This window comes from Balaenoptera borealis, assembly GCF_965194805.1.
Source record: "Balaenoptera borealis genome assembly, contig: HAP1_SCAFFOLD_486, whole genome shotgun sequence".
Classification (NCBI taxonomy): Eukaryota; Metazoa; Chordata; class Mammalia; order Artiodactyla; family Balaenopteridae; genus Balaenoptera; species Balaenoptera borealis.
In genome coordinates, this window is record NW_028123711.1 from 334349 (window position 1) to 478527 (window position 144179).

Genomic DNA, 144179 nt, shown 5'->3' on the forward strand with positions numbered 1-144179 from the left:
ATAAATACATAAACATAAATTACAAAAAAAAGAACACCTAATGCAGGTGGGAAGGTGGGAGGGCCACTGTAGAGGTCATCTATGCTACATGTACAAGAACCCCGAGAGCACACCAATCGGTACCACACTTTTCACTGCTGTAGCCGATCGTTCCCCCTGTACTGCCACACTGTAGCACTCCCTTCCCTCATCTACTGCTATAGTCTCTTCGGAAGGTGTTTCAGAACTCTTGTTATGAGAGTGCCAGTTGAACTGTCCTCACTTCCTTCATTTATACCAGGATTGAAGACCTTGTGGTCCGAGATCCTGTCCAGAGAGCAAGCAGGCTAAGACTCTGTCTTTGTTGATGTATTTCATCAGCAAGGGCTCTACCCCCTCTCCTAGTTCATGGTGTGACGTGTTCTTGGCCTCTCGGGAAAGTGGGGAGAATGGAAAGGACCCTATATGAGAATGCTAGGCTTTGTAAAACATTTCAGGTTTTTAAAAATAAGACTCATTTTGTATTGGACTTATAACAGTCCTATGAAATACAAAGCGAGCCGAGAATCAGCGACAGGAAAGGCTCACCAGTAAGAATTACAACAGTCACCGCTTACCTCGTAGCATAGGGCACTGTCCGTGATCCTTAAGAAGAGTTAGTAGAAATGCCTTGCCCATCTTGCCCCTGAACCCCTTGAAAGGTACACGACTGCTGTGTTGGTGTTTAGGGGGAGCATCTCACTTACCAGGGACTGACTTCTCCCTTGATCCCTTTGTAGGGATGGAGACCTCCCCCCTGGTGATGAAAAATTCCCTGGGATTGCAACCTCCAAGCCAGACGTTTTGTGTGACACAAAGTCAAGAACTCCCCAAGTCCTGCAGTAGCAGAAACAGCCACATACTTGAGAGTAACCCACCATCTGAACTTGGGGACATTTCAGTGACAGCTCCAGTCCAGAGTGCCAGGCGTCTCCTGGCCCTGCCTCCAGCTCCAAGCCAGGGACAAATAGAGAGTAAGCACGTGGATGATATCAAAACCAAGCTTTCAAAGCCTCTGGATGCCTACCAGATCCCAACAGAGAACCAAGATCCTCCACTACTCCCTTTAGGAATCCCTGATATTCACCAGCCGCTGGCCTGCACCGATCCCCTCAGCCAAGAGGAGCAGCCTGGTTCTGAAAATGCTGATCTGGGAGAGAACAGCCGGAGTCGTCAGGACCTAGGGACACTTGAAAATGGGATTGAACCTAGCAGTGGTCTTGCAGACATTACTACACTGGCGGAGGATATTCACCTTCCCCAGCTCTTTAATCCTTTGAAAGATCTTGATCAATCCCAAGGTCCCAACGTGATCAAAGCTAAAGACACCAGAGCCATTAAGGTGAATCAGGTGCAGGAAAAGCCAAGTGTCATAAAGGTTCCCTCTGATCAACCCAGGAAGAACAAACAGAAAGCCTCTGAGCCTATCAGTGGCGCTCCCAAGGCCAAAATCCAGCCAAAGAATCCAGAGTGCCTGTTAGGGGGAGAAGTGGTTACATGCCACGCTGCAGTCAGTGACAGGGCTCCTGTGAACACGGCCAAGCACTCTCAAGGCAAACCTCAGAAAGCTGCATCCAGAAAGATCAGCAAAACTAAGAGCCACGGGCAGGAAAAGACCAAAAGGACCAGAGGGAGAAACAAGGCTGAGGAGAACAAGCAGTCAGGGAACAAAGTCAAGGCAGAAGAGAAGCCAGCAATCCCCCACACGAAGCGAAAGGAACACCAAACTGAGCTTCTCCAACAGAGCTTTCAAAAGCCTCGAACCTCCCTTGGCGTGCGCATGCTGGAGTCTGTGAAGGTTCTTCATGCGCTGGGGAAGAAGAATGAGACGAAAACTGGGCTCTCTTCCTGTCGGCTCTTGGGAAAGTCAAGCAACCCCAAAGACCCCCAGCCACCCCCAGCTATCCAGCCATGGCGGCATACCCCACGTGAGGGGAAGGGTCCTGAGAAAACGCAAGTCCAAGCCCAGAAACCAGACAGCAGTGCTGAAACAGAGTGTCCGTCTCCAGCCCAGTATGAGCGGCCTCCTCCTGGGAAGGTCAAGTTGATACCTCTGCCTTTTTCTGCCTGGGACAAGCCTCAAGCTCGACCCGCTCCTCGGAGGCCACAGTCTCTGGCCTCACATCGGCCTGCTGGGGCTTACCGTGCCCAGCCTGGTTCTACTGACTCAGCTCAACCTGCTGCAGCCAATTCATCCCAGCCAGCTCCTGCCTCTTTGCCAGGCCCCGCCAAACCAGCTCAGCCAACTGTGACCAACCCAACCCAACCGGCTTGGACCAACCATACCCAGCCTCGTGTCCCTCAGTCTGCTGCTCCTAGGCCTGCACCCTCCAAAACTTCATCTGGCGCTCCTCTCCAGCGGGAGCCTGTTCCCCCTGCTGTGAATAAGCGCCAGTCCCCACCCAAGCTCCAAACCCAATTTCTACTCCAAGACTTCAGCAAGCAACGAGTTCCATGGAGGGAACCCAACGTGCCTGAGCCAGTCATGTCAAAGCCCATCGAACAAGAGCAGAGGCCAGAGCGAGAGGCCATGAAGAGGCGGGCTCAACAACAACGGGAGAATGCTGCCAGATACACCTCTTCGGGCAAGCTGCAATTTTTCACCGAGAGGGAAAACGAAATGGAAATTGCCGACTACTACGGATACGTCAAGTGAGAGCTGCTAGGATTCTTGGTGCCACCTTGGCTACCAGCTGTTCTTCCATACACAGGTAAGACAGGTATAGAACTGAATAAGTAAATGGAATACAATTAATAGACGAGTAACAAACCTTTCGAATTTTCAGATGCTGCTAACTGGGGCGTGAGAAAGGAAGGACTGAAAGTTGGATGGGAGAATGAAGGAAAGGGGTAAAAACTGAGCAAAGAGGAAGGAACTTGGCCCAGGGCTAGGAAGGCCAAAAGAGACGTATGGATTTAGGAAAGGAAGCAGGAGCGAGGATGAAATGGCAGAAGTAAAAAGCAGGGTCAGAGGTCTGGGTTGAAAGAACACAATTGGAGTAGAGTTGAAGGTGACAGAAGATGAGTCTAGGTTTACTAGGAGAAATAGAAAAAGTCTCTCGGGGACGCTGGCCTTAAGTCTCACAACCACCAGATAGGTATTTCAGAAAACAAGAGGTTCAGGACACATCTCTGAAAGGTCTGAGTTGCCTTATTCAGGTGTGACTGTAGTGGGGGAATAGGGAAATCTACCAGAGAAGTGGCTAGGGCTCAGAGTTATCCTACGGGCAGCTGACGACAGGGGCAGAGCCAAGGGAACTGCTGGATCAGGAGGCCCACGAACAAAGCAGGGGCATAGCCGCCTGTCACTTCCCTGCCAGGAAGGAAGCCAGGTATATTACTATAACCAAGGCACACTGGGGTCTTTACTGTATGGAGAACTTGGCTCCTGCCCGCAATCCTACGGCTCGGCGTCACACACAGGAAGTAGGGCCTCTGGGCAACCAGAAATGGGAATGGGACTGAAGGAGATTCAGCCCACAAATATCCGACCACCAGCTTCCACCTCTGCAATCTGCCACCCTGTGTCTGCTCAACGCATCACAGAAACAAGTTTTCAAGGTGAGTATACAGACGGCAGAGAAAAGTTGAACAATGAGGTCAGCATTCAAAAATGGGGTCAAATCGACAGCTGGGAAGGGGTGTAGAGACAGGTAGAATTTAGATCCTGAGCCTTTAATAACCACTACCTTCTCTCAGTGCTCTCTGTTTTTAGACTCTATATGAGAACACCTAGGGCTTCCCTGGTAGCGCCTGCCAATGCAGGGGACACGGGTTCGAGCCCTGGTCTGCGAAGATCCCACATGCCGTGCAGCAACTAAGCGCATGTGCCACAACGACGGAGCCTGCATTCTAGAGCCCGTGAGCCTCAACTACCGAAGCCCACGTGCCTACAGCCCATGCTCCGCAACAAGAGAAGCCACCGCGATGAGATGCCCGCACACCGCAACCGAGAGTAGCCCCCGCTAGCCGCCAACTAGAGAAAGCCCGTGCACAGCAATGAGAGACCCAGTGCAGCCAAAAAAATAAATACGTAGAATAAATAAGTTCAAACAGTAAATAAATACATAAACATAAATTACAAAAAAAAAGAACACCTAATGCAGGTGGGAAGGTGGGAGGGCCACTGTAGAGGTCATCTATGCTACATGTACAAGAACCCCGAGAGCACACCAATCGGTACCACACTTTTCACTGCTGTAGCCGATCATTCCCCCTGTACTGCCACACTGTAGCACTCCCTTCCCTCATCTACTGCTATAGTCTCTTTGGAAGGTGTTTCCGAACTCTTGTTATCAGAGTGCCAGTTGAACTGTCCTCACTTCCTTCATTTATACCAGGATTGAAGACCTTGTGGTCCGAGATCCTGTCCAGAGAGCAAGCAGGCTAAGGCTCTGTCTTTGTTGATGTATTTCATCAGAAAGGGCTCTACCCCCTCTCCTAGTTCATGGTGTGAAGTGTTCTTGGCCTCTCGGGAAAGTGGGGAGAATGGAAAGGACCCTATATGAGAATGCTAGGCTCTGTAAAACATTTCAGGTTTTTAAAAATAAGACTCATTTTGTATTGGACTGACAACAGTCCTATGAAATACAAAGAAGGCCGAGAATCAGTGACAGGAAAGGATCACCAGTAAGAACTACAGCAGTCACCGCTTACCTCGTAGCATAGGGCACTGTCCGTGATCCTTAAGAAGAGTTAGTAGAAATGCCTTGCCCATCTTGCCCCTGAACCCCTTGAAAGGTACACGACTGCTGTGTTGGTGTTTAGGGGGAGCATCTCACTTACCAGGGACTGACTTCTCCCTTGATTCCTCTGTAGTGATGGAGACTTCCCCGCTGATGAAAAATTCCCTGGGATTGCAACCTCCAAGCCAGACAGCTTTCCTATGGAATGACAGAGAACTTGTCAAGGTGAAACACCAGTCTGCGGGAGAAAGGGAAGAAGAGAATGATGGAAATCGTTTCTGGGAAACTATTTTTACATTATGTGTTGTTTGTTCCCGGTAAATAAACTGAAATCTTCTTAACAGTACAACAAAATCTAAACCACTAAAGCCAACAATACAGGAGTATAACGTTCGACAAAAATTTCTTTGGCTGCGCAGCATGTGGGATCTTAGCTCCCCAACCAGGGATTGAACCCACGCCTGCTGCATTGGAAGCGCAGAGTCTTCACCACGGGACCACCGGGGAAGTCCCAGGACTATCACTTTTAAAGGAGAAGGTACAAACCCCTCGGTTCTATGAACTGGAGATTTTTAGTAAGAAGTCAATATATTTGTTGTTAGGCACATTTTATGTTAGGCTGTCTCCCTGCACAGGATGCAGGCGCCTTGAGAATGGAAGTCATATCCCTCTATAGTACGTCCCTCTTCTTTCTGCTTTGCAGTTTGCTGCTCCACTTGTTCAACCCCACCTAGTAATAACCTATACTTCCCTTGTTCCTGTTTTCCCATCTGGAAAACAGACAAAAGGCAACCAAACAACGCAAAGGTCTCAACAAATAAGGGATATCCAAAACCAGAGATGGCCAGAACTTCTGTACCCCTGATGAAATAGTCCTCATACAAAACCTGATAATCAAATTCCTTAATGCTAGGAATCACAGTGAAAAATAGTATCTGAACTGACTTCTGTCAGATGAGTGAGAACTAAGGTTAATTCAGTGTATCTGAAGCATAGAAAGTGAGGGCAAAAGTGGCACAAGATGGGGCTAGAGAAGCAGAGAGGATTCTAGACCACGCAGAGTCTTAAAGGCCAACAGTGTGTTTTCTATTCTCAAAACAATGTTTGTGAGCGATGTTTATGAGCAACGTTCCAACTTGCTTTGAAGGTCTCTTGTGTGAAGAGTGGATTGGAAGGAAACAAGATATATGGACACTAGTTAGGACCTAATCGCAACAGACAGGCAAGTTCAGTATTAGGAAGTTGAGGAAGAGCTGGCTGACAGATTCCAAAGAAATTCAGGAGATGAACTGAAGCGGGCTTAATGGGGTAGGAGATGGAGGAAAGGAAGGTCTTAGGGAATTCAAGGGTTTACTGCACACATGAGCAAAGTCTCAAAATTAATCATTTGAACGTACAGAGGCGGATCTCCCAAATGACACCGGTTAGGAAGCAACGGTACGCCCTTTAGAATTCCTAGAGACAACACAAATCAACTGTTTCGATGGAAAATTCGGCGGGACTCTTGATTTCCATGGGAATACAGAGAAAAGAGACACTGATCTGGCTTGCAGGTATATTTAGGAAGTTGTTAGCCGGACATCACCTACTAGTATCATGTAAGTAGGCCGTCCGAAGTAGGAAGCTTAGGGGAAAAACCTGGAGGAAAACTTAAAAGCTTAAGCCACACCTCTACACTACACCACCTTTCACAATTTCTTCTCAGATAAGCATCATCCCCATCAGTGAAGAAACTCGTACCTCATAATAGGAAAAACAGGCCTAAAGATTCAATGTGTGTCTTGGGAGGTCCCATCTATGCGATATCTTCCTGGGACCAGAAAAGGCCCCAGGAAGATCCATCTCTGCACCCCTGAAAGCTTACCACCAAGGAAAATGACTAGGTCCATAGATTTCCTCCCTCAAACCAGCTTACCTCACACATAGATCATTAGCAACTCCGCCCTTACTCACATTATCACAGTCACAAGAGTGGTTAGGGAGAAAAGCACTAACCAGGGGAACTAAAACAGAGGCAATCCAGGCCAAGCTGGGCTGGTGGCAGATATCTGCTCCTTACGCTCGGGTGCATAATGCGACTCACCACAGTGCCTTTTTCACAGACCCTTTTGAACGTTTCTCCACAGAATCCAACAGCTCAAGTTAGTTCATGACGCTTCAAGGTCAACAATCGTCAAGAGAAAAACATGCAATATGTCTTACAATGTTGGATTCCTTACAAACAGGACAAGGAGATAACCATGTAGACAAAACCAGAGCATTTGAAAACATCTGTATTCTACAAACACACCAGTGAATGCTATAAATAAGGTACTATGACATAAAACAAAATGAAAACTAGATGTGAGACTGTTCTCTTCAGTGTACAGACTTCATGGCAGTTGCTGCACACTATCTAGCTACTTAGATCTTTAACTCTCTGTTCTGTTAATACCAAATGAGGCCCAAGTGTGTCAACCTGTTTCCCACAGAAACCAAAAAGTCTACATGCATCTCTTTTCTCCTGTGCCCTTTCACCTTACCTGCTCCCAATTCTCCACCAACGTCCTCCTCTTTCTCTAATTATTCTCCTCTTCATTTTGCTTGGCCTTGCCCCCAAGCATGCAAGACAGAGAGTCCTAGAGGTCCAAGATTCTAGAGTGGCTGTTTGCAAGGCGGAGGAGATTACAGTAACTGCCACACTGTATATACTTCTGTGCAAAGAAAAAGGGACAGTGTTCAGAATGTCTCTCACATATAACAAGAGCTGGAGATGGCAGGATACCTGTGTGGCCCAAGGAACTAGAGCTAGCAAATTATGGGCCAAACAATTGCAACCAAAGGCTGGAAGAGGAAAGGTCTGCAACCAGCTCTGTCTCCTAGCTCTCTGGTATTTGCTGCCAACGGGCAGAGTCTATTTCGTGAAGCATCAAGCACTGAAAAGAAGACTCCTGCTGCTGGAAGGTGACAGGAAGTAACGTCCAATGCAAGATCAAGGCTTGTCCTCGAAGCAATGCCCATAATGGAAGAGAAAAAAAAAAGAGAAAGCGGAAGTGAAATGTTAAGTCGCAAGTCCAACCTGGCCCCCAGCCTAGCCCAGCCCAAGGAAGGTAGGAGTCAAGGAGAAGAAACTAAAAGAGAAGAGCCTTGGACCACAACATTCTCCACAAGGTACACTCAAGAAACTTCACCCTACTCTTGAACCAAGTTACAAAGAGAGCTTCTTAATCCCTACTTTGGCTCCTTAAAAGCTGCTATCAGTTCACTCATTAGACACATATGATTTCAGAACAACTGTAATAGTTCAAACTAGATGGCTCTTTCCTTCCTAAGGATTATTAATTAAAGAAGATCTATATAGCTCTAAGTATATGATACATAAAATAGAATACTCTGTAGAATATAAGTAACTCTTAGTTCAGTGTATTAATGAACGTCTGTAAGAAATGTGGCAATGATTTCCCTAATGGAAGAGCCTGGGGGAGGTAAATCTGTCTTCTAGGATTTCCTCCCCAGAGCTCAGAAACTCAGGTGTTGTTTTAGCTCTCCTACACTCTCTTCACCCAAGCCCGCCTTCCTGTTGGGGATCGGACCTCCCTATTGGCTCTCTCATACCTTTCAACTGCCTGCTTTGTGACATCACTCTCCTACCAAACCTACTACCACTTGGTAGAGTCTTGGGGTTTCCGTGGAGCTGTTTGGACCAGTAACCAGTGACCTCTGTACTGGACACGTGCGCCGTTCAGCTGCAGCCACTCGGACATCCTCTAGTGTTGTCTCCTCATCCCTGGTACCTGCAGTGGATGCTTCCTCTTCTCTGACCATGTCAGGTAAGAAAAGAAACTTTGGAAAGTTTTGCGTTCGATTCTTTTGCCCCTAAATTGAGTAGGAGATTCAAAATAGCATGGAATAATGAGGGAAAGTATTGAACTACAAGTCTGGAGACCTAATTTCACTTTTGACTTTGACGTTTACTATCTGTGTGACTTTGGACAAATCACTGGCTGTCTCACAAAGCCTGTTGCTTTCCTTAACTGTTACGTTAGGATACCACGTTGGGTTGATCACTCTGATCCCCTTCTTTTCCAGTATTGAGCCTTAAAGGGTACCCATGTAGAAAACGAAATCAGACACTTCTCAAGAGTGTTTCAACAGAAACATAGAAAAGCCAGGGGACATAGAAAACTAGCAATATATACCAAGATGTTTCATCTCTAATGGTCTCCCTCCACTAGGATTTCGACTAGTTGAAAAGAGAGAATAGGGAGAGAGGATGGAGAGTACTGGGCTCTACAGGGAGGCACAGAGTCGAGCGTAAGGAAGTTTAGGATGGTTTTCATTAGCACAGGCCAACAGGCACCAAGAGATGGGAGAAAATGTAAGAATGAAGAGGGAAAGCATAGAGGAGCTCTCAAGAAAAACGGAGTTTGCAATGGAATGCTGATGGGAACCAAAGATTTTCAATTAAAGCAGAAACAGCACAGAGGGAAACCTGCTCAGAGCAGGGCAAAACCAAGTTGATGGTAGCAAACCCTTACATTAACAGACTAAGAAGGAAAGTAAGGCCAGAACAGGGGATCACCAGGAAAGGCAGCTTATCAGAAAAGTCATACTCCGTTTTCTTTCTTTTATTGCCTCTCTGAATACAGTTGGCCACTTGACAGTTTTGAATATAAACATTTTAGAAATACGTTTTAGAAATGATGCCTCCTATAAACAAGCAACCACAGTGGTTATCTAGGGGGCTGCTTTTCAGTGTTTTATTCTTTCTAATTTTTAAACTAGGTAGACATTTCACCAATTCAACATTTTAAGTGATATCTTCTAAATTGAATCAGAAGGACTATTTTCCTTGGTGTGATATGTAGGTTCTAAGGCAAGGCTGCTTTTCATTTTTACAATTATTTCCTTCCTAACACAGAGAGCACATTGATCAACAGCCATCGTTCGCTTGTAGATCTTAGCTACCGAAGAAGAAGAAGAAGAAGAAGAAGAAAAAGTCAAGCCCCACATCTCTAATTCCCCCCACTTAGGGAATTCCCTGGCGGTCCAGTGCTTAGGACTCGGTGCTTTCACGGCCAGGGCCACGCGGCGCGGCCAAAGAAACAAAACAAACAAACATCCACATTTATCGAAAACCATATTGTGGAGTCCTGTGGATTTTCTTACATTTGAAAATCTTTTTTAATTGGATTCTAGGCATGATGGTTTTTTGAGGTTTTGGGATGCCATCTTCTTGGATGCTGAAGATGATTCTAATCTAAGTTCTAGGATAAATCCAAAAACCTTCCTGATACATTTTAAGCTTCCTTTCTGCTTATTATATAAGCTATATTCATTGAAATATATATTTCTCCTAGGCTTAATACCTCTTACTTGCTGGGTAAAAATATGAAGGAGCACAATAATGAAACTCTTTTACACTTATTATTTTGCTGTCTGCTTCGTACCGGTTTTCATTGAAATACTTGTCTATATGTGTTGTGGCTACCTATACATGCACATTTATTGCATTCTGTTGCTTGTTATGCATTTTTTACTGACATACCTTCTCTGTCTGTATGCATTGGCTAGGAATTCATTCACCTCTATCACCTCCATCGTGTCTTCTGGTTAATAGTATTCACTAAAATAGAGTGGGCAAAATTCACTTTCATAATATTGCATGGATGGTACAGAATGCCATTTGTTAGTAAATTCATTAGGCTTCGATACTTGCCACATACCCCAGTTTTCATTAATATCTATGGATTTCTTTTTCGTTAACGTAATATGCTTGTCATGATTTTTCTTTGTCTTTCTAGAACTTATTGTATCTTCCTCCATATAAATCATACGCAATAGATCAGCTTATTCATCTATTAATTATTACTGCTATTATTATTGGTGGTGGTGTTATAACCACTTTACAGGTGAGGAATCTGAAGTAATCAGATAACTCTTCCCTTTCCAAAAGCACTTAAGAAATCCACTTTCGGGTAATCATTTTGAGGTAGGATGAGAAACCAGGCTTGAAGAGGGCAAAAATGACTCTTTCAATTCACCAGTTGGACTGAGCTGTACGTCACCTCTAGGTAATAGCGTGGGAACTGCACAAGCAAAGGGAGACACTGAAGACGACAATGGTAACAGCCGTACTGTTTTCTAATGGACAAAAAAAATGCCTATATTATAAGTTCTATTTCTCCTGCTTTCTGGCAGTATCATGCTCAGAGTGGAGTCCTGGCAAGGAAGTCAGGATACTTAGGTTCTGAAACCTGGTAATGATACTAACATAATGAGAGAACTTGAACAAGTCAACCCGACCTCTCTGAGCCTCAGTTTCCTTACTCACGAAATGAGACTGAGAACATCGAAGTTCTCTAAGGGCCTCCTAGTTCTAAAATGCTTCCAGTCTAGGAAATAGCATAGAAGTCAATACGAGTGCAGGCCGAAGGGAAAGACAGGGCAGGGAGAAGGTTGCTTCCAGCCTAGAGAACAATCTCTGAACCACACCACTTGGCTCTTCTGCCCGTCTGTGCCCAAGATGGGAGCACAGGCAGTGAATAGAGAAGAGTGGAAAACTGCTCAGTCCTTACAGCCATCATTAACTGTCTGATTTTGGGTTTCTCAGGAAGTAGTGATAGTAGAGGTGTCCTGATAGCAAGAACCTTCAGATGATGCCGTTCCTCAAACGTAGTGAGAATTTCTCAACCTCCCTGAGTTTTTCATGACCCTCTTGTTCTTACAGAAAATTTCCAACATCCATCTCTACTTGGAACTCTAAATTCTCTGCAGCATTCTCCTCCTGTGGTGAGCAATGCAACTTCCCTAACACGAAGTGTCTGCAACTTCTCCAGAGTCTCTGCCCCTGCCGTCAGTTCGGCATCGGCTACTGGTACCCCTTTCCAGACACTCATGGGTAGTGCCTACCTTTACCAACATTCTAGCACGACTATGTTATCTGGAGTTACTGACCACAGCCAGATCTCCACTTCAGCTGCTTCCTATCCAGGTGTTCTTGAGTGGGACATCACAGCAAGCACTGAAAAGAATTCTTCTTCACTCGGAGACTTTACTCTGGCACTCACTGACCGCCACACAGCTGCCTCCTCCATGTTTCTGGCAGCCCAGTATGATAAAACTTCAGACGCCAAGAACATGGTCCCTCTACATCCATCGCTTTCTGCCAGCCTTGCTCAGGGAACACCATCTCAGATTCCAAATCAGGGGCAGAGCCGCCTGTCACTTCCCTGCCAGGACGGAAGCCAGGTATATTACTATAACCAAGGCACACTGGGGTCTTTACTGTATGGAGAACTTGGCTCCTGCCCGCAATCCTACGGCTCGGCGTCATACACAGGAAGTCGGGCCTCTGGGCAACCAGAAATGGGAATGGGACTGAAGGAGATTCAGCCCACAAATATCCGACCACCAGCTTCCACCTCTGCAGTCTGCCACCCTGTGTCTGCTCAACGCATCACAGAAACAAGTTTTCAAGGTGAGTATAACAAACGCCAGAGAAAGTTGAAGAATGAGGTCGGCATTCAAAAATGGGGTCAAATCGACAGCTGGGAAGGGGTGTAGAGGCAGGTAGAATTTAGATCCTGAGCCTTTAATAACCACTACCTTCGCTCAGTGCCCTCTGTTTTTAGACTCTCTATGAGAACACCTAGGGCTTCCCTGGTGGCGCCGTGGTTAAGAATCCGCCTGCCAATGCAATGCGGGGGACACGGGTTCGAGCCCTGGTCTGCGAAGATCCCACATGCCGTGCAGCAACTAAGCGCATGTGCCACAACGACGGAGCCTGCATTCTAGAGCCCGTGAGCCTCAACTACCGAAGCCCACGTGCCTACAGCCCATGCTCCGCAACAAGAGAAGCCACCGCGATGAGAAGCCCGCACACCGCAACCGAGAGTAGCCCCCGCTAGCCGCCAACTAGAGAAAGCCCGTGCACAGCAATGAGAGACCCAGTGCAGCCAAAAAAATAAATACGTAGAATAAATAAGTTCAAACAGTAAATAAATACATAAACATAAATTACAAAAAAAAGAACACCTAATGCAGGTGGGAAGGTGGGAGGGCCACTGTAGAGGTCATCTATGCTACATGTACAAGAACCCCGAGAGCACACCAATCGGTACCACACTTTTCACTGCTGTAGCCGATCGTTCCCCCTGTACTGCCACACTGTAGCACTCCCTTCCCTCATCTACTGCTATAGTCTCTTCGGAAGGTGTTTCAGAACTCTTGTTATGTGAGTGCCAGTTGAACTGTCCTCACTTCCTTCATTTATACCAGGATTGAAGACCTTGTGGTCCGAGATCCTGTCCAGAGAGCAAGCAGGCTAAGACTCTGTCTTTGTTGATGTATTTCATCAGCAAGGGCTCTACCCCCTCTCCTAGTTCATGGTGTGACGTGTTCTTGGCCTCTCGGGAAAGTGGGGAGAATGGAAAGGACCCTATATGAGAATGCTAGGCTTTGTAAAACATTTCAGGTTTTTAAAAATAAGACTCATTTTGTATTGGACTTATAACAGTCCTATGAAATACAAAGCGAGCCGAGAATCAGCGACAGGAAAGGCTCACCAGTAAGAATTACAACAGTCACCGCTTACCTCGTAGCATAGGGCACTGTCCATGATCCTTAAGAAGAGTTAGTAGAAATGCCTTGCCCATCTTGCCCCTGAACCCCTTGAAAGGTACACGACTGCTGTGTTGGTGTTTAGGGGGAGCATCTCACTTACCAGGGACTGACTTCTCCCTTGATCCCTTTGTAGGGATGGAGACCTCCCCCCTGGTGATGAAAAATTCCCTGGGATTGCAACCTCCAAGCCAGACGTTTTGTGTGACACAAAGTCAAGAACTCCCCAAGTCCTGCAGTAGCAGAAACAGCCACATACTTGAGAGTAACCCACCATCTGAACTTGGGGACATTTCAGTGACAGCTCCAGTCCAGAGTGCCAGGCGTCTCCTGGCCCTGCCTCCAGCTCCAAGCCAGGGACAAATAGAGAGTAAGCACGTGGATGATATCAAAACCAAGCTTTCAAAGCCTCTGGATGCCTACCAGATCCCAACAGAGAACCAAGATCCTCCACTACTCCCTTTAGGAATCCCTGATATTCACCAGCCGCTGGCCTGCACCGATCCCCTCAGCCAAGAGGAGCAGCCTGGTTCTGAAAATGCTGATCTGGGAGAGAACAGCCGGAGTCGTCAGGACCTAGGGACACTTGAAAATGGGATTGAACCTAGCAGTGGTCTTGCAGACATTACTACACTGGCGGAGGATATTCACCTTCCCCAGCTCTTTAATCCTTTGAAAGATCTTGATCAATCCCAAGGTCCCAACGTGATCAAAGCTAAAGACACCAGAGCCATTAAGGTGAATCAGGTGCAGGAAAAGCCAAGTGTCATAAAGGTTCCCTCTGATCAACCCAGGAAGAACAAACAGAAAGCCTCTGAGCCTATCAGTGGCGCTCCCAAGGCCAAAATCCAGCCAAAGAATCCAGAGTGCCCGTTAGGGGGAGAAGTGGTTATATGCCACGCTGCAGTCAGTGACAGGGCTCCTGTGAACACGGCCAAGCACTCTCAAGGCAAACCTCAGAAAGCTGCATCCAGAAAGATCAGCAAAACTAAGAGCCACGGGCAGGAAAAGACCAAAAGGACCAGAGGGAGAAACAAGGCTGAGGAGAACAAGCAGTCAGGGAACAAAGTCAAGGCAGAAGAGAAGCCAGCAATCCCCCACACGAAGCGAAAGGAACACCAAACTGAGCTTCTCCAACAGAGCTTTCAAAAGCCTCGAACCTCCCTTGGCGTGCGCATGCTGGAGTCTGTGAAGGTTCTTCATGCGCTGGGGAAGAAGAATGAGACGAAAACTGGGCTCTCTTCCTGTCGGCTCTTGGGAAAGTCAAGCAACCCCAAAGACCCCCAGCCACCCCCAGCTATCCAGCCATGGCGGCATACCCCACGTGAGGGGAAGGGTCCTGAGAAAACGCAAGTCCAAGCCCAGAAACCAGACAGCAGTGCTGAAACAGAGTGTCCGTCTCCAGCCCAGTATGAGCGGCCTCCTCCTGGGAAGGTCAAGTTGATACCTCTGCCTTTTTCTGCCTGGGACAAGCCTCAAGCTCGACCCGCTCCTCGGAGGCCACAGTCTCTGGCCTCACATCGGCCTGCTGGGGCTTACCGTGCCCAGCCTGGTTCTACTGACTCAGCTCAACCTGCTGCAGCCAATTCATCCCAGCCAGCTCCTGCCTCTTTGCCAGGCCCCGCCAAACCAGCTCAGCCAACTGTGACCAACCCAACCCAACCGGCTTGGACCAACCATACCCAGCCTCGTGTCCCTCAGTCTGCTGCTCCTAGGCCTGCACCCTCCAAAACTTCATCTGGCGCTCCTCTCCAGCGGGAGCCTGTTCCCCCTGCTGTGAATAAGCGCCAGTCCCCACCCAAGCTCCAAACCCAATTTCTACTCCAAGACTTCAGCAAGCAACGAGTTCCATGGAGGGAACCCAACGTGCCTGAGCCAGTCATGTCAAAGCCCATCGAACAAGAGCAGAGGCCAGAGCGAGAGGCCATGAAGAGGCGGGCTCAACAACAACGGGAGAATGCTGCCAGATACACCTCTTCGGGCAAGCTGCAATTTTTCACCGAGAGGGAAAACGAAATGGAAATTGCCGACTACTACGGATACGTCAAGTGAGAGCTGCTAGGATTCTTGGTGCCACCTTGGCTACCAGCTGTTCTTCCATACACAGGTAAGACAGGTATAGAACTGAATAAGTAAATGGAATACAATTAATAGACGAGTAACAAACCTTTCGAATTTTCAGATGCTGCTAACTGGGGCGTGAGAAAGGAAGGACTGAAAGTTGGATGGGAGAATGAAGGAAAGGGGTAAAAACTGAGCAAAGAGGAAGGAACTTGGCCCAGGGCTAGGAAGGCCAAAAGAGACGTATGGATTTAGGAAAGGAAGCAGGAGCGAGGATGAAATGGCAGAAGTAAAAAGCAGGGTCAGAGGTCTGGGTTGAAAGAACACAATTGGAGTAGAGTTGAAGGTGACAGAAGATGAGTCTAGGTTTACTAGGAGAAATAGAAAAAGTCTCTCGGGGACGCTGGCCTTAAGTCTCACAACCACCAGATAGGTATTTCAGAAAACAAGAGGTTCAGGACACATCTCTGAAAGGTCTGAGTTGCCTTATTCAGGTGTGACTGTAGTGGGGGAATAGGGAAATCTACCAGAGAAGTGGCTAGGGCTCAGAGTTATCCTAGGGGCAGCTGACGACAGGGGCAGAGCCAAGGGAACTGCTGGATCAGGAGGCCCACGAACAAAGCAGGGGCATAGCCGCCTGTCACTTCCCTGCCAGGAAGGAAGCCAGGTATATTACTATAACCAAGGCACACTGGGGTCTTTACTGTATGGAGAACTTGGCTCCTGCCCGCAATCCTACGGCTCGGCGTCACACACAGGAAGTAGGGCCTCTGGGCAACCAGAAATGGGAATGGGACTGAAGGAGATTCAGCCCACAAATATCCGACCACCAGCTTCCACCTCTGCAGTCTGCCACCCTGTGTCTGCTCAACGCATCACAGAAACAAGTTTTCAAGGTGAGTATACAGACGGCAGAGAAAAGTTGAACAATGAGGTCAGCATTCAAAAATGGGGTCAAATCGACAGCTGGGAAGGGGTGTAGAGACAGGTAGAATTTAGATCCTGAGCCTTTAATAACCACTACCTTCTCTCAGTGCTCTCTGTTTTTAGACTCTATATGAGAACACCTAGGGCTTCCCTGGTGGCGCCTGCCAATGCAGGGGACACGGGTTCGAGCCCTGGTCTGCGAAGATCCCACATGCCGTGCAGCAACTAAGCGCATGTGCCACGACGACGGAGCCTGCATTCTAGAGCCCGTGAGCCTCAACTACCGAAGCCCACGTGCCTACAGCCCATGCTCCGCAACAAGAGAAGCCACCGCGATGAGATGCCCGCACACCGCAACCGAGAGTAGCCCCCGCTAGCCGCCAACTAGAGAAAGCCCGTGCACAGCAATGAGAGACCCAGTGCAGCCAAAAACATAAATACGTAGAATAAATAAGTTCAAACAGTAAATAAATACATAAACATAAATTACAAAAAAAAAGAACACCTAATGCAGGTGGGAAGGTGCGAGGGCCACCGTAGAGGTCATCTATGCTACATGTACAAGAATCCCGAGAGCACACCAATCGGTACCACACTTTTCACTGCTGTAGCCGATCGTTCCCCCTGTACTGCCACACTGTAGCACTCCCTTCCCTCATCTACTGCTATAGTCTCTTCGGAAGGTGTTTCAGAACTCTTGTTATGAGAGTGCCAGTTGAACTGTCCTCACTTCCTTCATTTATACCAGGATTGAAGACCTTGTGGTCCGAGATCCTGTCCAGAGAGCAAGCAGGCTAAGGCTCTGTCTTTGTTGATGTATTTCATCAGAAAGGGCTCTACCCCCTCTCCTAGTTCATGGTGTGACGTGTTCTTGGCCTCTCGGGAAAGTGGGGAGAATGGAAAGGACCCTATATGAGAATGCTAGGCTCTGTAAAACATTTCAGGTTTTTAAAAATAAGACTCATTTTGTATTGGACTGACAACAGTCCTATGAAATACAAAGAAAGCCGAGAATCAGTGACAGGAAAGGATCACCAGTAAGAACTACAGCAGTCACCGCTTACCTCGTAGCATAGGGCACTGTCCGTGATCCTTAAGAAGAGTTAGTAGAAATGCCTTGCCCATCTTGCCCCTGAACCCCTTGAAAGGTACACGACTGCTGTGTTGGTGTTTAGGGGGAGCATCTCACTTACCAGGGACTGACTTCTCCCTTGATTCCTCTGTAGTGATGGAGACTTCCCCGCTGATGAAAAATTCCCTGGGATTGCAACCTCCAATCCAGACAGCTTTCCTGTGGAATGACAGAGAACTTGTCAAGGTGAAACACCAGTCTGCGGGAGAAAGGGAGGAAGAGAATGATGGAAATCGTTTCTGGGAAACTATTTTTACATTATGTGTTGTTTATTCCCGGTAAATAAACTGAAATCTTCTTAACAGTACAACAAAATCTAAACCACTAAAGCCAACAATACAGGAGTATAACGTTCGAAAAAAATTTCTTTGGCTGCGCAGCATGTGGGATCTTAGCTCCCCAACCAGGGATTGAACCCACGCCTGCTGCATTGGAAGCGCAGAGTCTTCACCACGGGACCACCGGGGAAGTCCCAGGACTATCACTTTTAAAGGAGAAGGTACAAACCCCTCGGTTCTATGAACTGGAGATTTTTAGTAAGAAGTCAATATATTTGTTGTTAGGCACATTTTATGTTAGGCTGTCTCCCTGCACAGGATGCAGGCGCCTTGAGAATGGAAGTCATATCCCTCTATAGTACGTCCCTCTTCTTTCTGCTTTGCAGTTTGCTGCTCCACTTGTTCAACCCCACCTAGTAATAACCTATACTTCCCTTGTTCCTGTTTTCCCATCTGGAAAACAGACAAAAGGCAACCAAACAACGCAAAGGTCTCAACAAATAAGGGATATCCAAAACCAGAGATGGCCAGAACTTCTGTACCCCTGATGAAATAGTCCTCATACAAAACCTGATAATCAAATTCCTTAATGCTAGGAATCACAGTGAAAAATAGTATCTGAACTGACTTCTGTCAGATGAGTGAGAACTAAGGTTAATTCAGTGTATCTGAAGCATAGAAAGTGAGGGCAAAAGTGGCACAAGATGGGGCTAGAGAAGCAGAGAGGATTCTAGACCACGCAGAGTCTTAAAGGCCAACAGTGTGTTTTCTATTCTCAAAACAATGCTTGTGAGCGATGTTTATGAGCAACGTTCCAACTTGCTTTGAAGGTTTCTTGTGTGAAGAGTGGATTGGAAGGAAACAAGATATATGGACACTAGTTAGGACCTAATCGCAACAGACAGGCAAGTTCAGTATTAGGAAGTTGAGGAAGAGCTGGCTGACAGATTCCAAAGAAATTCAGGAGATGAACTGAAGCGGGCTTAATGGGGTAGGAGATGGAGGAAAGGAAGGTCTTAGGGAATTCAAGGGTTTACTGCACACATGAGCAAAGTCTCAAAATTAATCATTTGAACGTACAGAGGCGGATCTCCCAAATGACACCGGTTAGGAAGCAACGGTACGCCCTTTAGAATTCCTAGAGACAACACAAATCAACTGTTTCGATGGAAAATTCGGCGGGACTCTTGATTTCCATGGGAATACAGAGAAAAGAGACACTGATCTGGCTTGCAGGTATATTTAGGAAGTTGTTAGCCGGACATCACCTACTAGTATCATGTAAGTAGGCCGTCCGAAGTAGGAAGCTTAGGGGAAAAACCTGGAGGAAAACTTAAAAGCTTAAGCCACACCTCTACACTACACCACCTTGCACAATTTCTTCTCAGATAAGCATCATCCCCATCAGTGAAGAAACTCGTACCTCATAATAGGAAAAACAGGCCTAAAGATTCAATGTGTGTCTTGGGAGGTCCCATCTATGCGATATCTTCCTGGGACCAGAAAAGGCCCCAGGAAGATCCATCTCTGCACCCCTGAAAGCTTACCACCAAGGAAAATGACTAGGTCCATAGATTTCCTCCCTCAAACCAGCTTACCTCACACATAGATCATTAGCAACTCCGCCCTTACTCACATTATCACAGTCACAAGAGTGGTTAGGGAGAAAAGCACTAACCAGGGGAACTAAAACAGAGGCAATCCAGGCCAAGCTGGGCTGGTGGCAGATATCTGCTCCTTACGCTCGGGTGCATAATGCGACTCACCACAGTGCCTTTTTCACAGACCCTTTTGAACGTTTCTCCACAGAATCCAACAGCTCAAGTTAGTTCATGACGCTTCAAGGTCAACAATCGTCAAGAGAAAAACATGCAATATGTCTTACAATGTTGGATTCCTTACAAACAGGACAAGGAGATAACCATGTAGACAAAACCAGAGCATTTGAAAACATCTGTATTCTACAAACACACCAGTGAATGCTATAAATAAGGTACTATGACATAAAACAAAATGAAAACTAGATGTGAGACTGTTCTCTTCAGTGTACAGACTTCATGGCAGTTGCTGCACACTATCTAGCTACTTAGATCTTTAACTCTCTGTTCTGTTAATACCAAATGAGGCCCAAGTGTGTCAACCTGTTTCCCACAGAAACCAAAAAGTCTACATGCATCTCTTTTCTCCTGTGCCCTTTCACCTTACCTGCTCCCAATTCTCCACCAACGTCCTCCTCTTTCTCTAATTATTCTCCTCTTCATTTTGCTTGGCCTTGCCCCCAAGCATGCAAGACAGAGAGTCCTAGAGGTCCAAGATTCTAGAGTGGCTGTTTGCAAGGCGGAGGAGATTACAGTAACTGCCACACTGTATATACTTCTGTGCAAAGAAAAAGGGACAGTGTTCAGAATGTCTCTCACATATAACAAGAGCTGGAGATGGCAGGATACCTGTGTGGCCCAAGGAACTAGAGCTAGCAAATTATGGGCCAAACAATTGCAACCAAAGGCTGGAAGAGGAAAGGTCTGCAACCAGCTCTGTCTCCTAGCTCTCTGGTATTTGCTGCCAACGGGCAGAGTCTATTTCGTGAAGCATCAAGCACTGAAAAGAAGACTCCTGCTGCTGGAAGTTGACAGGAAGTAACGTCCAATGCAAGATCAAGGCTTGTCCTCGAAGCAATGCCCATAATGGAAGAGAAAAAAAAAAGAGAAAGCGGAAGTGAAATGTTAAGTCGCAAGTCCAACCTGGCCCCCAGCCTAGCCCAGCCCAAGGAAGGTAGGAGTCAAGGAGAAGAAACTAAAAGAGAAGAGCCTTGGACCACAACATTCTCCACAAGGTACACTCAAGAAACTTCACCCTACTCTTGAACCAAGTTACAAAGAGAGCTTCTTAATCCCTACTTTGGCTCCTTAAAAGCTGCTATCAGTTCACTCATTAGACACATATGATTTCAGAACAACTGTAATAGTTCAAACTAGATGGCTCTTTCCTTCCTAAGGATTATTAATTAAAGAAGATCTATATAGCTCTAAGTATATGATACATAAAATAGAATACTCTGTAGAATATAAGTAACTCTTAGTTCAGTGTATTAATGAACGTCTGTAAGAAATGTGGCAATGATTTCCCTAATGGAAGAGCCTGGGGGAGGTAAATCTGTCTTCTAGGATTTCCTCCCCAGAGCTCAGAAACTCAGGTGTTGTTTTAGCTCTCCTACACTCTCTTCACCCAAGCCCGCCTTCCTGTTGGGGATCGGACCTCCCTATTGGCTCTCTCATACCTTTCAACTGCCTGCTTTGTGACATCACTCTCCTACCAAACCTACTACCACTTGGTAGAGTCTTGGGGTTTCCGTGGAGCTGTTTGGACCAGTAACCAGTGACCTCTGTACTGGACACGTGCGCCGTTCAGCTGCAGCCACTCGGACATCCTCTAGTGTTGTCTCCTCATCCCTGGTACCTGCAGTGGATGCTTCCTCTTCTCTGACCATGTCAGGTAAGAAAAGAAACTTTGGAAAGTTTTGCGTTCGATTCTTTTGCCCCTAAATTGAGTAGGAGATTCAAAATAGCATGGAATAATGAGGGAAAGTATTGAACTACACGTCTGGAGACCTAATTTCACTTTTGACTTTGACGTTTACTATCTGTGTGACTTTGGACAAATCACTGGCTGTCTCACAAAGCCTGTTGCTTTCCTTAACTGTTACGTTAGGATACCACGTTGGGTTGATCACTCTGATCCCCTTCTTTTCCAGTATTGAGCCTTAAAGGGTACCCATGTAGAAAACGAAATCAGACACTTCTCAAGAGTGTTTCAACAGAAACATAGAAAAGCCAGGGGACATAGAAAACTAGCAATATATACCAAGATGTTTCATCTCTAATGGTCTCCCTCCACTAGGATTTCGACTAGTTGAAAAGAGAGAATAGGGAGAGAGGATGGAGAGTACTGGGCTCTACAGGGAGGCACAGAGTCGAGCGTAAGGAAGTTTAGGATGGTTTTCATTAGCACAGGCCAACAGGCACCAAGAGATGGGAGAAAATGTAAGAATGAAGAGGGAAAGCATAGAGGAGCTCTCAAGAAAAACGGAGTTTGCAATGGAATGCTGATGGGAACCAAAGATTTTCAATTAAAGCAGAAACAGCACAGAGGGAAACCTGCTCAGAGCAGGGCAAAACCAAGTTGATGGTAGCAAACCCTTACATTAACAGACTAAGAAGGAAAGTAAGGCCAGAACAGGGGATCACCAGGAAAGGCAGCTTATCAGAAAAGTCATACTCCGTTTTCTTTCTTTTATTGCCTCTCTGAATACAGTTGGCCACTTGACAGTTTTGAATATAAACATTTTAGAAATACGTTTTAGAAATGATGCCTCCTATAAACAAGCAACCACAGTGGTTATCTAGGGGGCTGCTTTTCAGTGTTTTATTCTTTCTAATTTTTAAACTAGGTAGACATTTCACCAATTCAACATTTTAAGTGATATCTTCTAAATTGAATCAGAAGGACTATTTTCCTTGGTGTGATATGTAGGTTCTAAGGCAAGGCTGCTTTTCATTTTTACAGTTATTTCCTTCCTAACACAGAGAGCACATTGATCAACAGCCATCGTTCGCTTGTAGAGCTTAGCTACCGAAGAAGAAGAAGAAGAAGAAGAAAAAGTCAAGCCCCACATCTCTAATTCCCCCCACTTAGGGAATTCCCTGGCGGTCCAGTGCTTAGGACTCGGTGCTTTCACGGCCAGGGCCACGCGGCGCGGCCAAAGAAACAAAACAAACAAACATCCACGTTTATCGAAAACCATATTGTGGAGTCCTGTGGATTTTCTTACATTCGAAAATCTTTTTTAATTGGATTCTAGGCATGATGGTTTTTTGAGGTTTTGGGATGCCATCTTCTTGGATGCTGAAGATGATTCTAATCTAAGTTCTAGGATAAATCCAAAAACCTTCCTGATACATTTTAAGCTTCCTTTCTGCTTATTATATAAGCTATATTCATTGAAATATATATTTCTCCTAGGCTTAATACCTCTTACTTGCTGGGTAAAAATATGAAGGAGCACAATAATGAAACTCTTTTACACTTATTATTTTGCTGTCTGCTTCGTACCGGTTTTCATTGAAATACTTGTCTATATGTGTTGTGGCTACCTATACATGCACATTTATTGCATTCTGTTGCTTGTTATGCATTTTTTACTGACATACCTTCTCTGTCTGTATGCATTGGCTAGGAATTCATTCACCTCTATCACCTCCATCGTGTCTTCTGGTTAATAGTATTCACTAAAATAGAGTGGGCAAAATTCACTTTCATAATATTGCATGGATGGTACAGAATGCCATTTGTTAGTAAATTCATTAGGCTTCGATACTTGCCACATACCCCAGTTTTCATTAATATCTATGGATTTCTTTTTCGTTAACGTAATATGCTTGTCATGATTTTTCTTTGTCTTTCTAGAACTTATTGTATCTTCCTCCATATAAATCATACGCAACAGATCAGCTTATTCATCTATTAATTATTACTGCTATTATTATTGGTGGTGGTGTTATAACCACTTTACAGATGAGTAATCTGAAGTAATCAGATAACTCTTCCCTTTCCAAAAGCACTTAAGAAATCCACTTTCGGGTAATCATTTTGAGGTAGGATGAGAAACCAGGCTTGAAGAGGGCAAAAATGACTCTTTCAATTCACCAGTTGGACTGAGCTGTACGTCACCTCTAGGTAATAGCGTGGGAACTGCACAAGCAAAGGGAGACACCGAAGACGACAATGGTAACAGCCGTACTGTTTTCTAATGGACAAAAAAAATGCCTATATTATAAGTTCTATTTCTCCTGCTTTCTGGCAGTATCATGCTCAGAGTGGAGTCCTGGCAAGGAAGTCAGGATACTTAGGTTCTGAAACCTGGTAATGATACTAACATAATGAGAGAACTTGAACAAGTCAACCCGACCTCTCTGAGCCTCAGTTTCCTTACTCACGAAATGAGACTGAGAACATCGAAGTTCTCTAAGGGCCTCCTAGTTCTAAAATGCTTCCAGTCTAGGAAATAGCATAGAAGTCAATACGAGTGCAGGCTGAAGGGAAAGACAGGGCAGGGAGAAGGTTGCTTCCAGCCTAGAGAACAATCTCTGAACCACACCACTTGGCTCTTCTGCCCGTCTGTGCCCAAGATGGGAGCACAGGCAGTGAATAGAGAAGAGTGGAAAACTGCTCAGTCCTTACAGCCATCATTAACTGTCTGATTTTGGGTTTCTCAGGAAGTAGTGATAGTAGAGGTGTCCTGATAGCAAGAACCTTCAGATGATGCCGTTCCTCAAACGTAGTGAGAATTTCTCAACCTCCCTGAGTTTTTCATGACCCTCTTGTTCTTACAGAAAATTTCCAACATCCATCTCTACTTGGAACTCTAAATTCTCTGCAGCCTTCTCCTCCTGTGGTGAGCAATGCAACTTCCCTAACACGAAGTGTCTGCAACTTCTCCAGAGTCTCTGCCCCTGCCGTCAGTTCGGCATCGGCTACCGGTACCCCTTTCCAGACACTCATGGGTAGTGCCTACCTTTACCAACATTCTAGCACGACTATGTTATCTGGAGTTACTGACCACAGCCAGATCTCCACTTCAGCTGCTTCCTATCCAGGTGTTCTTGAGTGGGACATCACAGCAAGCACTGAAAAGAATTCTTCTTCACTCGGAGACTTTACTCTGGCACTCACTGACCGCCACACAGCTGCCTCCTCCATGTTTCTGGCAGCCCAGGATGATAAAACTTCAGACGCCAAGAACATGGTCCCTCTACATCCATCGCTTTCTGCCAGCCTTGCTCAGGGAACACCATCTCAGATTCCAAATCAGGGGCAGAGCCGCCTGTCACTTCCCTGCCAGGACGGAAGCCAGGTATATTACTATAACCAAGGCACACTGGGGTCTTTACTGTATGGAGAACTTGGCTCCTGCCCGCAATCCTACGGCTCGGCGTCATACACAGGAAGTCGGGCCTCTGGGCAACCAGAAATGGGAATGGGACTGAAGGAGATTCAGCCCACAAATATCCGACCACCAGCTTCCACCTCTGCAGTCTGCCACCCTGTGTCTGCTCAACGCATCACAGAAACAAGTTTTCAAGGTGAGTATAACAAACGCCAGAGAAAGTTGAAGAATGAGGTCGGCATTCAAAAATGGGGTCAAATCGACAGCTGGGAAGGGGTGTAGAGGCAGGTAGAATTTAGATCCTGAGCCTTTAATAACCACTACCTTCGCTCAGTGCCCTCTGTTTTTAGACTCTCTATGAGAACACCTAGGGCTTCCCTGGTGGCGCCGTGGTTAAGAATCCGCCTGCCAATGCAATGCGGGGGACACGGGTTCGAGCCCTGGTCTGCGAAGATCCCACATGCCGTGCAGCAACTAAGCGCATGTGCCACAACGACGGAGCCTGCATTCTAGAGCCCGTGAGCCTCAACTACCGAAGCCCACGTGCCTACAGCCCATGCTCCGCAACAAGAGAAGCCACCGCGATGAGAAGCCCGCACACCGCAGCCGAGAGTAGCCCCCGCTAGCCGCCAACTAGAGAAAGCCCGTGCACAGCAATGAGAGACCCAGTGCAGCCAAAAAAATAAATACGTAGAATAAATAAGTTCAAACAGTAAATAAATACATAAACATAAATTACAAAAAAAAGAACACCTAATGCAGGTGGGAAGGTGGGAGGGCCACTGTAGAGGTCATCTATGCTACATGTACAAGAACGCCGAGAGCACACCAATCGGTACCACACTTTTCACTGCTGTAGCCGATCGTTCCCCCTGTACTGCCACACTGTAGCACTCCCTTCCCTCATCTACTGCTATAGTCTCTTCGGAAGGTGTTTCAGAACTCTTCTTATGTGAGTGCCAGTTGAACTGTCCTCACTTCCTTCATTTATACCAGGATTGAAGACCTTGTGGTCCGAGATCCTGTCCAGAGAGCAAGCAGGCTAAGACTCTGTCTTTGTTGATGTATTTCATCAGCAAGGGCTCTACCCCCTCTCCTAGTTCATGGTGTGACGTGTTCTTGGCCTCTCGGGAAAGTGGGGAGAATGGAAAGGACCCTATATGAGAATGCTAGGCTTTGTAAAACATTTCAGGTTTTTAAAAATAAGACTCATTTTGTATTGGACTTATAACAGTCCTATGAAATACAAAGCGAGCCGAGAATCAGTGACAGGAAAGGCTCACCAGTAAGAATTACAACAGTCACCGCTTACCTCGTAGCATAGGGCACTGTCCATGATCCTTAAGAAGAGTTAGTAGAAATGCCTTGCCCATCTTGCCCCTGAACCCCTTGAAAGGTACATGACTGCTGTGTTGGTGTTTAGGGGGAGCATCTCACTTACCAGGGACTGACTTCTCCCTTGATCCCTTTGTAGGGATGGAGACCTCCCCCCTGGTGATGAAAAATTCCCTGGGATTGCAACCTCCAAGCCAGACGTTTTGTGTGACACAAAGTCAAGAACTCCCCGAGTCCTGCAGTAGCAGAAACAGCCACATACTTGAGAGTAACCCACCATCTGAACTTGGGGACATTTCAGTGACAGCTCCAGTCCAGAGTGCCAGGCGTCTCCTGGCCCTGCCTCCAGCTCCAAGCCAGGGACAAATAGAGAGTAAGCACGTGGATGATATCAAAACCAAGCTTTCAAAGCCTCTGGATGCCTACCAGATCCCAACAGAGAACCAAGATCCTCCACTACTCCCTTTAGGAATCCCTGATAGTCACCAGCCGCTGGCCTGCACCGATCCCCTCAGCCAAGAGGAGCAGCCTGGTTCTGAAAATGCTGATCTGGGAGAGAACAGCCGGAGTCGTCAGGACCTAGGGACACTTGAAAATGGGATTGAACCTAGCAGTGGTCTTGCAGACATTACTACACTGGCGGAGGATATTCACCTTCCCCAGCTCTTTAATCCTTTGAAAGATCTTGATCAATCCCAAGGTCCCAACGTGATCAAAGCTAAAGACACCAGAGCCATTAAGGTGAATCAGGTGCAGGAAAAGCCAAGTGTCATAAAGGTTCCCTCTGATCAACCCAGGAAGAACAAACAGAAAGCCTCTGAGCCTATCAGTGGCGCTCCCAAGGCCAAAATCCAGCCAAAGAATCCAGAGTGCCTGTTAGGGGGAGAAGTGGTTATATGCCACGCTGCAGTCAGTGACAGGGCTCCTGTGAACACGGCCAAGCACTCTCAAGGCAAACCTCAGAAAGCTGCATCCAGAAAGATCAGCAAAACTAAGAGCCACGGGCAGGAAAAGACCAAAAGGACCAGAGGGAGAAACAAGGCTGAGGAGAACAAGCAGTCAGGGAACAAAGTCAAGGCAGAAGAGAAGCCAGCAATCCCCCACACGAAGCGAAAGGAACACCAAACTGAGCTTCTCCAACAGAGCTTTCAAAAGCCTCGAACCTCCCTTGGCGTGCGCATGCTGGAGTCTGTGAAGGTTCTTCATGCGCTGGGGAAGAAGAATGAGACGAAAACTGGGCTCTCTTCCTGTCGGCTCTTGGGAAAGTCAAGCAACCCCAAAGACCCCCAGCCACCCCCAGCTATCCAGCCATGGCGGCATACCCCACGTGAGGGGAAGGGTCCTGAGAAAACGCAAGTCCAAGCCCAGAAACCAGACAGCAGTGCTGAAACAGAGTGTCCGTCTCCAGCCCAGTATGAGCGGCCTCCTCCTGGGAAGGTCAAGTTGATACCTCTGCCTTTTTCTGCCTGGGACAAGCCTCAAGCTCGACCCGCTCCTCGGAGGCCACAGTCTCTGGCCTCACATCGGCCTGCTGGGGCTTACCGTGCCCAGCCTGGTTCTACTGACTCAGCTCAACCTGCTGCAGCCAATTCATCCCAGCCAGCTCCTGCCTCTTTGCCAGGCCCCGCCAAACCAGCTCAGCCAACTGTGACCAACCCAACCCAACCGGCTTGGACCAACCATACCCAGCCTCGTGTCCCTCAGTCTGCTGCTCCTAGGCCTGCACCCTCCAAAACTTCATCTGGCGCTCCTCTCCAGCGGGAGCCTGTTCCCCCTGCTGTGAATAAGCGCCAGTCCCCACCCAAGCTCCAAACCCACTTTCTACTCCAAGACTTCAGCAAGCAACGAGTTCCATGGAGGGAACCCAACGTGCCTGAGCCAGTCATGTCAAAGCCCATCGAACAAGAGCAGAGGCCAGAGCGAGAGGCCATGAAGAGGCGGGCTCAACAACAACGGGAGAATGCTGCCAGATACACCTCTTCGGGCAAGCTGCAATTTTTCACCGAGAGGGAAAACGAAATGGAAATTGCCGACTACTACGGATACGTCAAGTGAGAGCTGCTAGGATTCTTGGTGCCACCTTGGCTACCAGCTGTTCTTCCATACACAGGTAAGACAGGTATAGAACTGAATAAGTAAATGGAATACAATTAATAGACGAGTAACAAACCTTTCGAATTTTCAGATGCTGCTAACTGGGGCGTGAGAAAGGAAGGACTGAAAGTTGGATGGGAGAATGAAGGAAAGGGGTAAAAACTGAGCAAAGAGGAAGGAACTTGGCCCAGGGCTAGGAAGGCCAAAAGAGACGTATGGATTTAGGAAAGGAAGCAGGAGTGAGGATGAAATGGCAGAAGTAAAAAGCAGGGTCAGAGGTCTGGGTTGAAAGAACACAATTGGAGTAGAGTTGAAGGTGACAGAAGATGAGTCTAGGTTTACTAGGAGAAATAGAAAAAGTCTCTCGGGGACGCTGGCCTTAAGTCTCACAACCACCAGATAGGTATTTCAGAAAACAAGAGGTTCAGGACACATCTCTGAAAGGTCTGAGTTGCCTTATTCAGGTGTGACTGTAGTGGGGGAATAGGGAAATCTACCAGAGAAGTGGCTAGGGCTCAGAGTTATCCTAGGGGCAGCTGACGACAGGGGCAGAGCCAAGGGAACTGCTGGATCAGGAGGCCCACGAACAAAGCAGGGGCATAGCCGCCTGTCACTTCCCTGCCAGGAAGGAAGCCAGGTATATTACTGTAACCAAGGCACACTGGGGTCTTTACTGTATGGAGAACTTGGCTCCTGCCCGCAATCCTACGGCTCGGCGTCACACACAGGAAGTAGGGCCTCTGGGCAACCAGAAATGGGAATGGGACTGAAGGAGATTCAGCCCACAAATATCCGACCACCAGCTTCCACCTCTGCAGTCTGCCACCCTGTGTCTGCTCAACGCATCACAGAAACAAGTTTTCAAGGTGAGTATACAGACGGCAGAGAAAAGTTGAACAATGAGGTCAGCATTCAAAAATGGGGTCAAATCGACAGCTGGGAAGGGGTGTAGAGACAGGTAGAATTTAGATCCTGAGCCTTTAATAACCACTACCTTCTCTCAGTGCTCTCTGTTTTTAGACTCTATATGAGAACACCTAGGGCTTCCCTGGTGGCGCCTGCCAATGCAGGGGACACGGGTTCGAGCCCTGGTCTGCGAAGATCCCACATGCCGTGCAGCAACTAAGCGCATGTGCCACGACGACGGAGCCTGCATTCTAGAGCCCGTGAGCCTCAACTACCGAAGCCCACGTGCCTACAGCCCATGCTCCGCAACAAGAGAAGCCACCGCGATGAGATGCCCGCACACCGCAACCGAGAGTAGCCCCCGCTAGCCGCCAACTAGAGAAAGCCCGTGCACAGCAATGAGAGACCCAGTGCAGCCAAAAACATAAATACGTAGAATAAATAAGTTCAAACAGTAAATAAATACATAAACATAAATTACAAAAAAAAAGAACACCTAATGCAGGTGGGAAGGTGCGAGGGCCACCGTAGAGGTCATCTATGCTACATGTACAAGAATCCCGAGAGCACACCAATCGGTACCACACTTTTCACTGCTGTAGCCGATCGTTCCCCCTGTACTGCCACACTGTAGCACTCCCTTCCCTCATCTACTGCTATAGTCTCTTCGGAAGGTGTTTCAGAACTCTTGTTATGAGAGTGCCAGTTGAACTGTCCTCACTTCCTTCATTTATACCAGGATTGAAGACCTTGTGGTCCGAGATCCTGTCCAGAGAGCAAGCAGGCTAAGGCTCTGTCTTTGTTGATGTATTTCATCAGAAAGGGCTCTACCCCCTCTCCTAGTTCATGGTGTGAAGTGTTCTTGGCCTCTCGGGAAAGTGGGGAGAATGGAAAGGACCCTATATGAGAATGCTAGGCTCTGTAAAACATTTCAGGTTTTTAAAAATAAGACTCATTTTGTATTGGACTGACAACAGTCCTATGAAATACAAAGAAAGCCGAGAATCAGTGACAGGAAAGGATCACCAGTAAGAACTACAGCAGTCACCGCTTACCTCGTAGCATAGGGCACTGTCCGTGATCCTTAAGAAGAGTTAGTAGAAATGCCTTGCCCATCTTGCCCCTGAACCCCTTGAAAGGTACACGACTGCTGTGTTGGTGTTTAGGGGGAGCATCTCACTTACCAGGGACTGACTTCTCCCTTGATTCCTCTGTAGTGATGGAGACTTCCCCGCTGATGAAAAATTCCCTGGGATTGCAACCTCCAATCCAGACAGCTTTCCTGTGGAATGACAGAGAACTTGTCAAGGTGAAACACCAGTCTGCGGGAGAAAGGGAGGAAGAGAATGATGGAAATCGTTTCTGGGAAACTATTTTTACATTATGTGTTGTTTATTCCCGGTAAATAAACTGAAATCTTCTTAACAGTACAACAAAATCTAAACCACTAAAGCCAACAATACAGGAGTATAACGTTCGAAAAAAATTTCTTTGGCTGCGCAGCATGTGGGATCTTAGCTCCCCAACCAGGGATTGAACCCACGCCTGCTGCATTGGAAGCTCAGAGTCTTCACCACGGGACCACCGGGGAAGTCCCAGGACTATCACTTTTAAAGGAGAAGGTACAAACCCCTCGGTTCTATGAACTGGAGATTTTTAGTAAGAAGTCAATATATTTGTTGTTAGGCACATTTTATGTTAGGCTGTCTCCCTGCACAGGATGCAGGCGCCTTGAGAATGGAAGTCATATCCCTCTATAGTACGTCCCTCTTCTTTCTGCTTTGCAGTTTGCTGCTCCACTTGTTCAACCCCACCTAGTAATAACCTATACTTCCCTTGTTCCTGTTTTCCCATCTGGAAAACAGACAAAAGGCAACCAAACAACGCAAAGGTCTCAACAAATAAGGGATATCCAAAACCAGAGATGGCCAGAACTTCTGTACCCCTGATGAAATAGTCCTCATACAAAACCTGATAATCAAATTCCTTAATGCTAGGAATCACAGTGAAAAATAGTATCTGAACTGACTTCTGTCAGATGAGTGAGAACTAAGGTTAATTCAGTGTATCTGAAGCATAGAAAGTGAGGGCAAAAGTGGCACAAGATGGGGCTAGAGAAGCAGAGAGGATTCTAGACCACGCAGAGTCTTAAAGGCCAACAGTGTGTTTTCTATTCTCAAAACAATGCTTGTGAGCGATGTTTATGAGCAACGTTCCAACTTGCTTTGAAGGTTTCTTGTGTGAAGAGTGGATTGGAAGGAAACAAGATATATGGACACTAGTTAGGACCTAATCGCAACAGACAGGCAAGTTCAGTATTAGGAAGTTGAGGAAGAGCTGGCTGACAGATTCCAAAGAAATTCAGGAGATGAACTGAAGCGGGCTTAATGGGGTAGGAGATGGAGGAAAGGAAGGTCTTAGGGAATTCAAGGGTTTACTGCACACATGAGCAAAGTCTCAAAATTAATCATTTGAACGTACAGAGGCGGATCTCCCAAATGACACCGGTTAGGAAGCAACGGTACGCCCTTTAGAATTCCTAGAGACAACACAAATCAACTGTTTCGATGGAAAATTCGGCGGGACTCTTGATTTCCATGGGAATACAGAGAAAAGAGACACTGATCTGGCTTGCAGGTATATTTAGGAAGTTGTTAGCCGGACATCACCTACTAGTATCATGTAAGTAGGCCGTCCGAAGTAGGAAGCTTAGGGGAAAAACCTGGAGGAAAACTTAAAAGCTTAAGCCACACCTCTACACTACACCACCTTTCACAATTTCTTCTCAGATAAGCATCATCCCCATCAGTGAAGAAACTCGTACCTCATAATAGGAAAAACAGGCCTAAAGATTCAATGTGTGTCTTGGGAGGTCCCATCTATGCGATATCTTCCTGGGACCAGAAAAGGCCCCAGGAAGATCCATCTCTGCACCCCTGAAAGCTTACCACCAAGGAAAATGACTAGGTCCATAGATTTCCTCCCTCAAACCAGCTTACCTCACACATAGATCATTAGCAACTCCGCCCTTACTCACATTATCACAGTCACAAGAGTGGTTAGGGAGAAAAGCACTAACCAGGGGAACTAAAACAGAGGCAATCCAGGCCAAGCTGGGCTGGTGGCAGATATCTGCTCCTTACGCTCGGGTGCATAATGCGACTCACCACAGTGCCTTTTTCACAGACCCTTTTGAACGTTTCTCCACAGAATCCAACAGCTCAAGTTAGTTCATGACGCTTCAAGGTCAACAATCGTCAAGAGAAAAACATGCAATATGTCTTACAATGTTGGATTCCTTACAAACAGGACAAGGAGATAACCATGTAGACAAAACCAGAGCATTTGAAAACATCTGTATTCTACAAACACACCAGTGAATGCTATAAATAAGGTACTATGACATAAAACAAAATGAAAACTAGATGTGAGACTGTTCTCTTCAGTGTACAGACTTCATGGCAGTTGCTGCACACTATCTAGCTACTTAGATCTTTAACTCTCTGTTCTGTTAATACCAAATGAGGCCCAAGTGTGTCAACCTGTTTCCCACAGAAACCAAAAAGTCTACATGCATCTCTTTTCTCCTGTGCCCTTTCACCTTACCTGCTCCCAATTCTCCACCAACGTCCTCCTCTTTCTCTAATTATTCTCCTCTTCATTTTGCTTGGCCTTGCCCCCAAGCATGCAAGACAGAGAGTCCTAGAGGTCCAAGATTCTAGAGTGGCTGTTTGCAAGGCGGAGGAGATTACAGTAACTGCCACACTGTATATACTTCTGTGCAAAGAAAAAGGGACAGTGTTCAGAATGTCTCTCACATATAACAAGAGCTGGAGATGGCAGGATACCTGTGTGGCCCAAGGAACTAGAGCTAGCAAATTATGGGCCAAACAATTGCAACCAAAGGCTGGAAGAGGAAAGGTCTGCAACCAGCTCTGTCTCCTAGCTCTCTGGTATTTGCTGCCAACGGGCAGAGTCTATTTCGTGAAGCATCAAGCACTGAAAAGAAGACTCCTGCTGCTGGAAGTTGACAGGAAGTAACGTCCAATGCAAGATCAAGGCTTGTCCTCGAAGCAATGCCCATAATGGAAGAGAAAAAAAAAAGAGAAAGCGGAAGTGAAATGTTAAGTCGCAAGTCCAACCTGGCCCCCAGCCTAGCCCAGCCCAAGGAAGGTAGGAGTCAAGGAGAAGAAACTAAAAGAGAAGAGCCTTGGACCACAACATTCTCCACAAGGTACACTCAAGAAACTTCACCCTACTCTTGAACCAAGTTACAAAGAGAGCTTCTTAATCCCTACTTTGGCTCCTTAAAAGCTGCTATCAGTTCACTCATTAGACACATATGATTTCAGAACAACTGTAATAGTTCAAACTAGATGGCTCTTTCCTTCCTAAGGATTATTAATTAAAGAAGATCTATATAGCTCTAAGTATATGATACATAAAATAGAATACTCTGTAGAATATAAGTAACTCTTAGTTCAGTGTATTAATGAACGTCTGTAAGAAATGTGGCAATGATTTCCCTAATGGAAGAGCCTGGGGGAGGTAAATCTGTCTTCTAGGATTTCCTCCCCAGAGCTCAGAAACTCAGGTGTTGTTTTAGCTCTCCTACACTCTCTTCACCCAAGCCCGCCTTCCTGTTGGGGATCGGACCTCCCTATTGGCTCTCTCATACCTTTCAACTGCCTGCTTTGTGACATCACTCTCCTACCAAACCTACTACCACTTGGTAGAGTCTTGGGGTTTCCGTGGAGCTGTTTGGACCAGTAACCAGTGACCTCTGTACTGGACACGTGCGCCGTTCAGCTGCAGCCACTCGGACATCCTCTAGTGTTGTCTCCTCATCCCTGGTACCTGCAGTGGATGCTTCCTCTTCTCTGACCATGTCAGGTAAGAAAAGAAACTTTGGAAAGTTTTGCGTTCGATTCTTTTGCCCCTAAATTGAGTAGGAGATTCAAAATAGCATGGAATAATGAGGGAAAGTATTGAACTACACGTCTGGAGACCTAATTTCACTTTTGACTTTGACGTTTACTATCTGTGTGACTTTGGACAAATCACTGGCTGTCTCACAAAGCCTGTTGCTTTCCTTAACTGTTACGTTAGGATACCACGTTGGGTTGATCACTCTGATCCCCTTCTTTTCCAGTATTGAGCCTTAAAGGGTACCCATGTAGAAAACGAAATCAGACACTTCTCAAGAGTGTTTCAACAGAAACATAGAAAAGCCAGGGGACATAGAAAACTAGCAATATATACCAAGATGTTTCATCTCTAATGGTCTCCCTCCACTAGGATTTCGACTAGTTGAAAAGAGAGAATAGGGAGAGAGGATGGAGAGTACTGGGCTCTACAGGGAGGCACAGAGTCGAGCGTAAGGAAGTTTAGGATGGTTTTCATTAGCACAGGCCAACAGGCACCAAGAGATGGGAGAAAATGTAAGAATGAAGAGGGAAAGCATAGAGGAGCTCTCAAGAAAAACGGAGTTTGCAATGGAATGCTGATGGGAACCAAAGATTTTCAATTAAAGCAGAAACAGCACAGAGGGAAACCTGCTCAGAGCAGGGCAAAACCAAGTTGATGGTAGCAAACCCTTACATTAACAGACTAAGAAGGAAAGTAAGGCCAGAACAGGGGATCACCAGGAAAGGCAGCTTATCAGAAAAGTCATACTCCGTTTTCTTTCTTTTATTGCCTCTCTGAATACAGTTGGCCACTTGACAGTTTTGAATATAAACATTTTAGAAATACGTTTTAGAAATGATGCCTCCTATAAACAAGCAACCACAGTGGTTATCTAGGGGGCTGCTTTTCAGTGTTTTATTCTTTCTAATTTTTAAACTAGGTAGACATTTCACCAATTCAACATTTTAAGTGATATCTTCTAAATTGAATCAGAAGGACTATTTTCCTTGGTGTGATATGTAGGTTCTAAGGCAAGGCTGCTTTTCATTTTTACAGTTATTTCCTTCCTAACACAGAGAGCACATTGATCAACAGCCATCGTTCGCTTGTAGAGCTTAGCTACCGAAGAAGAAGAAGAAGAAGAAGAAAAAGTCAAGCCCCACATCTCTAATTCCCCCCACTTAGGGAATTCCCTGGCGGTCCAGTGCTTAGGACTCGGTGCTTTCACGGCCAGGGCCACGCGGCGCGGCCAAAGAAACAAAACAAACAAACATCCACGTTTATCGAAAACCATATTGTGGAGTCCTGTGGATTTTCTTACATTCGAAAATCTTTTTTAATTGGATTCTAGGCATGATGGTTTTTTGAGGTTTTGGGATGCCATCTTCTTGGATGCTGAAGATGATTCTAATCTAAGTTCTAGGATAAATCCAAAAACCTTCCTGATACATTTTAAGCTTCCTTTCTGCTTATTATATAAGCTATATTCATTGAAATATATATTTCTCCTAGGCTTAATACCTCTTACTTGCTGGGTAAAAATATGAAGGAGCACAATAATGAAACTCTTTTACACTTATTATTTTGCTGTCTGCTTCGTACCGGTTTTCATTGAAATACTTGTCTATATGTGTTGTGGCTACCTATACATGCACATTTATTGCATTCTGTTGCTTGTTATGCATTTTTTACTGACATACCTTCTCTGTCTGTATGCATTGGCTAGGAATTCATTCACCTCTATCACCTCCATCGTGTCTTCTGGTTAATAGTATTCACTAAAATAGAGTGGGCAAAATTCACTTTCATAATATTGCATGGATGGTACAGAATGCCATTTGTTAGTAAATTCATTAGGCTTCGATACTTGCCACATACCCCAGTTTTCATTAATATCTATGGATTTCTTTTTCGTTAACGTAATATGCTTGTCATGATTTTTCTTTGTCTTTCTAGAACTTATTGTATCTTCCTCCATATAAATCATACGCAATAGATCAGCTTATTCATCTATTAATTATTACTGCTATTATTATTGGTGGTGGTGTTATAACCACTTTACAGGTGAGGAATCTGAAGTAATCAGATAACTCTTCCCTTTCCAAAAGCACTTAAGAAATCCACTTTCGGGTAATCATTTTGAGGTAGGATGAGAAACCAGGCTTGAAGAGGGCAAAAATGACTCTTTCAATTCACCAGTTGGACTGAGCTGTACGTCACCTCTAGGTAATAGCGTGGGAACTGCACAAGCAAAGGGAGACACTGAAGACGACAATGGTAACAGCCGTACTGTTTTCTAATGGACAAAAAAAATGCCTATATTATAAGTTCTATTTCTCCTGCTTTCTGGCAGTATCATGCTCAGAGTGGAGTCCTGGCAAGGAAGTCAGGATACTTAGGTTCTGAAACCTGGTAATGATACTAACATAATGAGAGAACTTGAACAAGTCAACCCGACCTCTCTGAGCCTCAGTTTCCTTACTCACGAAATGAGACTGAGAACATCGAAGTTCTCTAAGGGCCTCCTAGTTCTAAAATGCTTCCAGTCTAGGAAATAGCATAGAAGTCAATACGAGTGCAGGCCGAAGGGAAAGACAGGGCAGGGAGAAGGTTGCTTCCAGCCTAGAGAACAATCTCTGAACCACACCACTTGGCTCTTCTGCCCGTCTGTGCCCAAGATGGGAGCACAGGCAGTGAATAGAGAAGAGTGGAAAACTGCTCAGTCCTTACAGCCATCATTAACTGTCTGATTTTGGGTTTCTCAGGAAGTAGTGATAGTAGAGGTGTCCTGATAGCAAGAACCTTCAGATGATGCCGTTCCTCAAACGTAGTGAGAATTTCTCAACCTCCCTGAGTTTTTCATGACCCTCTTGTTCTTACAGAAAATTTCCAACATCCATCTCTACTTGGAACTCTAAATTCTCTGCAGCATTCTCCTCCTGTGGTGAGCAATGCAACTTCCCTAACACGAAGTGTCTGCAACTTCTCCAGAGTCTCTGCCCCTGCCGTCAGTTCGGCATCGGCTACTGGTACCCCTTTCCAGACACTCATGGGTAGTGCCTACCTTTACCAACATTCTAGCACGACTATGTTATCTGGAGTTACTGACCACAGCCAGATCTCCACTTCAGCTGCTTCCTATCCAGGTGTTCTTGAGTGGGACATCACAGCAAGCACTGAAAAGAATTCTTCTTCACTCGGAGACTTTACTCTGGCACTCACTGACCGCCACACAGCTGCCTCCTCCATGTTTCTGGCAGCCCAGGATGATAAAACTTCAGACGCCAAGAACATGGTCCCTCTACATCCATCGCTTTCTGCCAGCCTTGCTCAGGGAACACCATCTCAGATTCCAAATCAGGGGCAGAGCCGCCTGTCACTTCCCTGCCAGGACGGAAGCCAGGTATATTACTATAACCAAGGCACACTGGGGTCTTTACTGTATGGAGAACTTGGCTCCTGCCCGCAATCCTACGGCTCGGCGTCATACACAGGAAGTCGGGCCTCTGGGCAACCAGAAATGGGAATGGGACTGAAGGAGATTCAGCCCACAAATATCCGACCACCAGCTTCCACCTCTGCAGTCTGCCACCCTGTGTCTGCTCAACGCATCACAGAAACAAGTTTTCAAGGTGAGTATAACAAACGCCAGAGAAAGTTGAAGAATGAGGTCGGCATTCAAAAATGGGGTCAAATCGACAGCTGGGAAGGGGTGTAGAGGCAGGTAGAATTTAGATCCTGAGCCTTTAATAACCACTACCTTCGCTCAGTGCCCTCTGTTTTTAGACTCTCTATGAGAACACCTAGGGCTTCCCTGGTGGCGCCGTGGTTAAGAATCCGCCTGCCAATGCAATGCGGGGGACACGGGTTCGAGCCCTGGTCTGCGAAGATCCCACATGCCGTGCAGCAACTAAGCGCATGTGCCACAACGACGGAGCCTGCATTCTAGAGCCCGTGAGCCTCAACTACCGAAGCCCACGTGCCTACAGCCCATGCTCCGCAACAAGAGAAGCCACCGCGATGAGAAGCCCGCACACCGCAACCGAGAGTAGCCCCCGCTAGCCGCCAACTAGAGAAAGCCCGTGCACAGCAATGAGAGACCCAGTGCAGCCAAAAAAATAAATACGTAGAATAAATAAGTTCAAACAGTAAATAAATACATAAACATAAATTACAAAAAAAAGAACACCTAATGCAGGTGGGAAGGTGGGAGGGCCACTGTAGAGGTCATCTATGCTACATGTACAAGAACCCCGAGAGCACACCAATCGGTACCACACTTTTCACTGCTGTAGCCGATCGTTCCCCCTGTACTGCCACACTGTAGCACTCCCTTCCCTCATCTACTGCTATAGTCTCTTCGGAAGGTGTTTCAGAACTCTTGTTATGAGAGTGCCAGTTGAACTGTCCTCACTTCCTTCATTTATACCAGGATTGAAGACCTTGTGGTCCGAGATCCTGTCCAGAGAGCAAGCAGGCTAAGGCTCTGTCTTTGTTGATGTATTTCATCAGAAAGGGCTCTACCCCCTCTCCTAGTTCATGGTGTGAAGTGTTCTTGGCCTCTCGGGAAAGTGGGGAGAATGGAAAGGACCCTATATGAGAATGCTAGGCTCTGTAAAACATTTCAGGTTTTTAAAAATAAGACTCATTTTGTATTGGACTGACAACAGTCCTATGAAATACAAAGAAAGCCGAGAATCAGTGACAGGAAAGGATCACCAGTAAGAACTACAGCAGTCACCGCTTACCTCGTAGCATAGGGCACTGTCCGTGATCCTTAAGAAGAGTTAGTAGAAATGCCTTGCCCATCTTGCCCCTGAACCCCTTGAAAGGTACACGACTGCTGTGTTGGTGTTTAGGGGGAGCATCTCACTTACCAGGGACTGACTTCTCCCTTGATTCCTCTGTAGTGATGGAGACTTCCCCGCTGATGAAAAATTCCCTGGGATTGCAACCTCCAATCCAGACAGCTTTCCTGTGGAATGACAGAGAACTTGTCAAGGTGAAACACCAGTCTGCGGGAGAAAGGGAGGAAGAGAATGATGGAAATCGTTTCTGGGAAACTATTTTTACATTATGTGTTGTTTATTCCCGGTAAATAAACTGAAATCTTCTTAACAGTACAACAAAATCTAAACCACTAAAGCCAACAATACAGGAGTATAACGTTCGACAAAAATTTCTTTGGCTGCGCAGCATGTGGGATCTTAGCTCCCCAACCAGGGATTGAACCCACGCCTGCTGCATTGGAAGCGCAGAGTCTTCACCACGGGACCACCGGGGAAGTCCCAGGACTATCACTTTTAAAGGAGAAGGTACAAACCCCTCGGTTCTATGAACTGGAGATTTTTAGTAAGAAGTCAATATATTTGTTGTTAGGCACATTTTATGTTAGGCTGTCTCCCTGCACAGGATGCAGGCGCCTTGAGAATGGAAGTCATATCCCTCTATAGTACGTCCCTCTTCTTTCTGCTTTGCAGTTTGCTGCTCCACTTGTTCAACCCCACCTAGTAATAACCTATACTTCCCTTGTTCCTGTTTTCCCATCTGGAAAACAGACAAAAGGCAACCAAACAACGCAAAGGTCTCAACAAATAAGGGATATCCAAAACCAGAGATGGCCAGAACTTCTGTACCCCTGATGAAATAGTCCTCATACAAAACCTGATAATCAAATTCCTTAATGCTAGGAATCACAGTGAAAAATAGTATCTGAACTGACTTCTGTCAGATGAGTGAGAACTAAGGTTAATTCAGTGTATCTGAAGCATAGAAAGTGAGGGCAAAAGTGGCACAAGATGGGGCTAGAGAAGCAGAGAGGATTCTAGACCACGCAGAGTCTTAAAGGCCAACAGTGTGTTTTCTATTCTCAAAACAATGCTTGTGAGCGATGTTTATGAGCAACGTTCCAACTTGCTTTGAAGGTTTCTTGTGTGAAGAGTGGATTGGAAGGAAACAAGATATATGGACACTAGTTAGGACCTAATCGCAACAGACAGGCAAGTTCAGTATTAGGAAGTTGAGGAAGAGCTGGCTGACAGATTCCAAAGAAATTCAGGAGATGAACTGAAGCGGGCTTAATGGGGTAGGAGATGGAGGAAAGGAAGGTCTTAGGGAATTCAAGGGTTTACTGCACACATGAGCAAAGTCTCAAAATTAATCATTTGAACGTACAGAGGCGGATCTCCCAAATGACACCGGTTAGGAAGCAACGGTACGCCCTTTAGAATTCCTAGAGACAACACAAATCAACTGTTTCGATGGAAAATTCGGCGGGACTCTTGATTTCCATGGGAATACAGAGAAAAGAGACACTGATCTGGCTTGCAGGTATATTTAGGAAGTTGTTAGCCGGACATCACCTACTAGTATCATGTAAGTAGGCCGTCCGAAGTAGGAAGCTTAGGGGAAAAACCTGGAGGAAAACTTAAAAGCTTAAGCCACACCTCTACACTACACCACCTTTCACAATTTCTTCTCAGATAAGCATCATCCCCATCAGTGAAGAAACTCGTACCTCATAATAGGAAAAACAGGCCTAAAGATTCAATGTGTGTCTTGGGAGGTCCCATCTATGCGATATCTTCCTGGGACCAGAAAAGGCCCCAGGAAGATCCATCTCTGCACCCCTGAAAGCTTACCACCAAGGAAAATGACTAGGTCCATAGATTTCCTCCCTCAAACCAGCTTACCTCACACATAGATCATTAGCAACTCCGCCCTTACTCACATTATCACAGTCACAAGAGTGGTTAGGGAGAAAAGCACTAACCAGGGGAACTAAAACAGAGGCAATCCAGGCCAAGCTGGGCTGGTGGCAGATATCTGCTCCTTACGCTCGGGTGCATAATGCGACTCACCACAGTGCCTTTTTCACAGACCCTTTTGAACGTTTCTCCACAGAATCCAACAGCTCAAGTTAGTTCATGACGCTTCAAGGTCAACAATCGTCAAGAGAAAAACATGCAATATGTCTTACAATGTTGGATTCCTTACAAACAGGACAAGGAGATAACCATGTAGACAAAACCAGAGCATTTGAAAACATCTGTATTCTACAAACACACCAGTGAATGCTATAAATAAGGTACTATGACATAAAACAAAATGAAAACTAGATGTGAGACTGTTCTCTTCAGTGTACAGACTTCATGGCAGTTGCTGCACACTATCTAGCTACTTAGATCTTTAACTCTCTGTTCTGTTAATACCAAATGAGGCCCAAGTGTGTCAACCTGTTTCCCACAGAAACCAAAAAGTCTACATGCATCTCTTTTCTCCTGTGCCCTTTCACCTTACCTGCTCCCAATTCTCCACCAACGTCCTCCTCTTTCTCTAATTATTCTCCTCTTCATTTTGCTTGGCCTTGCCCCCAAGCATGCAAGACAGAGAGTCCTAGAGGTCCAAGATTCTAGAGTGGCTGTTTGCAAGGCGGAGGAGATTACAGTAACTGCCACACTGTATATACTTCTGTGCAAAGAAAAAGGGACAGTGTTCAGAATGTCTCTCACATATAACAAGAGCTGGAGATGGCAGGATACCTGTGTGGCCCAAGGAACTAGAGCTAGCAAATTATGGGCCAAACAATTGCAACCAAAGGCTGGAAGAGGAAAGGTCTGCAACCAGCTCTGTCTCCTAGCTCTCTGGTATTTGCTGCCAACGGGCAGAGTCTATTTCGTGAAGCATCAAGCACTGAAAAGAAGACTCCTGCTGCTGGAAGTTGACAGGAAGTAACGTCCAATGCAAGATCAAGGCTTGTCCTCGAAGCAATGCCCATAATGGAAGAGAAAAAAAAAAGAGAAAGCGGAAGTGAAATGTTAAGTCGCAAGTCCAACCTGGCCCCCAGCCTAGCCCAGCCCAAGGAAGGTAGGAGTCAAGGAGAAGAAACTAAAAGAGAAGAGCCTTGGACCACAACATTCTCCACAAGGTACACTCAAGAAACTTCACCCTACTCTTGAACCAAGTTACAAAGAGAGCTTCTTAATCCCTACTTTGGCTCCTTAAAAGCTGCTATCAGTTCACTCATTAGACACATATGATTTCAGAACAACTGTAATAGTTCAAACTAGATGGCTCTTTCCTTCCTAAGGATTATTAATTAAAGAAGATCTATATAGCTCTAAGTATATGATACATAAAATAGAATACTCTGTAGAATATAAGTAACTCTTAGTTCAGTGTATTAATGAACGTCTGTAAGAAATGTGGCAATGATTTCCCTAATGGAAGAGCCTGGGGGAGGTAAATCTGTCTTCTAGGATTTCCTCCCCAGAGCTCAGAAACTCAGGTGTTGTTTTAGCTCTCCTACACTCTCTTCACCCAAGCCCGCCTTCCTGTTGGGGATCGGACCTCCCTATTGGCTCTCTCATACCTTTCAACTGCCTGCTTTGTGACATCACTCTCCTACCAAACCTACTACCACTTGGTAGAGTCTTGGGGTTTCCGTGGAGCTGTTTGGACCAGTAACCAGTGACCTCTGTACTGGACACGTGCGCCGTTCAGCTGCAGCCACTCGGACATCCTCTAGTGTTGTCTCCTCATCCCTGGTACCTGCAGTGGATGCTTCCTCTTCTCTGACCATGTCAGGTAAGAAAAGAAACTTTGGAAAGTTTTGCGTTCGATTCTTTTGCCCCTAAATTGAGTAGGAGATTCAAAATAGCATGGAATAATGAGGGAAAGTATTGAACTACACGTCTGGAGACCTAATTTCACTTTTGACTTTGACGTTTACTATCTGTGTGACTTTGGACAAATCACTGGCTGTCTCACAAAGCCTGTTGCTTTCCTTAACTGTTACGTTAGGATACCACGTTGGGTTGATCACTCTGATCCCCTTCTTTTCCAGTATTGAGCCTTAAAGGGTACCCATGTAGAAAACGAAATCAGACACTTCTCAAGAGTGTTTCAACAGAAACATAGAAAAGCCAGGGGACATAGAAAACTAGCAATATATACCAAGATGTTTCATCTCTAATGGTCTCCCTCCACTAGGATTTCGACTAGTTGAAAAGAGAGAATAGGGAGAGAGGATGGAGAGTACTGGGCTCTACAGGGAGGCACAGAGTCGAGCGTAAGGAAGTTTAGGATGGTTTTCATTAGCACAGGCCAACAGGCACCAAGAGATGGGAGAAAATGTAAGAATGAAGAGGGAAAGCATAGAGGAGCTCTCAAGAAAAACGGAGTTTGCAATGGAATGCTGATGGGAACCAAAGATTTTCAATTAAAGCAGAAACAGCACAGAGGGAAACCTGCTCAGAGCAGGGCAAAACCAAGTTGATGGTAGCAAACCCTTACATTAACAGACTAAGAAGGAAAGTAAGGCCAGAACAGGGGATCACCAGGAAAGGCAGCTTATCAGAAAAGTCATACTCCGTTTTCTTTCTTTTATTGCCTCTCTGAATACAGTTGGCCACTTGACAGTTTTGAATATAAACATTTTAGAAATACGTTTTAGAAATGATGCCTCCTATAAACAAGCAACCACAGTGGTTATCTAGGGGGCTGCTTTTCAGTGTTTTATTCTTTCTAATTTTTAAACTAGGTAGACATTTCACCAATTCAACATTTTAAGTGATATCTTCTAAATTGAATCAGAAGGACTATTTTCCTTGGTGTGATATGTAGGTTCTAAGGCAAGGCTGCTTTTCATTTTTACAGTTATTTCCTTCCTAACACAGAGAGCACATTGATCAACAGCCATCGTTCGCTTGTAGAGCTTAGCTACCGAAGAAGAAGAAGAAGAAGAAGAAAAAGTCAAGCCCCACATCTCTAATTCCCCCCACTTAGGGAATTCCCTGGCGGTCCAGTGCTTAGGACTCGGTGCTTTCACGGCCAGGGCCACGCGGCGCGGCCAAAGAAACAAAACAAACAAACATCCACGTTTATCGAAAACCATATTGTGGAGTCCTGTGGATTTTCTTACATTCGAAAATCTTTTTTAATTGGATTCTAGGCATGATGGTTTTTTGAGGTTTTGGGATGCCATCTTCTTGGATGCTGAAGATGATTCTAATCTAAGTTCTAGGATAAATCCAAAAACCTTCCTGATACATTTTAAGCTTCCTTTCTGCTTATTATATAAGCTATATTCATTGAAATATATATTTCTCCTAGGCTTAATACCTCTTACTTGCTGGGTAAAAATATGAAGGAGCACAATAATGAAACTCTTTTACACTTATTATTTTGCTGTCTGCTTCGTACCGGTTTTCATTGAAATACTTGTCTATATGTGTTGTGGCTACCTATACATGCACATTTATTGCATTCTGTTGCTTGTTATGCATTTTTTACTGACATACCTTCTCTGTCTGTATGCATTGGCTAGGAATTCATTCACCTCTATCACCTCCATCGTGTCTTCTGGTTAATAGTATTCACTAAAATAGAGTGGGCAAAATTCACTTTCATAATATTGCATGGATGGTACAGAATGCCATTTGTTAGTAAATTCATTAGGCTTCGATACTTGCCACATACCCCAGTTTTCATTAATATCTATGGATTTCTTTTTCGTTAACGTAATATGCTTGTCATGATTTTTCTTTGTCTTTCTAGAACTTATTGTATCTTCCTCCATATAAATCATACGCAATAGATCAGCTTATTCATCTATTAATTATTACTGCTATTATTATTGGTGGTGGTGTTATAACCACTTTACAGGTGAGGAATCTGAAGTAATCAGATAACTCTTCCCTTTCCAAAAGCACTTAAGAAATCCACTTTCGGGTAATCATTTTGAGGTAGGATGAGAAACCAGGCTTGAAGAGGGCAAAAATGACTCTTTCAATTCACCAGTTGGACTGAGCTGTACGTCACCTCTAGGTAATAGCGTGGGAACTGCACAAGCAAAGGGAGACACTGAAGACGACAATGGTAACAGCCGTACTGTTTTCTAATGGACAAAAAAAATGCCTATATTATAAGTTCTATTTCTCCTGCTTTCTGGCAGTATCATGCTCAGAGTGGAGTCCTGGCAAGGAAGTCAGGATACTTAGGTTCTGAAACCTGGTAATGATACTAACATAATGAGAGAACTTGAACAAGTCAACCCGACCTCTCTGAGCCTCAGTTTCCTTACTCACGAAATGAGACTGAGAACATCGAAGTTCTCTAAGGGCCTCCTAGTTCTAAAATGCTTCCAGTCTAGGAAATAGCATAGAAGTCAATACGAGTGCAGGCCGAAGGGAAAGACAGGGCAGGGAGAAGGTTGCTTCCAGCCTAGAGAACAATCTCTGAACCACACCACTTGGCTCTTCTGCCCGTCTGTGCCCAAGATGGGAGCACAGGCAGTGAATAGAGAAGAGTGGAAAACTGCTCAGTCCTTACAGCCATCATTAACTGTCTGATTTTGGGTTTCTCAGGAAGTAGTGATAGTAGAGGTGTCCTGATAGCAAGAACCTTCAGATGATGCCGTTCCTCAAACGTAGTGAGAATTTCTCAACCTCCCTGAGTTTTTCATGACCCTCTTGTTCTTACAGAAAATTTCCAACATCCATCTCTACTTGGAACTCTAAATTCTCTGCAGCATTCTCCTCCTGTGGTGAGCAATGCAACTTCCCTAACACGAAGTGTCTGCAACTTCTCCAGAGTCTCTGCCCCTGCCGTCAGTTCGGCATCGGCTACTGGTACCCCTTTCCAGACACTCATGGGTAGTGCCTACCTTTACCAACATTCTAGCACGACTATGTTATCTGGAGTTACTGACCACAGCCAGATCTCCACTTCAGCTGCTTCCTATCCAGGTGTTCTTGAGTGGGACATCACAGCAAGCACTGAAAAGAATTCTTCTTCACTCGGAGACTTTACTCTGGCACTCACTGACCGCCACACAGCTGCCTCCTCCATGTTTCTGGCAGCCCAGGATGATAAAACTTCAGACGCCAAGAACATGGTCCCTCTACATCCATCGCTTTCTGCCAGCCTTGCTCAGGGAACACCATCTCAGATTCCAAATCAGGGGCAGAGCCGCCTGTCACTTCCCTGCCAGGACGGAAGCCAGGTATATTACTATAACCAAGGCACACTGGGGTCTTTACTGTATGGAGAACTTGGCTCCTGCCCGCAATCCTACGGCTCGGCGTCATACACAGGAAGTCGGGCCTCTGGGCAACCAGAAATGGGAATGGGACTGAAGGAGATTCAGCCCACAAATATCCGACCACCAGCTTCCACCTCTGCAGTCTGCCACCCTGTGTCTGCTCAACGCATCACAGAAACAAGTTTTCAAGGTGAGTATAACAAACGCCAGAGAAAGTTGAAGAATGAGGTCGGCATTCAAAAATGGGGTCAAATCGACAGCTGGGAAGGGGTGTAGAGGCAGGTAGAATTTAGATCCTGAGCCTTTAATAACCACTACCTTCGCTCAGTGCCCTCTGTTTTTAGACTCTCTATGAGAACACCTAGGGCTTCCCTGGTGGCGCCGTGGTTAAGAATCCGCCTGCCAATGCAATGCGGGGGACACGGGTTCGAGCCCTGGTCTGCGAAGATCCCACATGCCGTGCAGCAACTAAGCGCATGTGCCACAACGACGGAGCCTGCATTCTAGAGCCCGTGAGCCTCAACTACCGAAGCCCACGTGCCTACAGCCCATGCTCCGCAACAAGAGAAGCCACCGCGATGAGAAGCCCGCACACCGCAACCGAGAGTAGCCCCCGCTAGCCGCCAACTAGAGAAAGCCCGTGCACAGCAATGAGAGACCCAGTGCAGCCAAAAAAATAAATACGTAGAATAAATAAGTTCAAACAGTAAATAAATACATAAACATAAATTACAAAAAAAAGAACACCTAATGCAGGTGGGAAGGTGGGAGGGCCACTGTAGAGGTCATCTATGCTACATGTACAAGAACCCCGAGAGCACACCAATCGGTACCACACTTTTCACTGCTGTAGCCGATCGTTCCCCCTGTACTGCCACACTGTAGCACTCCCTTCCCTCATCTACTGCTATAGTCTCTTCGGAAGGTGTTTCAGAACTCTTGTTATGTGAGTGCCAGTTGAACTGTCCTCACTTCCTTCATTTATACCAGGATTGAAGACCTTGTGGTCCGAGATCCTGTCCAGAGAGCAAGCAGGCTAAGACTCTGTCTTTGTTGATGTATTTCATCAGCAAGGGCTCTACCCCCTCTCCTAGTTCATGGTGTGACGTGTTCTTGGCCTCTCGGGAAAGTGGGGAGAATGGAAAGGACCCTATATGAGAATGCTAGGCTTTGTAAAACATTTCAGGTTTTTAAAAATAAGACTCATTTTGTATTGGACTTATAACAGTCCTATGAAATACAAAGCGAGCCGAGAATCAGCGACAGGAAAGGCTCACCAGTAAGAATTACAACAGTCACCGCTTACCTCGTAGCATAGGGCACTGTCCGTGATCCTTAAGAAGAGTTAGTAGAAATGCCTTGCCCATCTTGCCCCTGAACCCCTTGAAAGGTACACGACTGCTGTGTTGGTGTTTAGGGGGAGCATCTCACTTACCAGGGACTGACTTCTCCCTTGATCCCTTTGTAGGGATGGAGACCTCCCCCCTGGTGATGAAAAATTCCCTGGGATTGCAACCTCCAAGCCAGACGTTTTGTGTGACACAAAGTCAAGAACTCCCCAAGTCCTGCAGTAGCAGAAACAGCCACATACTTGAGAGTAACCCACCATCTGAACTTGGGGACATTTCAGTGACAGCTCCAGTCCAGAGTGCCAGGCGTCTCCTGGCCCTGCCTCCAGCTCCAAGCCAGGGACAAATAGAGAGTAAGCACGTGGATGATATCAAAACCAAGCTTTCAAAGCCTCTGGATGCCTACCAGATCCCAACAGAGAACCAAGATCCTCCACTACTCCCTTTAGGAATCCCTGATATTCACCAGCCGCTGGCCTGCACCGATCCCCTCAGCCAAGAGGAGCAGCCTGGTTCTGAAAATGCTGATCTGGGAGAGAACAGCCGGAGTCGTCAGGACCTAGGGACACTTGAAAATGGGATTGAACCTAGCAGTGGTCTTGCAGACATTACTACACTGGCGGAGGATATTCACCTTCCCCAGCTCTTTAATCCTTTGAAAGATCTTGATCAATCCCAAGGTCCCAACGTGATCAAAGCTAAAGACACCAGAGCCATTAAGGTGAATCAGGTGCAGGAAAAGCCAAGTGTCATAAAGGTTCCCTCTGATCAACCCAGGAAGAACAAACAGAAAGCCTCTGAGCCTATCAGTGGCGCTCCCAAGGCCAAAATCCAGCCAAAGAATCCAGAGTGCCCGTTAGGGGGAGAAGTGGTTATATGCCACGCTGCAGTCAGTGACAGGGCTCCTGTGAACACGGCCAAGCACTCTCAAGGCAAACCTCAGAAAGCTGCATCCAGAAAGATCAGCAAAACTAAGAGCCACGGGCAGGAAAAGACCAAAAGGACCAGAGGGAGAAACAAGGCTGAGGAGAACAAGCAGTCAGGGAACAAAGTCAAGGCAGAAGAGAAGCCAGCAATCCCCCACACGAAGCGAAAGGAACACCAAACTGAGCTTCTCCAACAGAGCTTTCAAAAGCCTCGAACCTCCCTTGGCGTGCGCATGCTGGAGTCTGTGAAGGTTCTTCATGCGCTGGGGAAGAAGAATGAGACGAAAACTGGGCGCTCTTCCTGTCGGCTCTTGGGAAAGTCAAGCAACCCCAAAGACCCCCAGCCACCCCCAGCTATCCAGCCATGGCGGCATACCCCACGTGAGGGGAAGGGTCCTGAGAAAACGCAAGTCCAAGCCCAGAAACCAGACAGCAGTGCTGAAACAGAGTGTCCGTCTCCAGCCCAGTATGAGCGGCCTCCTCCTGGGAAGGTCAAGTTGATACCTCTGCCTTTTTCTGCCTGGGACAAGCCTCAAGCTCGACCCGCTCCTCGGAGGCCACAGTCTCTGGCCTCACATCGGCCTGCTGGGGCTTACCGTGCCCAGCCTGGTTCTACTGACTCAGCTCAACCTGCTGCAGCCAATTCATCCCAGCCAGCTCCTGCCTCTTTGCCAGGCCCCGCCAAACCAGCTCAGCCAACTGTGACCAACCCAACCCAACCGGCTTGGCCCAACCATACCTAGCCTCGTGTCCCTCAGTCTGCTGCTCCTAGGCCTGCACCCTCCAAAACTTCATCTGGCGCTCCTCTCCAGCGGGAGCCTGTTCCCCCTGCTGTGAATAAGCGCCAGTCCCCACCCAAGCTCCAAACCCACTTTCTACTCCAAGACTTCAGCAAGCAACGAGTTCCATGGAGGGAACCCAACGTGCCTGAGCCAGTCATGTCAAAGCCCATCGAACAAGAGCAGAGGCCAGAGCGAGAGGCCATGAAGAGGCGGGCTCAACAACAACGGGAGAATGCTGCCAGATACACCTCTTCGGGCAAGCTGCAATTTTTCACCGAGAGGGAAAACGAAATGGAAATTGCCGACTACTACGGATACGTCAAGTGAGAGCTGCTAGGATTCTTGGTGCCACCTTGGCTACCAGCTGTTCTTCCATACACAGGTAAGACAGGTATAGAACTGAGTAAGTAAATGGAATACAATTAATAGACGAGTAACAAACCTTTCGAATTTTCAGATGCTGCTAACTGGGGCGTGAGAAAGGAAGGACTGAAAGTTGGATGGGAGAATGAAGGAAAGGGGTAAAAACTGAGCAAAGAGGAAGGAACTTGGCCCAGGGCTAGGAAGGCCAAAAGAGACGTATGGATTTAGGAAAGGAAGCAGGAGCGAGGATGAAATGGCAGAAGTAAAAAGCAGGGTCAGAGGTCTGGGTTGAAAGAACACAATTGGAGTAGAGTTGAAGGTGACAGAAGATGAGTCTAGGTTTACTAGGAGAAATAGAAAAAGTCTCTCGGGGACGCTGGCCTTAAGTCTCACAACCACCAGATAGGTATTTCAGAAAACAAGAGGTTCAGGACACATCTCTGAAAGGTCTGAGTTGCCTTATTCAGGTGTGACTGTAGTGGGGGAATAGGGAAATCTACCAGAGAAGTGGCTAGGGCTCAGAGTTATCCTAGGGGCAGCTGACGACAGGGGCAGAGCCAAGGGAACTGCTGGATCAGGAGGCCCACGAACAAAGCAGGGGCATAGCCGCCTGTCACTTCCCTGCCAGGAAGGAAGCCAGGTATATTACTATAACCAAGGCACACTGGGGTCTTTACTGTATGGAGAACTTGGCTCCTGCCCGCAATCCTACGGCTCGGCGTCACACACAGGAAGTAGGGCCTCTGGGCAACCAGAAATGGGAATGGGACTGAAGGAGATTCAGCCCACAAATATCCGACCACCAGCTTCCACCTCTGCAGTCTGCCACCCTGTGTCTGCTCAACGCATCACAGAAACAAGTTTTCAAGGTGAGTATACAGACGGCAGAGAAAAGTTGAACAATGAGGTCAGCATTCAAAAATGGGGTCAAATCGACAGCTGGGAAGGGGTGTAGAGACAGGTAGAATTTAGATCCTGAGCCTTTAATAACCACTACCTTCTCTCAGTGCTCTCTGTTTTTAGACTCTATATGAGAACACCTAGGGCTTCCCTGGTGGCGCCTGCCAATGCAGGGGACACGGGTTCGAGCCCTGGTCTGCGAAGATCCCACATGCCGTGCAGCAACTAAGCGCATGTGCCACAACGACGGAGCCTGCATTCTAGAGCCCGTGAGCCTCAACTACCGAAGCCCACGTGCCTACAGCCCATGCTCCGCAACAAGAGAAGCCACCGCGATGAGATGCCCGCACACCGCAACCGAGAGTAGCCCCCGCTAGCCGCCAACTAGAGAAAGCCCGTGCACAGCAATGAGAGACCCAGTGCGGCCAAAAAAATAAATACGTAGAATAAATAAGTTCAAACAGTAAATAAATACATAAACATAAATTACAAAAAAAAAGAACACCTAATGCAGGTGGGAAGGTGGGAGGGCCACCGTAGAGGTCATCTATGCTACATGTACAAGAACCCCGAGAGCACACCAATCGGTACCACACTTTTCACTGCTGTAGCCGATCATTCCCCCTGTACTGCCACACTGTAGCACTCCCTTCCCTCATCTACTGCTATAGTCTCTTTGGAAGGTGTTTCAGAACTCTTGTTATGAGAGTGCCAGTTGAACTGTCCTCACTTCCTTCATTTATACCAGGATTGAAGACCTTGTGGTCCGAGATCCTGTCCAGAGAGCAAGCAGGCTAAGGCTCTGTCTTTGTTGATGTATTTCATCAGAAAGGGCTCTACCCCCTCTCCTAGTTCATGGTGTGAAGTGTTCTTGGCCTCTCGGGAAAGTGGGGAGAATGGAAAGGACCCTATATGAGAATGCTAGGCTCTGTAAAACATTTCAGGTTTTTAAAAATAAGACTCATTTTGTATTGGACTGACAACAGTCCTATGAAATACAAAGAAAGCCGAGAATCAGTGACAGGAAAGGATCACCAGTAAGAACTACAGCAGTCACCGCTTACCTCGTAGCATAGGGCACTGTCCGTGATCCTTAAGAAGAGTTAGTAGAAATGCCTTGCCCATCTTGCCCCTGAACCCCTTGAAAGGTACACGACTGCTGTGTTGGTGTTTAGGGGGAGCATCTCACTTACCAGGGACTGACTTCTCCCTTGATTCCTCTGTAGTGATGGAGACTTCCCCGCTGATGAAAAATTCCCTGGGATTGCAACCTCCAAGCCAGACAGCTTTCCTATGGAATGACAGAGAACTTGTCAAGGTGAAACACCAGTCTGCGGGAGAAAGGGAGGAAGAGAATGATGGAAATCGTTTCTGGGAAACTATTTTTACATTATGTGTTGTTTGTTCCCGGTAAATAAACTGAAATCTTCTTAACAGTACAACAAAATCTAAACCACTAAAGCCAACAATACAGGAGTATAACGTTCGAAAAAAATTTCTTTGGCTGCGCAGCATGTGGGATCTTAGCTCCCCAACCAGGGATTGAACCCACGCCTGCTGCATTGGAAGCGCAGAGTCTTCACCACGGGACCACCGGGGAAGTCCCAGGACTATCACTTTTAAAGGAGAAGGTACAAACCCCTCGGTTCTATGAACTGGAGATTTTTAGTAAGAAGTCAATATATTTGTTGTTAGGCACATTTTATGTTAGGCTGTCTCCCTGCACAGGATGCAGGCGCCTTGAGAATGGAAGTCATATCCCTCTATAGTACGTCCCTCTTCTTTCTGCTTTGCAGTTTGCTGCTCCACTTGCTCAACCCCACCTAGTAATAACCTATACTTCCCTTGTTCCTGTTTTCCCATCTGGAAAACAGACAAAAGGCAACCAAACAACGCAAAGGTCTCAACAAATAAGGGATATCCAAAACCAGAGATGGCCAGAACTTCTGTACCCCTGATGAAATAGTCCTCATACAAAACCTGATAATCAAATTCCTTAATGCTAGGAATCACAGTGAAAAATAGTATCTGAACTGACTTCTGTCAGATGAGTGAGAACTAAGGTTAATTCAGTGTATCTGAAGCATAGAAAGTGAGGGCAAAAGTGGCACAAGATGGGACTAGAGAAGCAGAGAGGATTCTAGACCACGCAGAGTCTTAAAGGCCAACAGTGTGTTTTCTATTCTCAAAACAATGCTTGTGAGCGATGTTTATGAGCAACGTTCCAACTTGCTTTGAAGGTTTCTTGTGTGAAGAGTGGATTGGAAGGAAACAAGATATATGGACACTAGTTAGGACCTAATCGCAACAGACAGGCAAGTTCAGTATTAGGAAGTTGAGGAAGAGCTGGCTGACAGATTCCAAAGAAATTCAGGAGATGAACTGAAGCGGGCTTAATGGGGTAGGAGATGGAGGAAAGGAAGGTCTTAGGGAATTCAAGGGTTTACTGCACACATGAGCAAAGTCTCAAAATTAATCATTTGAACGTACAGAGGCGGATCTCCCAAATGACACCGGTTAGGAAGCAACGGTACGCCCTTTAGAATTCCTAGAGACAACACAAATCAACTGTTTCGATGGAAAATTCGGCGGGACTCTTGATTTCCATGGGAATACAGAGAAAAGAGACACTGATCTGGCTTGCAGGTATATTTAGGAAGCTGTTAGCCGGACATCACCTACTAGTATCATGTAAGTAGGCCGTCCGAAGTAGGAAGCTTAGGGGAAAAACCTGGAGGAAAACTTAAAAGCTTAAGCCACACCTCTACACTACACCACCTTTCACAATTTCTTCTCAGATAAGCATCATCCCCATCAGTGAAGAAACTCGTACCTCATAATAGGAAAAACAGGCCTAAAGATTCAATGTGTGTCTTGGGAGGTCCCATCTATGCGATATCTTCCTGGGACCAGAAAAGGCCCCAGGAAGATCAATCTCTGCACCCCTGAAAGCTTACCACCAAGGAAAATGACTAGGTCCATAGATTTCCTCCCTCAAACCAGCTTACCTCACACATAGATCATTAGCAACTCCGCCCTTACTCACATTATCACAGTCACAAGAGTGGTTAGGGAGAAAAGCACTAACCAGGGGAACTAAAACAGAGGCAATCCAGGCCAAGCTGGGCTGGTGGCAGATATCTTGCTCCTTACGCTCGGGTGCATAATGCGACTCACCACAGTGCCTTTTTCACAGACCCTTTTGAACGTTTCTCCACAGAATCCAACAGCTCAAGTCAGTTCATGACGCTTCAAGGTCAACAATCGTCAAGAGAAAAACATGCAATATGTCTTACAATGTTGGATTCCTTACAAACAGGACAAGGAGATAACCATGTAGACAAAACCAGAGCATTTGAAAACATCTGTATTCTACAAACACACCAGTGAATGCTATAAATAAGGTACTATGACATAAAACAAAATGAAAACTAGATGTGAGACTGTTCTCTTCAGTGTACAGACTTCATGGCAGTTGCTGCACACTATCTAGCTACTTAGATCTTTAACTCTCTGTTCTGTTAATACCAAATGAGGCCCAAGTGTGTCAACCTGTTTCCCACAGAAACCAAAAAGTCTACATGCATCTCTTTTCTCCTGTGCCCTTTCACCTTACCTGCTCCCAATTCTCCACCAACGTCCTCCTCTTTCTCTAATTATTCTCCTCTTCATTTTGCTTGGCCTTGCCCCCAAGCATGCAAGACAGAGAGTCCTAGAGGTCCAAGATTCTAGAGTGGCTGTTTGCAAGGCGGAGGAGATTACAGTAGCTGCCACACTGTATATACTTCTGTGCAAAGAAAAAGGGACAGTGTTCAGAATGTCTCTCACATATAACAAGAGCTGGAGATGGCAGGATACCTGTGTGGCCCAAGGAACTAGAGCTAGCAAATTATGGGCCAAACAATTGCAACCAAAGGCTGGAAGAGGAAAGGTCTGCAACCAGCTCTGTCTCCTAGCTCTCTGGTATTTGCTGCCAACGGGCAGAGTCTATTTCGTGAAGCATCAAGCACTGAAAAGAAGACTCCTGCTGCTGGAAGTTGACAGGAAGTAACGTCCAATGCAAGATCAAGGCTTGTCCTCGAAGCAATGCCCATAATGGAAGAAAAAAAAAAAAAGAGAAAGCGGAAGAGAAATGTTAAGTCGCACGTCCAACCTGGCCCCCAGCCTAGCCCAGCCCAAGGAAGGTAGGAGTCAAGGAGAAGAAACTAAAAGAGAAGAGCCTTGGACCACAACATTCTCCACAAGGTACACTCAACAAACTTCACCCTACTCTTGAACCAAGTTACAAAGAGAGCTTCTTAATCCCTACTTTGGCTCCTTAAAAGCTGCTATCAGTTCACTCATTAGACACATCTGATTTCAGAACAACTGTAATAGTTCAAACTAGATGGCTCTTTCCTTCCTAAGGATTATTAATTAAATAAGATCTATATAGCTCTAAGTATATGATACATAAAATAGAATACTCTGTAGAATATAAGTAACTCTTAGTTCAGTGTATTAATGAACGTCTGTAAGAAATGTGGCAATGATTTCCCTAATGGAAGAGCCTGGGGGAGGTAAATCTGTCTTCTAGGATTTCCTCCCCAGAGCTCAGAAACTCAGGTGTTGTTTTAGCTCTCCTACACTCTCTTCACCCAAGCCCGCCTTCCTGTTGGGGATCGGACCTCCCTATTGGCTCTCTCATACCTTTCAACTGCCTGCTTTGTGACATCACTCTCCTACCAAACCTACTACCACTTGGTAGAGCCTTGGGGTTTCCGTGGAGCTGTTTGGACCAGTAACCAGTGACCTCTGTACTGGACACGTGCGCCGTTCAGCTGCAGCCACTCAGACATCCTCTAGTGTTGTCTCCTCATCCCTTGTACCTGCAGTGGATGCTTCCTCTTCTCTGACCATGTCAGGTAAGAAAAGAAACTTTGGAAAGTTTTGCGTTCGATTTCTTTTGCCCCTAAATTGAGTAGGAGATTCAAAATAGCATGGAATAATGAGGGAAAGTATTGAACTACAAGTCTGGAGACCTAATTTCACTTTTGACTTTGACGTTTACTATCTGTGTGACTTTGGACAAATCACTGGCTGTCTCACAAAGCCTGTTGCTTTCCTTAACTGTTACGTTAGGATACCACATTGGGTTGATCACTCTGATCCCCTTCTTTTCCAGTATTGAGCCTTAAAGGGTACCCATGTAGAAAACGAAATCAGACACTTCTCAAGAGTGTTTCAACAGAAACATAGAAAAGCCAGGGGACATAGAAAACTAGCAATATATACCAAGATGTTTCATCTCTAATGGTCTCCCTCCACTAGGATTTCGACTAGTTGAAAAGAGAGAATAGGGAGAGAGGATGGAGAGTACTGGGCTCTACAGGGAGGCACAGAGTCGAGCGTAAGGAAGTTTAGGATGGTTTTCATTAGCACAGGCCAACAGGCACCAAGAGATGGGAGAAAATGTAAGAATGAAGAGGGAAAGCATAGAGGAGCTCTCAAGAAAAACGGAGTTTGCAATGGAATGCTGATGGGAACCAAAGATTTTCAATTAAAGCAGAAACAGCACAGAGGGAAACCTGCTCAGAGCAGGGCAAAACCAAGTTGATGGTAGCAAACCCTTACATTAACAGACTAAGAAGGAAAGTAAGGCCAGAACAGGGGATCACCGGGAAAGGCAGCTTATCAGAAAAGTCATACTCCGTTTTCTTTCTTTTATTGCCTCTCTGAATACAGTTGGCCACTTGACAGTTTTGAATATAAACATTTTAGAAATACGTTTTAGAAATGATGCCTCCTATAAACAAGCAACCACAGTGGTTATCTAGGGGGCTGCTTTTCAGTGTTTTATTCTTTCTAATTTTTAAACTAGGTAGACATTTCACCAATTCAACATTTTAAGTGATATCTTCTAAATTGAATCAGAAGGACTATTTTCCTTGGTGTGATATGTAGGTTCTAAGGCAAGGCTGCTTTTCATTTTTACAGTTATTTCCTTCCTAACACAGAGAGCACATTGATCAACAGCCATCGTTCGCTTGTAGAGCTTAGCTACCGAAGAAGAAGAAGAAGAAGAAGAAAAAGTCAAGCCCCACATCTCTAATTCCCCCCACTTAGGGAATTCCCTGGCGGTCCAGTGCTTAGGACTCGGTGCTTTCACGGCCAGGGCCACGCGGCGCGGCCAAAGAAACAAAACAAACAAACATCCACGTTTATCGAAAACCATATTGTGGAGTCCTGTGGATTTTCTTACATTTGAAAATCTTTTTTAATTGGATTCTAGGCATGATGGTTTTTTGAGGTTTTGGGATGCCATCTTCTTGGATGCTGAAGATGATTCTAATCTAAGTTCTAGGATAAATCCAAAAACCTTCCTGATACATTTTAAGCTTCCTTTCTGCTTATTATATAAGCTATATTCATTGAAATATATATTTCTCCTAGGCTTAATACCTCTTACTTGCTGGGTAAAAATATGAAGGAGCACAATAATGAAACTCTTTTACACTTATTATTTTGCTGTCTGCTTCGTACCGGTTTTCATTGAAATACTTGTCTATATGTGTTGTGGCTACCTATACATGCACATTTATTGCATTCTGTTGCTTGTTATGCATTTTTTACTGACATACCTTCTCTGTCTGTATGCATTGGCTAGGAATTCATTCACCTCTATCACCTCCATCGTGTCTTCTGGTTAATAGTATTCACTAAAATAGAGTGGGCAAAATTCACTTTCATAATATTGCATGGATGGTACAGAATGCCATTTGTTAGTAAATTCATTAGGCTTCGATACTTGCCACATACCCCAGTTTTCATTAATATCTATGGATTTCTTTTTCGTTAACGTAATATGCTTGTCATGATTTTTCTTTGTCTTTCTAGAACTTATTGTATCTTCCTCCATATAAATCATACGCAATAGATCAGCTTATTCATCTATTAATTATTACTGCTATTATTATTGGTGGTGGTGTTATAACCACTTTACAGGTGAGGAATCTGAAGTAATCAGATAACTCTTCCCTTTCCAAAAGCACTTAAGAAATCCACTTTCGGGTAATCATTTTGAGGTAGGATGAGAAACCAGGCTTGAAGAGGGCAAAAATGACTCTTTCAATTCACCAGTTGGACTGAGCTGTACGTCACCTCTAGGTAATAGCGTGGGAACTGCACAAGCAAAGGGAGACACTGAAGACGACAATGGTAACAGCCGTACTGTTTTCTAATGGACAAAAAAAATGCCTATATTATAAGTTCTATTTCTCCTGCTTTCTGGCAGTATCATGCTCAGAGTGGAGTCCTGGCAAGGAAGTCAGGATACTTAGGTTCTGAAACCTGGTAATGATACTAACATAATGAGAGAACTTGAACAAGTCAACCCGACCTCTCTGAGCCTCAGTTTCCTTACTCACGAAATGAGACTGAGAACATCGAAGTTCTCTAAGGGCCTCCTAGTTCTAAAATGCTTCCAGTCTAGGAAATAGCATAGAAGTCAATACGAGTGCAGGCCGAAGGGAAAGACAGGGCAGGGAGAAGGTTGCTTCCAGCCTAGAGAACAATCTCTGAACCACACCACTTGGCTCTTCTGCCCGTCTGTGCCCAAGATGGGAGCACAGGCAGTGAATAGAGAAGAGTGGAAAACTGCTCAGTCCTTACAGCCATCATTAACTGTCTGATTTTGGGTTTCTCAGGAAGTAGTGATAGTAGAGGTGTCCTGATAGCAAGAACCTTCAGATGATGCCGTTCCTCAAACGTAGTGAGAATTTCTCAACCTCCCTGAGTTTTTCATGACCCTCTTGTTCTTACAGAAAATTTCCAACATCCATCTCTACTTGGAACTCTAAATTCTCTGCAGCATTCTCCTCCTGTGGTGAGCAATGCAACTTCCCTAACACGAAGTGTCTGCAACTTCTCCAGAGTCTCTGCCCCTGCCGTCAGTTCGGCATCGGCTACTGGTACCCCTTTCCAGACACTCATGGGTAGTGCCTACCTTTACCAACATTCTAGCACGACTATGTTATCTGGAGTTACTGACCACAGCCAGATCTCCACTTCAGCTGCTTCCTATCCAGGTGTTCTTGAGTGGGACATCACAGCAAGCACTGAAAAGAATTCTTCTTCACTCGGAGACTTTACTCTGGCACTCACTGACCGCCACACAGCTGCCTCCTCCATGTTTCTGGCAGCCCAGGATGATAAAACTTCAGACGCCAAGAACATGGTCCCTCTACATCCATCGCTTTCTGCCAGCCTTGCTCAGGGAACACCATCTCAGATTCCAAATCAGGGGCAGAGCCGCCTGTCACTTCCCTGCCAGGACGGAAGCCAGGTATATTACTATAACCAAGGCACACTGGGGTCTTTACTGTATGGAGAACTTGGCTCCTGCCCGCAATCCTACGGCTCGGCGTCATACACAGGAAGTCGGGCCTCTGGGCAACCAGAAATGGGAATGGGACTGAAGGAGATTCAGCCCACAAATATCCGACCACCAGCTTCCACCTCTGCAGTCTGCCACCCTGTGTCTGCTCAACGCATCACAGAAACAAGTTTTCAAGGTGAGTATAACAAACGCCAGAGAAAGTTGAAGAATGAGGTCGGCATTCAAAAATGGGGTCAAATCGACAGCTGGGAAGGGGTGTAGAGGCAGGTAGAATTTAGATCCTGAGCCTTTAATAACCACTACCTTCGCTCAGTGCCCTCTGTTTTTAGACTCTCTATGAGAACACCTAGGGCTTCCCTGGTGGCGCCGTGGTTAAGAATCCGCCTGCCAATGCAATGCGGGGGACACGGGTTCGAGCCCTGGTCTGCGAAGATCCCACATGCCGTGCAGCAACTAAGCGCATGTGCCACAACGACGGAGCCTGCATTCTAGAGCCCGTGAGCCTCAACTACCGAAGCCCACGTGCCTACAGCCCATGCTCCGCAACAAGAGAAGCCACCGCGATGAGAAGCCCGCACACCGCAACCGAGAGTAGCCCCCGCTAGCCGCCAACTAGAGAAAGCCCGTGCACAGCAATGAGAGACCCAGTGCAGCCAAAAACATAAATACGTAGAATAAATAAGTTCAAACAGTAAATAAATACATAAACATAAATTACAAAAAAAAGAACACCTAATGCAGGTGGGAAGGTGGGAGGGCCACTGTAGAGGTCATCTATGCTACATGTACAAGAACCCCGAGAGCACACCAATCGGTACCACACTTTTCACTGCTGTAGCCGATCGTTCCCCCTGTACTGCCACACTGTAGCACTCCCTTCCCTCATCTACTGCTATAGTCTCTTCGGAAGGTGTTTCAGAACTCTTCTTATGTGAGTGCCAGTTGAACTGTCCTCACTTCCTTCATTTATACCAGGATTGAAGACCTTGTGGTCCGAGATCCTGTCCAGAGAGCAAGCAGGCTAAGACTCTGTCTTTGTTGATGTATTTCATCAGCAAGGGCTCTACCCCCTCTCCTAGTTCATGGTGTGACGTGTTCTTGGCCTCTCGGGAAAGTGGGGAGAATGGAAAGGACCCTATATGAGAATGCTAGGCTTTGTAAAACATTTCAGGTTTTTAAAAATAAGACTCATTTTGTATTGGACTTATAACAGTCCTATGAAATACAAAGCGAGCCGAGAATCAGCGACAGGAAAGGCTCACCAGTAAGAATTACAACAGTCACCGCTTACCTCGTAGCATAGGGCACTGTCCGTGATCCTTAAGAAGAGTTAGTAGAAATGCCTTGCCCATCTTGCCCCTGAACCCCTTGAAAGGTACACGACTGCTGTGTTGGTGTTTAGGGGGAGCATCTCACTTACCAGGGACTGACTTCTCCCTTGATTCCTCTGTAGTGATGGAGACTTCCCCGCTGATGAAAAATTCCCTGGGATTGCAACCTCCAATCCAGACAGCTTTCCTGTGGAATGACAGAGAACTTGTCAAGGTGAAACACCAGTCTGCGGGAGAAAGGGAGGAAGAGAATGATGGAAATCGTTTCTGGGAAACTATTTTTACATTATGTGTTGTTTATTCCCGGTAAATAAACTGAAATCTTCTTAACAGTACAACAAAATCTAAACCACTAAAGCCAACAATACAGGAGTATAACGTTCGAAAAAAATTTCTTTGGCTGCGCAGCATGTGGGATCTTAGCTCCCCAACCAGGGATTGAACCCACGCCTGCTGCATTGGAAGCGCAGAGTCTTCACCACGGGACCACCGGGGAAGTCCCAGGACTATCACTTTTAAAGGAGAAGGTACAAACCCCTCGGTTCTATGAACTGGAGATTTTTAGTAAGAAGTCAATATATTTGTTGTTAGGCACATTTTATGTTAGGCTGTCTCCCTGCACAGGATGCAGGCGCCTTGAGAATGGAAGTCATATCCCTCTATAGTACGTCCCTCTTCTTTCTGCTTTGCAGTTTGCTGCTCCACTTGTTCAACCCCACCTAGTAATAACCTATACTTCCCTTGTTCCTGTTTTCCCATCTGGAAAACAGACAAAAGGCAACCAAACAACGCAAAGGTCTCAACAAATAAGGGATATCCAAAACCAGAGATGGCCAGAACTTCTGTACCCCTGATGAAATAGTCCTCATACAAAACCTGATAATCAAATTCCTTAATGCTAGGAATCACAGTGAAAAATAGTATCTGAACTGACTTCTGTCAGATGAGTGAGAACTAAGGTTAATTCAGTGTATCTGAAGCATAGAAAGTGAGGGCAAAAGTGGCACAAGATGGGGCTAGAGAAGCAGAGAGGATTCTAGACCACGCAGAGTCTTAAAGGCCAACAGTGTGTTTTCTATTCTCAAAACAATGCTTGTGAGCGATGTTTATGAGCAACGTTCCAACTTGCTTTGAAGGTCTCTTGTGTGAAGAGTGGATTGGAAGGAAACAAGATATATGGACACTAGTTAGGACCTAATCGCAACAGACAGGCAAGTTCAGTATTAGGAAGTTGAGGAAGAGCTGGCTGACAGATTCCAAAGAAATTCAGGAGATGAACTGAAGCGGGCTTAATGGGGTAGGAGATGGAGGAAAGGAAGGTCTTAGGGAATTCAAGGGTTTACTGCACACATGAGCAAAGTCTCAAAATTAATCATTTGAACGTACAGAGGCGGATCTCCCAAATGACACCGGTTAGGAAGCAACGGTACGCCCTTTAGAATTCCTAGAGACAACACAAATCAACTGTTTCGATGGAAAATTCGGCGGGACTCTTGATTTCCATGGGAATACAGAGAAAAGAGACACTGATCTGGCTTGCAGGTATATTTAGGAAGTTGTTAGCCGGACATCACCTACTAGTATCATGTAAGTAGGCCGTCCGAAGTAGGAAGCTTAGGGGAAAAACCTGGAGGAAAACTTAAAAGCTTAAGCCACACCTCTACACTACACCACCTTTCACAATTTCTTCTCAGATAAGCATCATCCCCATCAGTGAAGAAACTCGTACCTCATAATAGGAAAAACAGGCCTAAAGATTCAATGTGTGTCTTGGGAGGTCCCATCTATGCGATATCTTCCTGGGACCAGAAAAGGCCCCAGGAAGATCCATCTCTGCACCCCTGAAAGCTTACCACCAAGGAAAATGACTAGGTCCATAGATTTCCTCCCTCAAACCAGCTTACCTCACACATAGATCATTAGCAACTCCGCCCTTACTCACATTATCACAGTCACAAGAGTGGTTAGGGAGAAAAGCACTAACCAGGGGAACTAAAACAGAGGCAATCCAGGCCAAGCTGGGCTGGTGGCAGATATCTGCTCCTTACGCTCGGGTGCATAATGCGACTCACCACAGTGCCTTTTTCACAGACCCTTTTGAACGTTTCTCCACAGAATCCAACAGCTCAAGTTAGTTCATGACGCTTCAAGGTCAACAATCGTCAAGAGAAAAACATGCAATATGTCTTACAATGTTGGATTCCTTACAAACAGGACAAGGAGATAACCATGTAGACAAAACCAGAGCATTTGAAAACATCTGTATTCTACAAACACACCAGTGAATGCTATAAATAAGGTACTATGACATAAAACAAAATGAAAACTAGATGTGAGACTGTTCTCTTCAGTGTACAGACTTCATGGCAGTTGCTGCACACTATCTAGCTACTTAGATCTTTAACTCTCTGTTCTGTTAATACCAAATGAGGCCCAAGTGTGTCAACCTGTTTCCCACAGAAACCAAAAAGTCTACATGCATCTCTTTTCTCCTGTGCCCTTTCACCTTACCTGCTCCCAATTCTCCACCAACGTCCTCCTCTTTCTCTAATTATTCTCCTCTTCATTTTGCTTGGCCTTGCCCCCAAGCATGCAAGACAGAGAGTCCTAGAGGTCCAAGATTCTAGAGTGGCTGTTTGCAAGGCGGAGGAGATTACAGTAACTGCCACACTGTATATACTTCTGTGCAAAGAAAAAGGGACAGTGTTCAGAATGTCTCTCACATATAACAAGAGCTGGAGATGGCAGGATACCTGTGTGGCCCAAGGAACTAGAGCTAGCAAATTATGGGCCAAACAATTGCAACCAAAGGCTGGAAGAGGAAAGGTCTGCAACCAGCTCTGTCTCCTAGCTCTCTGGTATTTGCTGCCAACGGGCAGAGTCTATTTCGTGAAGCATCAAGCACTGAAAAGAAGACTCCTGCTGCTGGAAGGTGACAGGAAGTAACGTCCAATGCAAGATCAAGGCTTGTCCTCGAAGCAATGCCCATAATGGAAGAGAAAAAAAAAAGAGAAAGCGGAAGTGAAATGTTAAGTCGCAAGTCCAACCTGGCCCCCAGCCTAGCCCAGCCCAAGGAAGGTAGGAGTCAAGGAGAAGAAACTAAAAGAGAAGAGCCTTGGACCACAACATTCTCCACAAGGTACACTCAAGAAACTTCACCCTACTCTTGAACCAAGTTACAAAGAGAGCTTCTTAATCCCTACTTTGGCTCCTTAAAAGCTGCTATCAGTTCACTCATTAGACACATATGATTTCAGAACAACTGTAATAGTTCAAACTAGATGGCTCTTTCCTTCCTAAGGATTATTAATTAAAGAAGATCTATATAGCTCTAAGTATATGATACATAAAATAGAATACTCTGTAGAATATAAGTAACTCTTAGTTCAGTGTATTAATGAACGTCTGTAAGAAATGTGGCAATGATTTCCCTAATGGAAGAGCCTGGGGGAGGTAAATCTGTCTTCTAGGATTTCCTCCCCAGAGCTCAGAAACTCAGGTGTTGTTTTAGCTCTCCTACACTCTCTTCACCCAAGCCCGCCTTCCTGTTGGGGATCGGACCTCCCTATTGGCTCTCTCATACCTTTCAACTGCCTGCTTTGTGACATCACTCTCCTACCAAACCTACTACCACTTGGTAGAGTCTTGGGGTTTCCGTGGAGCTGTTTGGACCAGTAACCAGTGACCTCTGTACTGGACACGTGCGCCGTTCAGCTGCAGCCACTCGGACATCCTCTAGTGTTGTCTCCTCATCCCTGGTACCTGCAGTGGATGCTTCCTCTTCTCTGACCATGTCAGGTAAGAAAAGAAACTTTGGAAAGTTTTGCGTTCGATTCTTTTGCCCCTAAATTGAGTAGGAGATTCAAAATAGCATGGAATAATGAGGGAAAGTATTGAACTACACGTCTGGAGACCTAATTTCACTTTTGACTTTGACGTTTACTATCTGTGTGACTTTGGACAAATCACTGGCTGTCTCACAAAGCCTGTTGCTTTCCTTAACTGTTACGTTAGGATACCACGTTGGGTTGATCACTCTGATCCCCTTCTTTTCCAGTATTGAGCCTTAAAGGGTACCCATGTAGAAAACGAAATCAGACACTTCTCAAGAGTGTTTCAACAGAAACATAGAAAAGCCAGGGGACATAGAAAACTAGCAATATATACCAAGATGTTTCATCTCTAATGGTCTCCCTCCACTAGGATTTCGACTAGTTGAAAAGAGAGAATAGGGAGAGAGGATGGAGAGTACTGGGCTCTACAGGGAGGCACAGAGTCGAGCGTAAGGAAGTTTAGGATGGTTTTCATTAGCACAGGCCAACAGGCACCAAGAGATGGGAGAAAATGTAAGAATGAAGAGGGAAAGCATAGAGGAGCTCTCAAGAAAAACGGAGTTTGCAATGGAATGCTGATGGGAACCAAAGATTTTCAATTAAAGCAGAAACAGCACAGAGGGAAACCTGCTCAGAGCAGGGCAAAACCAAGTTGATGGTAGCAAACCCTTACATTAACAGACTAAGAAGGAAAGTAAGGCCAGAACAGGGGATCACCAGGAAAGGCAGCTTATCAGAAAAGTCATACTCCGTTTTCTTTCTTTTATTGCCTCTCTGAATACAGTTGGCCACTTGACAGTTTTGAATATAAACATTTTAGAAATACGTTTTAGAAATGATGCCTCCTATAAACAAGCAACCACAGTGGTTATCTAGGGGGCTGCTTTTCAGTGTTTTATTCTTTCTAATTTTTAAACTAGGTAGACATTTCACCAATTCAACATTTTAAGTGATATCTTCTAAATTGAATCAGAAGGACTATTTTCCTTGGTGTGATATGTAGGTTCTAAGGCAAGGCTGCTTTTCATTTTTACAGTTATTTCCTTCCTAACACAGAGAGCACATTGATCAACAGCCATCGTTCGCTTGTAGAGCTTAGCTACCGAAGAAGAAGAAGAAGAAGAAGAAAAAGTCAAGCCCCACATCTCTAATTCCCCCCACTTAGGGAATTCCCTGGCGGTCCAGTGCTTAGGACTCGGTGCTTTCACGGCCAGGGCCACGCGGCGCGGCCAAAGAAACAAAACAAACAAACATCCACGTTTATCGAAAACCATATTGTGGAGTCCTGTGGATTTTCTTACATTCGAAAATCTTTTTTAATTGGATTCTAGGCATGATGGTTTTTTGAGGTTTTGGGATGCCATCTTCTTGGATGCTGAAGATGATTCTAATCTAAGTTCTAGGATAAATCCAAAAACCTTCCTGATACATTTTAAGCTTCCTTTCTGCTTATTATATAAGCTATATTCATTGAAATATATATTTCTCCTAGGCTTAATACCTCTTACTTGCTGGGTAAAAATATGAAGGAGCACAATAATGAAACTCTTTTACACTTATTATTTTGCTGTCTGCTTCGTACCGGTTTTCATTGAAATACTTGTCTATATGTGTTGTGGCTACCTATACATGCACATTTATTGCATTCTGTTGCTTGTTATGCATTTTTTACTGACATACCTTCTCTGTCTGTATGCATTGGCTAGGAATTCATTCACCTCTATCACCTCCATCGTGTCTTCTGGTTAATAGTATTCACTAAAATAGAGTGGGCAAAATTCACTTTCATAATATTGCATGGATGGTACAGAATGCCATTTGTTAGTAAATTCATTAGGCTTCGATACTTGCCACATACCCCAGTTTTCATTAATATCTATGGATTTCTTTTTCGTTAACGTAATATGCTTGTCATGATTTTTCTTTGTCTTTCTAGAACTTATTGTATCTTCCTCCATATAAATCATACGCAATAGATCAGCTTATTCATCTATTAATTATTACTGCTATTATTATTGGTGGTGGTGTTATAACCACTTTACAGGTGAGGAATCTGAAGTAATCAGATAACTCTTCCCTTTCCAAAAGCACTTAAGAAATCCACTTTCGGGTAATCATTTTGAGGTAGGATGAGAAACCAGGCTTGAAGAGGGCAAAAATGACTCTTTCAATTCACCAGTTGGACTGAGCTGTACGTCACCTCTAGGTAATAGCGTGGGAACTGCACAAGCAAAGGGAGACACTGAAGACGACAATGGTAACAGCCGTACTGTTTTCTAATGGACAAAAAAAATGCCTATATTATAAGTTCTATTTCTCCTGCTTTCTGGCAGTATCATGCTCAGAGTGGAGTCCTGGCAAGGAAGTCAGGATACTTAGGTTCTGAAACCTGGTAATGATACTAACATAATGAGAGAACTTGAACAAGTCAACCCGACCTCTCTGAGCCTCAGTTTCCTTACTCACGAAATGAGACTGAGAACATCGAAGTTCTCTAAGGGCCTCCTAGTTCTAAAATGCTTCCAGTCTAGGAAATAGCATAGAAGTCAATACGAGTGCAGGCCGAAGGGAAAGACAGGGCAGGGAGAAGGTTGCTTCCAGCCTAGAGAACAATCTCTGAACCACACCACTTGGCTCTTCTGCCCGTCTGTGCCCAAGATGGGAGCACAGGCAGTGAATAGAGAAGAGTGGAAAACTGCTCAGTCCTTACAGCCATCATTAACTGTCTGATTTTGGGTTTCTCAGGAAGTAGTGATAGTAGAGGTGTCCTGATAGCAAGAACCTTCAGATGATGCCGTTCCTCAAACGTAGTGAGAATTTCTCAACCTCCCTGAGTTTTTCATGACCCTCTTGTTCTTACAGAAAATTTCCAACATCCATCTCTACTTGGAACTCTAAATTCTCTGCAGCATTCTCCTCCTGTGGTGAGCAATGCAACTTCCCTAACACGAAGTGTCTGCAACTTCTCCAGAGTCTCTGCCCCTGCCGTCAGTTCGGCATCGGCTACTGGTACCCCTTTCCAGACACTCATGGGTAGTGCCTACCTTTACCAACATTCTAGCACGACTATGTTATCTGGAGTTACTGACCACAGCCAGATCTCCACTTCAGCTGCTTCCTATCCAGGTGTTCTTGAGTGGGACATCACAGCAAGCACTGAAAAGAATTCTTCTTCACTCGGAGACTTTACTCTGGCACTCACTGACCGCCACACAGCTGCCTCCTCCATGTTTCTGGCAGCCCAGGATGATAAAACTTCAGACGCCAAGAACATGGTCCCTCTACATCCATCGCTTTCTGCCAGCCTTGCTCAGGGAACACCATCTCAGATTCCAAATCAGGGGCAGAGCCGCCTGTCACTTCCCTGCCAGGACGGAAGCCAGGTATATTACTATAACCAAGGCACACTGGGGTCTTTACTGTATGGAGAACTTGGCTCCTGCCCGCAATCCTACGGCTCGGCGTCATACACAGGAAGTCGGGCCTCTGGGCAACCAGAAATGGGAATGGGACTGAAGGAGATTCAGCCCACAAATATCCGACCACCAGCTTCCACCTCTGCAGTCTGCCACCCTGTGTCTGCTCAACGCATCACAGAAACAAGTTTTCAAGGTGAGTATAACAAACGCCAGAGAAAGTTGAAGAATGAGGTCGGCATTCAAAAATGGGGTCAAATCGACAGCTGGGAAGGGGTGTAGAGGCAGGTAGAATTTAGATCCTGAGCCTTTAATAACCACTACCTTCGCTCAGTGCCCTCTGTTTTTAGACTCTCTATGAGAACACCTAGGGCTTCCCTGGTGGCGCCGTGGTTAAGAATCCGCCTGCCAATGCAATGCGGGGGACACGGGTTCGAGCCCTGGTCTGCGAAGATCCCACATGCCGTGCAGCAACTAAGCGCATGTGCCACAACGACGGAGCCTGCATTCTAGAGCCCGTGAGCCTCAACTACCGAAGCCCACGTGCCTACAGCCCATGCTCCGCAACAAGAGAAGCCACCGCGATGAGAAGCCCGCACACCGCAACCGAGAGTAGCCCCCGCTAGCCGCCAACTAGAGAAAGCCCGTGCACAGCAATGAGAGACCCAGTGCAGCCAAAAACATAAATACGTAGAATAAATAAGTTCAAACAGTAAATAAATACATAAACATAAATTACAAAAAAAAGAACACCTAATGCAGGTGGGAAGGTGGGAGGGCCACTGTAGAGGTCATCTATGCTACATGTACAAGAACCCCGAGAGCACACCAATCGGTACCACACTTTTCACTGCTGTAGCCGATCGTTCCCCCTGTACTGCCACACTGTAGCACTCCCTTCCCTCATCTACTGCTATAGTCTCTTCGGAAGGTGTTTCAGAACTCTTCTTATGTGAGTGCCAGTTGAACTGTCCTCACTTCCTTCATTTATACCAGGATTGAAGACCTTGTGGTCCGAGATCCTGTCCAGAGAGCAAGCAGGCTAAGACTCTGTCTTTGTTGATGTATTTCATCAGCAAGGGCTCTACCCCCTCTCCTAGTTCATGGTGTGACGTGTTCTTGGCCTCTCGGGAAAGTGGGGAGAATGGAAAGGACCCTATATGAGAATGCTAGGCTTTGTAAAACATTTCAGGTTTTTAAAAATAAGACTCATTTTGTATTGGACTTATAACAGTCCTATGAAATACAAAGCGAGCCGAGAATCAGCGACAGGAAAGGCTCACCAGTAAGAATTACAACAGTCACCGCTTACCTCGTAGCATAGGGCACTGTCCGTGATCCTTAAGAAGAGTTAGTAGAAATGCCTTGCCCATCTTGCCCCTGAACCCCTTGAAAGGTACACGACTGCTGTGTTGGTGTTTAGGGGGAGCATCTCACTTACCAGGGACTGACTTCTCCCTTGATTCCTCTGTAGTGATGGAGACTTCCCCGCTGATGAAAAATTCCCTGGGATTGCAACCTCCAATCCAGACAGCTTTCCTGTGGAATGACAGAGAACTTGTCAAGGTGAAACACCAGTCTGCGGGAGAAAGGGAGGAAGAGAATGATGGAAATCGTTTCTGGGAAACTATTTTTACATTATGTGTTGTTTATTCCCGGTAAATAAACTGAAATCTTCTTAACAGTACAACAAAATCTAAACCACTAAAGCCAACAATACAGGAGTATAACGTTCGAAAAAAATTTCTTTGGCTGCGCAGCATGTGGGATCTTAGCTCCCCAACCAGGGATTGAACCCACGCCTGCTGCATTGGAAGCGCAGAGTCTTCACCACGGGACCACCGGGGAAGTCCCAGGACTATCACTTTTAAAGGAGAAGGTACAAACCCCTCGGTTCTATGAACTGGAGATTTTTAGTAAGAAGTCAATATATTTGTTGTTAGGCACATTTTATGTTAGGCTGTCTCCCTGCACAGGATGCAGGCGCCTTGAGAATGGAAGTCATATCCCTCTATAGTACGTCCCTCTTCTTTCTGCTTTGCAGTTTGCTGCTCCACTTGTTCAACCCCACCTAGTAATAACCTATACTTCCCTTGTTCCTGTTTTCCCATCTGGAAAACAGACAAAAGGCAACCAAACAACGCAAAGGTCTCAACAAATAAGGGATATCCAAAACCAGAGATGGCCAGAACTTCTGTACCCCTGATGAAATAGTCCTCATACAAAACCTGATAATCAAATTCCTTAATGCTAGGAATCACAGTGAAAAATAGTATCTGAACTGACTTCTGTCAGATGAGTGAGAACTAAGGTTAATTCAGTGTATCTGAAGCATAGAAAGTGAGGGCAAAAGTGGCACAAGATGGGGCTAGAGAAGCAGAGAGGATTCTAGACCACGCAGAGTCTTAAAGGCCAACAGTGTGTTTTCTATTCTCAAAACAATGCTTGTGAGCGATGTTTATGAGCAACGTTCCAACTTGCTTTGAAGGTTTCTTGTGTGAAGAGTGGATTGGAAGGAAACAAGATATATGGACACTAGTTAGGACCTAATCGCAACAGACAGGCAAGTTCAGTATTAGGAAGTTGAGGAAGAGCTGGCTGACAGATTCCAAAGAAATTCAGGAGATGAACTGAAGCGGGCTTAATGGGGTAGGAGATGGAGGAAAGGAAGGTCTTAGGGAATTCAAGGGTTTACTGCACACATGAGCAAAGTCTCAAAATTAATCATTTGAACGTACAGAGGCGGATCTCCCAAATGACACCGGTTAGGAAGCAACGGTACGCCCTTTAGAATTCCTAGAGACAACACAAATCAACTGTTTCGATGGAAAATTCGGCGGGACTCTTGATTTCCATGGGAATACAGAGAAAAGAGACACTGATCTGGCTTGCAGGTATATTTAGGAAGTTGTTAGCCGGACATCACCTACTAGTATCATGTAAGTAGGCCGTCCGAAGTAGGAAGCTTAGGGGAAAAACCTGGAGGAAAACTTAAAAGCTTAAGCCACACCTCTACACTACACCACCTTTCACAATTTCTTCTCAGATAAGCATCATCCCCATCAGTGAAGAAACTCGTACCTCATAATAGGAAAAACAGGCCTAAAGATTCAATGTGTGTCTTGGGAGGTCCCATCTATGCGATATCTTCCTGGGACCAGAAAAGGCCCCAGGAAGATCCATCTCTGCACCCCTGAAAGCTTACCACCAAGGAAAATGACTAGGTCCATAGATTTCCTCCCTCAAACCAGCTTACCTCACACATAGATCATTAGCAACTCCGCCCTTACTCACATTATCACAGTCACAAGAGTGGTTAGGGAGAAAAGCACTAACCAGGGGAACTAAAACAGAGGCAATCCAGGCCAAGCTGGGCTGGTGGCAGATATCTGCTCCTTACGCTCGGGTGCATAATGCGACTCACCACAGTGCCTTTTTCACAGACCCTTTTGAACGTTTCTCCACAGAATCCAACAGCTCAAGTTAGTTCATGACGCTTCAAGGTCAACAATCGTCAAGAGAAAAACATGCAATATGTCTTACAATGTTGGATTCCTTACAAACAGGACAAGGAGATAACCATGTAGACAAAACCAGAGCATTTGAAAACATCTGTATTCTACAAACACACCAGTGAATGCTATAAATAAGGTACTATGACATAAAACAAAATGAAAACTAGATGTGAGACTGTTCTCTTCAGTGTACAGACTTCATGGCAGTTGCTGCACACTATCTAGCTACTTAGATCTTTAACTCTCTGTTCTGTTAATACCAAATGAGGCCCAAGTGTGTCAACCTGTTTCCCACAGAAACCAAAAAGTCTACATGCATCTCTTTTCTCCTGTGCCCTTTCACCTTACCTGCTCCCAATTCTCCACCAACGTCCTCCTCTTTCTCTAATTATTCTCCTCTTCATTTTGCTTGGCCTTGCCCCCAAGCATGCAAGACAGAGAGTCCTAGAGGTCCAAGATTCTAGAGTGGCTGTTTGCAAGGCGGAGGAGATTACAGTAACTGCCACACTGTATATACTTCTGTGCAAAGAAAAAGGGACAGTGTTCAGAATGTCTCTCACATATAACAAGAGCTGGAGATGGCAGGATACCTGTGTGGCCCAAGGAACTAGAGCTAGCAAATTATGGGCCAAACAATTGCAACCAAAGGCTGGAAGAGGAAAGGTCTGCAACCAGCTCTGTCTCCTAGCTCTCTGGTATTTGCTGCCAACGGGCAGAGTCTATTTCGTGAAGCATCAAGCACTGAAAAGAAGACTCCTGCTGCTGGAAGGTGACAGGAAGTAACGTCCAATGCAAGATCAAGGCTTGTCCTCGAAGCAATGCCCATAATGGAAGAGAAAAAAAAAAGAGAAAGCGGAAGTGAAATGTTAAGTCGCAAGTCCAACCTGGCCCCCAGCCTAGCCCAGCCCAAGGAAGGTAGGAGTCAAGGAGAAGAAACTAAAAGAGAAGAGCCTTGGACCACAACATTCTCCACAAGGTACACTCAAGAAACTTCACCCTACTCTTGAACCAAGTTACAAAGAGAGCTTCTTAATCCCTACTTTGGCTCCTTAAAAGCTGCTATCAGTTCACTCATTAGACACATATGATTTCAGAACAACTGTAATAGTTCAAACTAGATGGCTCTTTCCTTCCTAAGGATTATTAATTAAAGAAGATCTATATAGCTCTAAGTATATGATACATAAAATAGAATACTCTGTAGAATATAAGTAACTCTTAGTTCAGTGTATTAATGAACGTCTGTAAGAAATGTGGCAATGATTTCCCTAATGGAAGAGCCTGGGGGAGGTAAATATGTCTTCTAGGATTTCCTCCCCAGAGCTCAGAAACTCAGGTGTTGTTTTAGCTCTCCTACACTCTCTTCACCCAAGCCCGCCTTCCTGTTGGGGATCGGACCTCCCTATTGGCTCTCTCATACCTTTCAACTGCCTGCTTTGTGACATCACTCTCCTACCAAACCTACTACCACTTGGTAGAGCCTTGGGGTTTCCGTGGAGCTGTTTGGACCAGTAACCAGTGACCTCTGTACTGGACACGTGCGCCGTTCAGCTGCAGCCACTCGGACATCCTCTAGTGTTGTCTCCTCATCCCTGGTACCTGCAGTGGATGCTTCCTCTTCTCTGACCATGTCAGGTAAGAAAAGAAACTTTGGAAAGTTTTGCGTTCGATTCTTTTGCCCCTAAATTGAGTAGGAGATTCAAAATAGCATGGAATAATGAGGGAAAGTATTGAACTACACGTCTGGAGACCTAATTTCACTTTTGACTTTGACGTTTACTATCTGTGTGACTTTGGACAAATCACTGGCTGTCTCACAAAGCCTGTTGCTTTCCTTAACTGTTACGTTAGGATACCACGTTGGGTTGATCACTCTGATCCCCTTCTTTTCCAGTATTGAGCCTTAAAGGGTACCCATGTAGAAAACGAAATCAGACACTTCTCAAGAGTGTTTCAACAGAAACATAGAAAAGCCAGGGGACATAGAAAACTAGCAATATATACCAAGATGTTTCATCTCTAATGGTCTCCCTCCACTAGGATTTCGACTAGTTGAAAAGAGAGAATAGGGAGAGAGGATGGAGAGTACTGGGCTCTACAGGGAGGCACAGAGTCGAGCGTAAGGAAGTTTAGGATGGTTTTCATTAGCACAGGCCAACAGGCACCAAGAGATGGGAGAAAATGTAAGAATGAAGAGGGAAAGCATAGAGGAGCTCTCAAGAAAAACGGAGTTTGCAATGGAATGCTGATGGGAACCAAAGATTTTCAATTAAAGCAGAAACAGCACAGAGGGAAACCTGCTCAGAGCAGGGCAAAACCAAGTTGATGGTAGCAAACCCTTACATTAACAGACTAAGAAGGAAAGTAAGGCCAGAACAGGGGATCACCAGGAAAGGCAGCTTATCAGAAAAGTCATACTCCGTTTTCTTTCTTTTATTGCCTCTCTGAATACAGTTGGCCACTTGACAGTTTTGAATATAAACATTTTAGAAATACGTTTTAGAAATGATGCCTCCTATAAACAAGCAACCACAGTGGTTATCTAGGGGGCTGCTTTTCAGTGTTTTATTCTTTCTAATTTTTAAACTAGGTAGACATTTCACCAATTCAACATTTTAAGTGATATCTTCTAAATTGAATCAGAAGGACTATTTTCCTTGGTGTGATATGTAGGTTCTAAGGCAAGGCTGCTTTTCATTTTTACAGTTATTTCCTTCCTAACACAGAGAGCACATTGATCAACAGCCATCGTTCGCTTGTAGAGCTTAGCTACCGAAGAAGAAGAAGAAGAAGAAGAAAAAGTCAAGCCCCACATCTCTAATTCCCCCCACTTAGGGAATTCCCTGGCGGTCCAGTGCTTAGGACTCGGTGCTTTCACGGCCAGGGCCACGCGGCGCGGCCAAAGAAACAAAACAAACAAACATCCACGTTTATCGAAAACCATATTGTGGAGTCCTGTGGATTTTCTTACATTCGAAAATCTTTTTTAATTGGATTCTAGGCATGATGGTTTTTTGAGGTTTTGGGATGCCATCTTCTTGGATGCTGAAGATGATTCTAATCTAAGTTCTAGGATAAATCCAAAAACCTTCCTGATACATTTTAAGCTTCCTTTCTGCTTATTATATAAGCTATATTCATTGAAATATATATTTCTCCTAGGCTTAATACCTCTTACTTGCTGGGTAAAAATATGAAGGAGCACAATAATGAAACTCTTTTACACTTATTATTTTGCTGTCTGCTTCGTACCGGTTTTCATTGAAATACTTGTCTATATGTGTTGTGGCTACCTATACATGCACATTTATTGCATTCTGTTGCTTGTTATGCATTTTTTACTGACATACCTTCTCTGTCTGTATGCATTGGCTAGGAATTCATTCACCTCTATCACCTCCATCGTGTCTTCTGGTTAATAGTATTCACTAAAATAGAGTGGGCAAAATTCACTTTCATAATATTGCATGGATGGTACAGAATGCCATTTGTTAGTAAATTCATTAGGCTTCGATACTTGCCACATACCCCAGTTTTCATTAATATCTATGGATTTCTTTTTCGTTAACGTAATATGCTTGTCATGATTTTTCTTTGTCTTTCTAGAACTTATTGTATCTTCCTCCATATAAATCATACGCAATAGATCAGCTTATTCATCTATTAATTATTACTGCTATTATTATTGGTGGTGGTGTTATAACCACTTTACAGGTGAGGAATCTGAAGTAATCAGATAACTCTTCCCTTTCCAAAAGCACTTAAGAAATCCACTTTCGGGTAATCATTTTGAGGTAGGATGAGAAACCAGGCTTGAAGAGGGCAAAAATGACTCTTTCAATTCACCAGTTGGACTGAGCTGTACGTCACCTCTAGGTAATAGCGTGGGAACTGCACAAGCAAAGGGAGACACTGAAGACGACAATGGTAACAGCCGTACTGTTTTCTAATGGACAAAAAAAATGCCTATATTATAAGTTCTATTTCTCCTGCTTTCTGGCAGTATCATGCTCAGAGTGGAGTCCTGGCAAGGAAGTCAGGATACTTAGGTTCTGAAACCTGGTAATGATACTAACATAATGAGAGAACTTGAACAAGTCAACCCGACCTCTCTGAGCCTCAGTTTCCTTACTCACGAAATGAGACTGAGAACATCGAAGTTCTCTAAGGGCCTCCTAGTTCTAAAATGCTTCCAGTCTAGGAAATAGCATAGAAGTCAATACGAGTGCAGGCCGAAGGGAAAGACAGGGCAGGGAGAAGGTTGCTTCCAGCCTAGAGAACAATCTCTGAACCACACCACTTGGCTCTTCTGCCCGTCTGTGCCCAAGATGGGAGCACAGGCAGTGAATAGAGAAGAGTGGAAAACTGCTCAGTCCTTACAGCCATCATTAACTGTCTGATTTTGGGTTTCTCAGGAAGTAGTGATAGTAGAGGTGTCCTGATAGCAAGAACCTTCAGATGATGCCGTTCCTCAAACGTAGTGAGAATTTCTCAACCTCCCTGAGTTTTTCATGACCCTCTTGTTCTTACAGAAAATTTCCAACATCCATCTCTACTTGGAACTCTAAATTCTCTGCAGCATTCTCCTCCTGTGGTGAGCAATGCAACTTCCCTAACACGAAGTGTCTGCAACTTCTCCAGAGTCTCTGCCCCTGCCGTCAGTTCGGCATCGGCTACCGGTACCCCTTTCCAGACACTCATGGGTAGTGCCTACCTTTACCAACATTCTAGCACGACTATGTTATCTGGAGTTACTGACCACAGCCAGATCTCCACTTCAGCTGCTTCCTATCCAGGTGTTCTTGAGTGGGACATCACAGCAAGCACTGAAAAGAATTCTTCTTCACTCGGAGACTTTACTCTGGCACTCACTGACCGCCACACAGCTGCCTCCTCCATGTTTCTGGCAGCCCAGGATGATAAAACTTCAGACGCCAAGAACATGGTCCCTCTACATCCATCGCTTTCTGCCAGCCTTGCTCAGGGAACACCATCTCAGATTCCAAATCAGGGGCAGAGCCGCCTGTCACTTCCCTGCCAGGACGGAAGCCAGGTATATTACTATAACCAAGGCACACTGGGGTCTTTACTGTATGGAGAACTTGGCTCCTGCCCGCAATCCTACGGCTCGGCATCATACACAGGAAGTCGGGCCTCTGGGCAACCAGAAATGGGAATGGGACTGAAGGAGATTCAGCCCACAAATATCCGACCACCAGCTTCCACCTCTGCAGTCTGCCACCCTGTGTCTGCTCAACGCATCACAGAAACAAGTTTTCAAGGTGAGTATAACAAACGCCAGAGAAAGTTGAAGAATGAGGTCGGCATTCAAAAATGGGGTCAAATCGACAGCTGGGAAGGGGTGTAGAGGCAGGTAGAATTTAGATCCTGAGCCTTTAATAACCACTACCTTCGCTCAGTGCCCTCTGTTTTTAGACTCTCTATGAGAACACCTAGGGCTTCCCTGGTGGCGCCGTGGTTAAGAATCCGCCTGCCAATGCAATGCGGGGGACACGGGTTCGAGCCCTGGTCTGCGAAGATCCCACATGCCGTGCAGCAACTAAGCGCATGTGCCACAACGACGGAGCCTGCATTCTAGAGCCCGTGAGCCTCAACTACCGAAGCCCACGTGCCTACAGCCCATGCTCCGCAACAAGAGAAGCCACCGCGATGAGAAGCCCGCACACCGCAACCGAGAGTAGCCCCCGCTAGCCGCCAACTAGAGAAAGCCCGTGCACAGCAATGAGAGACCCAGTGCAGCCAAAAAAATAAATACGTAGAATAAATAAGTTCAAACAGTAAATAAATACATAAACATAAATTACAAAAAAAAGAACACCTAATGCAGGTGGGAAGGTGGGAGGGCCACTGTAGAGGTCATCTATGCTACATGTACAAGAACGCCGAGAGCACACCAATCGGTACCACACTTTTCACTGCTGTAGCCGATCGTTCCCCCTGTACTGCCACACTGTAGCACTCCCTTCCCTCATCTACTGCTATAGTCTCTTCGGAAGGTGTTTCAGAACTCTTCTTATGTGAGTGCCAGTTGAACTGTCCTCACTTCCTTCATTTATACCAGGATTGAAGACCTTGTGGTCCGAGATCCTGTCCAGAGAGCAAGCAGGCTAAGACTCTGTCTTTGTTGATGTATTTCATCAGCAAGGGCTCTACCCCCTCTCCTAGTTCATGGTGTGACGTGTTCTTGGCCTCTTGGGAAAGTGGGGAGAATGGAAAGGACCCTATATGAGAATGCTAGGCTTTGTAAAACATTTCAGGTTTTTAAAAATAAGACTCATTTTGTATTGGACTTATAACAGTCCTATGAAATACAAAGCGAGCCGAGAATCAGTGACAGGAAAGGCTCACCAGTAAGAATTACAACAGTCACCGCTTACCTCGTAGCATAGGGCACTGTCCATGATCCTTAAGAAGAGTTAGTAGAAATGCCTTGCCCATCTTGCCCCTGAACCCCTTGAAAGGTACATGACTGCTGTGTTGGTGTTTAGGGGGAGCATCTCACTTACCAGGGACTGACTTCTCCCTTGATCCCTTTGTAGGGATGGAGACCTCCCCCCTGGTGATGAAAAATTCCCTGGGATTGCAACCTCCAAGCCAGACGTTTTGTGTGACACAAAGTCAAGAACTCCCCAAGTCCTGCAGTAGCAGAAACAGCCACATACTTGAGAGTAACCCACCATCTGAACTTGGGGACATTTCAGTGACAGCTCCAGTCCAGAGTGCCAGGCGTCTCCTGGCCCTGCCTCCAGCTCCAAGCCAGGGACAAATAGAGAGTAAGCACGTGGATGATATCAAAACCAAGCTTTCAAAGCCTCTGGATGCCTACCAGATCCCAACAGAGAACCAAGATCCTCCACTACTCCCTTTAGGAATCCCTGATATTCACCAGCCGCTGGCCTGCACCGATCCCCTCAGCCAAGAGGAGCAGCCTGGTTCTGAAAATGCTGATCTGGGAGAGAACAGCCGGAGTCGTCAGGACCTAGGGACACTTGAAAATGGGATTGAACCTAGCAGTGGTCTTGCAGACATTACTACACTGGCGGAGGATATTCACCTTCCCCAGCTCTTTAATCCTTTGAAAGATCTTGATCAATCCCAAGGTCCCAACGTGATCAAAGCTAAAGACACCAGAGCCATTAAGGTGAATCAGGTGCAGGAAAAGCCAAGTGTCATAAAGGTTCCCTCTGATCAACCCAGGAAGAACAAACAGAAAGCCTCTGAGCCTATCAGTGGCGCTCCCAAGGCCAAAATCCAGCCAAAGAATCCAGAGTGCCTGTTAGGGGGAGAAGTGGTTATATGCCACGCTGCAGTCAGTGACAGGGCTCCTGTGAACACGGCCAAGCACTCTCAAGGCAAACCTCAGAAAGCTGCATCCAGAAAGATCAGCAAAACGAAGAGCCACGGGCAGGAAAAGACCAAAAGGACCAGAGGGAGAAACAAGGCTGAAGAGAACAAGCAGTCAGGGAACAAAGTCAAGGCAGAAGAGAAGCCAGCAATCCCCCACACGAAGCGAAAGGAACACCAAACTGAGCTTCTCCAACAGAGCTTTCAAAAGCCTCGAACCTCCCTTGGCGTGCGCATGCTGGAGTCTGTGAAGGTTCTTCATGCGCTGGGGAAGAAGAATGAGACGAAAACTGGGCTCTCTTCCTGTCGGCTCTTGGGAAAGTCAAGCAACCCCAAAGACCCCCAGCCACCCCCAGCTATCCAGCCATGGCGGCATACCCCACGTGAGGGGAAGGGTCCTGAGAAAACGCAAGTCCAAGCCCAGAAACCAGACAGCAGTGCTGAAACAGAGTGTCCATCTCCAGCCCAGTATGAGCGGCCTCCTCCTGGGAAGGTCAAGTTGATACCTCTGCCTTTTTCTGCCTGGGACAAGCCTCAAGCTCGACCCGCTCCTCGGAGGCCACAGTCTCTGGCCTCACATCGGCCTGCTGGGGCTTACCGTGCCCAGCCTGGTTCTACTGACTCAGCTCAACCTGCTGCAGCCAATTCATCCCAGCCAGCTCCTGCCTCTTTGCCAGGCCCCGCCAAACCAGCTCAGCCAACTGTGACCAACCCAACCCAACCGGCTTGGACCAACCATACCCAGCCTCGTGTCCCTCAGTCTGCTGCTCCTAGGCCTGCACCCTCCAAAACTTCATCTGGCGCTCCTCTCCAGCGGGAGCCTGTTCCCCCTGCTGTGAATAAGCGCCAGTCCCCACCCAAGCTCCAAACCCACTTTCTACTCCAAGACTTCAGCAAGCAACGAGTTCCATGGAGGGAACCCAACGTGCCTGAGCCAGTCATGTCAAAGCCCATCGAACAAGAGCAGAGGCCAGAGCGAGAGGCCATGAAGAGGCGGGCTCAACAACAACGGGAGAATGCTGCCAGATACACCTCTTCGGGCAAGCTGCAATTTTTCACCGAGAGGGAAAACGAAATGGAAATTGCCGACTACTACGGATACGTCAAGTGAGAGCTGCTAGGATTCTTGGTGCCACCTTGGCTACCAGCTGTTCTTCCATACACAGGTAAGACAGGTATAGAACTGAATAAGTAAATGGAATACAATTAATAGACGAGTAACAAACCTTTCGAATTTTCAGATGCTGCTAACTGGGGCGTGAGAAAGGAAGGACTGAAAGTTGGATGGGAGAATGAAGGAAAGGGGTAAAAACTGAGCAAAGAGGAAGGAACTTGGCCCAGGGCTAGGAAGGCCAAAAGAGACGTATGGATTTAGGAAAGGAAGCAGGAGTGAGGATGAAATGGCAGAAGTAAAAAGCAGGGTCAGAGGTCTGGGTTGAAAGAACACAATTGGAGTAGAGTTGAAGGTGACAGAAGATGAGTCTAGGTTTACTAGGAGAAATAGAAAAAGTCTCTCGGGGACGCTGGCCTTAAGTCTCACAACCACCAGATAGGTATTTCAGAAAACAAGAGGTTCAGGACACATCTCTGAAAGGTCTGAGTTGCCTTATTCAGGTGTGACTGTAGTGGGGGAATAGGGAAATCTACCAGAGAAGTGGCTAGGGCTCAGAGTTATCCTAGGGGCAGCTGACGACAGGGGCAGAGCCAAGGGAACTGCTGGATCAGGAGGCCCACGAACAAATCAGGGGCATAGCCGCCTGTCACTTCCCTGCCAGGAAGGAAGCCAGGTATATTACTGTAACCAAGGCACACTGGGGTCTTTACTGTATGGAGAACTTGGCTCCTGCCCGCAATCCTACGGCTCGGCGTCACACACAGGAAGTAGGGCCTCTGGGCAACCAGAAATGGGAATGGGACTGAAGGAGATTCAGCCCACAAATATCCGACCACCAGCTTCCACCTCTGCAGTCTGCCACCCTGTGTCTGCTCAACGCATCACAGAAACAAGTTTTCAAGGTGAGTATACAGACGGCAGAGAAAAGTTGAACAATGAGGTCAGCATTCAAAAATGGGGTCAAATCGACAGCTGGGAAGGGGTGTAGAGACAGGTAGAATTTAGATCCTGAGCCTTTAATAACCACTACCTTCTCTCAGTGCTCTCTGTTTTTAGACTCTATATGAGAACACCTAGGGCTTCCCTGGTGGCGCCTGCCAATGCAGGGGACACGGGTTCGAGCCCTGGTCTGCGAAGATCCCACATGCCGTGCAGCAACTAAGCGCATGTGCCACGACGACGGAGCCTGCATTCTAGAGCCCGTGAGCCTCAACTACCGAAGCCCACGTGCCTACAGCCCATGCTCCGCAACAAGAGAAGCCACCGCGATGAGAAGCCCGCACACCGCAACCAAGAGTAGCCCCCGCTAGCCGCCAACTAGAGAAAGCCCGTGCACAGCAATGAGAGACCCAGTGCAGCCAAAAACATAAATACGTAGAATAAATAAGTTCAAACAGTAAATAAATACATAAACATAAATTACAAAAAAAAAGAACACCTAATGCAGGTGGGAAGGTGCGAGGGCCACCGTAGAGGTCATCTATGCTACATGTACAAGAATCCCGAGAGCACACCAATCGGTACCACACTTTTCACTGCTGTAGCCGATCGTTCCCCCTGTACTGCCACACTGTAGCACTCCCTTCCCTCATCTACTGCTATAGTCTCTTCGGAAGGTGTTTCAGAACTCTTGTTATGAGAGTGCCAGTTGAACTGTCCTCACTTCCTTCATTTATACCAGGATTGAAGACCTTGTGGTCCGAGATCCTGTCCAGAGAGCAAGCAGGCTAAGGCTCTGTCTTTGTTGATGTATTTCATCAGAAAGGGCTCTACCCCCTCTCCTAGTTCATGGTGTGAAGTGTTCTTGGCCTCTCGGGAAAGTGGGGAGAATGGAAAGGACCCTATATGAGAATGCTAGGCTCTGTAAAACATTTCAGGTTTTTAAAAATAAGACTCATTTTGTATTGGACTGACAACAGTCCTATGAAATACAAAGAAAGCCGAGAATCAGTGACAGGAAAGGATCACCAGTAAGAACTACAGCAGTCACCGCTTACCTCGTAGCATAGGGCACTGTCCGTGATCCTTAAGAAGAGTTAGTAGAAATGCCTTGCCCATCTTGCCCCTGAACCCCTTGAAAGGTACACGACTGCTGTGTTGGTGTTTAGGGGGAGCATCTCACTTACCAGGGACTGACTTCTCCCTTGATTCCTCTGTAGTGATGGAGACTTCCCCGCTGATGAAAAATTCCCTGGGATTGCAACCTCCAATCCAGACAGCTTTCCTGTGGAATGACAGAGAACTTGTCAAGGTGAAACACCAGTCTGCGGGAGAAAGGGAGGAAGAGAATGATGGAAATCGTTTCTGGGAAACTATTTTTACATTATGTGTTGTTTATTCCCGGTAAATAAACTGAAATCTTCTTAACAGTACAACAAAATCTAAACCACTAAAGCCAACAATACAGGAGTATAACGTTCGAAAAAAATTTCTTTGGCTGCGCAGCATGTGGGATCTTAGCTCCCCAACCAGGGATTGAACCCACGCCTGCTGCATTGGAAGCGCAGAGTCTTCACCACGGGACCACCGGGGAAGTCCCAGGACTATCACTTTTAAAGGAGAAGGTACAAACCCCTCGGTTCTATGAACTGGAGATTTTTAGTAAGAAGTCAATATATTTGTTGTTAGGCACATTTTATGTTAGGCTGTCTCCCTGCACAGGATGCAGGCGCCTTGAGAATGGAAGTCATATCCCTCTATAGTACGTCCCTCTTCTTTCTGCTTTGCAGTTTGCTGCTCCACTTGTTCAACCCCACCTAGTAATAACCTATACTTCCCTTGTTCCTGTTTTCCCATCTGGAAAACAGACAAAAGGCAACCAAACAACGCAAAGGTCTCAACAAATAAGGGATATCCAAAACCAGAGATGGCCAGAACTTCTGTACCCCTGATGAAATAGTCCTCATACAAAACCTGATAATCAAATTCCTTAATGCTAGGAATCACAGTGAAAAATAGTATCTGAACTGACTTCTGTCAGATGAGTGAGAACTAAGGTTAATTCAGTGTATCTGAAGCATAGAAAGTGAGGGCAAAAGTGGCACAAGATGGGGCTAGAGAAGCAGAGAGGATTCTAGACCACGCAGAGTCTTAAAGGCCAACAGTGTGTTTTCTATTCTCAAAACAATGCTTGTGAGCGATGTTTATGAGCAACGTTCCAACTTGCTTTGAAGGTTTCTTGTGTGAAGAGTGGATTGGAAGGAAACAAGATATATGGACACTAGTTAGGACCTAATCGCAACAGACAGGCAAGTTCAGTATTAGGAAGTTGAGGAAGAGCTGGCTGACAGATTCCAAAGAAATTCAGGAGATGAACTGAAGCGGGCTTAATGGGGTAGGAGATGGAGGAAAGGAAGGTCTTAGGGAATTCAAGGGTTTACTGCACACATGAGCAAAGTCTCAAAATTAATCATTTGAACGTACAGAGGCGGATCTCCCAAATGACACCGGTTAGGAAGCAACGGTACGCCCTTTAGAATTCCTAGAGACAACACAAATCAACTGTTTCGATGGAAAATTCGGCGGGACTCTTGATTTCCATGGGAATACAGAGAAAAGAGACACTGATCTGGCTTGCAGGTATATTTAGGAAGTTGTTAGCCGGACATCACCTACTAGTATCATGTAAGTAGGCCGTCCGAAGTAGGAAGCTTAGGGGAAAAACCTGGAGGAAAACTTAAAAGCTTAAGCCACACCTCTACACTACACCACCTTTCACAATTTCTTCTCAGATAAGCATCATCCCCATCAGTGAAGAAACTCGTACCTCATAATAGGAAAAACAGGCCTAAAGATTCAATGTGTGTCTTGGGAGGTCCCATCTATGCGATATCTTCCTGGGACCAGAAAAGGCCCCAGGAAGATCCATCTCTGCACCCCTGAAAGCTTACCACCAAGGAAAATGACTAGGTCCATAGATTTCCTCCCTCAAACCAGCTTACCTCACACATAGATCATTAGCAACTCCGCCCTTACTCACATTATCACAGTCACAAGAGTGGTTAGGGAGAAAAGCACTAACCAGGGGAACTAAAACAGAGGCAATCCAGGCCAAGCTGGGCTGGTGGCAGATATCTGCTCCTTACGCTCGGGTGCATAATGCGACTCACCACAGTGCCTTTTTCACAGACCCTTTTGAACGTTTCTCCACAGAATCCAACAGCTCAAGTTAGTTCATGACGCTTCAAGGTCAACAATCGTCAAGAGAAAAACATGCAATATGTCTTACAATGTTGGATTCCTTACAAACAGGACAAGGAGATAACCATGTAGACAAAACCAGAGCATTTGAAAACATCTGTATTCTACAAACACACCAGTGAATGCTATAAATAAGGTACTATGACATAAAACAAAATGAAAACTAGATGTGAGACTGTTCTCTTCAGTGTACAGACTTCATGGCAGTTGCTGCACACTATCTAGCTACTTAGATCTTTAACTCTCTGTTCTGTTAATACCAAATGAGGCCCAAGTGTGTCAACCTGTTTCCCACAGAAACCAAAAAGTCTACATGCATCTCTTTTCTCCTGTGCCCTTTCACCTTACCTGCTCCCAATTCTCCACCAACGTCCTCCTCTTTCTCTAATTATTCTCCTCTTCATTTTGCTTGGCCTTGCCCCCAAGCATGCAAGACAGAGAGTCCTAGAGGTCCAAGATTCTAGAGTGGCTGTTTGCAAGGCGGAGGAGATTACAGTAACTGCCACACTGTATATACTTCTGTGCAAAGAAAAAGGGACAGTGTTCAGAATGTCTCTCACATATAACAAGAGCTGGAGATGGCAGGATACCTGTGTGGCCCAAGGAACTAGAGCTAGCAAATTATGGGCCAAACAATTGCAACCAAAGGCTGGAAGAGGAAAGGTCTGCAACCAGCTCTGTCTCCTAGCTCTCTGGTATTTGCTGCCAACGGGCAGAGTCTATTTCGTGAAGCATCAAGCACTGAAAAGAAGACTCCTGCTGCTGGAAGGTGACAGGAAGTAACGTCCAATGCAAGATCAAGGCTTGTCCTCGAAGCAATGCCCATAATGGAAGAGAAAAAAAAAAGAGAAAGCGGAAGTGAAATGTTAAGTCGCAAGTCCAACCTGGCCCCCAGCCTAGCCCAGCCCAAGGAAGGTAGGAGTCAAGGAGAAGAAACTAAAAGAGAAGAGCCTTGGACCACAACATTCTCCACAAGGTACACTCAAGAAACTTCACCCTACTCTTGAACCAAGTTACAAAGAGAGCTTCTTAATCCCTACTTTGGCTCCTTAAAAGCTGCTATCAGTTCACTCATTAGACACATATGATTTCAGAACAACTGTAATAGTTCAAACTAGATGGCTCTTTCCTTCCTAAGGATTATTAATTAAAGAAGATCTATATAGCTCTAAGTATATGATACATAAAATAGAATACTCTGTAGAATATAAGTAACTCTTAGTTCAGTGTATTAATGAACGTCTGTAAGAAATGTGGCAATGATTTCCCTAATGGAAGAGCCTGGGGGAGGTAAATCTGTCTTCTAGGATTTCCTCCCCAGAGCTCAGAAACTCAGGTGTTGTTTTAGCTCTCCTACACTCTCTTCACCCAAGCCCGCCTTCCTGTTGGGGATCGGACCTCCCTATTGGCTCTCTCATACCTTTCAACTGCCTGCTTTGTGACATCACTCTCCTACCAAACCTACTACCACTTGGTAGAGCCTTGGGGTTTCCGTGGAGCTGTTTGGACCAGTAACCAGTGACCTCTGTACTGGACACGTGCGCCGTTCAGCTGCAGCCACTCGGACATCCTCTAGTGTTGTCTCCTCATCCCTGGTACCTGCAGTGGATGCTTCCTCTTCTCTGACCATGTCAGGTAAGAAAAGAAACTTTGGAAAGTTTTGCGTTCGATTCTTTTGCCCCTAAATTGAGTAGGAGATTCAAAATAGCATGGAATAATGAGGGAAAGTATTGAACTACACGTCTGGAGACCTAATTTCACTTTTGACTTTGACGTTTACTATCTGTGTGACTTTGGACAAATCACTGGCTGTCTCACAAAGCCTGTTGCTTTCCTTAACTGTTACGTTAGGATACCACGTTGGGTTGATCACTCTGATCCCCTTCTTTTCCAGTATTGAGCCTTAAAGGGTACCCATGTAGAAAACGAAATCAGACACTTCTCAAGAGTGTTTCAACAGAAACATAGAAAAGCCAGGGGACATAGAAAACTAGCAATATATACCAAGATGTTTCATCTCTAATGGTCTCCCTCCACTAGGATTTCGACTAGTTGAAAAGAGAGAATAGGGAGAGAGGATGGAGAGTACTGGGCTCTACAGGGAGGCACAGAGTCGAGCGTAAGGAAGTTTAGGATGGTTTTCATTAGCACAGGCCAACAGGCACCAAGAGATGGGAGAAAATGTAAGAATGAAGAGGGAAAGCATAGAGGAGCTCTCAAGAAAAACGGAGTTTGCAATGGAATGCTGATGGGAACCAAAGATTTTCAATTAAAGCAGAAACAGCACAGAGGGAAACCTGCTCAGAGCAGGGCAAAACCAAGTTGATGGTAGCAAACCCTTACATTAACAGACTAAGAAGGAAAGTAAGGCCAGAACAGGGGATCACCAGGAAAGGCAGCTTATCAGAAAAGTCATACTCCGTTTTCTTTCTTTTATTGCCTCTCTGAATACAGTTGGCCACTTGACAGTTTTGAATATAAACATTTTAGAAATACGTTTTAGAAATGATGCCTCCTATAAACAAGCAACCACAGTGGTTATCTAGGGGGCTGCTTTTCAGTGTTTTATTCTTTCTAATTTTTAAACTAGGTAGACATTTCACCAATTCAACATTTTAAGTGATATCTTCTAAATTGAATCAGAAGGACTATTTTCCTTGGTGTGATATGTAGGTTCTAAGGCAAGGCTGCTTTTCATTTTTACAGTTATTTCCTTCCTAACACAGAGAGCACATTGATCAACAGCCATCGTTCGCTTGTAGAGCTTAGCTACCGAAGAAGAAGAAGAAGAAGAAGAAAAAGTCAAGCCCCACATCTCTAATTCCCCCCACTTAGGGAATTCCCTGGCGGTCCAGTGCTTAGGACTCGGTGCTTTCACGGCCAGGGCCACGCGGCGCGGCCAAAGAAACAAAACAAACAAACATCCACGTTTATCGAAAACCATATTGTGGAGTCCTGTGGATTTTCTTACATTCGAAAATCTTTTTTAATTGGATTCTAGGCATGATGGTTTTTTGAGGTTTTGGGATGCCATCTTCTTGGATGCTGAAGATGATTCTAATCTAAGTTCTAGGATAAATCCAAAAACCTTCCTGATACATTTTAAGCTTCCTTTCTGCTTATTATATAAGCTATATTCATTGAAATATATATTTCTCCTAGGCTTAATACCTCTTACTTGCTGGGTAAAAATATGAAGGAGCACAATAATGAAACTCTTTTACACTTATTATTTTGCTGTCTGCTTCGTACCGGTTTTCATTGAAATACTTGTCTATATGTGTTGTGGCTACCTATACATGCACATTTATTGCATTCTGTTGCTTGTTATGCATTTTTTACTGACATACCTTCTCTGTCTGTATGCATTGGCTAGGAATTCATTCACCTCTATCACCTCCATCGTGTCTTCTGGTTAATAGTATTCACTAAAATAGAGTGGGCAAAATTCACTTTCATAATATTGCATGGATGGTACAGAATGCCATTTGTTAGTAAATTCATTAGGCTTCGATACTTGCCACATACCCCAGTTTTCATTAATATCTATGGATTTCTTTTTCGTTAACGTAATATGCTTGTCATGATTTTTCTTTGTCTTTCTAGAACTTATTGTATCTTCCTCCATATAAATCATACGCAATAGATCAGCTTATTCATCTATTAATTATTACTGCTATTATTATTGGTGGTGGTGTTATAACCACTTTACAGGTGAGGAATCTGAAGTAATCAGATAACTCTTCCCTTTCCAAAAGCACTTAAGAAATCCACTTTCGGGTAATCATTTTGAGGTAGGATGAGAAACCAGGCTTGAAGAGGGCAAAAATGACTCTTTCAATTCACCAGTTGGACTGAGCTGTACGTCACCTCTAGGTAATAGCGTGGGAACTGCACAAGCAAAGGGAGACACTGAAGACGACAATGGTAACAGCCGTACTGTTTTCTAATGGACAAAAAAAATGCCTATATTATAAGTTCTATTTCTCCTGCTTTCTGGCAGTATCATGCTCAGAGTGGAGTCCTGGCAAGGAAGTCAGGATACTTAGGTTCTGAAACCTGGTAATGATACTAACATAATGAGAGAACTTGAACAAGTCAACCCGACCTCTCTGAGCCTCAGTTTCCTTACTCACGAAATGAGACTGAGAACATCGAAGTTCTCTAAGGGCCTCCTAGTTCTAAAATGCTTCCAGTCTAGGAAATAGCATAGAAGTCAATACGAGTGCAGGCCGAAGGGAAAGACAGGGCAGGGAGAAGGTTGCTTCCAGCCTAGAGAACAATCTCTGAACCACACCACTTGGCTCTTCTGCCCGTCTGTGCCCAAGATGGGAGCACAGGCAGTGAATAGAGAAGAGTGGAAAACTGCTCAGTCCTTACAGCCATCATTAACTGTCTGATTTTGGGTTTCTCAGGAAGTAGTGATAGTAGAGGTGTCCTGATAGCAAGAACCTTCAGATGATGCCGTTCCTCAAACGTAGTGAGAATTTCTCAACCTCCCTGAGTTTTTCATGACCCTCTTGTTCTTACAGAAAATTTCCAACATCCATCTCTACTTGGAACTCTAAATTCTCTGCAGCATTCTCCTCCTGTGGTGAGCAATGCAACTTCCCTAACACGAAGTGTCTGCAACTTCTCCAGAGTCTCTGCCCCTGCCGTCAGTTCGGCATCGGCTACCGGTACCCCTTTCCAGACACTCATGGGTAGTGCCTACCTTTACCAACATTCTAGCACGACTATGTTATCTGGAGTTACTGACCACAGCCAGATCTCCACTTCAGCTGCTTCCTATCCAGGTGTTCTTGAGTGGGACATCACAGCAAGCACTGAAAAGAATTCTTCTTCACTCGGAGACTTTACTCTGGCACTCACTGACCGCCACACAGCTGCCTCCTCCATGTTTCTGGCAGCCCAGGATGATAAAACTTCAGACGCCAAGAACATGGTCCCTCTACATCCATCGCTTTCTGCCAGCCTTGCTCAGGGAACACCATCTCAGATTCCAAATCAGGGGCAGAGCCGCCTGTCACTTCCCTGCCAGGACGGAAGCCAGGTATATTACTATAACCAAGGCACACTGGGGTCTTTACTGTATGGAGAACTTGGCTCCTGCCCGCAATCCTACGGCTCGGCGTCATACACAGGAAGTCGGGCCTCTGGGCAACCAGAAATGGGAATGGGACTGAAGGAGATTCAGCCCACAAATATCCGACCACCAGCTTCCACCTCTGCAGTCTGCCACCCTGTGTCTGCTCAACGCATCACAGAAACAAGTTTTCAAGGTGAGTATAACAAACGCCAGAGAAAGTTGAAGAATGAGGTCGGCATTCAAAAATGGGGTCAAATCGACAGCTGGGAAGGGGTGTAGAGGCAGGTAGAATTTAGATCCTGAGCCTTTAATAACCACTACCTTCGCTCAGTGCCCTCTGTTTTTAGACTCTCTATGAGAACACCTAGGGCTTCCCTGGTGGCGCCGTGGTTAAGAATCCGCCTGCCAATGCAATGCGGGGGACACGGGTTCGAGCCCTGGTCTGCGAAGATCCCACATGCCGTGCAGCAACTAAGCGCATGTGCCACAACGACGGAGCCTGCATTCTAGAGCCCGTGAGCCTCAACTACCGAAGCCCACGTGCCTACAGCCCATGCTCCGCAACAAGAGAAGCCACCGCGATGAGAAGCCCGCACACCGCAACCGAGAGTAGCCCCCGCTAGCCGCCAACTAGAGAAAGCCCGTGCACAGCAATGAGAGACCCAGTGCAGCCAAAAAAATAAATACGTAGAATAAATAAGTTCAAACAGTAAATAAATACATAAACATAAATTACAAAAAAAAGAACACCTAATGCAGGTGGGAAGGTGGGAGGGCCACTGTAGAGGTCATCTATGCTACATGTACAAGAACGCCGAGAGCACACCAATCGGTACCACACTTTTCACTGCTGTAGCCGATCGTTCCCCCTGTACTGCCACACTGTAGCACTCCCTTCCCTCATCTACTGCTATAGTCTCTTCGGAAGGTGTTTCAGAACTCTTGTTATGTGAGTGCCAGTTGAACTGTCCTCACTTCCTTCATTTATACCAGGATTGAAGACCTTGTGGTCCGAGATCCTGTCCAGAGAGCAAGCAGGCTAAGACTCTGTCTTTGTTGATGTATTTCATCAGCAAGGGCTCTACCCCCTCTCCTAGTTCATGGTGTGACGTGTTCTTGGCCTCTCGGGAAAGTGGGGAGAATGGAAAGGACCCTATATGAGAATGCTAGGCTTTGTAAAACATTTCAGGTTTTTAAAAATAAGACTCATTTTGTATTGGACTTATAACAGTCCTATGAAATACAAAGCGAGCCGAGAATCAGCGACAGGAAAGGCTCACCAGTAAGAATTACAACAGTCACCGCTTACCTCGTAGCATAGGGCACTGTCCATGATCCTTAAGAAGAGTTAGTAGAAATGCCTTGCCCATCTTGCCCCTGAACCCCTTGAAAGGTACACGACTGCTGTGTTGGTGTTTAGGGGGAGCATCTCACTTACCAGGGACTGACTTCTCCCTTGATCCCTTTGTAGGGATGGAGACCTCCCCCCTGGTGATGAAAAATTCCCTGGGATTGCAACCTCCAAGCCAGACGTTTTGCGTGACACAAAGTCAAGAACTCCCCAAGTCCTGCAGTAGCAGAAACAGCCACATACTTGAGAGTAACCCACCATCTGAACTTGGGGACATTTCAGTGACAGCTCCAGTCCAGAGTGCCAGGCGTCTCCTGGCCCTGCCTCCAGCTCCAAGCCAGGGACAAATAGAGAGTAAGCACGTGGATGATATCAAAACCAAGCTTTCAAAGCCTCTGGATGCCTACCAGATCCCAACAGAGAACCAAGATCCTCCACTACTCCCTTTAGGAATCCCTGATATTCACCAGCCGCTGGCCTGCACCGATCCCCTCAGCCAAGAGGAGCAGCCTGGTTCTGAAAATGCTGATCTGGGAGAGAACAGCCGGAGTCGTCAGGACCTAGGGACACTTGAAAATGGGATTGAACCTAGCAGTGGTCTTGCAGACATTACTACACTGGCGGAGGATATTCACCTTCCCCAGCTCTTTAATCCTTTGAAAGATCTTGATCAATCCCAAGGTCCCAACGTGATCAAAGCTAAAGACACCAGAGCCATTAAGGTGAATCAGGTGCAGGAAAAGCCAAGTGTCATAAAGGTTCCCTCTGATCAACCCAGGAAGAACAAACAGAAAGCCTCTGAGCCTATCAGTGGCGCTCCCAAGGCCAAAATCCAGCCAAAGAATCCAGAGTGCCCGTTAGGGGGAGAAGTGGTTATATGCCACGCTGCAGTCAGTGACAGGGCTCCTGTGAACACGGCCAAGCACTCTCAAGGCAAACCTCAGAAAGCTGCATCCAGAAAGATCAGCAAAACTAAGAGCCACGGGCAGGAAAAGACCAAAAGGACCAGAGGGAGAAACAAGGCTGAGGAGAACAAGCAGTCAGGGAACAAAGTCAAGGCAGAAGAGAAGCCAGCAATCCCCCACACGAAGCGAAAGGAACACCAAACTGAGCTTCTCCAACAGAGCTTTCAAAAGCCTCGAACCTCCCTTGGCGTGCGCATGCTGGAGTCTGTGAAGGTTCTTCATGCGCTGGGGAAGAAGAATGAGACGAAAACTGGGCTCTCTTCCTGTCGGCTCTTGGGAAAGTCAAGCAACCCCAAAGACCCCCAGCCACCCCCAGCTATCCAGCCATGGCGGCATACCCCACGTGAGGGGAAGGGTCCTGAGAAAACGCAAGTCCAAGCCCAGAAACCAGACAGCAGTGCTGAAACAGAGTGTCCGTCTCCAGCCCAGTATGAGCGGCCTCCTCCTGGGAAGGTCAAGTTGATACCTCTGCCTTTTTCTGCCTGGGACAAGCCTCAAGCTCGACCCGCTCCTCGGAGGCCACAGTCTCTGGCCTCACATCGGCCTGCTGGGGCTTACCGTGCCCAGCCTGGTTCTACTGACTCAGCTCAACCTGCTGCAGCCAATTCATCCCAGCCAGCTCCTGCCTCTTTGCCAGGCCCCGCCAAACCAGCTCAGCCAACTGTGACCAACCCAACCCAACCGGCTTGGACCAACCATACCCAGCCTCGTGTCCCTCAGTCTGCTGCTCCTAGGCCTGCACCCTCCAAAACTTCATCTGGCGCTCCTCTCCAGCGGGAGCCTGTTCCCCCTGCTGTGAATAAGCGCCAGTCCCCACCCAAGCTCCAAACCCACTTTCTACTCCAAGACTTCAGCAAGCAACGAGTTCCATGGAGGGAACCCAACGTGCCTGAGCCAGTCATGTCAAAGCCCATCGAACAAGAGCAGAGGCCAGAGCGAGAGGCCATGAAGAGGCGGGCTCAACAACAACGGGAGAATGCTGCCAGATACACCTCTTCGGGCAAGCTGCAATTTTTCACCGAGAGGGAAAACGAAATGGAAATTGCCGACTACTACGGATACGTCAAGTGAGAGCTGCTAGGATTCTTGGTGCCACCTTGGCTACCAGCTGTTCTTCCATACACAGGTAAGACAGGTATAGAACTGAATAAGTAAATGGAATACAATTAATAGACGAGTAACAAACCTTTCGAATTTTCAGATGCTGCTAACTGGGGCGTGAGAAAGGAAGGACTGAAAGTTGGATGGGAGAATGAAGGAAAGGGGTAAAAACTGAGCAAAGAGGAAGGAACTTGGCCCAGGGCTAGGAAGGCCAAAAGAGACGTATGGATTTAGGAAAGGAAGCAGGAGCGAGGATGAAATGGCAGAAGTAAAAAGCAGGGTCAGAGGTCTGGGTTGAAAGAACACAATTGGAGTAGAGTTGAAGGTGACAGAAGATGAGTCTAGGTTTACTAGGAGAAATAGAAAAAGTCTCTCGGGGACGCTGGCCTTAAGTCTCACAACCACCAGATAGGTATTTCAGAAAACAAGAGGTTCAGGACACATCTCTGAAAGGTCTGAGTTGCCTTATTCAGGTGTGACTGTAGTGGGGGAATAGGGAAATCTACCAGAGAAGTGGCTAGGGCTCAGAGTTATCCTAGGGGCAGCTGACGACAGGGGCAGAGCCAAGGGAACTGCTGGATCAGGAGGCCCACGAACAAAGCAGGGGCATAGCCGCCTGTCACTTCCCTGCCAGGAAGGAAGCCAGGTATATTACTATAACCAAGGCACACTGGGGTCTTTACTGTATGGAGAACTTGGCTCCTGCCCGCAATCCTACGGCTCGGCGTCACACACAGGAAGTAGGGCCTCTGGGCAACCAGAAATGGGAATGGGACTGAAGGAGATTCAGCCCACAAATATCCGACCACCAGCTTCCACCTCTGCAGTCTGCCACCCTGTGTCTGCTCAACGCATCACAGAAACAAGTTTTCAAGGTGAGTATACAGACGGCAGAGAAAAGTTGAACAATGAGGTCAGCATTCAAAAATGGGGTCAAATCGACAGCTGGGAAGGGGTGTAGAGACAGGTAGAATTTAGATCCTGAGCCTTTAATAACCACTACCTTCTCTCAGTGCTCTCTGTTTTTAGACTCTATATGAGAACACCTAGGGCTTCCCTGGTGGCGCCTGCCAATGCAGGGGACACGGGTTCGAGCCCTGGTCTGCGAAGATCCCACATGCCGTGCAGCAACTAAGCGCATGTGCCACGACGACGGAGCCTGCATTCTAGAGCCCGTGAGCCTCAACTACCGAAGCCCACGTGCCTACAGCCCATGCTCCGCAACAAGAGAAGCCACCGCGATGAGATGCCCGCACACCGCAACCGAGAGTAGCCCCCGCTAGCCGCCAACTAGAGAAAGCCCGTGCACAGCAATGAGAGACCCAGTGCAGCCAAAAACATAAATACGTAGAATAAATAAGTTCAAACAGTAAATAAATACATAAACATAAATTACAAAAAAAAAGAACACCTAATGCAGGTGGGAAGGTGCGAGGGCCACCGTAGAGGTCATCTATGCTACATGTACAAGAATCCCGAGAGCACACCAATCGGTACCACACTTTTCACTGCTGTAGCCGATCGTTCCCCCTGTACTGCCACACTGTAGCACTCCCTTCCCTCATCTACTGCTATAGTCTCTTCGGAAGGTGTTTCAGAACTCTTGTTATGAGAGTGCCAGTTGAACTGTCCTCACTTCCTTCATTTATACCAGGATTGAAGACCTTGTGGTCCGAGATCCTGTCCAGAGAGCAAGCAGGCTAAGGCTCTGTCTTTGTTGATGTATTTCATCAGAAAGGGCTCTACCCCCTCTCCTAGTTCATGGTGTGAAGTGTTCTTGGCCTCTCGGGAAAGTGGGGAGAATGGAAAGGACCCTATATGAGAATGCTAGGCTCTGTAAAACATTTCAGGTTTTTAAAAATAAGACTCATTTTGTATTGGACTGACAACAGTCCTATGAAATACAAAGAAAGCCGAGAATCAGTGACAGGAAAGGATCACCAGTAAGAACTACAGCAGTCACCGCTTACCTCGTAGCATAGGGCACTGTCCGTGATCCTTAAGAAGAGTTAGTAGAAATGCCTTGCCCATCTTGCCCCTGAACCCCTTGAAAGGTACACGACTGCTGTGTTGGTGTTTAGGGGGAGCATCTCACTTACCAGGGACTGACTTCTCCCTTGATTCCTCTGTAGTGATGGAGACTTCCCCGCTGATGAAAAATTCCCTGGGATTGCAACCTCCAATCCAGACAGCTTTCCTGTGGAATGACAGAGAACTTGTCAAGGTGAAACACCAGTCTGCGGGAGAAAGGGAGGAAGAGAATGATGGAAATCGTTTCTGGGAAACTATTTTTACATTATGTGTTGTTTATTCCCGGTAAATAAACTGAAATCTTCTTAACAGTACAACAAAATCTAAACCACTAAAGCCAACAATACAGGAGTATAACGTTCGAAAAAAATTTCTTTGGCTGCGCAGCATGTGGGATCTTAGCTCCCCAACCAGGGATTGAACCCACGCCTGCTGCATTGGAAGCGCAGAGTCTTCACCACGGGACCACCGGGGAAGTCCCAGGACTATCACTTTTAAAGGAGAAGGTACAAACCCCTCGGTTCTATGAACTGGAGATTTTTAGTAAGAAGTCAATATATTTGTTGTTAGGCACATTTTATGTTAGGCTGTCTCCCTGCACAGGATGCAGGCGCCTTGAGAATGGAAGTCATATCCCTCTATAGTACGTCCCTCTTCTTTCTGCTTTGCAGTTTGCTGCTCCACTTGTTCAACCCCACCTAGTAATAACCTATACTTCCCTTGTTCCTGTTTTCCCATCTGGAAAACAGACAAAAGGCAACCAAACAACGCAAAGGTCTCAACAAATAAGGGATATCCAAAACCAGAGATGGCCAGAACTTCTGTACCCCTGATGAAATAGTCCTCATACAAAACCTGATAATCAAATTCCTTAATGCTAGGAATCACAGTGAAAAATAGTATCTGAACTGACTTCTGTCAGATGAGTGAGAACTAAGGTTAATTCAGTGTATCTGAAGCATAGAAAGTGAGGGCAAAAGTGGCACAAGATGGGGCTAGAGAAGCAGAGAGGATTCTAGACCACGCAGAGTCTTAAAGGCCAACAGTGTGTTTTCTATTCTCAAAACAATGCTTGTGAGCGATGTTTATGAGCAACGTTCCAACTTGCTTTGAAGGTTTCTTGTGTGAAGAGTGGATTGGAAGGAAACAAGATATATGGACACTAGTTAGGACCTAATCGCAACAGACAGGCAAGTTCAGTATTAGGAAGTTGAGGAAGAGCTGGCTGACAGATTCCAAAGAAATTCAGGAGATGAACTGAAGCGGGCTTAATGGGGTAGGAGATGGAGGAAAGGAAGGTCTTAGGGAATTCAAGGGTTTACTGCACACATGAGCAAAGTCTCAAAATTAATCATTTGAACGTACAGAGGCGGATCTCCCAAATGACACCGGTTAGGAAGCAACGGTACGCCCTTTAGAATTCCTAGAGACAACACAAATCAACTGTTTCGATGGAAAATTCGGCGGGACTCTTGATTTCCATGGGAATACAGAGAAAAGAGACACTGATCTGGCTTGCAGGTATATTTAGGAAGTTGTTAGCCGGACATCACCTACTAGTATCATGTAAGTAGGCCGTCCGAAGTAGGAAGCTTAGGGGAAAAACCTGGAGGAAAACTTAAAAGCTTAAGCCACACCTCTACACTACACCACCTTGCACAATTTCTTCTCAGATAAGCATCATCCCCATCAGTGAAGAAACTCGTACCTCATAATAGGAAAAACAGGCCTAAAGATTCAATGTGTGTCTTGGGAGGTCCCATCTATGCGATATCTTCCTGGGACCAGAAAAGGCCCCAGGAAGATCCATCTCTGCACCCCTGAAAGCTTACCACCAAGGAAAATGACTAGGTCCATAGATTTCCTCCCTCAAACCAGCTTACCTCACACATAGATCATTAGCAACTCCGCCCTTACTCACATTATCACAGTCACAAGAGTGGTTAGGGAGAAAAGCACTAACCAGGGGAACTAAAACAGAGGCAATCCAGGCCAAGCTGGGCTGGTGGCAGATATCTGCTCCTTACGCTCGGGTGCATAATGCGACTCACCACAGTGCCTTTTTCACAGACCCTTTTGAACGTTTCTCCACAGAATCCAACAGCTCAAGTTAGTTCATGACGCTTCAAGGTCAACAATCGTCAAGAGAAAAACATGCAATATGTCTTACAATGTTGGATTCCTTACAAACAGGACAAGGAGATAACCATGTAGACAAAACCAGAGCATTTGAAAACATCTGTATTCTACAAACACACCAGTGAATGCTATAAATAAGGTACTATGACATAAAACAAAATGAAAACTAGATGTGAGACTGTTCTCTTCAGTGTACAGACTTCATGGCAGTTGCTGCACACTATCTAGCTACTTAGATCTTTAACTCTCTGTTCTGTTAATACCAAATGAGGCCCAAGTGTGTCAACCTGTTTCCCACAGAAACCAAAAAGTCTACATGCATCTCTTTTCTCCTGTGCCCTTTCACCTTACCTGCTCCCAATTCTCCACCAACGTCCTCCTCTTTCTCTAATTATTCTCCTCTTCATTTTGCTTGGCCTTGCCCCCAAGCATGCAAGACAGAGAGTCCTAGAGGTCCAAGATTCTAGAGTGGCTGTTTGCAAGGCGGAGGAGATTACAGTAACTGCCACACTGTATATACTTCTGTGCAAAGAAAAAGGGACAGTGTTCAGAATGTCTCTCACATATAACAAGAGCTGGAGATGGCAGGATACCTGTGTGGCCCAAGGAACTAGAGCTAGCAAATTATGGGCCAAACAATTGCAACCAAAGGCTGGAAGAGGAAAGGTCTGCAACCAGCTCTGTCTCCTAGCTCTCTGGTATTTGCTGCCAACGGGCAGAGTCTATTTCGTGAAGCATCAAGCACTGAAAAGAAGACTCCTGCTGCTGGAAGGTGACAGGAAGTAACGTCCAATGCAAGATCAAGGCTTGTCCTCGAAGCAATGCCCATAATGGAAGAGAAAAAAAAAAGAGAAAGCGGAAGTGAAATGTTAAGTCGCAAGTCCAACCTGGCCCCCAGCCTAGCCCAGCCCAAGGAAGGTAGGAGTCAAGGAGAAGAAACTAAAAGAGAAGAGCCTTGGACCACAACATTCTCCACAAGGTACACTCAAGAAACTTCACCCTACTCTTGAACCAAGTTACAAAGAGAGCTTCTTAATCCCTACTTTGGCTCCTTAAAAGCTGCTATCAGTTCACTCATTAGACACATATGATTTCAGAACAACTGTAATAGTTCAAACTAGATGGCTCTTTCCTTCCTAAGGATTATTAATTAAAGAAGATCTATATAGCTCTAAGTATATGATACATAAAATAGAATACTCTGTAGAATATAAGTAACTCTTAGTTCAGTGTATTAATGAACGTCTGTAAGAAATGTGGCAATGATTTCCCTAATGGAAGAGCCTGGGGGAGGTAAATCTGTCTTCTAGGATTTCCTCCCCAGAGCTCAGAAACTCAGGTGTTGTTTTAGCTCTCCTACACTCTCTTCACCCAAGCCCGCCTTCCTGTTGGGGATCGGACCTCCCTATTGGCTCTCTCATACCTTTCAACTGCCTGCTTTGTGACATCACTCTCCTACCAAACCTACTACCACTTGGTAGAGTCTTGGGGTTTCCGTGGAGCTGTTTGGACCAGTAACCAGTGACCTCTGTACTGGACACGTGCGCCGTTCAGCTGCAGCCACTCGGACATCCTCTAGTGTTGTCTCCTCATCCCTGGTACCTGCAGTGGATGCTTCCTCTTCTCTGACCATGTCAGGTAAGAAAAGAAACTTTGGAAAGTTTTGCGTTCGATTCTTTTGCCCCTAAATTGAGTAGGAGATTCAAAATAGCATGGAATAATGAGGGAAAGTATTGAACTACACGTCTGGAGACCTAATTTCACTTTTGACTTTGACGTTTACTATCTGTGTGACTTTGGACAAATCACTGGCTGTCTCACAAAGCCTGTTGCTTTCCTTAACTGTTACGTTAGGATACCACGTTGGGTTGATCACTCTGATCCCCTTCTTTTCCAGTATTGAGCCTTAAAGGGTACCCATGTAGAAAACGAAATCAGACACTTCTCAAGAGTGTTTCAACAGAAACATAGAAAAGCCAGGGGACATAGAAAACTAGCAATATATACCAAGATGTTTCATCTCTAATGGTCTCCCTCCACTAGGATTTCGACTAGTTGAAAAGAGAGAATAGGGAGAGAGGATGGAGAGTACTGGGCTCTACAGGGAGGCACAGAGTCGAGCGTAAGGAAGTTTAGGATGGTTTTCATTAGCACAGGCCAACAGGCACCAAGAGATGGGAGAAAATGTAAGAATGAAGAGGGAAAGCATAGAGGAGCTCTCAAGAAAAACGGAGTTTGCAATGGAATGCTGATGGGAACCAAAGATTTTCAATTAAAGCAGAAACAGCACAGAGGGAAACCTGCTCAGAGCAGGGCAAAACCAAGTTGATGGTAGCAAACCCTTACATTAACAGACTAAGAAGGAAAGTAAGGCCAGAACAGGGGATCACCAGGAAAGGCAGCTTATCAGAAAAGTCATACTCCGTTTTCTTTCTTTTATTGCCTCTCTGAATACAGTTGGCCACTTGACAGTTTTGAATATAAACATTTTAGAAATACGTTTTAGAAATGATGCCTCCTATAAACAAGCAACCACAGTGGTTATCTAGGGGGCTGCTTTTCAGTGTTTTATTCTTTCTAATTTTTAAACTAGGTAGACATTTCACCAATTCAACATTTTAAGTGATATCTTCTAAATTGAATCAGAAGGACTATTTTCCTTGGTGTGATATGTAGGTTCTAAGGCAAGGCTGCTTTTCATTTTTACAGTTATTTCCTTCCTAACACAGAGAGCACATTGATCAACAGCCATCGTTCGCTTGTAGAGCTTAGCTACCGAAGAAGAAGAAGAAGAAGAAGAAAAAGTCAAGCCCCACATCTCTAATTCCCCCCACTTAGGGAATTCCCTGGCGGTCCAGTGCTTAGGACTCGGTGCTTTCACGGCCAGGGCCACGCGGCGCGGCCAAAGAAACAAAACAAACAAACATCCACGTTTATCGAAAACCATATTGTGGAGTCCTGTGGATTTTCTTACATTCGAAAATCTTTTTTAATTGGATTCTAGGCATGATGGTTTTTTGAGGTTTTGGGATGCCATCTTCTTGGATGCTGAAGATGATTCTAATCTAAGTTCTAGGATAAATCCAAAAACCTTCCTGATACATTTTAAGCTTCCTTTCTGCTTATTATATAAGCTATATTCATTGAAATATATATTTCTCCTAGGCTTAATACCTCTTACTTGCTGGGTAAAAATATGAAGGAGCACAATAATGAAACTCTTTTACACTTATTATTTTGCTGTCTGCTTCGTACCGGTTTTCATTGAAATACTTGTCTATATGTGTTGTGGCTACCTATACATGCACATTTATTGCATTCTGTTGCTTGTTATGCATTTTTTACTGACATACCTTCTCTGTCTGTATGCATTGGCTAGGAATTCATTCACCTCTATCACCTCCATCGTGTCTTCTGGTTAATAGTATTCACTAAAATAGAGTGGGCAAAATTCACTTTCATAATATTGCATGGATGGTACAGAATGCCATTTGTTAGTAAATTCATTAGGCTTCGATACTTGCCACATACCCCAGTTTTCATTAATATCTATGGATTTCTTTTTCGTTAACGTAATATGCTTGTCATGATTTTTCTTTGTCTTTCTAGAACTTATTGTATCTTCCTCCATATAAATCATACGCAATAGATCAGCTTATTCATCTATTAATTATTACTGCTATTATTATTGGTGGTGGTGTTATAACCACTTTACAGGTGAGGAATCTGAAGTAATCAGATAACTCTTCCCTTTCCAAAAGCACTTAAGAAATCCACTTTCGGGTAATCATTTTGAGGTAGGATGAGAAACCAGGCTTGAAGAGGGCAAAAATGACTCTTTCAATTCACCAGTTGGACTGAGCTGTACGTCACCTCTAGGTAATAGCGTGGGAACTGCACAAGCAAAGGGAGACACTGAAGACGACAATGGTAACAGCCGTACTGTTTTCTAATGGACAAAAAAAATGCCTATATTATAAGTTCTATTTCTCCTGCTTTCTGGCAGTATCATGCTCAGAGTGGAGTCCTGGCAAGGAAGTCAGGATACTTAGGTTCTGAAACCTGGTAATGATACTAACATAATGAGAGAACTTGAACAAGTCAACCCGACCTCTCTGAGCCTCAGTTTCCTTACTCACGAAATGAGACTGAGAACATCGAAGTTCTCTAAGGGCCTCCTAGTTCTAAAATGCTTCCAGTCTAGGAAATAGCATAGAAGTCAATACGAGTGCAGGCCGAAGGGAAAGACAGGGCAGGGAGAAGGTTGCTTCCAGCCTAGAGAACAATCTCTGAACCACACCACTTGGCTCTTCTGCCCGTCTGTGCCCAAGATGGGAGCACAGGCAGTGAATAGAGAAGAGTGGAAAACTGCTCAGTCCTTACAACCATCATTAACTGTCTGATTTTGGGTTTCTCAGGAAGTAGTGATAGTAGAGGTGTCCTGATAGCAAGAACCTTCAGATGATGCCGTTCCTCAAACGTAGTGAGAATTTCTCAACCTCCCTGAGTTTTTCATGACCCTCTTGTTCTTACAGAAAATTTCCAACATCCATCTCTACTTGGAACTCTAAATTCTCTGCAGCATTCTCCTCCTGTGGTGAGCAATGCAACTTCCCTAACACGAAGTGTCTGCAACTTCTCCAGAGTCTCTGCCCCTGCCGTCAGTGCGGCATCGGCTACTGGTACCCCTTTCCAGACACTCATGGGTAGTGCCTACCTTTACCAACATTCTAGCACGACTATGTTATCTGGAGTTACTGACCACAGCCAGATCTCCACTTCAGCTGCTTCCTATCCAGGTGTTCTTGAGTGGGACATCACAGCAAGCACTGAAAAGAATTCTTCTTCACTCGGAGACTTTACTCTGGCACTCACTGACCGCCACACAGCTGCCTCCTCCATGTTTCTGGCAGCCCAGGATGATAAAACTTCAGACGCCAAGAACATGGTCCCTCTACATCCATCGCTTTCTGCCAGCCTTGCTCAGGGAACACCATCTCAGATTCCAAATCAGGGGCAGAGCCGCCTGTCACTTCCCTGCCAGGACGGAAGCCAGGTATATTACTATAACCAAGGCACACTGGGGTCTTTACTGTATGGAGAACTTGGCTCCTGCCCGCAATCCTACGGCTCGGCGTCATACACAGGAAGTCGGGCCTCTGGGCAACCAGAAATGGGAATGGGACTGAAGGAGATTCAGCCCACAAATATCCGACCACCAGCTTCCACCTCTGCAGTCTGCCACCCTGTGTCTGCTCAACGCATCACAGAAACAAGTTTTCAAGGTGAGTATAACAAACGCCAGAGAAAGTTGAAGAATGAGGTCGGCATTCAAAAATGGGGTCAAATCGACAGCTGGGAAGGGGTGTAGAGGCAGGTAGAATTTAGATCCTGAGCCTTTAATAACCACTACCTTCGCTCAGTGCCCTCTGTTTTTAGACTCTCTATGAGAACACCTAGGGCTTCCCTGGTGGCGCCGTGGTTAAGAATCCGCCTGCCAATGCAATGCGGGGGACACGGGTTCGAGCCCTGGTCTGCGAAGATCCCACATGCCGTGCAGCAACTAAGCGCATGTGCCACAACGACGGAGCCTGCATTCTAGAGCCCGTGAGCCTCAACTACCGAAGCCCACGTGCCTACAGCCCATGCTCCGCAACAAGAGAAGCCACCGCGATGAGAAGCCCGCACACCGCAACCGAGAGTAGCCCCCGCTAGCCGCCAACTAGAGAAAGCCCGTGCACAGCAATGAGAGACCCAGTGCAGCCAAAAAAATAAATACGTAGAATAAATAAGTTCAAACAGTAAATAAATACATAAACATAAATTACAAAAAAAAGAACACCTAATGCAGGTGGGAAGGTGGGAGGGCCACTGTAGAGGTCATCTATGCTACATGTACAAGAACGCCGAGAGCACACCAATCGGTACCACACTTTTCACTGCTGTAGCCGATCGTTCCCCCTGTACTGCCACACTGTAGCACTCCCTTCCCTCATCTACTGCTATAGTCTCTTCGGAAGGTGTTTCAGAACTCTTGTTATGTGAGTGCCAGTTGAACTGTCCTCACTTCCTTCATTTATACCAGGATTGAAGACCTTGTGGTCCGAGATCCTGTCCAGAGAGCAAGCAGGCTAAGACTCTGTCTTTGTTGATGTATTTCATCAGCAAGGGCTCTACCCCCTCTCCTAGTTCATGGTGTGACGTGTTCTTGGCCTCTCGGGAAAGTGGGGAGAATGGAAAGGACCCTATATGAGAATGCTAGGCTTTGTAAAACATTTCAGGTTTTTAAAAATAAGACTCATTTTGTATTGGACTTATAACAGTCCTATGAAATACAAAGCGAGCCGAGAATCAGCGACAGGAAAGGCTCACCAGTAAGAATTACAACAGTCACCGCTTACCTCGTAGCATAGGGCACTGTCCATGATCCTTAAGAAGAGTTAGTAGAAATGCCTTGCCCATCTTGCCCCTGAACCCCTTGAAAGGTACACGACTGCTGTGTTGGTGTTTAGGGGGAGCATCTCACTTACCAGGGACTGACTTCTCCCTTGATCCCTTTGTAGGGATGGAGACCTCCCCCCTGGTGATGAAAAATTCCCTGGGATTGCAACCTCCAAGCCAGACGTTTTGCGTGACACAAAGTCAAGAACTCCCCAAGTCCTGCAGTAGCAGAAACAGCCACATACTTGAGAGTAACCCACCATCTGAACTTGGGGACATTTCAGTGACAGCTCCAGTCCAGAGTGCCAGGCGTCTCCTGGCCCTGCCTCCAGCTCCAAGCCAGGGACAAATAGAGAGTAAGCACGTGGATGATATCAAAACCAAGCTTTCAAAGCCTCTGGATGCCTACCAGATCCCAACAGAGAACCAAGATCCTCCACTACTCCCTTTAGGAATCCCTGATATTCACCAGCCGCTGGCCTGCACCGATCCCCTCAGCCAAGAGGAGCAGCCTGGTTCTGAAAATGCTGATCTGGGAGAGAACAGCCGGAGTCGTCAGGACCTAGGGACACTTGAAAATGGGATTGAACCTAGCAGTGGTCTTGCAGACATTACTACACTGGCGGAGGATATTCACCTTCCCCAGCTCTTTAATCCTTTGAAAGATCTTGATCAATCCCAAGGTCCCAACGTGATCAAAGCTAAAGACACCAGAGCCATTAAGGTGAATCAGGTGCAGGAAAAGCCAAGTGTCATAAAGGTTCCCTCTGATCAACCCAGGAAGAACAAACAGAAAGCCTCTGAGCCTATCAGTGGCGCTCCCAAGGCCAAAATCCAGCCAAAGAATCCAGAGTGCCCGTTAGGGGGAGAAGTGGTTATATGCCACGCTGCAGTCAGTGACAGGGCTCCTGTGAACACGGCCAAGCACTCTCAAGGCAAACCTCAGAAAGCTGCATCCAGAAAGATCAGCAAAACTAAGAGCCACGGGCAGGAAAAGACCAAAAGGACCAGAGGGAGAAACAAGGCTGAGGAGAACAAGCAGTCAGGGAACAAAGTCAAGGCAGAAGAGAAGCCAGCAATCCCCCACACGAAGCGAAAGGAACACCAAACTGAGCTTCTCCAACAGAGCTTTCAAAAGCCTCGAACCTCCCTTGGCGTGCGCATGCTGGAGTCTGTGAAGGTTCTTCATGCGCTGGGGAAGAAGAATGAGACGAAAACTGGGCTCTCTTCCTGTCGGCTCTTGGGAAAGTCAAGCAACCCCAAAGACCCCCAGCCACCCCCAGCTATCCAGCCATGGCGGCATACCCCACGTGAGGGGAAGGGTCCTGAGAAAACGCAAGTCCAAGCCCAGAAACCAGACAGCAGTGCTGAAACAGAGTGTCCGTCTCCAGCCCAGTATGAGCGGCCTCCTCCTGGGAAGGTCAAGTTGATACCTCTGCCTTTTTCTGCCTGGGACAAGCCTCAAGCTCGACCCGCTCCTCGGAGGCCACAGTCTCTGGCCTCACATCGGCCTGCTGGGGCTTACCGTGCCCAGCCTGGTTCTACTGACTCAGCTCAACCTGCTGCAGCCAATTCATCCCAGCCAGCTCCTGCCTCTTTGCCAGGCCCCGCCAAACCAGCTCAGCCAACTGTGACCAACCCAACCCAACCGGCTTGGACCAACCATACCCAGCCTCGTGTCCCTCAGTCTGCTGCTCCTAGGCCTGCACCCTCCAAAACTTCATCTGGCGCTCCTCTCCAGCGGGAGCCTGTTCCCCCTGCTGTGAATAAGCGCCAGTCCCCACCCAAGCTCCAAACCCAATTTCTACTCCAAGACTTCAGCAAGCAACGAGTTCCATGGAGGGAACCCAACGTGCCTGAGCCAGTCATGTCAAAGCCCATCGAACAAGAGCAGAGGCCAGAGCGAGAGGCCATGAAGAGGCGGGCTCAACAACAACGGGAGAATGCTGCCAGATACACCTCTTCGGGCAAGCTGCAATTTTTCACCGAGAGGGAAAACGAAATGGAAATTGCCGACTACTACGGATACGTCAAGTGAGAGCTGCTAGGATTCTTGGTGCCACCTTGGCTACCAGCTGTTCTTCCATACACAGGTAAGACAGGTATAGAACTGAATAAGTAAATGGAATACAATTAATAGACGAGTAACAAACCTTTCGAATTTTCAGATGCTGCTAACTGGGGCGTGAGAAAGGAAGGACTGAAAGTTGGATGGGAGAATGAAGGAAAGGGGTAAAAACTGAGCAAAGAGGAAGGAACTTGGCCCAGGGCTAGGAAGGCCAAAAGAGACGTATGGATTTAGGAAAGGAAGCAGGAGCGAGGATGAAATGGCAGAAGTAAAAAGCAGGGTCAGAGGTCTGGGTTGAAAGAACACAATTGGAGTAGAGTTGAAGGTGACAGAAGATGAGTCTAGGTTTACTAGGAGAAATAGAAAAAGTCTCTCGGGGACGCTGGCCTTAAGTCTCACAACCACCAGATAGGTATTTCAGAAAACAAGAGGTTCAGGACACATCTCTGAAAGGTCTGAGTTGCCTTATTCAGGTGTGACTGTAGTGGGGGAATAGGGAAATCTACCAGAGAAGTGGCTAGGGCTCAGAGTTATCCTAGGGGCAGCTGACGACAGGGGCAGAGCCAAGGGAACTGCTGGATCAGGAGGCCCACGAACAAAGCAGGGGCATAGCCGCCTGTCACTTCCCTGCCAGGAAGGAAGCCAGGTATATTACTATAACCAAGGCACACTGGGGTCTTTACTGTATGGAGAACTTGGCTCCTGCCCGCAATCCTACGGCTCGGCGTCACACACAGGAAGTAGGGCCTCTGGGCAACCAGAAATGGGAATGGGACTGAAGGAGATTCAGCCCACAAATATCCGACCACCAGCTTCCACCTCTGCAGTCTGCCACCCTGTGTCTGCTCAACGCATCACAGAAACAAGTTTTCAAGGTGAGTATACAGACGGCAGAGAAAAGTTGAACAATGAGGTCAGCATTCAAAAATGGGGTCAAATCGACAGCTGGGAAGGGGTGTAGAGACAGGTAGAATTTAGATCCTGAGCCTTTAATAACCACTACCTTCTCTCAGTGCTCTCTGTTTTTAGACTCTATATGAGAACACCTAGGGCTTCCCTGGTGGCGCCTGCCAATGCAGGGGACACGGGTTCGAGCCCTGGTCTGCGAAGATCCCACATGCCGTGCAGCAACTAAGCGCATGTGCCACGACGACGGAGCCTGCATTCTAGAGCCCGTGAGCCTCAACTACCGAAGCCCACGTGCCTACAGCCCATGCTCCGCAACAAGAGAAGCCACCGCGATGAGATGCCCGCACACCGCAACCGAGAGTAGCCCCCGCTAGCCGCCAACTAGAGAAAGCCCGTGCACAGCAATGAGAGACCCAGTGCAGCCAAAAACATAAATACGTAGAATAAATAAGTTCAAACAGTAAATAAATACATAAACATAAATTACAAAAAAAAAGAACACCTAATGCAGGTGGGAAGGTGCGAGGGCCACCGTAGAGGTCATCTATGCTACATGTACAAGAATCCCGAGAGCACACCAATCGGTACCACACTTTTCACTGCTGTAGCCGATCGTTCCCCCTGTACTGCCACACTGTAGCACTCCCTTCCCTCATCTACTGCTATAGTCTCTTCGGAAGGTGTTTCAGAACTCTTGTTATGAGAGTGCCAGTTGAACTGTCCTCACTTCCTTCATTTATACCAGGATTGAAGACCTTGTGGTCCGAGATCCTGTCCAGAGAGCAAGCAGGCTAAGGCTCTGTCTTTGTTGATGTATTTCATCAGAAAGGGCTCTACCCCCTCTCCTAGTTCATGGTGTGAAGTGTTCTTGGCCTCTCGGGAAAGTGGGGAGAATGGAAAGGACCCTATATGAGAATGCTAGGCTCTGTAAAACATTTCAGGTTTTTAAAAATAAGACTCATTTTGTATTGGACTGACAACAGTCCTATGAAATACAAAGAAAGCCGAGAATCAGTGACAGGAAAGGATCACCAGTAAGAACTACAGCAGTCACCGCTTACCTCGTAGCATAGGGCACTGTCCGTGATCCTTAAGAAGAGTTAGTAGAAATGCCTTGCCCATCTTGCCCCTGAACCCCTTGAAAGGTACACGACTGCTGTGTTGGTGTTTAGGGGGAGCATCTCACTTACCAGGGACTGACTTCTCCCTTGATTCCTCTGTAGTGATGGAGACTTCCCCGCTGATGAAAAATTCCCTGGGATTGCAACCTCCAATCCAGACAGCTTTCCTGTGGAATGACAGAGAACTTGTCAAGGTGAAACACCAGTCTGCGGGAGAAAGGGAGGAAGAGAATGATGGAAATCGTTTCTGGGAAACTATTTTTACATTATGTGTTGTTTATTCCCGGTAAATAAACTGAAATCTTCTTAACAGTACAACAAAATCTAAACCACTAAAGCCAACAATACAGGAGTATAACGTTCGAAAAAAATTTCTTTGGCTGCGCAGCATGTGGGATCTTAGCTCCCCAACCAGGGATTGAACCCACGCCTGCTGCATTGGAAGCGCAGAGTCTTCACCACGGGACCACCGGGGAAGTCCCAGGACTATCACTTTTAAAGGAGAAGGTACAAACCCCTCGGTTCTATGAACTGGAGATTTTTAGTAAGAAGTCAATATATTTGTTGTTAGGCACATTTTATGTTAGGCTGTCTCCCTGCACAGGATGCAGGCGCCTTGAGAATGGAAGTCATATCCCTCTATAGTACGTCCCTCTTCTTTCTGCTTTGCAGTTTGCTGCTCCACTTGTTCAACCCCACCTAGTAATAACCTATACTTCCCTTGTTCCTGTTTTCCCATCTGGAAAACAGACAAAAGGCAACCAAACAACGCAAAGGTCTCAACAAATAAGGGATATCCAAAACCAGAGATGGCCAGAACTTCTGTACCCCTGATGAAATAGTCCTCATACAAAACCTGATAATCAAATTCCTTAATGCTAGGAATCACAGTGAAAAATAGTATCTGAACTGACTTCTGTCAGATGAGTGAGAACTAAGGTTAATTCAGTGTATCTGAAGCATAGAAAGTGAGGGCAAAAGTGGCACAAGATGGGGCTAGAGAAGCAGAGAGGATTCTAGACCACGCAGAGTCTTAAAGGCCAACAGTGTGTTTTCTATTCTCAAAACAATGCTTGTGAGCGATGTTTATGAGCAACGTTCCAACTTGCTTTGAAGGTTTCTTGTGTGAAGAGTGGATTGGAAGGAAACAAGATATATGGACACTAGTTAGGACCTAATCGCAACAGACAGGCAAGTTCAGTATTAGGAAGTTGAGGAAGAGCTGGCTGACAGATTCCAAAGAAATTCAGGAGATGAACTGAAGCGGGCTTAATGGGGTAGGAGATGGAGGAAAGGAAGGTCTTAGGGAATTCAAGGGTTTACTGCACACATGAGCAAAGTCTCAAAATTAATCATTTGAACGTACAGAGGCGGATCTCCCAAATGACACCGGTTAGGAAGCAACGGTACGCCCTTTAGAATTCCTAGAGACAACACAAATCAACTGTTTCGATGGAAAATTCGGCGGGACTCTTGATTTCCATGGGAATACAGAGAAAAGAGACACTGATCTGGCTTGCAGGTATATTTAGGAAGTTGTTAGCCGGACATCACCTACTAGTATCATGTAAGTAGGCCGTCCGAAGTAGGAAGCTTAGGGGAAAAACCTGGAGGAAAACTTAAAAGCTTAAGCCACACCTCTACACTACACCACCTTGCACAATTTCTTCTCAGATAAGCATCATCCCCATCAGTGAAGAAACTCGTACCTCATAATAGGAAAAACAGGCCTAAAGATTCAATGTGTGTCTTGGGAGGTCCCATCTATGCGATATCTTCCTGGGACCAGAAAAGGCCCCAGGAAGATCCATCTCTGCACCCCTGAAAGCTTACCACCAAGGAAAATGACTAGGTCCATAGATTTCCTCCCTCAAACCAGCTTACCTCACACATAGATCATTAGCAACTCCGCCCTTACTCACATTATCACAGTCACAAGAGTGGTTAGGGAGAAAAGCACTAACCAGGGGAACTAAAACAGAGGCAATCCAGGCCAAGCTGGGCTGGTGGCAGATATCTGCTCCTTACGCTCGGGTGCATAATGCGACTCACCACAGTGCCTTTTTCACAGACCCTTTTGAACGTTTCTCCACAGAATCCAACAGCTCAAGTTAGTTCATGACGCTTCAAGGTCAACAATCGTCAAGAGAAAAACATGCAATATGTCTTACAATGTTGGATTCCTTACAAACAGGACAAGGAGATAACCATGTAGACAAAACCAGAGCATTTGAAAACATCTGTATTCTACAAACACACCAGTGAATGCTATAAATAAGGTACTATGACATAAAACAAAATGAAAACTAGATGTGAGACTGTTCTCTTCAGTGTACAGACTTCATGGCAGTTGCTGCACACTATCTAGCTACTTAGATCTTTAACTCTCTGTTCTGTTAATACCAAATGAGGCCCAAGTGTGTCAACCTGTTTCCCACAGAAACCAAAAAGTCTACATGCATCTCTTTTCTCCTGTGCCCTTTCACCTTACCTGCTCCCAATTCTCCACCAACGTCCTCCTCTTTCTCTAATTATTCTCCTCTTCATTTTGCTTGGCCTTGCCCCCAAGCATGCAAGACAGAGAGTCCTAGAGGTCCAAGATTCTAGAGTGGCTGTTTGCAAGGCGGAGGAGATTACAGTAACTGCCACACTGTATATACTTCTGTGCAAAGAAAAAGGGACAGTGTTCAGAATGTCTCTCACATATAACAAGAGCTGGAGATGGCAGGATACCTGTGTGGCCCAAGGAACTAGAGCTAGCAAATTATGGGCCAAACAATTGCAACCAAAGGCTGGAAGAGGAAAGGTCTGCAACCAGCTCTGTCTCCTAGCTCTCTGGTATTTGCTGCCAACGGGCAGAGTCTATTTCGTGAAGCATCAAGCACTGAAAAGAAGACTCCTGCTGCTGGAAGGTGACAGGAAGTAACGTCCAATGCAAGATCAAGGCTTGTCCTCGAAGCAATGCCCATAATGGAAGAGAAAAAAAAAAGAGAAAGCGGAAGTGAAATGTTAAGTCGCAAGTCCAACCTGGCCCCCAGCCTAGCCCAGCCCAAGGAAGGTAGGAGTCAAGGAGAAGAAACTAAAAGAGAAGAGCCTTGGACCACAACATTCTCCACAAGGTACACTCAACAAACTTCACCCTACTCTTGAACCAAGTTACAAAGAGAGCTTCTTAATCCCTACTTTGGCTCCTTAAAAGCTGCTATCAGTTCACTCATTAGACACATCTGATTTCAGAACAACTGTAATAGTTCAAACTAGATGGCTCTTTCCTTCCTAAGGATTATTAATTAAATAAGATCTATATAGCTCTAAGTATATGATACATAAAATAGAATACTCTGTAGAATATAAGTAACTCTTAGTTCAGTGTATTAATGAACGTCTGTAAGAAATGTGGCAATGATTTCCCTAATGGAAGAGCCTGGGGGAGGTAAATCTGTCTTCTAGGATTTCCTCCCCAGAGCTCAGAAACTCAGGTGTTGTTTTAGCTCTCCTACACTCTCTTCACCCAAGCCCGCCTTCCTGTTGGGGATCGGACCTCCCTATTGGCTCTCTCATACCTTTCAACTGCCTGCTTTGTGACATCACTCTCCTCCCAAACCTACTACCACTTGGTAGAGCCTTGGGGTTTCCGTGGAGCTGTTTGGACCAGTAACCAGTGACCTCTGTACTGGACACGTGCGCCGTTCAGCTGCAGCCACTCGGACATCCTCTAGTGTTGTCTCCTCATCCCTTGTACCTGCAGTGGATGCTTCCTCTTCTCTGACCATGTCAGGTAAGAAAAGAAACTTTGGAAAGTTTTGCGTTCGATTTCTTTTGCCCCTAAATTGAGTAGGAGATTCAAAATAGCATGGAATAATGAGGGAAAGTATTGAACTACAAGTCTGGAGACCTAATTTCACTTTTGACTTTGACGTTTACTATCTGTGTGACTTTGGACAAATCACTGGCTGTCTCACAAAGCCTGTTGCTTTCCTTAACTGTTACGTTAGGATACCACATTGGGTTGATCACTCTGATCCCCTTCTTTTCCAGTATTGAGCCTTAAAGGGTACCCATGTAGAAAACGAAATCAGACACTTCTCAAGAGTGTTTCAACAGAAACACAGAAAAGCCAGGGGACATAGAAAACTAGCAATATATACCAAGATGTTTCATCTCTAATGGTCTCCCTCCACTAGGATTTCGACTAGTTGAAAAGAGAGAATAGGGAGAGAGGATGGAGAGTACTGGGCTCTACAGGGAGGCACAGAGTCGAGCGTAAGGAAGTTTAGGACGGTTTTCATTAGCACAGGCCAACAGGCACCAAGAGATGGGAGAAAATGTAAGAATGAAGAGGGAAAGCATAGAGGAGCTCTCAAGAAAAACGGAGTTTGCAATGGAATGCTGATGGGAACCAAAGATTTTCAATTAAAGCAGAAACAGCACAGAGGGAAACCTGCTCAGAGCAGGGCAAAACCAAGTTGATGGTAGCAAACCCTTACATTAACAGACTAAGAAGGAAAGTAAGGCCAGAACAGGGGATCACCGGGAAAGGCAGCTTATCAGAAAAGTCATACTCCGTTTTCTTTCTTTTATTGCCTCTCTGAATACAGTTGGCCACTTGACAGTTTTGAATATAAACATTTTAGAAATACGTTTTAGAAATGATGCCTCCTATAAACAAGCAACCACAGTGGTTATCTAGGGGGCTGCTTTTCAGTGTTTTATTCTTTCTAATTTTTAAACTAGGTAGACATTTCACCAATTCAACATTTTAAGTGATATCTTCTAAATTGAATCAGAAGGACTATTTTCCTTGGTGTGATATGTAGGTTCTAAGGCAAGGCTGCTTTTCATTTTTACAGTTATTTCCTTCCTAACACAGAGAGCACATTGATCAACAGCCATCGTTCGCTTGTAGAGCTTAGCTACCGAAGAAGAAGAAGAAGAAGAAGAAAAAGTCAAGCCCCACATCTCTAATTCCCCCCACTTAGGGAATTCCCTGGCGGTCCAGTGCTTAGGACTCGGTGCTTTCACGGCCAGGGCCACGCGGCGCGGCCAAAGAAACAAAACAAACAAACATCCACGTTTATCGAAAACCATATTGTGGAGTCCTGTGGATTTTCTTACATTTGAAAATCTTTTTTAATTGGATTCTAGGCATGATGGTTTTTTGAGGTTTTGGGATGCCATCTTCTTGGATGCTGAAGATGATTCTAATCTAAGTTCTAGGATAAATCCAAAAACCTTCCTGATACATTTTAAGCTTCCTTTCTGCTTATTATATAAGCTATATTCATTGAAATATATATTTCTCCTAGGCTTAATACCTCTTACTTGCTGGGTAAAAATATGAAGGAGCACAATAATGAAACTCTTTTACACTTATTATTTTGCTGTCTGCTTCGTACCGGTTTTCATTGAAATACTTGTCTATATGTGTTGTGGCTACCTATACATGCACATTTATTGCATTCTGTTGCTTGTTATGCATTTTTTACTGACATACCTTCTCTGTCTGTATGCATTGGCTAGGAATTCATTCACCTCTATCACCTCCATCGTGTCTTCTGGTTAATAGTATTCACTAAAATAGAGTGGGCAAAATTCACTTTCATAATATTGCATGGATGGTACAGAATGCCATTTGTTAGTAAATTCATTAGGCTTCGATACTTGCCACATACCCCAGTTTTCATTAATATCTATGGATTTCTTTTTCGTTAATGTAATATGCTTGTCATGATTTTTCTTTGTCTTTCTAGAACTTATTGTATCTTCCTCCATATAAATCATACGCAACAGATCAGCTTATTCATCTATTAATTATTACTGCTATTATTATTGGTGGTGGTGTTATAACCACTTTACAGATGAGTAATCTGAAGTAATCAGATAACTCTTCCCTTTCCAAAAGCACTTAAGAAATCCACTTTCGGGTAATCATTTTGAGGTAGGATGAGAAACCAGGCTTGAAGAGGGCAAAAATGACTCTTTCAATTCACCAGTTGGACTGAGCTGTACGTCACCTCTAGGTAATAGCGTGGGAACTGCACAAGCAAAGGGAGACACCGAAGACGACAATGGTAACAGCCGTACTGTTTTCTAATGGACAAAAAAAATGCCTATATTATAAGTTCTATTTCTCCTGCTTTCTGGCAGTATCATGCTCAGAGTGGAGTCCTGGCAAGGAAGTCAGGATACTTAGGTTCTGAAACCTGGTAATGATACTAACATAATGAGAGAACTTGAACAAGTCAACCCGACCTCTCTGAGCCTCAGTTTCCTTACTCACGAAATGAGACTGAGAACATCGAAGTTCTCTAAGGGCCTCCTAGTTCTAAAATGCTTCCAGTCTAGGAAATAGCATAGAAGTCAATACGAGTGCAGGCTGAAGGGAAAGACAGGGCAGGGAGAAGGTTGCTTCCAGCCTAGAGAACAATCTCTGAACCACACCACTTGGCTCTTCTGCCCGTCTGTGCCCAAGATGGGAGCACAGGCAGTGAATAGAGAAGAGTGGAAAACTGCTCAGTCCTTACAGCCATCATTAACTGTCTGATTTTGGGTTTCTCAGGAAGTAGTGATAGTAGAGGTGTCCTGATAGCAAGAACCTTCAGATGATGCCGTTCCTCAAACGTAGTGAGAATTTCTCAACCTCCCTGAGTTTTTCATGACCCTCTTGTTCTTACAGAAAATTTCCAACATCCATCTCTACTTGGAACTCTAAATTCTCTGCAGCATTCTCCTCCTGTGGTGAGCAATGCAACTTCCCTAACACGAAGTGTCTGCAACTTCTCCAGAGTCTCTGCCCCTGCCGTCAGTTCGGCATCGGCTACTGGTACCCCTTTCCAGACACTCATGGGTAGTGCCTACCTTTACCAACATTCTAGCACGACTATGTTATCTGGAGTTACTGACCACAGCCAGATCTCCACTTCAGCTGCTTCCTATCCAGGTGTTCTTGAGTGGGACATCACAGCAAGCACTGAAAAGAATTCTTCTTCACTCGGAGACTTTACTCTGGCACTCACTGACCGCCACACAGCTGCCTCCTCCATGTTTCTGGCAGCCCAGTATGATAAAACTTCAGACGCCAAGAACATGGTCCCTCTACATCCATCGCTTTCTGCCAGCCTTGCTCAGGGAACACCATCTCAGATTCCAAATCAGGGGCAGAGCCGCCTGTCACTTCCCTGCCAGGACGGAAGCCAGGTATATTACTGTAACCAAGGCACACTGGGGTCTTTACTGTATGGAGAACTTGGCTCCTGCCCGCAATCCTACGGCTCGGCGTCATACACAGGAAGTCGGGCCTCTGGGCAACCAGAAATGGGAATGGGACTGAAGGAGATTCAGCCCACAAATATCCGACCACCAGCTTCCACCTCTGCAGTCTGCCACCCTGTGTCTGCTCAACGCATCACAGAAACAAGTTTTCAAGGTGAGTATAACAAACGCCAGAGAAAGTTGAAGAATGAGGTCGGCATTCAAAAATGGGGTCAAATCGACAGCTGGGAAGGGGTGTAGAGGCAGGTAGAATTTAGATCCTGAGCCTTTAATAACCACTACCTTCGCTCAGTGCCCTCTGTTTTTAGACTCTCTATGAGAACACCTAGGGCTTCCCTGGTGGCGCCGTGGTTAAGAATCCGCCTGCCAATGCAATGCGGGGGACACGGGTTCGAGCCCTGGTCTGCGAAGATCCCACATGCCGTGCAGCAACTAAGCGCATGTGCCACAACGACGGAGCCTGCATTCTAGAGCCCGTGAGCCTCAACTACCGAAGCCCACGTGCCTACAGCCCATGCTCCGCAACAAGAGAAGCCACCGCGATGAGAAGCCCGCACACCGCAACCGAGAGTAGCCCCCGCTAGCCGCCAACTAGAGAAAGCCCGTGCACAGCAATGAGAGACCCAGTGCAGCCAAAAAAATAAATACGTAGAATAAATAAGTTCAAACAGTAAATAAATACATAAACATAAATTACAAAAAAAAGAACACCTAATGCAGGTGGGAAGGTGGGAGGGCCACTGTAGAGGTCATCTATGCTACATGTACAAGAACGCCGAGAGCACACCAATCGGTACCACACTTTTCACTGCTGTAGCCGATCGTTCCCCCTGTACTGCCACACTGTAGCACTCCCTTCCCTCATCTACTGCTATAGTCTCTTCGGAAGGTGTTTCAGAACTCTTCTTATGTGAGTGCCAGTTGAACTGTCCTCACTTCCTTCATTTATACCAGGATTGAAGACCTTGTGGTCCGAGATCCTGTCCAGAGAGCAAGCAGGCTAAGACTCTGTCTTTGTTGATGTATTTCATCAGCAAGGGCTCTACCCCCTCTCCTAGTTCATGGTGTGACGTGTTCTTGGCCTCTCGGGAAAGTGGGGAGAATGGAAAGGACCCTATATGAGAATGCTAGGCTTTGTAAAACATTTCAGGTTTTTAAAAATAAGACTCATTTTGTATTGGACTTATAACAGTCCTATGAAATACAAAGCGAGCCGAGAATCAGTGACAGGAAAGGCTCACCAGTAAGAATTACAACAGTCACCGCTTACCTCGTAGCATAGGGCACTGTCCATGATCCTTAAGAAGAGTTAGTAGAAATGCCTTGCCCATCTTGCCCCTGAACCCCTTGAAAGGTACATGACTGCTGTGTTGGTGTTTAGGGGGAGCATCTCACTTACCAGGGACTGACTTCTCCCTTGATCCCTTTGTAGGGATGGAGACCTCCCCCCTGGTGATGAAAAATTCCCTGGGATTGCAACCTCCAAGCCAGACGTTTTGTGTGACACAAAGTCAAGAACTCCCCAAGTCCTGCAGTAGCAGAAACAGCCACATACTTGAGAGTAACCCACCATCTGAACTTGGGGACATTTCAGTGACAGCTCCAGTCCAGAGTGCCAGGCGTCTCCTGGCCCTGCCTCCAGCTCCAAGCCAGGGACAAATAGAGAGTAAGCACGTGGATGATATCAAAACCAAGCTTTCAAAGCCTCTGGATGCCTACCAGATCCCAACAGAGAACCAAGATCCTCCACTACTCCCTTTAGGAATCCCTGATATTCACCAGCCGCTGGCCTGCACCGATCCCCTCAGCCAAGAGGAGCAGCCTGGTTCTGAAAATGCTGATCTGGGAGAGAACAGCCGGAGTCGTCAGGACCTAGGGACACTTGAAAATGGGATTGAACCTAGCAGTGGTCTTGCAGACATTACTACACTGGCGGAGGATATTCACCTTCCCCAGCTCTTTAATCCTTTGAAAGATCTTGATCAATCCCAAGGTCCCAACGTGATCAAAGCTAAAGACACCAGAGCCATTAAGGTGAATCAGGTGCAGGAAAAGCCAAGTGTCATAAAGGTTCCCTCTGATCAACCCAGGAAGAACAAACAGAAAGCCTCTGAGCCTATCAGTGGCGCTCCCAAGGCCAAAATCCAGCCAAAGAATCCAGAGTGCCTGTTAGGGGGAGAAGTGGTTATATGCCACGCTGCAGTCAGTGACAGGGCTCCTGTGAACACGGCCAAGCACTCTCAAGGCAAACCTCAGAAAGCTGCATCCAGAAAGATCAGCAAAACTAAGAGCCACGGGCAGGAAAAGACCAAAAGGACCAGAGGGAGAAACAAGGCTGAGGAGAACAAGCAGTCAGGGAACAAAGTCAAGGCAGAAGAGAAGCCAGCAATCCCCCACACGAAGCGAAAGGAACACCAAACTGAGCTTCTCCAACAGAGCTTTCAAAAGCCTCGAACCTCCCTTGGCGTGCGCATGCTGGAGTCTGTGAAGGTTCTTCATGCGCTGGGGAAGAAGAATGAGACGAAAACTGGGCTCTCTTCCTGTCGGCTCTTGGGAAAGTCAAGCAACCCCAAAGACCCCCAGCCACCCCCAGCTATCCAGCCATGGCGGCATACCCCACGTGAGGGGAAGGGTCCTGAGAAAACGCAAGTCCAAGCCCAGAAACCAGACAGCAGTGCTGAAACAGAGTGTCCATCTCCAGCCCAGTATGAGCGGCCTCCTCCTGGGAAGGTCAAGTTGATACCTCTGCCTTTTTCTGCCTGGGACAAGCCTCAAGCTCGACCCGCTCCTCGGAGGCCACAGTCTCTGGCCTCACATCGGCCTGCTGGGGCTTACCGTGCCCAGCCTGGTTCTACTGACTCAGCTCAACCTGCTGCAGCCAATTCATCCCAGCCAGCTCCTGCCTCTTTGCCAGGCCCCGCCAAACCAGCTCAGCCAACTGTGACCAACCCAACCCAACCGGCTTGGCCCAACCATACCCAGCCTCGTGTCCCTCAGTCTGCTGCTCCTAGGCCTGCACCCTCCAAAACTTCATCTGGCGCTCCTCTCCAGCGGGAGCCTGTTCCCCCTGCTGTGAATAAGCGCCAGTCCCCACCCAAGCTCCAAACCCACTTTCTACTCCAAGACTTCAGCAAGCAACGAGTTCCATGGAGGGAACCCAACGTGCCTGAGCCAGTCATGTCAAAGCCCATCGAACAAGAGCAGAGGCCAGAGCGAGAGGCCATGAAGAGGCGGGCTCAACAACAACGGGAGAATGCTGCCAGATACACCTCTTCGGGCAAGCTGCAATTTTTCACCGAGAGGGAAAACGAAATGGAAATTGCCGACTACTACGGATACGTCAAGTGAGAGCTGCTAGGATTCTTGGTGCCACCTTGGCTACCAGCTGTTCTTCCATACACAGGTAAGACAGGTATAGAACTGAATAAGTAAATGGAATACAATTAATAGACGAGTAACAAACCTTTCGAATTTTCAGATGCTGCTAACTGGGGCGTGAGAAAGGAAGGACTGAAAGTTGGATGGGAGAATGAAGGAAAGGGGTAAAAACTGAGCAAAGAGGAAGGAACTTGGCCCAGGGCTAGGAAGGCCAAAAGAGACGTATGGATTTAGGAAAGGAAGCAGGAGTGAGGATGAAATGGCAGAAGTAAAAAGCAGGGTCAGAGGTCTGGGTTGAAAGAACACAATTGGAGTAGAGTTGAAGGTGACAGAAGATGAGTCTAGGTTTACTAGGAGAAATAGAAAAAGTCTCTCGGGGACGCTGGCCTTAAGTCTCACAACCACCAGATAGGTATTTCAGAAAACAAGAGGTTCAGGACACATCTCTGAAAGGTCTGAGTTGCCTTATTCAGGTGTGACTGTAGTGGGGGAATAGGGAAATCTACCAGAGAAGTGGCTAGGGCTCAGAGTTATCCTAGGGGCAGCTGACGACAGGGGCAGAGCCAAGGGAACTGCTGGATCAGGAGGCCCACGAACAAATCAGGGGCATAGCCGCCTGTCACTTCCCTGCCAGGAAGGAAGCCAGGTATATTACTGTAACCAAGGCACACTGGGGTCTTTACTGTATGGAGAACTTGGCTCCTGCCCGCAATCCTACGGCTCGGCGTCACACACAGGAAGTAGGGCCTCTGGGCAACCAGAAATGGGAATGGGACTGAAGGAGATTCAGCCCACAAATATCCGACCACCAGCTTCCACCTCTGCAATCTGCCACCCTGTGTCTGCTCAACGCATCACAGAAACAAGTTTTCAAGGTGAGTATACAGACGGCAGAGAAAAGTTGAACAATGAGGTCAGCATTCAAAAATGGGGTCAAATCGACAGCTGGGAAGGGGTGTAGAGACAGGTAGAATTTAGATCCTGAGCCTTTAATAACCACTACCTTCTCTCAGTGCTCTCTGTTTTTAGACTCTATATGAGAACACCTAGGGCTTCCCCGGTGGCGCCTGCCAATGCAGGGGACACGGGTTCGAGCCCTGGTCTGCGAAGATCCCACATGCCGTGCAGCAACTAAGCGCATGTGCCACAACGACGGAGCCTGCATTCTAGAGCCCGTGAGCCTCAACTACCGAAGCCCACGTGCCTACAGCCCATGCTCCGCAACAAGAGAAGCCACCGCGATGAGATGCCCGCACACCGCAACCGAGAGTAGCCCCCGCTAGCCGCCAACTAGAGAAAGCCCGTGCACAGCAATGAGAGACCCAGTGCGGCCAAAAAAATAAATACGTAGAATAAATAAGTTCAAACAGTAAATAAATACATAAACATAAATTACAAAAAAAAAGAACACCTAATGCAGGTGGGAAGGTGGGAGGGCCACCGTAGAGGTCATCTATGCTACATGTACAAGAACCCCGAGAGCACACCAATCGGTACCACACTTTTCACTGCTGTAGCCGATCATTCCCCCTGTACTGCCACACTGTAGCACTCCCTTCCCTCATCTACTGCTATAGTCTCTTTGGAAGGTGTTTCAGAACTCTTGTTATGAGAGTGCCAGTTGAACTGTCCTCACTTCCTTCATTTATACCAGGATTGAAGACCTTGTGGTCCGAGATCCTGTCCAGAGAGCAAGCAGGCTAAGGCTCTGTCTTTGTTGATGTATTTCATCAGAAAGGGCTCTACCCCCTCTCCTAGTTCATGGTGTGAAGTGTTCTTGGCCTCTCGGGAAAGTGGGGAGAATGGAAAGGACCCTATATGAGAATGCTAGGCTCTGTAAAACATTTCAGGTTTTTAAAAATAAGACTCATTTTGTATTGGACTGACAACAGTCCTATGAAATACAAAGAAAGCCGAGAATCAGTGACAGGAAAGGATCACCAGTAAGAACTACAGCAGTCACCGCTTACCTCGTAGCATAGGGCACTGTCCGTGATCCTTAAGAAGAGTTAGTAGAAATGCCTTGCCCATCTTGCCCCTGAACCCCTTGAAAGGTACACGACTGCTGTGTTGGTGTTTAGGGGGAGCATCTCACTTACCAGGGACTGACTTCTCCCTTGATTCCTCTGTAGTGATGGAGACTTCCCCGCTGATGAAAAATTCCCTGGGATTGCAACCTCCAAGCCAGACAGCTTTCCTATGGAATGACAGAGAACTTGTCAAGGTGAAACACCAGTCTGCGGGAGAAAGGGAAGAAGAGAATGATGGAAATCGTTTCTGGGAAACTATTTTTACATTATGTGTTGTTTGTTCCCGGTAAATAAACTGAAATCTTCTTAAGAGTACAACAAAATCTAAACCACTAAAGCCAACAATACAGGAGTATAACGTTCGAAAAAAATTTCTTTGGCTGCGCAGCATGTGGGATCTTAGCTCCCCAACCAGGGATTGAACCCACGCCTGCTGCATTGGAAGCGCAGAGTCTTCACCACGGGACCACCGGGGAAGTCCCAGGACTATCACTTTTAAAGGAGAAGGTACAAACCCCTCGGTTCTATGAACTGGAGATTTTTAGTAAGAAGTCAATATATTTGTTGTTAGGCACATTTTATGTTAGGCTGTCTCCCTGCACAGGATGCAGGCGCCTTGAGAATGGAAGTCATATCCCTCTATAGTACGTCCCTCTTCTTTCTGCTTTGCAGTTTGCTGCTCCACTTGCTCAACCCCACCTAGTAATAACCTATACTTCCCTTGTTCCTGTTTTCCCATCTGGAAAACAGACAAAAGGCAACCAAACAACGCAAAGGTCTCAACAAATAAGGGATATCCAAAACCAGAGATGGCCAGAACTTCTGTACCCCTGATGAAATAGTCCTCATACAAAACCTGATAATCAAATTCCTTAATGCTAGGAATCACAGTGAAAAATAGTATCTGAACTGACTTCTGTCAGATGAGTGAGAACTAAGGTTAATTCAGTGTATCTGAAGCATAGAAAGTGAGGGCAAAAGTGGCACAAGATGGGACTAGAGAAGCAGAGAGGATTCTAGACCACGCAGAGTCTTAAAGGCCAACAGTGTGTTTTCTATTCTCAAAACAATGCTTGTGAGCGATGTTTATGAGCAACGTTCCAACTTGCTTTGAAGGTTTCTTGTGTGAAGAGTGGATTGGAAGGAAACAAGATATATGGACACTAGTTAGGACCTAATCGCAACAGACAGGCAAGTTCAGTATTAGGAAGTTGAGGAAGAGCTGGCTGACAGATTCCAAAGAAATTCAGGAGATGAACTGAAGCGGGCTTAATGGGGTAGGAGATGGAGGAAAGGAAGGTCTTAGGGAATTCAAGGGTTTACTGCACACATGAGCAAAGTCTCAAAATTAATCATTTGAACGTACAGAGGCGGATCTCCCAAATGACACCGGTTAGGAAGCAACGGTACGCCCTTTAGAATTCCTAGAGACAACACAAATCAACTGTTTCGATGGAAAATTCGGCGGGACTCTTGATTTCCATGGGAATACAGAGAAAAGAGACACTGATCTGGCTTGCAGGTATATTTAGGAAGCTGTTAGCCGGACATCACCTACTAGTATCATGTAAGTAGGCCGTCCGAAGTAGGAAGCTTAGGGGAAAAACCTGGAGGAAAACTTAAAAGCTTAAGCCACACCTCTACACTACACCACCTTTCACAATTTCTTCTCAGATAAGCATCATCCCCATCAGTGAAGAAACTCGTACCTCATAATAGGAAAAACAGGCCTAAAGATTCAATGTGTGTCTTGGGAGGTCCCATCTATGCGATATCTTCCTGGGACCAGAAAAGGCCCCAGGAAGATCAATCTCTGCACCCCTGAAAGCTTACCACCAAGGAAAATGACTAGGTCCATAGATTTCCTCCCTCAAACCAGCTTACCTCACACATAGATCATTAGCAACTCCGCCCTTACTCACATTATCACAGTCACAAGAGTGGTTAGGGAGAAAAGCACTAACCAGGGGAACTAAAACAGAGGCAATCCAGGCCAAGCTGGGCTGGTGGCAGATATCTTGCTCCTTACGCTCGGGTGCATAATGCGACTCACCACAGTGCCTTTTTCACAGACCCTTTTGAACGTTTCTCCACAGAATCCAACAGCTCAAGTCAGTTCATGACGCTTCAAGGTCAACAATCGTCAAGAGAAAAACATGCAATATGTCTTACAATGTTGGATTCCTTACAAACAGGACAAGGAGATAACCATGTAGACAAAACCAGAGCATTTGAAAACATCTGTATTCTACAAACACACCAGTGAATGCTATAAATAAGGTACTATGACATAAAACAAAATGAAAACTAGATGTGAGACTGTTCTCTTCAGTGTACAGACTTCATGGCAGTTGCTGCACACTATCTAGCTACTTAGATCTTTAACTCTCTGTTCTGTTAATACCAAATGAGGCCCAAGTGTGTCAACCTGTTTCCCACAGAAACCAAAAAGTCTACATGCATCTCTTTTCTCCTGTGCCCTTTCACCTTACCTGCTCCCAATTCTCCACCAACGTCCTCCTCTTTCTCTAATTATTCTCCTCTTCATTTTGCTTGGCCTTGCCCCCAAGCATGCAAGACAGAGAGTCCTAGAGGTCCAAGATTCTAGAGTGGCTGTTTGCAAGGCGGAGGAGATTACAGTAGCTGCCACACTGTATATACTTCTGTGCAAAGAAAAAGGGACAGTGTTCAGAATGTCTCTCACATATAACAAGAGCTGGAGATGGCAGGATACCTGTGTGGCCCAAGGAACTAGAGCTAGCAAATTATGGGCCAAACAATTGCAACCAAAGGCTGGAAGAGGAAAGGTCTGCAACCAGCTCTGTCTCCTAGCTCTCTGGTATTTGCTGCCAACGGGCAGAGTCTATTTCGTGAAGCATCAAGCACTGAAAAGAAGACTCCTGCTGCTGGAAGTTGACAGGAAGTAACGTCCAATGCAAGATCAAGGCTTGTCCTCGAAGCAATGCCCATAATGGAAGAAAAAAAAAAAAAGAGAAAGCGGAAGAGAAATGTTAAGTCGCACGTCCAACCTGGCCCCCAGCCTAGCCCAGCCCAAGGAAGGTAGGAGTCAAGGAGAAGAAACTAAAAGAGAAGAGCCTTGGACCACAACATTCTCCACAAGGTACACTCAACAAACTTCACCCTACTCTTGAACCAAGTTACAAAGAGAGCTTCTTAATCCCTACTTTGGCTCCTTAAAAGCTGCTATCAGTTCACTCATTAGACACATCTGATTTCAGAACAACTGTAATAGTTCAAACTAGATGGCTCTTTCCTTCCTAAGGATTATTAATTAAATAAGATCTATATAGCTCTAAGTATATGATACATAAAATAGAATACTCTGTAGAATATAAGTAACTCTTAGTTCAGTGTATTAATGAACGTCTGTAAGAAATGTGGCAATGATTTCCCTAATGGAAGAGCCTGGGGGAGGTAAATCTGTCTTCTAGGATTTCCTCCCCAGAGCTCAGAAACTCAGGTGTTGTTTTAGCTCTCCTACACTCTCTTCACCCAAGCCCGCCTTCCTGTTGGGGATCGGACCTCCCTATTGGCTCTCTCATACCTTTCAACTGCCTGCTTTGTGACATCACTCTCCTACCAAACCTACTACCACTTGGTAGAGCCTTGGGGTTTCCGTGGAGCTGTTTGGACCAGTAACCAGTGACCTCTGTACTGGACACGTGCGCCGTTCAGCTGCAGCCACTCAGACATCCTCTAGTGTTGTCTCCTCATCCCTTGTACCTGCAGTGGATGCTTCCTCTTCTCTGACCATGTCAGGTAAGAAAAGAAACTTTGGAAAGTTTTGCGTTCGATTTCTTTTGCCCCTAAATTGAGTAGGAGATTCAAAATAGCATGGAATAATGAGGGAAAGTATTGAACTACAAGTCTGGAGACCTAATTTCACTTTTGACTTTGACGTTTACTATCTGTGTGACTTTGGACAAATCACTGGCTGTCTCACAAAGCCTGTTGCTTTCCTTAACTGTTACGTTAGGATACCACATTGGGTTGATCACTCTGATCCCCTTCTTTTCCAGTATTGAGCCTTAAAGGGTACCCATGTAGAAAACGAAATCAGACACTTCTCAAGAGTGTTTCAACAGAAACATAGAAAAGCCAGGGGACATAGAAAACTAGCAATATATACCAAGATGTTTCATCTCTAATGGTCTCCCTCCACTAGGATTTCGACTAGTTGAAAAGAGAGAATAGGGAGAGAGGATGGAGAGTACTGGGCTCTACAGGGAGGCACAGAGTCGAGCGTAAGGAAGTTTAGGATGGTTTTCATTAGCACAGGCCAACAGGCACCAAGAGATGGGAGAAAATGTAAGAATGAAGAGGGAAAGCATAGAGGAGCTCTCAAGAAAAACGGAGTTTGCAATGGAATGCTGATGGGAACCAAAGATTTTCAATTAAAGCAGAAACAGCACAGAGGGAAACCTGCTCAGAGCAGGGCAAAACCAAGTTGATGGTAGCAAACCCTTACATTAACAGACTAAGAAGGAAAGTAAGGCCAGAACAGGGGATCACCGGGAAAGGCAGCTTATCAGAAAAGTCATACTCCGTTTTCTTTCTTTTATTGCCTCTCTGAATACAGTTGGCCACTTGACAGTTTTGAATATAAACATTTTAGAAATACGTTTTAGAAATGATGCCTCCTATAAACAAGCAACCACAGTGGTTATCTAGGGGGCTGCTTTTCAGTGTTTTATTCTTTCTAATTTTTAAACTAGGTAGACATTTCACCAATTCAACATTTTAAGTGATATCTTCTAAATTGAATCAGAAGGACTATTTTCCTTGGTGTGATATGTAGGTTCTAAGGCAAGGCTGCTTTTCATTTTTACAGTTATTTCCTTCCTAACACAGAGAGCACATTGATCAACAGCCATCGTTCGCTTGCAGATCTTAGCTACCGAAGAAGAAGAAGAAAAAGTCAAGCCCCACATCTCTAATTCCCCCCACTTAGGGAATTCCCTGGCGGTCCAGTGCTTAGGACTCGGTGCTTTCACGGCCAGGGCCACGCGGCGCGGCCAAAGAAACAAAACAAACAAACATCCACGTTTATCGAAAACCATATTGTGGAGTCCTGTGGATTTTCTTACATTTGAAAATCTTTTTTAATTGGATTCTAGGCATGATGGTTTTTTGAGGTTTTGGGATGCCATCTTCCTGGATGCTGAAGATGATTCTAATCTAAGTTCTAGGATAAATCCAAAAACCTTCCTGATACATTTTAAGCTTCCTTTCTGCTTATTATATAAGCTATATTCATTGAAATATATATTTCTCCTAGGCTTAATACCTCTTACTTGCTGGGTAAAAATATGAAGGAGCACAATAATGAAACTCTTTTACACTTATTATTTTGCTGTCTGCTTCGTACCGGTTTTCATTGAAATACTTGTCTATATGTGTTGTGGCTACCTATACATGCACATTTATTGCATTCTGTTGCTTGTTATGCATTTTTTACTGACATACCTTCTCTGTCTGTATGCATTGGCTAGGAATTCATTCACCTCTATCACCTCCATCGTGTTTTCTGGTTAATAGTATTCACTAAAATAGAGTGGGCAAAATTCACTTTCATAATATTGCATGGATGGTACAGAATGCCATTTGTCAGTAAATTCATTAGGCTTTGATACTTGCCACATACCCCAGTTTTCATTAATATCTATGGATTTCTTTTTCGTTAACGTAATATGCTTGTCATGATTTTTCTTTGTCTTTCTAGAACTTATTGTATCTTCCTCCATATAAATCATACGCAACAGATCAGCTTATTCATCTATTAATTATTACTGCTATTATTATTGGTGGTGGTGTTATAACCACTTTATAGATGAGTAATCTGAAGTAATCAGATAACTTTTCCCTTTCCAAAAGCACTTAAGAAATCCACTTTCGGGTAATCATTTTGAGGTAGGATGAGAAACCGGGCTTGAAGAGGGCAAAAATGACTCTTTCAATTCACCAGTTGGACTGAGCTGTACGTCACCTCTAGGTAATAGCGTGGGAACTGCACAAGCAAAGGGAGACACTGAAGACGACAATGGTAATAGCCGTACTGTTTTCTAATGGACAAAAAAAATGCCTATATTATAAGTTCTATTTCTCCTGCTTTCTGGCAGTATCATGCTCAGAGTGGAGTCCTGGCAAGGAAGTCAGGATACTTAGGTTCTGAAACCTGGTAATGATACTAACATAATGAGAGAACTTGAACAAGTCAACCCGACCTCTCTGAGCCTCAGTTTCCTTACTCACGAAATGAGACTGAGAACATCGAAGTTCTCTAAGGGCCTCCTAGTTCTAAAATGCTTCCAGTCTAGGAAATAGCATAGAAGTCAATACGAGTGCAGGCCGAAGGGAAAGACAGGGCAGGGAGAAGGTTGCTTCCAGCCTAGAGAACAATCTCTGAACCACACCACTTGGCTCTTCTGCCCGTCTGTGCCCAAGATGGGAGCACAGGCAGTTAATAGAGAAGAGTGGAAAACTGCTCAGTCCTTACAGCCATCATCAACTGTCTGATTTTGGGTTTCTCAGGAAGTAGTGATAGTAGAGGTGTCCTGATAGCAAGAACCTTCAGATGATGCCGTTCCTCAAACGTAGTGAGAATTTCTCAACCTCCCTGAGTTTTTCATGACCCTCTTGTTCTTACAGAAAATTTCCAACATCCATCTCTACTTGGAACTCTAAATTCTCTGCAGCATTCTCCTCCTGTGGTGAGCAATGCAACTTCCCTAACACGAAGTGTCTGCAACTTCTCCAGAGTCTCTGCCCCTGCCGTCAGTTCGGCATCGGCTACTGGTACCCCTTTCCAGACACTCATGGGTAGTGCCTACCTTTACCAACATTCTAGCACGACTATGTTATCTGGAGTTACTGACCACAGCCAGATCTCCACTTCAGCTGCTTCCTATCCAGGTGTTCTTGAGTGGGACATCACAGCAAGCACTGAAAAGAATTCTTCTTCACTCGGAGACTTTACTCTGGCACTCACTGACCGCCACACAGCTGCCTCCTCCATGTTTCTGGCAGCCCAGGATGATAAAACTTCAGACGCCAAGAACATGGTCCCTCTACATCCATCGCTTTCTGCCAGCCTTGCTCAGGGAACACCATCTCAGATTCCAAATCAGGGGCAGAGCCGCCTGTCACTTCCCTGCCAGGAAGGGAGCCAGGTATATTCCTATAACCAAGGCACACTGGGGTCTTTACTGTATGGAGAACTTGGCTCCTGCCCGCAATCCTACGGCTCGGCGTCATACACAGGAAGTCGGGCCTCTGGGCAACCAGAAATGGGAATGGGACTGAAGGAGATTCAGCCCACAAATATCCGACCACCAGCTTCCACCTCTGCAGTCTGCCACCCTGTGTCTGCTCAACGCATCACAGAAACAAGTTTTCAAGGTGAGTATAACAAACGCCAGAGAAAGTTGAAGAATGAGGTCGGCATTCAAAAATGGGGTCAAATCGACAGCTGGGAAGGGGTGTAGAGGCAGGTAGAATTTAGATCCTGAGCCTTTAATAACCACTACCTTCGCTCAGTGCCCTCTGTTTTTAGACTCTCTATGAGAACACCTAGGGCTTCCCTGGTGGCGCCGTGGTTAAGAATCCGCCTGCCAATGCAATGCGGGGGACACGGGTTCGAGCCCTGGTCTGCGAAGATCCCACATGCCGTGCAGCAACTAAGCGCATGTGCCACAACGACGGAGCCTGCATTCTAGAGCCCGTGAGCCTCAACTACCGAAGCCCACGTGCCTACAGCCCATGCTCCGCAACAAGAGAAGCCACCGCGATGAGAAGCCCGCACACCGCAACCAAGAGTAGCCCCCGCTAGCCGCCAACTAGAGAAAGCCCGTGCACAGCAATGAGAGACCCAGTGCAGCCAAAAAAATAAATACGTAGAATAAATAAGTTCAAACAGTAAATAAATACATAAACATAAATTACAAAAAAAAAGAACACCTAATGCAGGTGGGACGGTGGGAGGGCCACTGTAGAGGTCATCTATGCTACATGTACAAGAACCCCGAGAGCACACCAATCGGTACCACACTTTTCACTGCTGTAGCCGATCGTTCCCCCTGTACTGCCACACTGTAGCACTCCCTTCCCTCATCTACTGCTATAGTCTCTTCGGAAGGTGTTTCAGAACTCTTGTTATGAGAGTGCCAGTTGAACTGTCCTCACTTCCTTCATTTATACCAGGATTGAAGACCTTGTGGTCCGAGATCCTGTCCAGAGAGCAAGCAGGCTAAGACTCTGTCTTTGTTGATGTATTTCATCAGCAAGGGCTCTACCCCCTCTCCTAGTTCATGGTGTGACGTGTTCTTGGCCTCTCGGGAAAGTGGGGAGAATGGAAAGGACCCTATATGAGAATGCTAGGCTTTGTAAAACATTTCAGGTTTTTAAAAATAAGACTCATTTTGTATTGGACTTATAACAGTCCTATGAAATACAAAGCGAGCCGAGAATCAGCGACAGGAAAGGCTCACCAGTAAGAATTACAACAGTCACCGCTTACCTCGTAGCATAGGGCACTGTCCGTGATCCTTAAGAAGAGTTAGTAGAAATGCCTTGCCCATCTTGCCCCTGAACCCCTTGAAAGGTACACGACTGCTGTGTTGGTGTTTAGGGGGAGCATCTCACTTACCAGGGACTGACTTCTCCCTTGATCCCTTTGTAGGGATGGAGACCTCCCCCCTGGTGATGAAAAATTCCCTGGGATTGCAACCTCCAAGCCAGACGTTTTGTGTGACACAAAGTCAAGAACTCCCCAAGTCCTGCAGTAGCAGAAACAGCCACATACTTGAGAGTAACCCACCATCTGAACTTGGGGACATTTCAGTGACAGCTCCAGTCCAGAGTGCCAGGCGTCTCCTGGCCCTGCCTCCAGCTCCAAGCCAGGGACAAATAGAGAGTAAGCACGTGGATGATATCAAAACCAAGCTTTCAAAGCCTCTGGATGCCTACCAGATCCCAACAGAGAACCAAGATCCTCCACTACTCCCTTTAGGAATCCCTGATATTCACCAGCCGCTGGCCTGCACCGATCCCCTCAGCCAAGAGGAGCAGCCTGGTTCTGAAAATGCTGATCTGGGAGAGAACAGCCGGAGTCGTCAGGACCTAGGGACACTTGAAAATGGGATTGAACCTAGCAGTGGTCTTGCAGACATTACTACACTGGCGGAGGATATTCACCTTCCCCAGCTCTTTAATCCTTTGAAAGATCTTGATCAATCCCAAGGTCCCAACGTGATCAAAGCTAAAGACACCAGAGCCATTAAGGTGAATCAGGTGCAGGAAAAGCCAAGTGTCATAAAGGTTCCCTCTGATCAACCCAGGAAGAACAAACAGAAAGCCTCTGAGCCTATCAGTGGCGCTCCCAAGGCCAAAATCCAGCCAAAGAATCCAGAGTGCCTGTTAGGGGGAGAAGTGGTTATATGCCACGCTGCAGTCAGTGACAGGGCTCCTGTGAACACGGCCAAGCACTCTCAAGGCAAACCTCAGAAAGCTGCATCCAGAAAGATCAGCAAAACTAAGAGCCACGGGCAGGAAAAGACCAAAAGGACCAGAGGGAGAAACAAGGCTGAAGAGAACAAGCAGTCAGGGAACAAAGTCAAGGCAGAAGAGAAGCCAGCAATCCCCCACACGAAGCGAAAGGAACACCAAACTGAGCTTCTCCAACAGAGCTTTCAAAAGCCTCGAACCTCCCTTGGCGTGCGCATGCTGGAGTCTGTGAAGGTTCTTCATGCGCTGGGGAAGAAGAATGAGACGAAAACTGGGCTCTCTTCCTGTCGGCTCTTGGGAAAGTCAAGCAACCCCAAAGACCCCCAGCCACCCCCAGCTATCCAGCCATGGCGGCATACCCCACGTGAGGGGAAGGGTCCTGAGAAAACGCAAGTCCAAGCCCAGAAACCAGACAGCAGTGCTGAAACAGAGTGTCCATCTCCAGCCCAGTATGAGCGGCCTCCTCCTGGGAAGGTCAAGTTGATACCTCTGCCTTTTTCTGCCTGGGACAAGCCTCAAGCTCGACCCGCTCCTCGGAGGCCACAGTCTCTGGCCTCACATCGGCCTGCTGGGGCTTACCGTGCCCAGCCTGGTTCTACTGACTCAGCTCAACCTGCTGCAGCCAATTCATCCCAGCCAGCTCCTGCCTCTTTGCCAGGCCCCGCCAAACCAGCTCAGCCAACTGTGACCAACCCAACCCAACCGGCTTGGACCAACCATACCCAGCCTCGTGTCCCTCAGTCTGCTGCTCCTAGGCCTGCACCCTCCAAAACTTCATCTGGCGCTCCTCTCCAGCGGGAGCCTGTTCCCCCTGCTGTGAATAAGCGCCAGTCCCCACCCAAGCTCCAAACCCAATTTCTACTCCAAGACTTCAGCAAGCAACGAGTTCCATGGAGGGAACCCAACGTGCCTGAGCCAGTCATGTCAAAGCCCATCGAACAAGAGCAGAGGCCAGAGCGAGAGGCCATGAAGAGGCGGGCTCAACAACAACGGGAGAATGCTGCCAGATACACCTCTTCGGGCAAGCTGCAATTTTTCACCGAGAGGGAAAACGAAATGGAAATTGCCGACTACTACGGATACGTCAAGTGAGAGCTGCTAGGATTCTTGGTGCCACCTTGGCTACCAGCTGTTCTTCCATACACAGGTAAGACAGGTATAGAACTGAATAAGTAAATGGAATACAATTAATAGACGAGTAACAAACCTTTCGAATTTTCAGATGCTGCTAACTGGGGCGTGAGAAAGGAAGGACTGAAAGTTGGATGGGAGAATGAAGGAAAGGGGTAAAAACTGAGCAAAGAGGAAGGAACTTGGCCCAGGGCTAGGAAGGCCAAAAGAGACGTATGGATTTAGGAAAGGAAGCAGGACTGAGGATGAAATGGCAGAAGTAAAAAGCAGGGTCAGAGGTCTGGGTTGAAAGAACACAATTGGAGTAGAGTTGAAGGTGACAGAAGATGAGTCTAGGTTTACTAGGAGAAATAGAAAAAGTCTCTCGGGGACGCTGGCCTTAAGTCTCACAACCACCAGATAGGTATTTCAGAAAACAAGAGGTTCAGGACACATCTCTGAAAGGTCTGAGTTGCCTTATTCAGGTGTGACTGTAGTGGGGGAATAGGGAAATCTACCAGAGAAGTGGCTAGGGCTCAGAGTTATCCTAGGGGCAGCTGACGACAGGGGCAGAGCCAAGGGAACTGCTGGATCAGGAGGCCCACGAACAAATCAGGGGCATAGCCGCCTGTCACTTCCCTGCCAGGAAGGAAGCCAGGTATATTACTGTAACCAAGGCACACTGGGGTCTTTACTGTATGGAGAACTTGGCTCCTGCCCGCAATCCTACGGCTCTGCGTCACACACAGGAAGTAGGGCCTCTGGGCAACCAGAAATGGGAATGGGACTGAAGGAGATTCAGCCCACAAATATCCGACCACCAGCTTCCACCTCTGCAATCTGCCACCCTGTGTCTGCTCAACGCATCACAGAAACAAGTTTTCAAGGTGAGTATACAGACGGCAGAGAAAAGTTGAACAATGAGGTCAGCATTCAAAAATGGGGTCAAATCGACAGCTGGGAAGGGGTGTAGAGACAGGTAGAATTTAGATCCTGAGCCTTTAATAACCACTACCTTCTCTCAGTGCTCTCTGTTTTTAGACTCTATATGAGAACACCTAGGGCTTCCCTGGTGGCGCCTGCCAATGCAGGGGACACGGGTTCGAGCCCTGGTCTGCGAAGATCCCACATGCCGTGCAGCAACTAAGCGCATGTGCCACGACGACGGAGCCTGCATTCTAGAGCCCGTGAGCCTCAACTACCGAAGCCCACGTGCCTACAGCCCATGCTCCGCAACAAGAGAAGCCACCGCGATGAGATGCCCGCACACCGCAACCGAGAGTAGCCCCCGCTAGCCGCCAACTAGAGAAAGCCCGTGCACAGCAATGAGAGACCCAGTGCGGCCAAAAAAATAAATACGTAGAATAAATAAGTTCAAACAGTAAATAAATACATAAACATAAATTACAAAAAAAAAGAACACCTAATGCAGGTGGGAAGGTGGGAGGGCCACCGTAGAGGTCATCTATGCTACATGTACAAGAACCCCGAGAGCACACCGATCGGTACCACACTTTTCACTGCTGTAGCCGATCATTCCCCCTGTACTGCCACACTGTAGCACTCCCTTCCCTCGTCTACTGCTATAGTCTCTTTGGAAGGTGTTTCAGAACTCTTGTTATGAGAGTGCGAGTTGAACTGTCCTCACTTCCTTCATTTATACCAGGATTGAAGACCTTGTGGTCCGAGATCCTGTCCAGAGAGCAAGCAGGCTAAGGCTCTGTCTTTGTTGATGTATTTCATCAGAAAGGGCTCTACCCCCTCTCCTAGTTCATGGTGTGAAGTGTTCTTGGCCTCTCGGGAAAGTGGGGAGAATGGAAAGGACCCTATATGAGAATGCTAGGCTCTGTAAAACATTTCAGGTTTTTAAAAATAAGACTCATTTTGTATTGGACTGACAACAGTCCTATGAAATACAAAGAAAGCCGAGAATCAGTGACAGGAAAGGATCACCAGTAAGAACTACAGCAGTCACCGCTTACCTCGTAGCATAGGGCACTGTCCGTGATCCTTAAGAAGAGTTAGTAGAAATGCCTTGCCCATCTTGCCCCTGAACCCCTTGAAAGGTACACGACTGCTGTGTTGGTGTTTAGGGGGAGCATCTCACTTACCAGGGACTGACTTCTCCCTTGATTCCTCTGTAGTGATGGAGACTTCCCCGCTGATGAAAAATTCCCTGGGATTGCAACCTCCAAGCCAGACAGCTTTCCTATGGAATGACAGAGAACTTGTCAAGGTGAAACACCAGTCTGCGGGAGAAAGGGAGGAAGAGAATGATGGAAATCGTTTCTGGGAAACTATTCTTACATTATGTGTTGTTTGTTCCCGGTAAATAAACTGAAATCTTCTTAACAGTAAAACAAAATCTAAACCACTAAAGCCAACAATACAGGAGTATAACTTTTGAAAAAAATTTCTTTGGCTGCGCAGCATGTGGGATCTTAGCTCCCCAACCAGGGATTGAACCCACGCCTGCTGCATTGGAAGCGCAGAGTCTTCACCACGGGACCACCGGGGAAGTCCCAGGACTATCACTTTTAAAGGAGAAGGTACAAACCCCTCGGTTCTATGAACTGGAGATTTTTAGTAAGAAGTCAATATATTTGTTGTTAGGCACATTTTATGTTAGGCTGTCTCCCTGCACAGGATGCAGGCGCCTTGAGAATGGAAGTCATATCCCTCTATAGTACGTCCCTCTTCTTTCTGCTTTGCAGTTTGCTGCTCCACTTGTTCAACCCCACCTAGTAATAACCTATACTTCCCTTGTTCCTGTTTTCCCATCTGGAAAACAGACAAAAGGCAACCAAACAACGCAAAGGTCTCAACAAATAAGGGATATCCAAAACCAGAGATGGCCAGAACTTCTGTACCCCTGATGAAATAGTCCTCATACAAAACCTGATAATCAAATTCCTTAATGCTAGGAATCACAGTGAAAAATAGTATCTGAACTGACTTCTGTCAGATGAGTGAGAACTAAGGTTAATTCAGTGTATCTGAAGCATAGAAAGTGAGGGCAAAAGTGGCACAAGATGGGACTAGAGAAGCAGAGAGGATTCTAGACCACGCAGAGTCTTAAAGGCCAACAGTGTGTTTTCTATTCTCAAAACAATGTTTGTGAGCGATGTTTATGAGCAACGTTCCAACTTGCTTTGAAGGTTTCTTGTGTGAAGAGTGGATTGGAAGGAAACAAGATATATGGACACTAGTTAGGACCTAATCGCAACAGACAGGCAAGTTCAGTATTAGGAAGTTGAGGAAGAGCTGGCTGACAGATTCCAAAGAAATTCAGGAGATGAACTGAAGCGGGCTTAATGGGGTAGGAGATGGAGGAAAGGAAGGTCTTAGGGAATTCAAGGGTTTACTGCACACATGAGCAAAGTCTCAAAATTAATCATTTGAACGTACAGAGGCGGATCTCCCAAATGACACCGGTTAGGAAGCAACGGTACGCCCTTTAGAATTCCTAGAGACAACACAAATCAACTGTTTCGATGGAAAATTCGGCGGGACCCTTGATTTCCATGGGAATACAGAGAAAATAGACACTGATCTGGCTTGCAGGTATTTAGGAAGTTGTTAGCCGGACATCACCTACTAGTATCATGTAAGTAGGCCGTCCGAAGTAGGAAGCTTAGGGGAAAAACCTGGAGGAAAACTTAAAAGCTTAAGCCACACCTCTACACTACACCACCTTTCACAATTTCTTCTCAGATAAGCATCATCCCCATCAGTGAAGAAACTCGTACCTCATAATAGGAAAAACAGGCCTAAAGATTCAATGTGTGTCTTGGGAGGTCCCATCTATGCGATATCTTCCTGGGACCAGAAAAGGCCCCAGGAAGATCAATCTCTGCACCCCTGAAAGCTTACCACCAAGGAAAATGACTAGGTCCATAGATTTCCTCCCTCAAACCAGCTTACCTCACACATAGATCATTAGCAACTCAGCCCTTACTCACATTATCACAGTCACAAGAGTGGTTAGGGAGAAAAGCACTAACCAGGGGAACTAAAACAGAGGCAATCCAGGCCAAGCTGGGCTGGTGGCAGATATCTTGCTCCTTACGCTCGGGTGCATAATGCGACTCACCACAGTGCCTTTTTCACAGACCCTTTTGAACGTTTCTCCACAGAATCCAACAGCTCAAGTTAGTTCATGACGCTTCAAGGTCAACAATCGTCAAGAGAAAAACATGCAATATGCCTTACAATGTTGGATTCCTTACAAACAGGACAAGGAGATAACCATGTAGACAAAACCAGAGCATTTGAAAACATCTGTATTCTACAAACACACCAGTGAATGCTATAAATAAGGTACTATGACATAAAACAAAATGAAAACTAGATGTGAGACTGTTCTCTTCAGTGTACAGACTTCATGGCAGTTGCTGCACACTATCTAGCTACTTAGATCTTTAACTCTCTGTTCTGTTAATACCAAATGAGGCCCAAGTGTGTCAACCTGTTTCCCACAGAAACCAAAAAGTCTACATGCATCTCTTTTCTCCTGTGCCCTTTCACCTTACCTGCTCCCAATTCTCCACCAACGTCCTCCTCTTTCTCTAATTATTCTCCTCTTCATTTTGCTTGGCCTTGCCCCCAAGCATGCAAGACAGAGAGTCCTAGAGGTCCAAGATTCTAGAGTGGCTGTTTGCAAGGCGGAGGAGATTACAGTAACTGCCACACTGTATATACTTCTGTGCAAAGAAAAAGGGACAGTGTTCAGAATGTCTCTCACATATAACAAGAGCTGGAGATGGCAGGATACCTGTGTGGCCCAAGGAACTAGAGCTAGCAAATTATGGGCCAAACAATTGCAACCAAAGGCTGGAAGAGGAAAGGTCTGCAACCAGCTCTGTCTCCTAGCTCTCTGGTATTTGCTGCCAACGGGCAGAGTCTATTTCGTGAAGCATCAAGCACTGAAAAGAAGACTCCTGCTGCTGGAAGTTGACAGGAAGTAACGTCCAATGCAAGATCAAGGCTTGTCCTCGAAGCAATGCCCATAATGGAAGAAAAAAAAAAAGAGGAAGCGGAAGAGAAACGTTAAGTCGCAAGTCCAACCTGGCCCCCAGCCTAGCCCAGCCCAAGGAAGGTAGGAGTCAAGGAGAAGAAACTAAAAGAGAAGAGCCTTGGACCACAACATTCTCCACAAGGTACACTCAAGAAACTTCACCCTACTCTTGAACCAAGTTACAAAGAGAGCTTCTTAATCCCTACTTTGGCTCCTTAAAAGCTGCTATCAGTTCACTCATTAGACACATCTGATTTCAGAACAACTGTAATAGTTCAAACTAGATGGCTCTTTCCTTCCTAAGGATTATTAATTAAATAAGATCTATATAGCTCTAAGTATATGATACATAAAATAGAATACTCTGTAGAATATAAGTAACTCTTAGTTCAGTGTATTAATGAACGTCTGTAAGAAATGTGGCAATGATTTCCCTAATGGAAGAGCCTGGGGGAGGTAAATCTGTCTTCTAGGATTTCCTCCCCAGAGCTCAGAAACTCAGGTGTTGTTTTAGCTCTCCTACACTCTCTTCACCCAAGCCCGCCTTCCTGTTGGGGATCGGACCTCCCTATTGGCTCTCTCATACCTTTCAACTGCCTGCTTTGTGACATCACTCTCCTACCAAACCTACTACCACTTGGTAGAGCCTTGGGGTTTCCGTGGAGCTGTTTGGACCAGTAACCAGTGACCTCTGTACTGGACACGTGCGCCGTTCAGCTGCAGCCACTCAGACATCCTCTAGTGTTGTCTCCTCATCCCTTGTACCTGCAGTGGATGCTTCCTCTTCTCTGACCATGTCAGGTAAGAAAAGAAACTTTGGAAAGTTTTGCGTTCGATTTCTTTTGCCCCTAAATTGAGTAGGAGATTCAAAATAGCATGGAATAATGAGGGAAAGTATTGAACTACAAGTCTGGAGACCTAATTTCACTTTTGACTTTGACGTTTACTATCTGTGTGACTTTGGACAAATCACTGGCTGTCTCACAAAGCCTGTTGCTTTCCTTAACTGTTACGTTAGGATACCACGTTGGGTTGATCACTCTGATCCCCTTCTTTTCCAGTATTGAGCCTTAAAGGGTACCCATGTAGAAAACGAAATCAGACACTTCTCAAGAGTGTTTCAACAGAAACATAGAAAAGCCAGGGGACATAGAAAACTAGCAATATATACCAAGATGTTTCATCTCTAATGGTCTCCCTCCACTAGGATTTCGACTAGTTGAAAAGAGAGAATAGGGAGAGAGGATGGAGAGTACTGGGCTCTACAGGGAGGCACAGAGTCGAGCGTAAGGAAGTTTAGGATGGTTTTCATTAGCACAGGCCAACAGGCACCAAGAGATGGGAGAAAATGTAAGAATGAAGAGGGAAAGCATAGAGGAGCTCTCAAGAAAAACGGAGTTTGCAATGGAATGCTGATGGGAACCAAAGATTTTCAATTAAAGCAGAAACAGCACAGAGGGAAACCTGCTCAGAGCAGGGCAAAACCAAGTTGATGGTAGCAAACCCTTACATTAACAGACTAAGAAGGAAAGTAAGGCCAGAACAGGGGATCACCGGGAAAGGCAGCTTATCAGAAAAGTCATACTCCGTTTTCTTTCTTTTATTGCCTCTCTGAATACAGTTGGCCACTTGACAGTTTTGAATATAAACATTTTAGAAATACGTTTTAGAAATGATGCCTCCTATAAACAAGCAACCACAGTGGTTATCTAGGGGGCTGCTTTTCAGTGTTTTATTCTTTCTAATTTTTAAACTAGGTAGACATTTCACCAATTCAACATTTTAAGTGATATCTTCTAAATTGAATCAGAAGGACTATTTTCCTTGGTGTGATATGTAGGTTCTAAGGCAAGGCTGCTTTTCATTTTTACAGTTATTTCCTTCCTAACACAGAGAGCACATTGATCAACAGCCATCGTTCGCTTGCAGATCTTAGCTACCGAAGAAGAAGAAGAAGAAGAAAAAGTCAAGCCCCACATCTCTAATTCCCCCCACTTAGGGAATTCCCTGGCGGTCCAGTGCTTAGGACTCGGTGCTTTCACGGCCAGGGCCACGCGGCGCGGCCAAAGAAACAAAACAAACAAACATCCACGTTTATCGAAAACCATATTGTGGAGTCCTGTGGATTTTCTTACATTCGAAAATCTTTTTTAATTGGATTCTAGGCATGATGGTTTTTTGAGGTTTTGGGATGCCATCTTCTTGGATGCTGAAGATGATTCTAATCTAAGTTCTAGGATAAATCCAAAAACCTTCCTGATACATTTTAAGCTTCCTTTCTGCTTATTATATAAGCTATATTCATTGAAATATATATTTCTCCTAGGCTTAATACCTCTTACTTGCTGGGTAAAAATATGAAGGAGCACAATAATGAAACTCTTTTACACTTATTATTTTGCTGTCTGCTTCGTACCGGTTTTCATTGAAATACTTGTCTATATGTGTTGTGGCTACCTATACATGCACATTTATTGCATTCTGTTGCTTGTTATGCATTTTTTACTGACATACCTTCTCTGTCTGTATGCATTGGCTAGGAATTCATTCACCTCTATCACCTCCATCGTGTTTTCTGGTTAATAGTATTCACTAAAATAGAGTGGGCAAAATTCACTTTCATAATATTGCATGGATGGTACAGAATGCCATTTGTTAGTAAATTCATTAGGCTTCGATACTTGCCACATACCCCAGTTTTCATTAATATCTATGGATTTCTTTTTCGTTAACGTAATATGCTTGTCATGATTTTTCTTTGTCTTTCTAGAACTTATTGTATCTTCCTCCATATAAATCATACGCAATAGATCAGCTTATTCATCTATTAATTATTACTGCTATTATTATTGGTGGTGGTGTTATAACCACTTTATAGGTGAGTAATCTGAAGTAATCAGATAACTTTTCCCTTTCCAAAAGCACTTAAGAAATCCACTTTCGGGTAATCATTTTGAGGTAGGATGAGAAACCAGGCTTGAAGAGGGCAAAAATGACTCTTTCAATTCACCAGTTGGACTGAGCTGTACGTCACCTCTAGGTAATAGCGTGGGAACTGCACAAGCAAAGGGAGACACTGAAGACGACAATGGTAATAGCCGTACTGTTTTCTAATGGACAAAAAAAATGCCTATATTATAAGTTCTATTTCTCCTGCTTTCTGGCAGTATCATGCTCAGAGTGGAGTCCTGGCAAGGAAGTCAGGATACTTAGGTTCTGAAACCTGGTAATGATACTAACATAATGAGAGAACTTGAACAAGTCAACCCGACCTCTCTGAGCCTCAGTTTCCTTACTCACGAAATGAGACTGAGAACATCGAAGTTCTCTAAGGGCCTCCTAGTTCTAAAATGCTTCCAGTCTAGGAAATAGCATAGAAGTCAATACGAGTGCAGGCCGAAGGGAAAGACAGGGCAGGGAGAAGGTTGCTTCCAGCCTAGAGAACAATCTCTGAACCACACCACTTGGCTCTTCTGCCCGTCTGTGCCCAAGATGGGAGCACAGGCAGTTAATAGAGAAGAGTGGAAAACTGCTCAGTCCTTACAGCCATCATCAACTGTCTGATTTTGGGCTTCTCAGGAAGTAGTGATAGTAGAGGTGTCCTGATAGCAAGAACCTTCAGATGATGCCGTTCCTCAAACGTAGTGAGAATTTCTCAACCTCCCTGAGTTTTTCATGACCCTCTTGTTCTTACAGAAAATTTCCAACATCCATCTCTACTTGGAACTCTAAATTCTCTGCAGCATTCTCCTCCTGTGGTGAGCAATGCAACTTCCCTAACACGAAGTGTCTGCAACTTCTCCAGAGTCTCTGCCCCTGCCGTCAGTGCGGCATCGGCTACTGGTACCCCTTTCCAGACACTCATGGGTAGTGCCTACCTTTACCAACATTCTAGCACGACTATGTTATCTGGAGTTACTGACCACAGCCAGATCTCCACTTCAGCTGCTTCCTATCCAGGTGTTCTTGAGTGGGACATCACAGCAAGCACTGAAAAGAATTCTTCTTCACTCGGAGACTTTACTCTGGCACTCACTGACCGCCACACAGCTGCCTCCTCCATGTTTCTGGCAGCCCAGGATGATAAAACTTCAGACGCCAAGAACATGGTCCCTCTACATCCATCGCTTTCTGCCAGCCTTGCTCAGGGAACACCATCTCAGATTCCAAATCAGGGGCAGAGCCGCCTGTCACTTCCCTGCCAGGAAGGGAGCCAGGTATATTCCTATAACCAAGGCACACTGGGGTCTTTACTGTATGGAGAACTTGGCTCCTGCCCGCAATCCTACGGCTCGGCGTCATACACAGGAAGTCGGGCCTCTGGGCAACCAGAAATGGGAATGGGACTGAAGGAGATTCAGCCCACAAATATCCGACCACCAGCTTCCACCTCTGCAGTCTGCCACCCTGTGTCTGCTCAACGCATCACAGAAACAAGTTTTCAAGGTGAGTATAACAAACGCCAGAGAAAGTTGAAGAATGAGGTCGGCATTCAAAAATGGGGTCAAATCGACAGCTGGGAAGGGGTGTAGAGGCAGGTAGAATTTAGATCCTGAGCCTTTAATAACCACTACCTTCGCCCAGTGCCCTCTGTTTTTAGACTCTCTATGAGAACACCTAGGGCTTCCCTGGTGGCGCCGTGGTTAAGAATCCGCCTGCCAATGCAATGCGGGGGACACGGGTTCGAGCCCTGGTCTGCGAAGATCCCACATGCCGTGCAGCAACTAAGCGCATGTGCCACAACGACGGAGCCTGCATTCTAGAGCCCGTGAGCCTCAACTACCGAAGCCCACGTGCCTACAGCCCATGCTCCGCAACAAGAGAAGCCACCGCGATGAGAAGCCCGCACACCGCAACCAAGAGTAGCCCCCGCTAGCCGCCAACTAGAGAAAGCCCGTGCACAGCAATGAGAGACCCAGTGCAGCCAAAAAAATAAATACGTAGAATAAATAAGTTCAAACAGTAAATAAATACATAAACATAAATTACAAAAAAAAAGAACACCTAATGCAGGTGGGACGGTGGGAGGGCCACTGTAGAGGTCATCTATGCTACATGTACAAGAACCCCGAGAGCACACCAATCGGTACCACACTTTTCACTGCTGTAGCCGATCGTTCCCCCTGTACTGCCACACTGTAGCACTCCCTTCCCTCATCTACTGCTATAGTCTCTTCGGAAGGTGTTTCAGAACTCTTGTTATGAGAGTGCCAGTTGAACTGTCCTCACTTCCTTCATTTATACCAGGATTGAAGACCTTGTGGTCCGAGATCCTGTCCAGAGAGCAAGCAGGCTAAGACTCTGTCTTTGTTGATGTATTTCATCAGCAAGGGCTCTACCCCCTCTCCTAGTTCATGGTGTGACGTGTTCTTGGCCTCTCGGGAAAGTGGGGAGAATGGAAAGGACCCTATATGAGAATGCTAGGCTTTGTAAAACATTTCAGGTTTTTAAAAATAAGACTCATTTTGTATTGGACTTATAACAGTCCTATGAAATACAAAGCGAGCCGAGAATCAGCGACAGGAAAGGCTCACCAGTAAGAATTACAACAGTCACCGCTTACCTCGTAGCATAGGGCACTGTCCGTGATCCTTAAGAAGAGTTAGTAGAAATGCCTTGCCCATCTTGCCCCTGAACCCCTTGAAAGGTACACGACTGCTGTGTTGGTGTTTAGGGGGAGCATCTCACTTACCAGGGACTGACTTCTCCCTTGATCCCTTTGTAGGGATGGAGACCTCCCCCCTGGTGATGAAAAATTCCCTGGGATTGCAACCTCCAAGCCAGACGTTTTGTGTGACACAAAGTCAAGAACTCCCCAAGTCCTGCAGTAGCAGAAACAGCCACATACTTGAGAGTAACCCACCATCTGAACTTGGGGACATTTCAGTGACAGCTCCAGTCCAGAGTGCCAGGCGTCTCCTGGCCCTGCCTCCAGCTCCAAGCCAGGGACAAATAGAGAGTAAGCACGTGGATGATATCAAAACCAAGCTTTCAAAGCCTCTGGATGCCTACCAGATCCCAACAGAGAACCAAGATCCTCCACTACTCCCTTTAGGAATCCCTGATATTCACCAGCCGCTGGCCTGCACCGATCCCCTCAGCCAAGAGGAGCAGCCTGGTTCTGAAAATGCTGATCTGGGAGAGAACAGCCGGAGTCGTCAGGACCTAGGGACACTTGAAAATGGGATTGAACCTAGCAGTGGTCTTGCAGACATTACTACACTGGCGGAGGATATTCACCTTCCCCAGCTCTTTAATCCTTTGAAAGATCTTGATCAATCCCAAGGTCCCAACGTGATCAAAGCTAAAGACACCAGAGCCATTAAGGTGAATCCGGTGCAGGAAAAGCCAAGTGTCATAAAGGTTCCCTCTGATCAACCCAGGAAGAACAAACAGAAAGCCTCTGAGCCTATCAGTGGCGCTCCCAAGGCCAAAATCCAGCCAAAGAATCCAGAGTGCCTGTTAGGGGGAGAAGTGGTTATATGCCACGCTGCAGTCAGTGACAGGGCTCCTGTGAACACGGCCAAGCACTCTCAAGGCAAACCTCAGAAAGCTGCATCCAGAAAGATCAGCAAAACTAAGAGCCACGGGCAGGAAAAGACCAAAAGGACCAGAGGGAGAAACAAGGCTGAGGAGAACAAGCAGTCAGGGAACAAAGTCAAGGCAGAAGAGAAGCCAGCAATCCCCCACACGAAGCGAAAGGAACACCAAACTGAGCTTCTCCAACAGAGCTTTCAAAAGCCTCGAACCTCCCTTGGCGTGCGCATGCTGGAGTCTGTGAAGGTTCTTCATGCGCTGGGGAAGAAGAATGAGACGAAAACTGGGCTCTCTTCCTGTCGGCTCTTGGGAAAGTCAAGCAACCCCAAAGACCCCCAGCCACCCCCAGCTATCCAGCCATGGCGGCATACCCCACGTGAGGGGAAGGGTCCTGAGAAAACGCAAGTCCAAGCCCAGAAACCAGACAGCAGTGCTGAAACAGAGTGTCCATCTCCAGCCCAGTATGAGCGGCCTCCTCCTGGGAAGGTCAAGTTGATACCTCTGCCTTTTTCTGCCTGGGACAAGCCTCAAGCTCGACCCGCTCCTCGGAGGCCACAGTCTCGCCTCACATCGGCCTGCTGGGGCTTACCGTGCCCAGCCTGGTTCTACTGACTCAGCTCAACCTGCTGCAGCCAATTCATCCCAGCCAGCTCCTGCCTCTTTGCCAGGCCCCGCCAAACCAGCTCAGCCAACTGTGACCAACCCAACCCAACCGGCTTGGACCAACCATACCCAGCCTCGTGTCCCTCAGTCTGCTGCTCCTAGGCCTGCACCCTCCAAAACTTCATCTGGCGCTCCTCTCCAGCGGGAGCCTGTTCCCCCTGCTGTGAATAAGCGCCAGTCCCCACCCAAGCTCCAAACCCACTTTCTACTCCAAGACTTCAGCAAGCAACGAGTTCCATGGAGGGAACCCAACGTGCCTGAGCCAGTCATGTCAAAGCCCATCGAACAAGAGCAGAGGCCAGAGCGAGAGGCCATGAAGAGGCGGGCTCAACAACAACGGGAGAATGCTGCCAGATACACCTCTTCGGGCAAGCTGCAATTTTTCACCGAGAGGGAAAACGAAATGGAAATTGCCGACTACTACGGATACGTCAAGTGAGAGCTGCTAGGATTCTTGGTGCCACCTTGGCTACCAGCTGTTCTTCCATACACAGGTAAGACAGGTATAGAACTGAATAAGTAAATGGAATACAATTAATAGACGAGTAACAAACCTTTCGAATTTTCAGATGCTGCTAACTGGGGCGTGAGAAAGGAAGGACTGAAAGTTGGATGGGAGAATGAAGGAAAGGGGTAAAAACTGAGCAAAGAGGAAGGAACTTGGCCCAGGGCTAGGAAGGCCAAAAGAGACGTATGGATTTAGGAAAGGAAGCAGGAGCGAGGATGAAATGGCAGAAGTAAAAAGCAGGGTCAGAGGTCTGGGTTGAAAGAACACAATTGGAGTAGAGTTGAAGGTGACAGAAGATGAGTCTAGGTTTACTAGGAGAAATAGAAAAAGTCTCTCGGGGACGCTGGCCTTAAGTCTCACAACCACCAGATAGGTATTTCAGAAAACAAGAGGTTCAGGACACATCTCTGAAAGGTCTGAGTTGCCTTATTCAGGTGTGACTGTAGTGGGGGAATAGGGAAATCTACCAGAGAAGTGGCTAGGGCTCAGAGTTATCCTAGGGGCAGCTGACGACAGGGGCAGAGCCAAGGGAACTGCTGGATCAGGAGGCCCACGAACAAATCAGGGGCATAGCCGCCTGTCACTTCCCTGCCAGGAAGGAAGCCAGGTATATTACTATAACCAAGGCACACTGGGGTCTTTACTGTATGGAGAACTTGGCTCCTGCCCGCAATCCTATGGCTCTGCGTCACACACAGGAAGTAGGGCCTCTGGGCAACCAGAAATGGGAATGGGACTGAAGGAGATTCAGCCCACAAATATCCGACCACCAGCTTCCACCTCTGCAATCTGCCACCCTGTGTCTGCTCAACGCATCACAGAAACAAGTTTTCAAGGTGAGTATACAGACGGCAGAGAAAAGTTGAACAATGAGGTCAGCATTCAAAAATGGGGTCAAATCGACAGCTGGGAAGGGGTGTAGAGACAGGTAGAATTTAGATCCTGAGCCTTTAATAACCACTACCTTCTCTCAGTGCTCTCTGTTTTTAGACTCTATATGAGAACACCTAGGGCTTCCCTGGTGGCGCCTGCCAATGCAGGGGACACGGGTTCGAGCCCTGGTCTGCGAAGATCCCACATGCCGTGCAGCAACTAAGCGCATGTGCCACGACGACGGAGCCTGCATTCTAGAGCCCGTGAGCCTCAACTACCGAAGCCCACGTGCCTACAGCCCATGCTCCGCAACAAGAGAAGCCACCGCGATGAGATGCCCGCACACCGCAACCGAGAGTAGCCCCCGCTAGCCGCCAACTCGAGAAAGCCCGTGCACAGCAATGAGAGACCCAGTGCGGCCAAAAAAATAAATACGTAGAATAAATAAGTTCAAACAGTAAATAAATACATAAACATAAATTACAAAAAAAAAGAACACCTAATGCAGGTGGGAAGGTGGGAGGGCCACTGTAGAGGTCATCTATGCTACATGTACAAGAACCCCGAGAGCACACCAATCGGTACCACACTTTTCACTGCTGTAGCCGATCGTTCCCCCTGTACTGCCACACTGTAGCACTCCCTTCCCTCA

General features: G+C 46.1%; 1 protein-coding gene and 1 long non-coding RNA gene across 2 annotated transcripts; both read right to left on the minus strand.

The window, feature by feature from the left end:
* Positions 1-17457: 17457 nt before the first annotated feature.
* Positions 17458-51577, minus strand: LOC309621477. The gene is made up of 4 exons (XR_014240041.1): positions 51445-51577; positions 38766-38903; positions 30165-30302; positions 17458-17623 (listed from the first exon to the last, which is right to left on the minus strand). It is a non-coding gene; the product is annotated as an uncharacterized lncRNA (long non-coding RNA).
* Positions 51578-60020: 8443 nt separating this feature from the next.
* LOC309621475 (uncharacterized protein) lies at positions 60021-119504 on the minus strand (the record flags this gene model as incomplete). The annotated part of the gene is made up of 6 exons (XM_082408934.1): positions 60021-60186; positions 68650-68787; positions 81329-81466; positions 94008-94145; positions 106687-106824; positions 119367-119504. Coding segments are annotated over 6 exons (836 nt in total), but the record flags the coding sequence as incomplete, so codon positions are not given.
* Between the last annotated feature and the right edge of the window lie 24675 nt (positions 119505-144179).